General features: G+C 41.4%; 4 protein-coding genes across 5 annotated transcripts; 1 reads left to right on the forward strand and 3 right to left on the reverse strand.

Annotated features, from left to right (window-relative positions):
* The first annotated feature begins 403 nt into the window (after window positions 1-403).
* Ankrd34b (ankyrin repeat domain 34B) lies at window positions 404-15,146 on the forward strand. Its single transcript, XM_051182964.1, has 5 exons — window positions 404-1,231; window positions 1,627-1,772; window positions 3,343-3,425; window positions 7,551-7,609; window positions 13,482-15,146. Exon 5 carries the CDS (start codon window positions 13,505-13,507, stop codon window positions 15,035-15,037), a length of 1,533 nt encoding a protein of 510 aa, XP_051038921.1. The 5' UTR covers window positions 404-1,231; window positions 1,627-1,772; window positions 3,343-3,425; window positions 7,551-7,609; window positions 13,482-13,504; the 3' UTR covers window positions 15,038-15,146.
* Window positions 15,147-23,723: 8,577 nt separating this feature from the next.
* Window positions 23,724-55,111, reverse strand: Fam151b (family with sequence similarity 151 member B). Its single transcript, XM_051182965.1, has 6 exons — window positions 55,058-55,111; window positions 50,401-50,526; window positions 44,433-44,598; window positions 38,971-39,188; window positions 38,111-38,246; window positions 23,724-24,274 (listed from the first exon to the last, which is right to left on the reverse strand). Exons 1-6 carry the CDS (start codon window positions 55,080-55,082, stop codon window positions 24,127-24,129), a joined length of 819 nt encoding a protein of 272 aa, XP_051038922.1. The 5' UTR covers window positions 55,083-55,111; the 3' UTR covers window positions 23,724-24,126.
* Window positions 55,112-60,240: 5,129 nt separating this feature from the next.
* Window positions 60,241-106,918, reverse strand: Zfyve16 (zinc finger FYVE-type containing 16). Of its 2 annotated transcripts, XM_051182966.1 has the most exons (18): window positions 106,761-106,918; window positions 96,885-96,992; window positions 93,757-95,990; window positions 92,254-92,350; window positions 89,330-89,491; window positions 86,762-86,904; window positions 83,207-83,579; window positions 82,014-82,136; window positions 80,925-81,080; window positions 80,042-80,266; window positions 78,006-78,088; window positions 76,841-76,945; window positions 76,333-76,480; window positions 70,567-70,647; window positions 65,989-66,151; window positions 64,921-65,026; window positions 63,977-64,144; window positions 60,241-60,928 (listed from the first exon to the last, which is right to left on the reverse strand). In XM_051182966.1, the coding sequence occupies exons 2-18, from the start codon at window positions 96,952-96,954 to the stop codon at window positions 60,767-60,769; spliced, it is 4,599 nt and encodes a 1,532-aa protein (XP_051038923.1). In that variant the 5' UTR covers window positions 96,955-96,992; window positions 106,761-106,918; the 3' UTR covers window positions 60,241-60,766. The 2 variants fall into 2 exon arrangements, with proteins under 2 accessions (XP_051038923.1, XP_051038924.1); XM_051182967.1 differs by lacking the exon at window positions 89,330-89,491.
* Window positions 106,919-140,163: 33,245 nt separating this feature from the next.
* Spz1 (spermatogenic leucine zipper 1) lies at window positions 140,164-141,303 on the reverse strand. The gene has a single exon (XM_051182925.1). It carries the CDS (start codon window positions 141,301-141,303, stop codon window positions 140,164-140,166), a length of 1,140 nt encoding a protein of 379 aa, XP_051038882.1.
* Between the last annotated feature and the right edge of the window lie 2,876 nt (window positions 141,304-144,179).

A 144,179-nucleotide genomic window follows, 5' to 3' on the forward strand; every position in this document is an offset into this window, starting at 1 on the left:
CTGAAATAATTCTATCTACTAAATTTCCTTTTTTTTTCCTTGACGTTTCTGTGGAGTTTAATACATTAATTTTATTTTGCAAAATTTTGTTAGCTTTTCTGTTAAGCCTTAATTAGACTATAATGAAGTTGTAAATTTATAAAAAATAAAAACAAAACGGTTGCTCCCACAATCACTCAGTCTTGAAGTGAGGTGCTGGCTTTAGACAGTGAGGAAAGGGACCCGCGGAAGCTCAACCTCAGACCAGCAAGATGGATCTGAGATGGAAGGAAACGTGGACATAGACCCGGAGTAGGGGCACCCAGGGGTCATCTTCATCGGTCCACGTGCGTTTTTGCCCCTTGACTCTCCCACCAGTCTCAGCTGTCAAAGCTCAGTGGCCTGGAGGGGAGGCGGGGCGGGGTCTGGGAGCGAAGGCGGAGCCTCGGAGAGCATCTTCTGGCCCCCGGGGCCTGGACTGGCCCGCCGCCCCCACCTGCAGCGCGGCGGAGCGCGGGCGCGTCACTCCCAGCGGAAGCGCCAGCCCCGCGTCTGGCGAGGTGCGCGCCTCGCGGCTCCCGCTCCGGAGCTTCGTGGCCCGCCCGTGTCTGCAGAGCAGGGGCGGGGGCCCGGCGGCACGGCTGGGGACTGAGATCGAAAAAGCCGTGGAATCGTAGACAGTCGCCCAGCTCGGACAGCGCGTCGGGGCGGGAGCAGATCGCGAAGGTGAAGGACAGCTGCGGATCCGACAGCGCGTCCCAGGTCAGTCCTCCCGCTGCACTTGAGCAAACTTTGGGATGCCGTGACGGCTGCGAGATGAGGACACGGAGGGTCGCGAGGCCGCCTGGCCCCTGTGCGCCCCGCGAACCCGTACCTGCTGCGCACCTGACACCGCAGCGGCCGGGGTGGGGACCGACACCCCGTTACCGCTGACCACTGCGGGCGACCAAGGGCTAGCGGGCTTCAGGGGCCTCCAGGGAGCCTCTGGCTCGCCCGCGCCCAGCCGCGCGCCTCCGGTCCCCGCGGGTCCCCAGCTCCTGTTGGCGGCTCGCTCCCGGACCCCGCGGGGCTGCGGATTCCGCCGTCTTCGGGCCTCGTGGCGTTGGAGGAACGGCCCGGGGCCCAGGGCCCAGGGACGCGGGGTGGCGGCCCCGCGGTGGGAGCGGCGCGTGCTCGGCCGGTGGAGCGCGCGGGTCGCGGGGTCCGGCTGGAGCGCGTGGCCGCAGGTGCCTGTGGCCGCTGGGCAGCGGAGGTGAGGAGCACGGGCTGGGGCCGCGGAGCCGATTGCAACCTCTGGCTGCAGAAACCAGGGTCACTGAGCGAGCAATCCGGTCCCCGCGGCTCCCGGGCTTGCACATCCCGGCACCCGGCATCCAGACCCCCTCAGCGGGAGGCGGGCTGCAGAGCGGCGCCTGCCCGGGCGGAGGACCAGTGCTGCCTGTTCTGACACGCCATCTCCCCGGCGAGGGCGGGGTGCTAGGCTGGCGGGCTGCGCGGGGACCACTGGCCAGGGCCTCCTGTCACAAGCCCTGTTCATGGACAGCTGCCTGCTCTGGCTTGGAGTGGAGGAGACGAAATGAGCACCCCGCCCCCATCCGCGCCCCAGCCCTGTCGCCCCAGTCACCTTCCTTTGCCCTTCTCCAACAGCACCTTGGACTTGCTCCCTCCCGAACTGGGGAAAATCTGAGGAAGCCAGGCAGGGACCTGGGAGACACCACTGCCTTCATACTCAACAGCCTGGAAATCCAGTCACCTTGGTACCTCGCCGCTTCCCAGACACTTTGGAGGAGCAGGTTTGCCATTTCTACCCTCCACCCCTATCCCATCCCCCGTCTGTCTCTGCTGAGGAAAGGAATCTTAGGAGAGAAGTTTGGATCTAGGTACCCCTTAACATTGCCCCAGAGCCTGTGGGGCAGCTCATAGGTAACTAAAGGGCATCCTAGCTCTGTAGCATTGTGAGGGAAACAAACCTTACCAACTAACTCCTTCCCTTGGGCAGTTTCTGAGTATTTCTTAGAAGACTGGAGACCCATGGAAGCCGACTGTTCCTGGGCAGTCATTGCACCCTTTGCTTGGCTCCGACTTTCTCCTTCCTAGGATTTTTGCTTATGACCTCTGGCTGGCCTCGTTCCAATCGCTGCCTGGCCTTGGACTGCCCATCAGGACTGTGATTTTTTTCTTTTTTTAACTGCAAGCCTCTGGTCCTAGCGGGCTCAAACTCAGGGATGTACTCTTCTGTGAGTCCTGTGGGTTCCCTCATCCCACTCTTGCAGCACCTCTGCCCTTCACCCCTCAAGAAAATTGATTCTCAACCCTCTTGGGGAAGATGATGGAGGCATCCCTGTGTGAGCAGACGCAGGGTTTGGAAGAAACCAGGAAACAATCGGGAGCGAGGAATCGTTTTAAAAGGCACCCATGAATCTGGGACTAAGAAAAGATAGAGATGCCATGGGTGTGTGAAGCTTGGCCTCTCCTTGTTAGGTCCCAACAGCTCAGAGGACTGACTTATGCAGGACCGGTATTGGGTGATGCATATTTGGAACCTAGTACTTACAGAATTCCTAAGCAGTAAATGCATTCCAAATTTTAAACTCCTCACAATCATCTACTGTAATGTAGATATTGAACCCCCCAAGTTAGGGACGATACCCCCCAAAATTGTTAACTTTGAGAGAGCCCAGGTTCCTTTCCACCTCTCCCACTTCAGGACAGGAACTAGGACAATGGACTTTAGAGTCATATGCTCACTTTACAGCTCCATAGCCAGATAACTGTTTTATAAGAGAGGGCACAAAGGAAAATCACTGTCCTGTCCACATGACTAGAAAGCTGGGGATGGTGGGAGGAAAAAGGCAACAGGAAAAATCATCTCCAAGATGGCTTTCCATGTATGTCAGTCTTATGCCACTGCCATGCTGGGTACCACACAAATCAGGTATCCCAGACTGGGCCCTGCCTTGGGAGGTCTGCCATCGAAAAGGCAGGGAGAGATTGAGATACAGAACACAGAAGCTAGCATGTAACTCCAGGCTGGCAGATAATAGGAATGACCTTGGGAGGGTGCACTCACCTCCTTCCCTCTTGAGCAAAGACATGGACTGGACCAGAGGAGCACTGAGGTTCCACCAGCTCTAACAGACCTTGTGTGGTGGGCTTGCCTGCAAACAGACTTGAGCTAGGTTGCTGTGTGTGGGATCCATTCCAGACTCGTTTACAAACTCATAGTCAGTGAAATGTGATAAACCGAACACTGTAGGGATTTCTAAACAAGGAATTAAAGAACTCGACTCCAAATGGGAGAGATGCAGGCAACAAATCGACAGTGTTTATGTGCCTCTGAATAGCTTTGATTTCCTTCGGTAGGAGCTGACAGCTGGCTGACAGAAAGCTCACCCAGGGAGAGAAGAGAGAAAAATCAAGTATGAGATTAGGAATAATGTTTTCAGGTAACTTTCTATTTCTATTCCGAGTGGGTGTCTGGGAGGGTTAGTGTAGTTATGGTTTGAGTTGCTCCATTTATCCACATAAATTTTTTCCCAAGGGCTCCTAATTCTAGGGCTTTGCTTCCATCCTCTAGTTTCCTGGTAGCAAGATAGAGAGCTGGGAGTCCCAGCATTCAGCCTGCATACTCTCCCTCTACCCTCTCTATGTGCCGCCTCCATTATCTGTGGTCTTTCTGATCTATCTGGTCAGAGAGTCAGTCTTTGGTTTCTTGCTCCAGAAACTGCTTGTCACTGCCTGAGGTGGGGGCAGCATCTGGAAGTCCGTACTTTGTCTACAAACTTTCAATCCACCGCTGTTTTTTTGTCCTTTGTCTCACTTTCACTTTGTGTGGTGCCTGAGAGCTCTGGGACCTATAGTTGAAGGGTCATGTGCACCAGTGGCCCCTCTGCCAGCTCTCTTCTCCCTTTGCAAAGCTTATTTCAAATTTTTTATTTGATAATACCTTTCCTCCAGGTGTCTTCATTCTTGGGAATATATGCCTTGTAGCCTTTAAAAAAGAAGGTAAATAAATTTTTCGTGGATGCTTAACCAGCAGAGAAAGAATGGACCAAGTCCAAAGTGATACATTCTAACTAAAGGAGTTGGGCTGGAGCCACGGCTCAACAGTTAGGAGCACTAGCTGCTCTTCCAAAGGACACAGATTCCATTCCCAGAACCCACACGACCCCTTACAACCACTGATAACTCTAATTCCAGGACACCTAATGCCCTTTTCTGGCATCTGAGAGAACCAGCATAGACATACATACAGGCGAACACTCATACACATAAAGTGAAAATTAAAAAAGAAATGAAATAGAGAAGGGGTTTACACGACTATTAAATAACTAAGACCTCCTAATTATATGGGGACCCATAAAGAAAATCTAGTAAGTTCTTACTAGATTCTACTCAATCAGACGAAACAGAGTAAAAAGTCATTTCCCATAGTCCAAGGACAACCTTGTTCCGTTTCTCAGGCACTGTCAGTTTTGTGGCATATGTGCATGGTGTGTGTGCGCATGTGCATATGGGTGCATGCTGCTCTCATGTGAGCACATGCAGATGTATGCGTGCATGGTGTATGTGTGCACACTGCTTGTGTGTGAGCACGTGCAGGTGTATGGGTACATGCGCACCTGTGTGTGTGCATAGTGTATGTTTATATGCATGGTGTGTGTGTGTATACATGGGTTCACACTGCTCGTGTGTGAGCATGTGCGGGTGTATGGGTGCATGCGCACCTGTGTGTGTGCATAGTGTATGTGTATATGCATGGTGTGTGTGTGTGTGTGTGTGCATACATGGGTGCACACTGCTTGTGTGTGAGCACGTGCGGGTGTATGGGTGCATGCGCACCTGTGTGTGTGCATGGTGGCCTGAGTTGAGGTTGGGTGTCTTCCTCAGCTGCTCTCCACCTTTTTTTTTTTTTTTTTTTTTTTTTTTTTTCCCCTGAGGCTCTCACAGAACTCAGAGCTTACTGATTCAGCCAGTCTAGCTACCTGGCTTGCTCTGGGGTTCCCAGAGCTGAAATTACAGGCTGGCTACCATATCTACTCTTTACATTTATGTGGGTGCTGGGGATCTGGTCCTCATGCTTGCATGGCAAGTGCTTTATGGACTAAGACATCTTCCTAGCCTTTACCATTTTTGTTTTTGAAAGAGGTTTTGGTAACTGGGAACTCAACACCAGGTAGACTAGCCTGCTGGCCAGTGCGGCCCAGGAACCACATATTTCTGCTTCTCTTCCCAAGTGCTGGAGCTACAGACATGCACCACCACATCCATACTTCTTTTAGCATGAATTCTGGAAGTCAAACTCAGGTCCTCACACTTGCAAAGTGAGTGTTTTATCTACGAAACCATCTTCCCATCTCTGCCATGTTAAAAGGCTTTGGATATGGGATGTGATAAACAGAGGTTAAATTCTGAGATAAACTTCTTGAAAAGAAGGATGAATCAAGAAAAAGGAGAACTAGGAGAGCCCCCATGTAGTGCTGTCTTTCAGCTCCACGTCCGCACAGCATAAACTTTATGTTTATATTCCACAGGCTGTAACTAGTCTTTCTCTGTCTAGCCAGCTTGCTCCAAATAATGACACAGAGAGACTTCTTATTAATTATGGAAGCTCGGCCTTAGCTTAGGTTTGTTTCTAGCTAGCTCTTGTAACTTAAGTTAACCCATTTCTATTAATCTACCTGCTGCCACATGGCTCATGGCTTCTACCTCTGCTTCTGCATGTCCTGCTTCCTCTGCTTCTGGCTCATGGTTCCACCTAACCTCTTCCTGCCTAGCTATTGCCCATTCAGCTCTTTACTAAACCAATCACTGTGACACATCTTCACACAATGTAAAGGAATATTCCACAACGGGTGATGAAGCTAACGTTCCAAAAGGCCAAGGCTTGCCTAGGTCATCTAGCTAACCAGGAAAATGAGGATCGAATTCTACATCAGCCTGAGTCTGAATCTGCTCTGAACTGTGACTTCCATGGAAGAAAGTACAATAACAAAGGGACTGACTGAATGTCTACATGGTTTCCCACAGGAAGAAAACCCATCCTAGGCAAGAGAAGTAGTCTTCATCACACACTGTGAAAAGCAAATCAGATTCAAATGTCAGGATTTGTGGTTTACAGTTCAATCCGGCAGGATGAAAGAATGCCCCGAAAGCTGGTGAAGGCGTAAAGACAAGGCTGCTCAAGTAAGACACTCACTGACTACAAAATGAGGCCCAGGAAGCCTAGTCAGAACCCCTAGGGAATGAAGTATCAGACGCTCTTCTAAGAAAGTTGACGTTTCAACAGTAACAGAATGGCCCCACTATTAAAATGTGAGCAGGCTCGAAAGCCATTGTTGCCTATGGAAGCACAGGCCTACAGTGAAGAAACTCTGGAGACTAAGGCAGAAGGGTTGTCGGAGCCCAGATATTCAGGTCAGCCTGAACAACCTAGCTGAGGAGCCAGCTCAGCAAGTTGAGAACTTGGCATGCAAATTTGAGAACCTGCGTTCGGTCTCCAGCATCCGTGGAAATGGAGCACACTTGTAATCTCAGCACTGGGGAAGCAGTCAGCCAGATCCGTGGGCTGCCTAGCCAGCCAGCCAGCCTTATCAGAGCCCTGGGTCCTGGTGAGAGATCTTATCTCAAATAACAAGGTGGGGAGCTCCTGAAGGACACTGGAGGTTGACTTCTGGCTAAACAAAGTCATGCCCCACCGCCAGTGAGTGTGCGGCTATATCCACACAAAACAATGATGTACAGACAGAATTCATTCCAGTGAAAAGTAAGCCTCTTGGACCCTTTTTTTACTAAATCATTCTCCCGCCCTTGGAAAGCTTTGCATCATCTACATATAACATGGTACTCAACTTTCCTGTCATCCACAACAATCCCTATTTCTATAGGATAGAGAAGAGACCACCACCTCTCTCAGACATCTCAGTCCTCAGGTTGTTACCAGTTCCCTCTCCTGGTCAGTGATTAGTCTTGTAGAGAAGGGCTTTACATGAGGTGTGTGTGTGTGTATGTGTGTGTGTGTATATATGACCTAAAGTCTTTCCATATTCCCACGCTTAAAGGTTCTTAAGACTGAGAACAACCAAATAAGAGTCCAAATACTAGAAACCATGGGAAAGTTGAATATTGAAAGTCAGAGCAAGGCATGGTGATGCATACCTCGAATCCCAGCATACCAGAGGCAGTCAGATCTCTGTGAGTTCAAGGCCCAGCCTGGTCTTCAGAGTGTACATAGTGAGTTCCAGGTCAGCCAGAGCTATATAGTGAGATCTTGTCTTGGGGGGGGGGGAGTCAGTACATGGTAACTTGTTCTTATTTCAGTGTCTGTTAATCAAGCATGACTTTGGCTTAAGGTCTTTTCTAAACTTGTTTTTTTTGTGTGTGTGATTGCCACTGCATCATTTCTTCATGTGAAGTTACTAAATGGTTTCTGTATTTTATATTATGTTCTAATACCTCCTAGTTTCTTTGCATATTAAACCCATTTGTATATGAAAACTGCAAAGTAGGTTTTTTTTTTTTTTTTTTTTTTTTGGTGTTCTCATGTGACCTTTCAAATGCTTTGCTTCCAGAATAGACCTGCAAGTTGGGACCCACGCTGCCATCTGAATTCCTGCACCCCAAGTTTCAGGTATGTTTTGATGGCAGAATAGCTTTTCTGGGCTGTGACAATAGGGACATAAAACAACAAGGCATTTGCTTTCCTTCAGGTTATTCACCCACTCCCCAAGTGCTTGGCTGTGCATCATGAATGATATCAAAAAAAGGAGGCGGTTCAGTTTGGAGTGCTGTCTTTTATGAGCTTATTCATGGCAACGCCAATAGAACATTCGGCAACACGCACTATTAATCATGCCATAGGAACTGAACTGTTGGAGGAAGGCCTCGTGTACCCTGCCTTTGCATATGCTGACCTTATCTGTGTACAGGCTCCTATAATACTGAGAGTGGTCCTGTATGGAAGAGTGTGTGAAAATGTACTGTCTGAAGAACAGGCAGAAGACGCCTCTAAATACAACACCCAAGCCAAGAAATGGAGCATCACGGGCACCTCAGAGGCCTCTGGGTAACCTCCCAGATCCCGCTGTTTTCCCTCCTCCACCAACAGCCACTTTCCCTTTGGGTGCTACTCATAGTTACCCTCTTTGCTTTCGTTGCTGTCCCACTGAGTCTAAGAAAAAATAACTTCAACTAGATGAATTAAGAATGATGTTGACCATACATGGTGAATCTCAAAGAAAGACAAGCTGCCCGGGATTCATGAGTGCTTCCAGGAACCCTTTAGGCAGGGTCAGGAATGAGTCCCACCAGGTCTTAGCCCTGGGACATCAGAGCTGAGTGAAGAGCAGAGATAAAAGGAGCAGCATTGGAGCCCTGGAGGCAGGGCAGGAGGGGGACCCAGCAGCATCAGGACACAGCACTGAACTGAAGTCAGGCTGCTGTGTGCTTTGGGCCTCAGTTGGAACATGGTCGGGTGACCGTGTGAAGGATGTCTGTGCACATCCATCAAACTGGCAGGTACCCCAGCATCTTCTGGGGGCTTAGGGGCCTCTTTTCCACAATCTTCAGCTTCTGTATTCTCTGTGCTGCTTTTCTTGTTTATTGTTTCATCTTGGTAGAGTCTATCTTTCCGTTAATTCTTGAGAGTATGTCCCAATTCTTGCCTGGAGGTTTGGCTAAATATAGAATTCTAAACAGAGGGTCATTTCTCCTTCAGATATTTAAAGACACTTCTGCATTGTGCCTCACTGCTCTTGTTGATGTACCTGAATCCAAATCCATGTTCTATCCCTTGGTATGTAACTTACCTCTACAGCCAAGGGTGCCTCCCCTTCTAGCCTGTGCTCTGGAAGTCTGCAGGTATGAGTTACGGGAATGCACTGTTTCATTCATAGTGCGATGCTCTGATAGGCCCTTTGGATTTGATAACTCTGTTCCTTTCCCCCACTCCTGTTGACGATTTCTTCTTTTGTTCCCCTTTTGATATGGTTTCCTTGCTGATGCTGTGCTAAAAAACTCCTATCAAAAACAGCTTGGAGAGAAGAGTCCTTTGGCTTACAATTCCAGCTCAGAGTCAAGGCAGGGAAGTCAGGGCAGGGACTCAAGGCAGGGAACATGGAGGAAGTGCCTGCTGGCTGCCTGCCTGGCATCCTCACAGGTTCCTGTAGGCTAGCTTTCTGATACATCCCAGGACTACCTGCTTAGTAATGGTGTGGTCCACAGTGGGCTGGAACCTTCTGCATCAGTTACTAATCAAGACAGTTGCCCAGAGACATGCCCATGGGCCCAATTGATGTAGACAGTTCTTAAATCAAGTCTTTTTTTTTAGGTGACTCTACACTGTCAAGTTGACAGTTGATGCTAACTAGGACACTATTCTACCACTTTTTCTTGGTAGAAATGTTACTTGGATATTGGAGTTCTTGAACTAGTTTTTCTGGGTTTTTCCCTCTATTATTTATATTTGTTTTGTGAGACAGGGTTTCTCTGTGAGGTTGTCCTCGAACTTCTGGCCCTCCTGCTTCTGCCTCCTAAGTGCTAGGGTTACAAGTGGGTGCCACAAAGCCCAACTTTTTTCTTTTATTTCGCTTCACCGTGTTTGAGAGTCTCATCACCACCACCATTCACATTTTCTATTGCCTTGTTTTTGTACATTGGTGTTTTGCCTGCATGTATCTCTGTGTGAGGGTGTCAGAACTTGGAATTACAGTTCCAAATAATATTCCTACCAAGAAAAAGTGGTAGTGTGTCCTAGTTATCATCAACTTTCACCTGGACAGCTTGGAGTCACCTGAGAAGAAAGACTTGATTTAGGAGCTACCATGTGGGTGAACCCAGGACCTCTGGAAGAGCAGTCTGTACCATCTCTCCAGCTCCCTTCTTTTGACTTTTGCAGGCTTCTTTCATGTTCTTTTGAGATTTCATGGTCTCCGAACATTCTCCACAGATGCTTGCCTCATGCTTATGATGTCTCTTACTCCTTCCAGGGTACTGAGTTTTTGAAGCTTTACTTCTCCTATCTGTCTTTTACCTCCACCTTGTTGTTCTCTGTTTGCCCTGGCCTCTGTCTTTCATGCAGGAAGACTTCATTTGCTTTCAGGTTTTTATTCTAACTCTTGGCTCATGACTAAAGGGCTGGATGAAAAGACTGGAGCCTATGGGTGACACTTGTCAACTGGGGGGGGGGTCTCACCGTGGGATGCTCCAGCGGGCATGTGAGATCCTGTGGTATTTGCTCAGGCAAGTCCAGCTGTTGAATGCAGACCTGAGCAGCTTCCTCCCGAGGGGTCAGGCGTTGCTAACTGTCTTTCTGCCACTGGTCAGGAGGGTGGGATAGACTTCAGCTCTTTTCAGCAGTGGTGATTAAACTTGTCTTCAGTCCAAAGACCGTGTGCCTTACCATTTTCAGAGACCAGACCTCTGGATGGCACTGGCTATCACTGGTGCTCTGGAGGAGTTGGAGGAAGTGCCCATTGTCCACATTTCCCAAGTTTTCACATGCCAGCATCACTCGGGGATCTGGATGAAGGTGGGACTGACATACTGGCAGGGGTTGGAGTTTCAGACTCAGAGGATGCGCTAGGAATGCTACTGTCCGGGGGAGGACCCATCTGAGCAGTGAAGGCTGACTGTTCCCTGACATCTTTTGACCTGCCCCTCCTTGTTGGGGAACCCCAATTCTAAAGCTCCCCGCTTTAAAGATGCTGTGTTGGGCTAAGGTCTCAGCCTCCTCAGGCTGGGTCCTCTGTGCATGGGCTTCCACGGTGCTGTTGCTTTCCCTCTGGCTTTGTGAGTGCTTGTCCTTTGAAAAACTAGTTAGTTTGGGGAGGTTTCTGGAGGGCACCCAATGAGTTGTGTGCATATTGCCATGTAAGCCCTAACCTGAGCCATCAGCTGTGGTATTTCCTGAGTTTGGTTCCGTCCCTGTATGCAGGGTCTGTCATCGCAGATAATTGCAGTTTAGGCTTGAGCATCTGTCTCCCTTCCTCCTTTGTCTGCCTGCAAAAGTCTCTTTATGAAAAAGTTAGTGTTAATTTAAAAAGTATTTATTATTGTTGTTATGTGATACATGAGTAGATGCATGCCGTGATGCATATTGCTGCTCGGAGGACAACTTTCTGGAATTGGTTCTCTCTTTCTCCCTTCTTGCAGGTTCTGGGGATCGAACCCAGGTCAGTCTTGGGCAGCAAGCACCTTTATCTACTAAGCCCTCTCATCGGCCCCTTATTTTATTGATTGATTGGTTGGTTGGTTGATTGATGCTAGGGACAGAGCTGAGGGCCTTTCATATGCTAAGCAAATGCTCTATCTACCACTGAACTGCACTCCTACCCCAACCTGCTAAATTCTTACAGTCTTCAAAAAGAAGCTGCGGTGTCTGTCTTCTGCAAAGCCCATTTTTATCCCTAAATTCCCAAAGCTCTTTAAATCTTGTGAGTCTTACCGTGACCAGCTCTGTGCAGCCTCTTCCACAGTCGTCATGAGCTCCTCAGGATGGGCTGGTACCTCTGTAACTCTAACCTGTGCCTACCAGGAACTTACAGATGTCACCTATGAACTCGTTTCTGTGCATGCTCACTTCATCGTGTCCCCCTCCACTTACTGCTCTCACTCCTCTGGTAAGAGATGAGTGTGTTAACTACCTGTGCTATCATCAGACAGAAACTCATATCCTATAACCTTAGTCCTTATTTCTTTATTTTTGAGACAGAGTCTCACTCTGTAGCTCCCACACTGGCCTTAAACATATTATGTAGACCAGGCTAACCTGAAACTTATTCTCCTGCCTAAATTTCTCAAATACCAGGATTACAAGAGTGACCTACCGTGCTGGGAGTCATAATCTTAAATTTAAAAATGAGGGACTGGCCAGTTTACTGTGCTAGGTTTACGTGGTATAGAAATGAACAGCCACATTGGTCTAGAAATCTTCCTAGTTTTCATTTGTACAGGGATAATACACTGTGTGAAATAGGGAGAGTCTTGTCTATGCGGGTTTGATACAGCAATTAATAAAATATGCTCTAAATAATCGAAAAAGCCAGCGACTAGTAGTGTAACATGAAAAATAAATGACCCAGAGACTCACTTTGGGGTTCAAGCTTCAAGTTGAATACCAGAAAAGCAAAGCAGCTGGCCACTAGCTTCTTCTACCTTAGGCTGAATGGGCTGCTCCTGTCTCCACAAGCTCTCACCAAGCCTCAGACTGCAACTTCTCCTCAGTGTGGCTGAAGAATGAATGCCTGACACCGAATACTTGCTCCTGTCTTTTATAACCCTCCAGTGCTGGGATTAAAGGTGTTAGCTATAATTCTCTTTTAGATTGATTCTCTCTTGTGTAGATCTGGGTGGCCTTGAACCCACAGAGATGTCTATCTCTTAATCCTGAGTCCAAGGATTAAAGGTGTGTACCACCACCTCCTAGCTTCTGGCTGCTGGGATTAAAGGTGTGCATCATCACTGCCTGATTTCTATAGATTGAGGCTGACTTTGTTTTTCTGAATCCTCAGTCAAACTTTAATAAATCATAAATAATATATCACTATACTAGTAGAAACAATATTTTTCAAGAAATTTATAGTACAATCTGATCTTTGTCACCTACTGTAAGCACAATTGAAAGACAAATTTTCTCATAGCTCAATATTAAGTCATAATTATTATCCCCATAATGAAACTATCTATTGAGGAAGTCTGAATCTGAGGTAGTTAAGTAAATTAAACATGTATTTGTAGTGTCAATGATAAAAACTAAATGTATTTTTAAAATCTTATTATTTTTTTGTGTGTATGTATACATGTATGCATGTTTTGCCTTTGTGTACATCTGAGTACTACTTGTATGCTTGATGCCTGAGGAGGCAGGATGAAGGTATCAGGTCCCCTGAAACTGGTATTACAGTTTTGAGCTGCATCATGTGGCTGTTGAGAATTAGTTGAACCTGGCTGCCCTGAAAAGGGAGCCAGTGCTCTTAATGCCTGAGCCATCTCTCCAGTTTCTTAAAAAAGAAAATAATTAAAAACATTTTCTCTGAGACTTACTTTTATTTGGGCGTGTGTGGTTTATGCACTGGGGTGGGGGGTGCAGACCCACGAGCGTGCTTGGACTGGTGCAGGAGGGTCTCTGCTATTGCTCTCTGTCTACTACCCTTGAGACAGGGTCTCTCACTGAGCCTGAAGCTCACCTGTGCATCTGGGCTAGCTGGCCAGGGAGACCTTGGAATCTGTCTTTCTCCCTGACCCTAATGCTTGAGTTACAGGCCCATGTGGCCATGCCTGGATTTTTACTGGGCTTCCAGAGAGTCAAACTCAAGTCCCCGTGCTTGCATAGCCAGTGATTTTACCCGCTGAACCATTTCTCTGGCCCCGATTCATAATTCTGCTCTGCCTCCGTTAATAACATAATCTCATCTATGTCCCCTCCATACATATTTCAGAAATAGACAAAAGGAATACAAGTTGGACACCAAGTCTGATTAATCTTCTACTTCTTTGATAACCAGGTATTGATTTCTGACTTTTGAAGATGGATGAAGGCACAGAAGTCTCCACTGATGGAAATTCCCTGATCAAAGCTGTCCATCAGAGCCGGCTTCGCCTCACAAGACTTTTGCTAGAAGGTGGTGCCTACATCAACGAGAGCAATGACCGCGGGGAAACACCTTTAATGATTGCTTGTAAGACCAAACACATCGACCAGCAGAGTGTCGGTAGAGCCAAGATGGTTAAATACCTCCTAGAGAACAGTGCAGACCCCAACATCCAGGACAAATCCGGGAAGAGCGCTCTGATGCACGCATGCTTAGAAAGAGCGGGTCCAGAAGTAGTTTCCTTGCTCCTCAAGAGTGGGGCCGACCTCAGTTTGCAGGACCATTCTGGCTACTCAGCTCTGGTTTATGCTATAAATGCAGAAGACAGAGATACCCTCAAAGTCCTCCTTAGCGCTTGCCAGGCGAAAGGGAAAGAGGTCATTATCATAACCACAGCAAAGTCACCCTCTGGGAGGCACACCACCCAGCAGTACCTCAACATGCCTCCCGCAGACTTGGATGAGAGCCATCCGCCGGCCACGCCTTCAGAAATTGACATCAAGACAGCCTCGTTGCCACTCTCATGTTCTTCGGAGTCAGACCTGACACTTTTTGGCTTTAAAGATAAGGCATTTTCTGGAAGCAGTGATAATACTTGGGACCCAGACTCTCCTCGGCAGAAGCCTGTGATGACCACCAATGGGCCCAAGCTATCCCAGGCTGGTGCCGCCTGGATCAAAAATCCCCCATCGTTAAAGCACCAGGCCAGAGTGGCCTCCTTGCAAGAGGAGCTCCAAGATATCACTCCAGAGGAAGAAGTAGCGTACAAAACCACCGCGCTGGTACTGTCTAAGCGCTTCATCACCAGACACCAGAGCATTGATGTAAAAGATACCGCACACTTGCTCAGGGCCTTCGACCAGGTCAACTCCAGGAAGATGTCGTATGATGAGATAAATTACCATTCTTTGTTTCCAGAAGGAAACCAGTCATGCATGGAAACTCCCAATGACCAGGACCCAGATTCTAACCAGACCCTATTTGCCTCCACTTTAAAAAGTATAGTTCAAAAGCGAAACTCAGGGGCCAATCACTACAGCTCTGATTCTCAGCTCTCAGAGGGTATTACCCCTCCAAACTTAGAAGACGGTAAAGCCGGAAAGAAAAAGATCTTCGCACCATCTCCTTCCTTACTAACGGGGTCCAAAGAAGTAATGGAGACGGTCCCCCCGGGCCCCCTGAGCAGGAGGAACCATGCGGTTTTAGAAAGGCGGGGCTCTGGGGCTTTCCCCATTGAACACAGCCTCGTGCAGAGCAGACCCGGGTTTCTGCCACCCTTGAATGTAAATCCTCACCCTCCCATCACAGACGTCGGTGTCAACAACAAGATCTGCAGCCTGCTTTCTTGTGGCCAAAAAGTGCTTATGCCAACGGTTCCTGGTTTCCCGAAGGAATTCAAAAGCAAAAAGATGTTATTGAGGAGGCAGTCATTGCAGACAGAACAAATTAAGCAATTAGTAAATTTTTAAGAGACGCCTAGAAAACACATCATGTTCAGACGTCTGGATCAGAGAAACATAGACTTAAAGAAGAAATCTTAACTGTATCCTTTTAAGTCTTAGCTAGTGCATCAAGGCTAGGCAGATCAAAACATAGAGTATGTTGTACTAGGTACTGCAAGCACACCATAGTATAGAGCTTCTGAGGAAATAATACCAATGTGAAAGCTGTTTTTCTCACAACCTCCAGTATTTATCACTTCCATGTGCTCCAAGATTTCCATCTAAACAAAATCCTCCAAGAGAAAGTTGCCTATGCTAGAAGTGATTTTTAAAGTTTCAGATTGGCTTCATGTCCTACTAAGAAACAATGTTCTCAAGTTAGTAATTTTGTCAACACTTTAGTCAACAAGGTCGTAATTTTTCATGATGCCAAAATCATCAAAGAAAACCCTAACATCAGTAAAGCTAAACTACAAAGGAAGGATAAGCAGAGTGGTTAAAAATGTTGACTCGGGCAGATAAAAGTCTTATTAAAAAATGTAACCGTGAAAAACTAGTCAGAATGAGAAACCACTGATCTTAATGACTGCTAAAATTTCATCAAAATGGCAGGTGACGGGGCTGAGGGGGCGCTTTGGCTGTGCAAGCCAGATGGCCTGCCTGCTTCAGTGTGTATTCCCAGAATCCACATAACAAGTAGACCCAGGAGTGCATTCTGCGGGGAGATGGGGGGGGGGGGGCAGAGCCAAGAGAATCCCCAGAAACTCATGGCTCAGACAGTCTGACAACACTGAGGTGAAGACACCCAGGCTCAAACAAAGAGGCAAGGATGACTGACACCAGAAAGTTATCCTCTGAGAGCCACACAACCCTCCCCCCCAAACTGGCAAGTCAGGGCAGCACACCATATGCCAATCTCTGTTGTTTTTGCACTGTGTATTCCTTTCAGACAAAGTTACCAATCATGTTATCTTACAGAATTATTTCTCATGTTGTTTTTGGGTATCTTATCCATAACATGAGAACTATTTCCCATGTTATTTTTGAGTATCTTATTCCATAGGTTTACAACACCAAGATAATATAAAAATTAAAAAGGTTTCACCTTGACTTACATTAATCTTGTCTTCCAAAAGAAACACCCAAAACAGGGTGGGGGCGAGGTTGCAAAAAGTTTGGGATTGAACATAAATGAAAATTAAATGCTTGCTTCATTAAAAAAAAAAGAAAAATTAATAGATTAGTTTAGCAAAAATTACAAAAGCCAAGTAGAAACTTAATCATAAAATGTATTACTGGGTCATTACTAAGCAGTATCTTTATTTCTGATATGTAGTTATTAGACAGTTCTATAAAGATATACAAAGATAATGTCCTTAGTGTGACATTTGGATCATCTAGTATTTTAGGGTCTACGAATAACTTTTAACAAATACACACTATTATAAGATAGTTAAAAAATGACAGTGTTACCTATATGACTTCAAAGTATGGTGTTCAAAGAACCTTTCACTTGTGGCAGTTCTGAAGCAAAGATTTAACAGAAACTAGAAACCCCACGGCTGTGGGTATAACGACATCATCTACAGCTTTATTTCTTTGCCCAACAGGTGGCATGATGCCTTTCTTGGTAATTTGATATAAGCTATTTGAAATGTACATAGAAATTATGTAATTATCTGTGGCTTTTATTTTAAAAACTAATTTCAGGTTTTTCCATTTAATGTTTTGAAGAAAATATTAATTACATTAGGAAATATTTTTTATTCAGAAACTAAAATTGTACTGATGTTTATAAGTAGCCGAATTCCTTTCATGAGTTTTAATATCACAAAAAGTACTTGACCTCACATTGTAAGGACACAGTTTGGGAGAATATGTATATGTATATAGAGTAATTCATTATCAAGATACTATCAATAAAGATTTAAAATATCATTTTGATGAAGTTTTATTTTTACCTCAAATACTAATAGTAAACATTTCAACATAATTTTAAGAGAAATTGTGCTGCATGTATAATTTAAATAACAAAAAATAAGAATAACTTGTCTTCCCAACATGAAAACATAATTTAACATGATTAAAACGTTGACCATCATCAGAATTTTCAACTTTCTAGCAAGCCTAAAAACATTTTAAATTCTCAGACTGTAAGAGTCTGGCTATAAGTCATTCTATGAGTGTGTGTATGTGTATGCATATGTGTGTATGTGTATGCATATGTGTGTATGTGTCTACACGTGTGTGCATGTGTGTTTATTTTACATTTATGTTTGAATTTCATGTAGAGTTTGATTTAGCTTTAACTTAAAGGTCAAATAACACTTCACATACTGGTTTTACAGGTACCATTCTTAGTTCCTGATGAGCAGAATTTCCTAGTGTATAACTAATATAGACCCAGGGAAACAGGCATTCAAGGGGACAGGGCAGCCCTTGTTACTAACCAAAGAAGGCAGTGACACCTGCATAGTGACTCCTTTGTGGAGGTGAACGGGCCAAGCACCTAGTGACAGAACTCTTATTAATCTCATTCTATTCCCTAATAATTTGATTGCTTAGAAGAGAGACTGTGTTTTTGTGGGTGATGAAAAAGTGTCTAGGAACGCCAGAGATGGCAAATCAGTTCCCTGCAGCAGACTTGCCCACCAGCCTCGCTGTGCACGGGTGAGTCAGTCAGTCCCTAGTGCTGGAGCTAAAGATGTGCACCACCACTGCCTGGCACTGTAGGTGTTTTTGTCACACTGACTCAAAATTAATCAATGCAAGAAGATGGAAAAGGTGATCAAGTGAGGAAAATATTTAAAAGTGAGTGAAAGTAGTGTTTATCTCAGAAAGACTCAACTGAGATTAGATGGCTGTCCTCAATTACTGAAGTGAATGATGAAACATGATGAGAAAATGAAGCTACTGGGGTATTTCCTCTAGGGCTGTCAATCTATGGAGATAGAGGGTACCATTCCTGGGAACACACAAAGATGGCTGTTGATCAGACATTCAACAAGAGTTCTTCTCACTTAATGGCCTTTGAAACTGTTTCAGCCAGAAGGTTCTTTGAAATGTCTTTCCATGGTCAGAGTTCTAGGCTAAGTGGGAAAAGTTGAAATAGATTTGGAATCTCAACCATGCACACAGCATTTTGCGTTGTTTTGTGTTCACCCAGTGTTGGTTATGAAAGCACAGCTTTTGATTGCTGAGCAAAACATTTCAATTCAAACCAATTTTCTCAAATTGAAAAACACTTACTGGTTGACTTCTGTAACTGTGGGTGCTTACTAGTATCCAGAACTCAGAATAAAAGATAGAAATCACTTCCACCGAGAGACACACGGAAGCTGCCCCCAAGCAAAGGCTGTGATGACAACACTCTGACCAAAACAGATGTTTGTCTTCCCTACAGCAAGTAGCCATGACGGAGCAGTTCTCAGAGATGCAAAATCAGCTGAAAGGAAGCGGTGGAACACAAGGACATCACTGGGTAAAGCTCTTAAATCAGCATGGCCAGTTATAAAGTGAGTTATTACTGTCCCATACAGGTGGGGCCAAGGAGGCTGTGTCATGGCAGGGATGGACCCCAGGGCCTTCTACATACCATGGTAGTTTGGATGAGAAATATCCTGCAGTCACAGTATTTGCACACGTTCTTCCTACTTGGTGGTGCTGTTTTGGTTAGATGATGGAGCCTTGCCGGTGAAAGTCTGTCACTGCAGGGAGCTTTCACATAGCCTCGCCCACTTCTCATTTGCTGTGTCGGCTGCATGTTTGCCATTGAAGATGTGAGCTCCCAGCTTCCTGCTCTGGCTGCCTGCTACCCCGCCTCAGCACCACCACTACAGACTCATCCCTCCGGAACAGTAAGCCAAAATAAACTCTTCCTTAAATTGCCTTTGTTCATGGTGCTTTATCACAGCAACAGACGTGTAACGGATAGACATTCGCTAAGTGCTCTGAGTCCCAGGGTTTCTCTTCTTTCGTATTCAGCCCTCGAGCTGACAAAGAAGCAAGACTTTCACCGCCAAGTACCTTAATGAAAAAGTTGGGCTGTGGTTATGTTTTCACTCCAAGAAAAGGAAGGAAGTGAATGCCAGCATTCATGAAAGCAGACGACTCCTGCACCAGGCATCATGGGACTGGGGCTCCAGCGAGCCTAGGCACAGGAAGAAAGCAATGGGGAGGATCCAGGAGACTGGCCAGCCACCACGTCCCCTGCTCTCCCTCCACTCCTCCACTGTAACTGTGGGCTGTGTGGGAAGCTTTATTGTCTACGTTATGAAATAATTGAAATACATAGTAAAGTCAAAAGCACCGTGCAGGTGGAATGAGGTGAAGTCCTTAGAAAACAGGATTACTTAAAGAAAAGAATGTCTTTCTTGGAGTGGAAACTAGGTCCAGAATTAGGTGGGCGGAGGTTATCATTTTCCTTCCAAATGGTGGGAAGCACAATCAATGACCCTCTGAGAAATAAAGCCCCAGCTGGCTTTTTTCCTGTTCCACCCACATCAGCCAGGTTGCCTGTCAGTAACTCTGCTCAGTGGACAAGTCGCAGAACTGCGGCCCACAAATTCCTTCTGTTTCTTGAATCCCTTTTTCCATCACCCCACTTGGGTCTCCATCTTTCTTCTCTTTGAGAATCCCCAGTGTAGTTGGCTCTCCCCTCCCTTCCTAAAACTCCAAACTGACCACGACCTCCTTACAATAGAGTTGTGTTCCTTGGATTCCCACAACCATCCTTGCTTACAGTTGGTTGTGGTCCCTGGATTCCCACAATTCTCTCTTGCTTACAGTGGGGATATGGTCCCTGGAGGAGTCAAGCATCTCAACAATCTTGGCTTCCTCTCTGCCATCCAGGACCCTCAACCCAGAGACACATTTGCAGAGCCTCAGACGCGGAGATCAGATGTCTGTTCTGTTTATTCCCCACTGAGCGCTGGAAAACTTAATGGGCTTCTTCACAAAACCACGTGACAGGTCAAATCGTGGTCCCAGGCTCAAAGCTGATGGGTACAAAGAAGGAAGCAAAGTAATGCTGTGCAAAGTATGTCTCAGACTGGAGTTTGTGGGGCTGCAATCGGAACCAGCCGATCAGCCCCGGGTCTGTTCCTGACTCGGGGGGGGGGGTTGTGGATGAGGGAAAGGCTATTAGCTATGGACAATAAAAGGAAGACAGAGACATAATATGATGTCAGGAAGGCAGATTCAGTCCATACTGAATGGGCAGTGGGCTTGGTCTGTTGTGCCCAAATTCTGAACCCCAAAATTACCAAGAGACTCATTCCGGAGCAGAGTCTTATTGTTTAACGATCTAACCCCAATAACTTGGGCCCTTTCTCCATTTATGACAGCAGATGACAGGAAAAGGACCCGGAGAAACCATGAGGTGGGAAATACATTGGGTAGAGCAAAGAGAGTGGCTAGGGGTACACAACAGTCTCGGGACTGGTGAGCCTCCGGGCTTGGATGACCTGTCCTGTGTTGATTGGTCAACTGGTTGTTATAGCCTATGGGCCCTCCCAGGGTGGTTGCTATGTTCTGCATGTCACTATTGTGCACTTGTACACCCTGAGCCGTAAAGCATGGCCTCATCAGCTAACTTCTGATTGGTTCCTTACCATGAGGGTATCTGACTTCCTAGTGGCCAAGGCAGGAGGGTCAAGGTCAGACACGTGCTGAGTCAGAGACCTATATGTCTTTTCTGTAGCCCGTCATGGCTGCTAAAGCAGGGGGCTGGTCCTCCCAGGTTGATCTCGTTTCTACAGAAAGAGCTTTGGCACTTCTGCATCTTTCAACTAATCTTGCCTTTGCCCATGAAATATGACTGTCAGTACTCCTGGCTGGCAGGCTCACATCTAAAGTAATAGGGGTGAGCTACTGCACCTTCCTATGAATGCACTAGATGCTAACTGATTACAGAGGGTAAAAGGCCCAGAGAACTAAGATCCAAGCAAATAAATCATCAAACTGTTCCAAATTATTTTTAATAATTTCCCACTGGAGAAGTCAACACATAATGGCTAATGAGCAGTTACACCACTCTCACAGGACCCGAAGTAATTGTACATTTGAAAGGCTCTGGGTTTCGGAACAATCAAATCACTTACCAATGTCTCTTCTAAGGTGGGATGGTCTTGTGAGTCACAGAGAGCAGAACTCAAATGCTATGGGACGATGACAGCAGCACTGCCTTAGGCTTGGGAACTTGGAAGAGTCAAGTATTTGATGTTTGAACTTCTTTTCAAAATTCTCTGTGCATGTGAATACATAACTTTTGCATATAAAATCACCCCATAGGGAGGGCCTGGGCCCTGCTCCAAATGATATGACAGACTTTGAAGACTCCCCATGGAAGGCCTCACCCTCCCTGGGGAGAAGAAAGGGAATGGGATCGGGGTTGGTGGGGGAAAACAGGAGAGGATGGGAGGGTGAGGGAACTGGGATTGACATGTAAAACAAGCTTGTTTCTAATTTAAATGAAAACTATAAGTAAACAAACACATAAATGAAACCACTTCGTAATGCAGTTTTGCAACCACAACATCTTTCCACATTAATGGAGGCTGGCTTTTCAGCGTCTGTTAGCATCCTATGGATTTCTGTACATCAAGGTGTGTGAATATACTATCAAAGACTGATATGTATAACTTAAAACACAGTAAAATGTACATCCCTGTAATTCCTTGCCATAGATTCCTTCCAACTATGCACGTTGGCACAGTTATAGACGGTTCCATCACTGCCCCACTTCCTAACTCCATGAGTAACCATTATTATGACCTCTGTTGCCATATATTAATTCTGAATGTCCGTGTGGTTTGAAGGAATAATGGCCTCCATAGGGAGTGGCACTATTAGGTGTGGCTTTGTTGATGGAAGTGTGTCACTGTGGGGGGCGGGCTTTGAGGTCTCCTATGCTCAAGCTAGGCTCCGTGTGGCACACAGTTCACATCCTGTTGCCTGAAGATCACGATGTAGAACTTTGGGCTACCTCTCCAGCACCACATCTGCCTCCATGCCACTATGCTTCCAGCAGTGATGATAATAGATTGAGCCTCTAAACTGTAAGCCAGCCCTAATTAAATTTCTTCCTTTATAAGAGTTACTGTGGTCATGGTGTCTCATCACAGCAATAAAACACTGACTTGGTACAAATGGACCCATGTGCTCAGTGGTCTCCATTCCTTCTCACTGTTTAATAAAATCCTTAAAGCATGAATTAAGTAGCCCAAATGTTTTTTAGTGCTATGTAGTAAGTTCATTATGTATGTAGCAGTTTTCTTACTTGTGGAAATGTGCTGTTTTAAATTAGGAGTTCAGAATATAACTGCTACCAACATTCTTATCACAAGTCTGTTCTGTGAACATGGGAACTCCCCTGATGTCATGCTTACGGATATAATGCCTGGATCCTAGGGCAGAGATGCTGTCTTTATTGGAAACAGTAGGAATGTTTCATTTCCCCCTCCACACATTGTCAGTCCTAGTACTAGCTGTTCTGGGATGTATGCACTATCTCACTGCAGCTTAAATTGCCTTTCCTGAACCTTTTCTGGAAAACTTGCTTTGGGTGTATGGATGTTTTATTTTGTGGAGTATCTGTTAAGTTTTTTTTCTCATTTTTAATTCAAACTTTTGGATTTTTACCAGTTTACAGGCACACTTCACATAAAATGGCAGTGTCCTTTGTCAGATTATACCCAGTGATATCTTTTTTTTTATTTAAGGATATATTTTTACTTACCGTGTATGGATGTTTTGCCTGCATGTGTCTGTGCACCACATGAGTGCAGTACTCAAGGAGACCAGAAGAGGGCATTGCATCATGTAGATCTGTAGTTTCAAATGGTTGTGAGCCACCACGAACTTCGAGTCTAGTAGAAAAGCTGCCAGTGCCCTTCACTACTGAGCCACCTCAATGGCATCTTTTGATGAGAAGCTTGTTTGAGTCTATTTGTCTGTATTTTCCTTCAGAGCTCGCACTTCCTACCGCCTCAGAAGTCATGAGGTCTGTATACACACGGCTAAATGTCTCCCAAGCTCAGCCTTTGTGCTTAGGCCAAAGGAGCCCTCAGTCCTGAGTGTGGTGTGAAGAAGCAAGTGCAGTTACTTGCCTGCAAAAGTAACCATTCAGAATACACTTTGCAGCAGAATAAATCTCACAATTCCCTTTAAATACTTTGGTTTCTCACAACAGTTTAATTCATTTATATTTTAATGTAAGTGGCAGCCTCTTGAATGTCACTTAATCATCACATACTATTGTTGTAAGACCATAAGACCAGAAAGACGGCTCAGCAGTGTAGGTGCTTGCCGCCAAGCCTAACGACCTGAGTGTGATCTCCAGGACACACATGCTGGAAGAAGAGAATCTATTCCTCCAAATTTCCCTCTGGTCTCTAGACATGCCTCATAGCACACTTACATGCATCATGACACACTCCACGCACATGTATCACAGCACACTCACATACACATGCATCGTGACACACTCATACACACATCGTGGCACACTTACAGACACACACACCGTGACACACTCATATACACACATCATGGCACACTCACATGCATATGCATACAATAAGTAATAAATATAGAAAAACTTTTCAAGAAAATTGTTAAGGGTTAGATAGGAAGTACTTCATTGTGGACAAATATTGTGCTTCTAGTTTCATCAAAAAGTAGTTAATTTATTAATTCATTTTTTTTTTTTACAAAATTAATGTCTGGTTATTATAGAGATGTTACAAGCATTGTATTGAGATAGGGTATCACAATGTAGTCCAGGCTGGCCTTGAACTCCTGATCTTCCTGCCTCAGTCCCCCAAGTCCTAGGGGTATGATACGAGCATGTGTTGCCACACCCAGCTTGAACATTTTTACTGTAATTTTCCCAACTTTGTTGCAGGTGGCAAATTCTTCCAGATGTGTGCAGCCATGAAGACATCATAAAGGAAGAGCGAGGAAGTATACAACAAGCATTTTTGATTGGATAACAGTACAAACCAAAAATCACAATTAATACAGCAATGAATTCAGACAAAGCAGAGAAGGGTGTGGAAGCCGAAAGAGGAAATGATTAGAAAGTGTCTTCTTGTAGTGTGCCTTCTTAGAGGGACTCACATCCCAATGGCTTGTTTAAATTCATGGCTTTGTGGTTCCAAAATATCATAGAAAACTTGGGTTTTATTAAAGTAGTCTCGAATGTAAAGTAAATCTTCAGTGGGATAACTGTCATCCTTTCCAGTCCAAACTGTCAGGCTGTACCTGTATTAAAACAGATGTGTACAGGAAAGGTGGAAGATAAGAAACCAGAAAAAAATTCTCCGCAGCCTACCACAGTCCAACCACCCGCCCGGCTTCATTCCTTCATCAACACGAAACAGCTCCCCACCTCTGCCGCAAGCAAAGTCCCTTCTCCGTTTCACTTACAAGTTTGTTCTGGGGCCTAGAAACCTCTGCAGCACGGGAAACCAGGCACGATTTGTAAAGGGAGCTGACCAAAGATTTTGCTGCCGATCAAAGACTCTGACCCTCAAACAAAATTACAACTGTATCCCTGGCTTTGCTCAGGAGTCTGGTCAGAGTGAAACAGAAAGCATGACGGAAGAGATTGAAGTGACCAAGTGGCATTGTCGTTCCCAACACTCAGTCACTAATGATGAGCCTTGGAGGTTTTCCCACGACATGACAGAATTAACAAGAGCAAACGGTAGTTGGTGAGAGGGCTCATGGGGAAAAATACCTATTGCCAAGCCAGATGACCTGAGATCAATCCTGGAGACCCACCTGGTGGAAGGAGAACCAGCTCCTGTAAATTGTCCCCTGACCTTTGCATGCACACGTGTCCCCCACCACACACAAAATACATGAATACACGAAAAGGGGAATAACAAAATTTAAAAATAAGAACATATGTAAAATTTCACATATGCATGAACATGCCGGCGTCTGGCTATTATATGCTCTGTTTCCTTTTTTATTGATATGGCTGCTACACCATGCCTGGGGACACCACACTTCGGTAGTCACATTCCCTTTACCCTCTTAAACTTGTCGGAATACAGGAGAGACCTCTAAAGCGTTTCTGCTACCAACGAAGACACAGGCTATTGAGGAGCATGTTTGCTAAGCTTCTGTCCTGATGAGAACTGAAAGTAAAGAAACACAACAGAGGGAGTACTTCAGATTCAGTTCCCACAAGAGATAGTGACACACTAAGAAGAGTTTTAACTACTATATAGGTCACAAAAAAAAAAAATAAATAAAAAGAAAAGAAAAAGGTGAACATTATCTTTTAACTCTATCCCCCCCCCAGGTAGAATCTATTAATTTATCTGACTACCATGGGAATGAACCCTATAACAAGACACAGATATGATCATTTGGGTTAAGAAAAGAACTTTGGGTCACTTCTGCCTCATTAAATAGCTCTCCGTTTTATTAAAACTGAAAAGGGTTAAATAAGATTGTTAAATGGGTACCAAATTGGATTAATTTAAGTCAGTTCTCAGATGATACATATTTTAAAAATTCTTCTTGTGAAAAATCACAAGATGGTATATAAATCACAGATGTAGTTTTTAACCAATTGTTATAAAGTGAATGTCAGTGCAAACCAAAACATGCAAGAAACTGTGGATGGGCAACACCTCAGGGGCAACTGTGTCCCTGCTTCATCACGGCTGTCCTTGGGCCCCTGCTCTCATCTGTTCTCTTCTTACTTCAGGAAATAAGGTGCATAAGGCAATGCTTTGATTTAAGAGGAGGAGGAGGAGTAACACATATTTATCTTTACTCAGATTTACACGCAGAAGCTGATAGCTGGTTACTGAGACACTAGTGACTGGTTATGAGGACTGTGTAGACGGGGTGAGATGCTAATGACTGTGTTTAGGGAGGACTGTGTAGACGGGGTGAGATGTTAGTGACTGTGTTTAGGGAGGACTGTGTAGACGGGGTGAGATGTTAGTGACTGTGGCTAGGGAGGACTGTGTAGATGGGGTGAGATGTTAGTGACTGGTTATGAGGACTGTGTAGACGGGGTGAGATGTTAGTGACTGTGGCTAGGGAGGACTGTGTAGACGGGGTGAGATGTTAGTGACTGTGTTTAGGGAGGACTGTGTAGACGGGGTGAGATGTTAGTGACTGTGTTTAGGGAGGACTGTGTAGACGGGGTGAGATGTTAGTGACTGTGGCTAGGGAGGACTGTGTAGACGGGGTGAGATGTTAATGACTGTGGCTAGGGAGGACTGTGTAGACGGGGTGAGATGTTAGTGACTGTGTTTAGGGAGGACTGTGTAGATGGGGTGAGATGTTAGTGACTGTGGCTAGGGAGGACTGTGTAGACGGGTGAGATGTTAATGACTGTGGCTAGGGAGGACTACATGAACAGGGAGAGGCTTTTCATAGCAACCCTGTGGTTGTGGTTTTTGAACTCATGAATTAATGATTGAGAAATTAAATTCAAAGTCACTCAAGAAGAAATAAAAAGGCAGGAGTTAAACACTACATGAGATCGCGTGACAGACGCAGGTGGCTTTATTTAATCTCCCATTTATCTTATATAACAAACTACTTCATTCTGCTTACACCTTATACAAAGAAGAGCCACATTTTCTGGACTAGCCTGCTGCTGGGAGTAGGCACAGACTGTGACAGTGGGTGACTACAAGGGGAAGATGTGATGGCAATACTGCAGAATAGTCCCCAACCTTATCTGCCCATAGAAACCAACTCTCATCAGAGGATAGGGAGACGCCTTCTACATGTTCACAGAGGAACAGCTCGTGAGAAGGTAGAAAATGATTAGAAGTATCTATGCACTGAATTTTAGGACTTTCAGTTTTATACAGCAAACACTAAGGGCATGAAAGGTCAGATATGTCAGACAGTGGGGGACTTCAGTACCCAACTCTCATCCTTAGCTGGGTTCTTCAAACCCCCAGAATCATCAAAGACATGCCAGCACTAAATTATGCTGCACAACATCTCAGCCAAGTGACAGGAAACAAACACTTCACAGTGGCAGATGACATCTCTAAAATCAATTAAAGTACAGGTCACAAAGCAAGACTTAGTAAAACTTAAATACTTCATATAGCGAATGCATCATGCTATACTGAACTAAAAGTGTAAGTCAACAGCAGGAGAAGCCACACAAACCAAGCCAACATTCAGAGACTGAGTGATGCACTCTTGTTATTTGATTGATTTACTTACTTCGGAGGACCAAACCCAGGGCTATGTGTGTGACAGGCAAGCACTCTACCAACATCCACAGTCCCTGAAAACCACACTTTTGAATGAACAGTGGGCCACTGAGTAAAGCAGAGAGAATTTTTTAAATTCCCAGAATCAAATGACAGCACAACTCACCTGAACCCTAGGGTATAGCTAAGGACTTGTAACAGGAAAGCTGCCAGGGCAAAACAGAGGGGACGCAGATACAGGCAAGGACCTTTTAAAAAGAACTCTAACAGCATAGGGAATAACTCCAAGAACTGACAATGCAATTTCATGAAATTAGGAAGTTCCCGCACAGCAAAAGAAACCGCCAACCGTGAGCACACAGCCCGCAGGATGGTAGGAAGTCTGTGCCAGTTTCACTTCAAGGCTAAGACTTAGAATACAGGAAAAGAACTGCAAAAATTAAATACCCAAGCCCTAAATCTTTCAATCAATAAATGGACTAATGAACTGAATAGAGATTTTTCAAAAAGAACAAACAGCAAATAAGATTTTTAAAACTCTTCACCATTTTTAGCCACCAAACAAAAAAAAAAATGCAAATATAAAACCTGAGATTCCATATTACCACAAGAAAACAAATGAATTCTGAAGAAGATGTAGGAAGATAAACCACTGGTGGGAATGTAAAACTGCACAGGTACTGAGGAAACTGGTGTAGAAGTTGCTCAAAGAACTGAGATAAAATCACCGTAAGACCTAGCTATGACTCCTGCACTTACACGCAAAGGATTCCACATCCTATGACACAGATACCTGCACATGCATGTCTAGTGCCACACTGTTCACAGTAGGAATGGAACCATCCTAAAAATCCATTAACAGACTGCTAAAGAAAATAGGGTGGGATTTTATTCAGCTATAAATAAAATAAAAATGAAATCACAACATTTGTAGAGAAATGGAGCTGAAAAAAAAATCTTTATAATAAAGTATCTTAAGCTCAGAAAGATAATTTTCTCTGAGAACAGGTCTCCCACAGAGATCCACATATATGAATGTCTGGTTTATAGTTGGTTTAGGATTAGGTGTGGCCTTACTAGAGGAGGTGTGTCATGGGGGACAGATGGGCTTAGAGGTTTCAAAACCCCATGCCAGGTCCAGTTTCTATCTCTGCCTCCTGCTTGTGGATCAGGTGTAAGACCTTAACTACTGCTCCTGGGCTGTGCCTGCTTGCCTGTTCCCTGCCATCATGGTCATGACTCACCCCCTGAAACTTTAAGCAAGCCCCCAGTTAAATGTTTTATTTTATACATTGCCTTGGTCATGGTGTCTCTTCAGGAAATAGAGAAGTAATTAAGACAGTGAAGTTACATAATAAAACCTAACATAAACATCAGCACATTTCTATATACTAACAACAAATGAGAAAATAGAAATATGAAAAGAATTCCAATTCAAGAACATCAATAATTAAATAGGATACCTGTAGATTAAAGACTATAAAAGTTAACAAAAAATATTAGAGATGATGTGTGTAAACCTGTGTTTAGGGGTTGGAAGAATTAGCATTGTTAAACCATCCATCCTATCTAAAGCAATCAATGAAATCCCATACATTACCTGTATTAGTTACTGTTCTGTTGCTGGGATGAAACACCATGATCAAAAGTGGCTTGAGCATATTTTGGCTTATGTTTCCAGAGGGATAAGAGTCTATCATGGCAGCGAGGCATGGCAGCGAGTGGTAGCAGCAGGAGCAGCAAGTTAAGAGCTACATTTCAACTACAAGCACAAAGCAGAGAGAATAAACTGAAAGCAGGGTGAGGCTGCGTAATCTCAAAGGCCACCTCAAGTGATGTGCTTCCTCCAGAATCTCTGCCCCACTTAACCCTCCCTGAACGGAACCGCTGACTGGGAACCACGACATTCAACCCTCTGGCCTCCACAGGCACATGGGCCACATCATACTGCAAAATGCACTTAGTGCAACTTCAAAAGCCCCCATACATTTTTAACACTATTTAAAAGTTCAAAGTCTCTTCTGAGACTCAAGGCAATCAGTTAATGGTAACCCTCTTAAAATGAAAAAAGAAAACCGCATAGTCCCAAAGCAACTTGGGATAGAACGTCCACCACAGCTGTACAGGGAAGACAGGACTAAAGAGATTGAAGCCTGGCAGGGTCAGCACCAAACCCTGTCTGGACTTGAAGGGCTTAGGGGGCTCTGTCCCTGCAACACACACATATGCTTTGAGCACTCCACTCTTAGGGGGCTCTGTCCCTGCAACACACACATATGCTTTGAACACTCCACTCTTTAGGGGGCTCTGTCCCTGCAACACACACATATGCTTTGAACACTCCACTCTTTAGGGGGCTCTGTCCCTGCAACACACACATATGCTTTGAGCACTCCACTCTTTAGGGGGCTCTGTCCCTGCAACACACACATATGCTTTGAGCACTCCACTCTTTAGGGGGCTCTGTCCCTGCAACACACACATATGCTTTGAGCACTCCACTCTTAGGGGGCTCTGTCCCTGCAACACACACATATGCTTTGAGCACTCCACTCCCCGTGTGCAGCTCTTCCTACAGATGTTACATGGGTTTAGCGTTTCCAACATCGTGTGGTTTCTTCCTGCAGCTCAGGCTTCACCTTTTGCATCTTCACACACTGTTCTCTCACAGCCTCTTGTCCTGTCTGGGCCCCATGCATGGATTCTAAGCCACATGTTGAAACCTCAGAGAAAAAGCCATGGCCCCTTCATTCTCATGCCTCCAAAGCCAGTACCATGGGGATGCTGCTGCCAATTTTGGCTATTAGTTTGAGATGGACATGTGAGAGCTAAAGTTACATTTTAAGTTTTACTTGCTGGGCTTAAGAGAACCATAAGGCAAAAATTCCTCTAATCTGTAAGCCCCTTGCCCAGGGATAGATACTTGCTGAAATGCTGGATGCAATTGTTTATGGTTTTTGCTCTCTTAAACAAGTTTGTTTGACCCAACTACACAGGATATGCTTGACCACATGAAAGCAGGAGATACATAGGCAGGAACTAAGTCAGGATGTATGCTTGCCTGTGAATGGACCTGGTGGGAAATACATAGCCTGATGGGTTTGCCTTTATAAGCCTTGGCAAAATGTGACTTATTATGATTTTCTGGGAACTCTGGAATGGACCTGGCCAGGGCCCACAATCTTGGCCAGTATTTAAACTGACAAGACAAAACTTTCCAACCAACCAGAACCAGGCGGGCAGCTGATGTCTTGCTGTTTGCCCAGTGTGGGAGAATGTGGGAGAAAACTTGTTTCAAATTTGTAGCAAAAATTGTGGTAGAGGTCTTATTCTCACCTGGTGGTATTAACATTCTCTGGAGGCCCCATCCACCCAAATTCTAAAGTCAGACTTTCTAGCAGCATGCCTTGAGATAGTCCAAGGCTCAGAGTCCACTTTCAGCTTTTTGGGGAGAAAAGCAGCAAGCACCTACAGAGGCCCCCTCGTGACGCACAGTCTGGCTCTTTTCTTTGGGATCCCAATTTGGGATGTGGAGGGGGGTTCAACGGGATCCCAACATTCTCCCTAATACCTGAGCCTATGAAGGACGTTCTCATTCAAACCACCATAATCAGAAGTTTTTTCCTTGGTTTTTGAGACAGGGTTTCTTTGTGTAACAGCCCTGGCTGTCCTGGAACTCACTCTGTAGACCAGACTGGCCTCAAACTCACTGAGATCCACCGGTCTCTGCCTCCTGAGTGTTGGGATTAAAGGCATGCACCACAACTGCCCAATGAGGAATGGTATTTATAACAGAAATTAAATCCTGAAATTTATATGGAACTATGGAAAATTTAAATATCTAAAGACTCTTGAGAAAGAAGGAAAATATTGGAAGCATTTAAAGTCAAATTACAAAACCATAGTAATCAAAGCCACATGGTATTGGCATAAAAACAGGCACACAGAACCATGAAACAGGAAAGACCACCTAGAAATAAGTCAACAAATTTACCATTAAATGTTCTTCAATTATAAAGCCACAAAGTAGCAATAGAGATGTGTAAGTGTACTGTTTTTCTGCCTGCCGCCGCCTGGTCTTGTCCTGCCGCCACGCCAGCCCCAAATAATACACAGAGACTCTATATTTGATACAGTGCTGTTGGCCCGGTTACTTGTTTCTTATCGGCTAGCTCTGCCTTAATTATTAACCCATTTCTGCTGATCTATGTATTTCTCTTACCAGGGAGCCGGCGGCATACTGCTTTCTTCAGACTCTCCATCTTGGCTCCTCCCTACTTCCTATTTCCTCCTTGTCTCCTAGTCCCTCCTATCTTCCTTTCCTATTGGCCAACAGTGCTTTATTATTAACCAGTATGAGAAACATATACAGAATGACATCTCCCATCAGAGATGTTTCTGCCTACTTGACAATAAAGGCTGAAATTTTTAAAGTCAACCTGATAAAAGATACCACTTAGATGGCTATTCTAACTTTGGCTGCAAACTAGTTCAGAACAGCCATGTCAGGAGCTCTGGAGGACCACAGGGCACATTTCAAGCACAGGCCAGAAAGAGGGCAGTCTTCAGTGTCTGTGCTAATGTAAGTGATTCAGAGTTATCTTAACAACCCCAAAGGTGAAAGCTAGCAGGGTATGCACCCAAGTGGAACAATGAAAGGAAATCAATGTTCTAAGGAAGGAAGGGAGGGATAACTAAGTCATAAGACAGGAAAATAAATCCAATCCAAGAGTTTACTTCAAGAATTATCATCTAGTCTAGGAACAGGGAGATGGTGTCTGGGTAAAAGTTTTTTTTTTTTTCTGAGACAGGATTTCTCTGTGTCTTGAGGAGGGATGCCCAGGACTGACACAGAAGAAGGGTGTGATGGTATGAGCACACATCTGTAACCTCTACATGGGTAGTTGGGGTGTTGGCGTGTGTGTGTGTGTGTGTGTGTGTGTGTGTTGGACTGGAGGACCCCTAGAGCAGACTGGCCAGCCCACCTAACCAATCTGCAAGCACCAGGGTCAATGAGAGACCTTGTCTCAAAAACTATGGTGGAGGGTGACTGGGGGACACATGCCTGTGAGTGTATCTGCATGCACATGTGTGCGCATATGAATGTGTACACACGCACACACCACACATACATATTATCTAGTCTAATCGAAGAATTGATGGAAAAGATGCATCAAGCGACTGAAGACTAGTAAGAAACTAAGAAAGTAATAAACTACTTCAGTCAGCTGTATCTAAAAAACATGGACTGAACAATTTTCTAAGAAAATATAATGTATGAGACCTGGCTTCTAAGGCCATTGAAAAAAGAAACAAACCACTTATTAAGCAGTAAACAGAAAGGTCATTCAAGTTCAGCTTTCCCCACAGCCTCAGGTTTAGAAGGTTTCAGATGCAGACCATTTAAATGTCATTTCCGGTATCTTTGAAAACATGAGAAAGTACAGGTCATTTTATGAGACGCTCATACCTAAGTTGAGAAAGAAAAGCATGCAGATAACACAGTCAACACTGAGAGGCACATGGAAGGACTAGCATGCCACACACAAGTGCAAAACAGCACAGTAAGTATTCTTTCCTAGGCGCGGAGGGAAAAGAAGGCACGTCTTTGGGGCTAGCCTGGACAGAACTTGCTATACAGACCAGGCTGGCCTGACACTCACAGAGATCTGCCAGCCTTTGCTGACCTGCTGGGATTAAAGGTGTGGCCACCACACCCACAACAGATTGCTTTCATAGGAATAGAAAAAGTGCTTGGGAAAATTGAACACACAGAAATTTGGATGCTTGTTTAGACTGTGTCTTTGCAGGAGGTGAGAAACTTTCATGTTAACAATGACCAGTAACTGAACACCTTTCTAGAATTCTCCATATGGGTATTAGAACATCTGTGTAAGTGAATTCTTCCCTGGGGGTGTCCTGGGCAGTTCAGAACACACGCATGGCTCCTGGCACAAGAAGCCACTAGAATCCCTGCCACACACAGAAGGTCCCAGAGCCCAAATGTCCTCAGCAATTATAGATATGTGTGTATCAACCGATGCAGGGTGTAAAGGACGCATTCATGATAGTAACTCAAGCAGCTGAAGTGACAGCTTGGGGTTAAGAACATGGACTGCTACAGCAGAGGGCCCAGGTTCAGCTTCCAGTATCCACGTGGGGTTGCTCACAACCACTTACAAATCCAGCTCTAAGGGACCTGACAAGGTTGTCTAGACTCTGCAGCTACCTGCACTCACGTGCATGTTTCCATGTGCATGAACACACACACATATACACACACTTTAAAAATCCTTAAAAACAGTAATATATAATAATGCATTGTAGCCTCACTGACCATGAACAATGTGCATCAACTAGAGCTGGGGTTTGTTGCCATGGTCTGTTTGGTGCTGGGAAGTGAGTGAAGGGCCCCACATGCTGGGCAACACCCACCACTGACTGTTCCCGGTGTCTGACCTTTAGTCTCTTATGGTAAAACTTTGGTCAGACTTGGTCGTTTGAATCAATCAATCAACTAGATAAACATCTCAGTGCTTTTGCTCTAATTTAAAATAAAGAATGAACTTTTGACTTCTTCCCATCTCAAGTAGTATAAGGCCATTAGAGCTGGAAGAATGACAAAGTTGTATAGCAGGGTTTTTTTTTCTATAGTGGTGTAAAAAAAAAAACTAAAATTAAAAGTTTTGGGATGAAAATGTCTCATTAGCTGGTACAATGACAGCCACTGCATATGTCAGAAACAGCAAATCTCAATCTATGGGTCACATATCAGATATCAGATATTCACATCACAATTCATAGCAGCAGCAAAACTACAGTTACGATGTAGCAATGAAATAATGTTATGGTTGGGGCCACCACAACATGAGGAACTGTAATAAAGAGTCGCAGGATTAGGAAGGTCGAGAACCACCACAAAGTTTAATTGTACTTATTTTGTGTCTAATACAATGACAGTCACTGCATATATCTGAAGTTTAATTGTACTTATTTTGGGTTAGGCTTTCATTATGGCTACTGAATTAATTATGTTCTTCCATAAGCTGTACGTTTTTCAAAAAAGAAAACTTTAGGGTCTGAGAACGCAGTTTGTTGGCATGGATGAAACACCCAGTGCTATCCTCCTATACAAACATAACCACACACATGTGTGTTTGTGTGTGTTTGTATGTATATACATATATAATGAATCTTAAATGTCTGCTACTATTAGGAGGCTGAAGTATATTTTAATGCTAACCTAAGATAGGTAAAGTATTAAACTAAAACATTCCTCTTTACACATTAATAAGATGATACTGAAGTAAATTCTAAATTAAACAGTTTGTTATTAATGGTTAGTGCCTGTTTAGCTACTCATTGTCAATTATGTCCTTTGACATGTGCTCAGGGGATAAACTGAAGGAGAAGAGAAGACTGGATTGTATCACTAAAAGGAGGCTTAGTTCCCAGTCTCCTAAGCCTCAGTCAACTTCATACACAGCACTTGCATCCAGGGAAGGGTTTCCCAACTCTCAGGCATGCATTGCACACACAGACACAGGAAAAGGCCAAGACAAACGGCTTAATAAAAATGACATAATGAAAACAGCATTTAGTCCATAATTATGAACAATAATGAAATATAATGCAATTCATGAGATGTAGCATCACAATGATTGATATCTCTAATGATAACCTAATGTACAATACCATCCTGACTCTTCACAATCATTTTAAAATATTTACATATTAGTCCAGAGCAATATTTTAAGTGTTGGTCATTTATACTGTTTATGTCACTAGAATTCATTACTTTAAAAAATATTTCTCAAACATTGTCCTTATTGTGAAAATATGGGTCATGGAATAGTTAACTACTAATATTTCTCTAACATTGTTATACAAATCCAGAACGAAGGATAGAAATAATCACTCACTGTCCTTAAAAATATCACCTCTACATATTCTCTGAGAAAGTTTACTATGGAAAGACCAACGCTTTAAAAAATTACTGTTAACTTACAGTACAGAATGGTTATTGAAATAGTTTTTTGTCATGACCTATCTCCATGTGTAAAAACCATAGGGGGAAAATCATTTATATATAATCCACCACTTTCAGTTTGAAAGACTTAACAGTAGATGCCTAAGAAAATGTGCTGATTGTGCTTAGCAGATAAAAAAAAAAAAAAATTCTAAAAGTTCTTGGACCTGATCACACCCAACAGCCCTACCATGTTTGCTGGTAGTTGCTAGTCTGAATTTTACGAGGCCTGTTAGGATTAAGTTTGAAAGGATTGTTTCTGACTGGACTCTTGGACTAGCAGATGCCTCTGGGAGTTGCCACATTTTCAGGATCACACACAGTCTTTCAAAACCATCGTAAGCATCCAGTGGAAATACTGCAAGCGGCACACAAAGCCAGCGGCACACATGGCTCTACTCTCATGATGCTTTTGCTTATGACCACTAAGTACTCTGTATCCATGAAAATAATCCCTATATATTGTGAATGTTTCTCAAACAGGACTATACGAAGATATATTCATTAGAGTTCTGCAAGAGAATCTAATTTTTATAATTTAATTCAGTGCCATAATTTAAACAGCAGTCTTTAAAAATTAATATAGTATTCTAGCTGACTTCAGAGTAATTGTCCAACACTAATAAAAACAAACAAAACTAGAAGCAGAGTCAATGTTAATAAGAGATAATAAATGACAGGTCTGCCTCAAGAGAATGTCTAAAGCACTGCTCACTATTAAAATAATGATCTCCTCATTAGCTCAATACATCTCTCTTCTACCAGTTAACCAGAATTGGTTTCAGATGTTTGCAATGAAGACCCCGACTAGCCTATTGTCTGATACCATCTAATGTTTCTTTTACCATAATGCTAGCTACCACTGCTCAATTAGAATTAATTCATCTATAAAATTTTATAATCCAGTTTTCCTGTGCAAGAGGAATCATAGCACACAGACCATTCTGAACTTTAATGCTTTCCACTTAACAGACTACCTTAGAGATTCAGCCACAGTAAAACAGTGAGCCCACAGCATGATCTATAACCAGCATTTACTATTCCATCATGAGAGTATCCCATAACCTACTCAGCCAGTTTCTAACTGGAGGGTACCTGGAATGTTTCACATCCTTTATAATTACAAGCAGGCTTTGGAATGAGCTAGTAGCCTCTCTGTGCACATGAACTTCTAGGAAGATACAACTTTATTGGTAAAATCCAAGCACATACAAAATTATTCTTCAAAGAAATCTACTAGGTTACATGTATGATAGATGTATGCCTGCTTCCTCTACTCTGCCCAACCTGGTGAATTAGTAAATTGGGCCTTTGGCTAGATGGTTGTAAAAAAAAAATTTTTATGTGTTAGAATTCTTTATGTCTCTCTGACATGTATAATAATATTTTTACCATAATTTGTTATTTTTATGTATTCAAATATAGCAAAATTTTATTTCATGGTTTATGGACTTGGTGCCTTTAGAGCTGGCCTTGAGGATGGAGGAGGGATGGCTTAGTGATTAAGAGCACTTGCTGCTCTTACAGAGAACCCAAACTTATTTCCCAGCATCCATAGAGTGGCTCACAACCATCTGTAACTACAATTCCAGGGGATTTGATGGCCTTTAATTACCTCTGTCAGCATCAGGCATGTACACAGTACACATACATACACACAGACAAAACACTCATAAACATAAATAAAATAAATCATTTTTTAAAAGCCATCCTTGTCTGCTCTTCATGTTGTCAATTAAATAGTCAAGTGTTAATTCAATGGGAACATAGTAGGCAAAAAAAACTAAGGAAAGTTGCAAACAAAGCTTTTTCTAGATAGTTAACTGCTATTATACTAGTTAGTAGACCTTTGCCTTGATGGCTGCGATGCCAGCTTATTCCCACACTAAGTTCTGTGACAGATTTGGGTTGACTTCTGGGCTTCTACTGGCCCAAAAAACAGTACCCACACTGTTTTAATATTTGTACCTTTAGAGTATACTTCAACATTTAATATATCATACAGTTAAATTTACTTATTTACTTACTATTTTTAAGACTTTATTTTTAATTATGTATGCATGTCTGTGTGTAAGCATGTGCAGGTGAGGTGAGGGTGTGATCTCCCTAGAGCTGGGGCTACAGGCAGCTGGGAGTCATCTGACTCAGGGGTGGGGGCTGGGAACTGTACTTGGTCCTCTGCAAGAGTACCACATGCTCTTAATCACTGAGCTCTTCTCCGGACCTCAACATGTGTTTTATACATTCTCATCATCATCATCAGTGTGTGTGTGTGTGTCTGTGTGCATGGATGTGCTCAACACTGGAGAATCAGTTCTCTCTTTCCACATTTACAATGGGTCCCAGGGAATGCAATCAGGTCAACAGGCTTTTGTGGCAAACGTATTTGCTAAGCCATATTGCCAGACCCAGCTAATTTTTATTTTATATCAAAAGGTTTGTATAAAAAAGATTTCTGTGATGGTAATATTCAAAGAAAAACTACATTTTCTACTTATAAGTAAAAGATGACAACGTTTACTTAGAAGTACTATGTGCAAAAACTGTGGCGGACAGGGTAAAGCCGTGCTCTAAGGTTTGTTGACAGGGAATGGGTGTGCTGAGCTCATCAGTTTTCATTCTTTCTCTTTCTTACACACTGTCCTTTCATAACTATCTTAAGATAGAGACTCATGTACCCCAGGCTAGCCTTCAATTCCCTCTGCAGCTGAAAACCGCTTTGAATTCCTAACCCTTCTGCTTCCATTCCCCAAGTGCTGGGACAGTAGGCACACACCAGCAGACCCTTGGAGCATGTCATGTCCTGTCTATCTTCAGCGTGCACACATCCACACCTCGGGGTGGTGTGCTGACAATTCATACCTGTTTGATTTCTTCAATAGCCAGAGTAACTGAGAACAGGACTGCCTGACCAAAGCTGCCCTGACAGGAAACGTGACGGGCTGGGTTAGTCCGCTGCATATGTAGTCCATCTCTTTCACCATTGTCCAACTATAGCCTGAAGCGAGAAGAAAGAAATGTGTACGTTTCTGACTGGAATCGTGGAACTCAATTAACTAAAAGACCAAATTACCCAGGGTTTTCTCAAAGCAGGTGAAGACAAGCTTTGGTTCTACATCTTGAAAATAAACATTTCCCATGGAAGCTTGTGGACAGATGTCACCAGGGTCTACGTGGAGTAACAGAAGGGAGGGCACACACACCTGCAGGGTCGGATCTTTCCTAAAGGCCCTTTGCCTGAATGCGATGACCTTTAGCTACTTCACAACTGGACCACAGTTTAATTCGGCCAACAGTAAACACTTGATTAGAACTACCACCTGATGGCTGAGTTTCTGTCCCACCTGGTCCTGCAGCCATTTAGTCCCATATAAATACACAGAGGCTTCTATTAATTACAAACTGTTTGGCCGATGGCTCAGGTTTCTTGTTGGCTGGCTCTCTCTTAATTATTAACCCATTTCTACTGAACTATGTATTTCCACAAGGCTGTGGCTTATCCCTAATGCTCCAACATGTCACTCTTTCGTCAGCTACATGGCTTCTCCCTTCAGACTTCCTCTCTGTGTTCCTCTTCCCAGCATTTTCCTGGTCTGGTAGCCCCGCCTACACTTCCTGCCTGGCTATGTCCTGCCTGCCCATTGGCCAAAACAGCTTTATTCATCAACCAATAAGAGAAACATATGTTGACAGCATACAGAAGGCCCTCCCCAATCAACCACCTTCATTGACTTTCTCGGGGTGCCATCCTGTTGTCCAACCCAGGGAAAAGGTCACATCTGGGAAGAAGGATGTCACGGTGTCTAGAAAGGCTTTGGCATCCACGACTTTGCTGCTTCCGTTCGGCCCAGGAAGAATGTCTGCATTCATCCACACGGGGCACTGCAGGTGATGCTTCACATTGTCCAGGAATAGCATGGAAGCTCTGGCGGCTTCCAGGCTGAAAGAAAGTTTGCGACCAATGAATCGCCCCGCACTGAGGCAGTCTAATTGTATGGGATGGGAGGGGAAGACTAACCCACACAACTTACTTCACAATATTTATACTTCTTTTTCAGGAAAGGAACTTAGAGATTTTGCAGTGGTATAAATAATGCCAGTTGCTATGAACCAAACAGGGGCTTCAAAACTCTGTATTCGGGCCACTAAGTGTGAAATGAAATGATGTAAGACAAGTTATAAATGTTCGCTTTCCATTCACACCCAGGGAATAGCAGGTACAGGTGAACATGTTCTGGTCCATGCCACGGCTTTTGATAAGAGACTGACACTTGAAATCCTGCGGGAGACAAGGTTTCTTTTCCTTCACGCATGAGTAGGTGAGTATGCAGACAAACACATTTCATAAAAAGCCTGCGAGGCGTAAAACTCCATTTCCTAAAGCTAACACAGAGCCTGGAGTCCTGTGCTGCAAGCCCCTTCTGTGGAAATGAGGGAGGAGGTTTCAATGTCACTTCAACAGTGGCTTGTCTTCTCTCCCTGCAACTGCTATGCTCACGGACTTCACAACAGATTTTGTTGTTGTTTTGACTTGTTTAACTGTTGGGTTTTTAGACAAGGTCTCACTATGTATTCCTGGTTGGCAAGGAGCTCACTCTGTAGACCAGGCTGGCCTCAAACTCAGAGATCCACCTGGCTCTGCCTCCACACCCTCGAATTAAAAGGAATGTGCCGCCATGCCCAGCTTGCAAAATGGTAAGATTAGTACATCATTTTTACTGTGTGTGTGTGTGTGTGTGTGTGTGTGTGTGTGTCTTACTGTTCTCAAATACACACACACACACCCCACACCTTAACTGGAAAACCTCACTACTTCTAAAGGTTTTTTCCAACCTTTAAGATGAACCTTCTGAATCTATAGAAAGGTCCACCAAGAGAAACAGTTGCTGTGCTACCGTGATGGATGCTGAGAACCATGGGGATGGGAGGATGCTGAGGATGGGCAGGCCCATCTGTACTTCTCTCCTGTGCCTCCTACATTTTTTATGATAATATTTTTATTTACATTTGAAACAATTTATTTACCTTTTTTATTTACACGTCAATCCCAGTTCCCTCACCCTCCTGTCCTCCCCTGTTCCCCCCAGCCCCCATTCCCTCCCCTTTCTGCTCCCCAGGGAGGGTGAGGCCTTCCATGGGGGATCTTCAAAGTCTGTCATATCATTTGGGACAGGGCCTAGGCTTTCCTCCGTGTGCCTAGGCTGACAGAGGATCTCTCTGTGTGGAATGGCTGTGCCTCCTACTTTAAGGAGAGAATTTTACTGGACTGTGTGCTGAAGCCAGAGATACATGGCACTTGGCCTCCAGTCTCCTTTGCCTGGCACAATCTCCCACTGTCTTTGAAATGGACACCATAGATTTTAGTGAGATATTAAAGTAAGTCTTAGGCAGGACCTTGTAGATTCTAATTTAGATGCTTTTATTTCTCTGTAATGCTTCTTGCCTTCTATTATATTGATGCCTGTTAAAAACCTCAATTTTAGCCAGGCAGTGGTGGCACATGTCTTTAATCTGAGTACTCGGGAGGCCGAGGCAGGTGGATCTCTGTTAGGTCGAGGTCAGCCTGGTCTACAAAGCTACACACAGGCACCCTGTCTCAAAAACAAAACAAAACAAAACAAAACAAAACCCCCTCAATTTTAGGAGGCTTCACAGATGGCTCAGCAATTAAGAGCAGTAGCTGCTCTTCTAGAGGTCTTAAGTTCAATTCCCAGCAACCACATGGTAATTCACAATCATCCCTAGTGAGATCTGGTGCCCTCTTCTGGCCTGCAGTCATACATGCAGGCAGAACACTGGATAATAAATACATACATACATACATACATACATAAATACATAAATAAATAATCCTTAAAAAAGAAAACCATCTCAATTTTAAAATCCACAGGGAACCCCAGAAGACCCCAAATCATCAGAAAATCCAAGGAAAAAAGAGACAAGCTATCTGGGCATGGTGGCACACACCTTTAATCCCAGAATTTGGGAAGCAGAAGCTGCTGTTTCTCTGAGTTCAAGGCTGCTATGATCTACAGAGTGAGTTCTAAGACAGCCAGGGGTACACAGAGAAACCCTGTCTCAAACAAAACAAAACACCGAAACAAAATAGCAAATTCAGATGTACCTCAATATCTGATTTCAAAGCATATAAATCAAGAGTGGTGACATATGGCTGTAATCCTGAGAGGCTGGGGTTGGGGGGCTGGGAAGGGAAGGGGGCGCGGGGGGGGGCGAGTTCAACAACACCACCACAGGGCACATCTGTAGTAAATACAACAGCACAGACTTAAGGTCAGATTCTGTGCCGAGAGACCCACGCCGAGCACTCGGTTCCCAGCCTGCGGCACTGTTCTACAAGGGGCAGGCCTGTGAGGGCTGTCCCTGCACCTGGTCACGGCTTGCTTCTTGTGAACAGATTCATGGCACGGGAACATTGCCCCAGACAGCATCCATCCTCTCCAGCTGGGTGGACTGAAGCTCCTCTAAAACCCTGAGCCAAGGTCTGACAGATGTTTCAGTCAAACAGTTTGGTCACAGAGATGCACAAGTAAACCAATAAAGACTGAGCATTGTACCTTCTCCTGCTGTCTTGGGAATTTCATCTAGAAATTGAAGGCATAAAAACCATCCCTAAAATTATAGACAACTTAAAATTGCATTTTAGAGGAAAATAATCTGTTAAAACCCTAGAGTCAGCTACAACTCCAGATAAAATTTAAGCATCACCACATATTACTAAATGATAATTACGATGCCATATTATAGTCATGCATTTTCATTTGTATGTTATATAACATAACTGGGAAGCACAAAACAAGACCCAGTAGAATACCATCCAGCTCCACCTACAGAGGTGGTTCAGTACTTTGCTTAAGAACTCAGGCTGGGGCTGGAGAGATGGGTCAGTGGTTAAGAGCAGTGGCTGCTCTTTCAGAGGACCAGAGTTCAATTCCCAGCACCCACATGGTGGCTCACAACCATACATAATTAAATCTGGTACCCTCTTCTGTCCTGTAGGCAGAACACTGTATACATAATAAGTAAATAAATCTAACAAACAAACAAACTGATTTTAAAAAAATGAAGGAAGGAAGGACTCAGAAAGAAAGAAAGAAAGAAAGAAAGAAAGGAAGAAAGAAAGAAAGAAAGAAAGGGACTCAGGATGGCTATGTGGCTCATCTGTTAAAGGAGCTTGCTGCTAAATCTGATAATCTGATTCGACATCTAGGATCCACAAGGTGGAAGGAGAAAACCAACTCCTGCAAGTGTCCTCTGACCCCCACAGGCCTGCTCTGCTGTGGGGTTTAGGAACACACACACACACACACACACACACACACACACACACACACACACACACTCGCGCATATACACACATTAAAAAAAAAAAAAAAGAATGTTTACTCTCAGGCTGAGAATGCAGCTCAGTGGTAGAGAACGCACATAGCATGAACGAGGCCCTGCATTTGGTCCCAAGCACCACAGATGGGAAAACAAGTGAACTGTCCTTTTCCCGCCAGGCTGACGCTCTCCACTGCACACCATCTAAGCACAAGCAGGCTGCCTATCCCCAGCCTCCATTTCTTCATATGCAAGTGAGAGCAACACCTCTTGGCATTGTTATGGGGATCACGTGTAAAACACACATACAGCTTTCAGAACTGTAATAACACATGTGACCTCTACAACTCTGCAGAGCAGTGCACACTCTTGGTGGCTGAGCCACGTCTGCAGCCGCAGTCAGGCGTGCTGTATACTACTGTTGCAGAGGATCTAAGTTTGGTTCCCAGCACCCATGCTGGGGGGCTCACAATCACCTGTAATCCAGATCCAGGGAGTCTGTCACCCTCAAATTGCCTCTGAGGGTACATATCCCCATGCATGTACACACACTAAATTAAAAATTAAAGTTAAAAATAAAAACAACAGCAAACACTTGAAACCCTGCACACGCGCGGAAGAGGAGAGGTCTAAACATTTAACCTTGCAAGCGCTACATACAGATTAACCCTGGGAGCTGAGGCTGGCACAGCCATCAGGTGACTCCTCAGCTGTTCGGGGACTAAGACTGCCGATAAAGCAGATGGGCCACTCACCACCCACAAAGCTCTGTGGTTCAGGTGATTCCTTAACTTGCACATCCTTGTTAATCCAGACTCCTGTATGTCCATGCAGCCACACGCCACAACAAAGTGACAAGGTTTGCTGGGCATTCCCCCACACATCCCTACTCACTTCCTGAGATACTTTGATTTTACAGAATTGTAAACATTTTTATTTGTATGTGTGCCGTGTGGACAGAGGTGCCCACAGAAGCCTGCAGAGGGCGCTGGGGTTACAAGCTGCTCCGAGCTGCCTGACATGGGTACTAGGAGCTGTACTTGGTCCCCCAGAAGAGCAGTTAGTGCTCTTACTACTAAGCTGCCTCACCAGCCCAGAGGTAACTTCATGGTGAGGTCTGTATGAGTCAGGGATGGGACAGTTTGTGCCGGGAGCAATCATGGCATAAGCCTTAGAGACTGCCAGCCTTTTCTGGAGAAAAAAAAAAAAGGAGAAAAAAAAAAAAAAAAAAAAAAAAAAAAAAAGGCTGGCAATCTCTAAGGCTTATGCCAGGATCGCTCCAGGCAAGTTTGTTACAATTTCTGGGTCTGAACGGCAGTGGCTACTGGGGATTTGTGGTAAACCATTCTGCTTCCCCTAAACTCCAGGCATTATAGTGTCTACACTGCCAATAATAATAAAAGGCAAGTCCCCTGTGATGGCCACTGGGAGGGAAATGACAGTCATTCCTGCTCACATGGTCAATTTCTGAAAAATAGCATTGTAAAGGGTACTTTGATTACTGAAGACTTCCAGATAAGCCTCTCTACTAATGTAAAAACAGTTGACACTTAGCACTTATCAGCTCTGTTAACATCGTCTCCTTTCAGAGCACTTTAATTTGTTATTCTGTGGTGTGGCAGTCACATGTGAAACATTCCTGATAAAAACTGACCTCAGTCTTAAAGGAACAGTCTTAGCCATCAGCATGAGGTTGATGTAAGACTATTCCAGAGACACATACAGGCCTAAAATTTCATTTTCAGTTGGTAAGGTTCGAGAGTAGGTAGCCAAAGACAGAGATGCGTATGTCAACATTTTCCCAAAAGAGAATTCTACAGTAAGAAGAACGTTGTACAAATACCTCTTGAAATCCAACTTGATGCCCTTGTTGCTCTTCATGACCTCAGCCAGCCACTCCTGCAGAGTGTTATCACTGTTTGTCTCAGGAGGATGGGCCATGATTGGCTGGCCATGCTCTGATCCATCACTAGGAAGAAGGACATCAGCCTCTATCATGTGGGCAGCACCTGCCCAAGTAAGAGAGCTACGTTACTGCCGAGCCAGGATGGAACCACAGGACAAGAGTGTCACTACACACGAGAAGGAAGGAAAGAATCATTTACTGGAAACTGCTGAATGCCAGGCACTGTACAAGACCCACACATTATCCTTACATCACACAGCTCTTTTAAGCCATGATCCTACCCACAAATCATATCTAGTAGAATATGAGCACATAAAGGAAAGGGAAGCCTATTAAGTATTGTTGGAGTTTTCTAGTAGCAAAAATAGTACATTTGAGCTGAGGGTATCCCTCAAAAGTGCTGCTTGCCTAAGTATGAGCAAGATGCTGGTTTTACCTTTAGTACCACACACACAGAAACATACCTGTACACACACAGAGAGACACATACACACCTGTACACACACATAGACACCTGTACACACACAGAGACACATACACACCTGTACACACACATACACCTGTATACACACAGAGACACATACACACCTGTACACACACATAGACACCTGTACACACACAGAGACACATACACACCTGTACACACACATACATACCTGTACACACACATACACCTGTATACACACAGAGACACATACACACCTGTACACACACATAGACACCTGTACACACACAGAGACACATACACACCTGTACACACACATACATACCTGTACACACACATACACCTGTATACACACAGAGACACATACACAGCTGTACACACATATACATACCTGTAAACACACACACCTGTACACACACAGACACACATATACCTGCACACACAGAGACACATACACACGTGTACACACACATACACACCTGTAAACACACACACACCTGTACACACAGAGACACATACATACCTGTACACACACAGACGCACATATACCTGCACACACACAGAGACACATACACACGTGTACACACACATACATACCTGTAAACACACACACACACCTGTACACACAAAGAGACACATACACACCTGTACACACATATACATACCTGTAAACACATACACACACATACCTGTACACAGAGACACATACACACCTGTACACACATATATATACCTGTAAACACATACACACACATACCTGTACACAGAGACACATACACACCTGTACACACATATACATACCTGTACACACACACAAACACACCTGTACACATACAGACACACATATACCTGTACACACACAGAAACACATACACACCTGTACACACACATATACATACCTGTACACACAAACACATATATGCATACACATATACACTCATGAATATACACATAGATATAGACACACATATACACTCATGAATATACACATAGATATAGACACACACATACACATGAGCACACACATATATAGATACACATACACAGACACATGCATGTAGTATCTTCATGATTTCAAATTAGAATCCATGGACATTCATTGTTCATGCCTGAAACTACACAAAAATTGACATCTTTGCAGTTCAGTGGTGGCACATGCCCTTAACCCCAGCACTTGGGAGGCAAAGGCAGGTAGATCTCAAGTGTGTCTGAGGCCAGCCTGGTCTACAAAGTGAGTTCCAGGACAGCCAGGACTGTTACACAGAGAAACCCTGTCTCAAAAAACAAAAACAAACACTATTTAGCATCATTGATTTAAAACTTAGCTACTTTTTAAAAGTGATTTGATTTGTGGGACAGACTATCCCCACAGTCTAGGCTGGCCTTAAATCTGCAGTTGTGCTAATCCAGCCTCCCAAATGCTGGGATTACAAGCATTCACTACCACCTCTAGCTCTGCATGTCTCCTGCTAGGAGAGTAACAGAAACACATCTGGAATTAGATGATGTCCTAACAAAACCTTGACACACAGCACTGGCACTCAGACCTGGGGAAGCTTTAAGAAAGGAGCTGTTCGTGGAAATGGACAAAGCAGCATAGGAACTTGTTACAAGTAGGTTTCCACCAGCCTGGTCCCAGCCGCAGCAGCCCCAAATAACACACAGAGAGATGCTATATTAGATATAAAGCTGTTGGCCTGTTACTAGCATTTCTTATTGGCTAGTTCTGTTTTAAATATTAACCCATTTCTATCCATCTAAGTGTTTCCATGTTGTCTTATCTTACCGGAGAACGGGTCTGGAGTTCTTCTCTCTCGGTCCTACATTTTGAATCTTCCTCCTACCTCTTCCTGAACCTCGTCTCATGGTCCCGCCTATCTTGCTTTCCTGTTGGCCAACTGGAACTATCTGACTTGAGAACAAACATCTGTCTTAATTTTTATACTTATTTCTTTATTTTGTGCATATATGTGTCTGTGTGCATGCATGTGCGTGTCACAGTATGCATGTGGAAGTTAGAAGACAATGTGCAAGAAGAGTTGACTTTCTCCTTCTACCATGACGGTGTGGGTATTGAACTTAGGTTGTCAGGCTTCGTATTAAGCACCTTTACCCACTGAGTAATCTGTTTTATACAATAGTAAAACTTTGGCAACACAATCATTTGTAGTAATGGCAGAAAATGGAGAGGAAAGGATGAGAATGAATTTGTGGAGTTGATGTGGGTGGTCTCACAGAGATGCCCCAAGTGTCAATTGGTCTCTTTTAACAACCTATGTTAATGATGAGAATAAAGAAGATAAATAATTAACTTTTGGGCTTTTTAGTAGCAAACTAAGGAAATATTTCCAAGATAGACCCAAACACTGCTCTAGAAACCTCGTCTTCCATACAATTACATTGGCAATTCCATTTAAATGAGTTTGGAGGAGAAAAACTTTTCAATCAAAGCACTACAATAAAATATCATTTCCGTGCCAACACAGCCAACAAAGCAGCTGCAAGTTCTTTTATTAACCCTCAGGACAGTGCCTGTTCCTCCTACACAACTAGATGAAGAGAGTTTAGAATACTAAGAGTATGTTTCCAATCAACTCAGAATGGAGACCACCACAAAGCAACCTGGGTATGTAGCTTTTGACTAGAGGAGTGGTTTATAATTTGGTATATAATAAACCCACAAGCTGGGGCTGGAGAAAGGGCTCAGTGGTTACCAGCCCTGGCTACTCTTACAGAGGACCTGGGTTCAGTTCCCAGCATCCACATGGCAGCTCACATGTTTGTAACTTCAGCGCCAGGGGATACAGTGCTCTCCTCTGCCCTCTGCAAGACAATATTCGTGCACATGGTAGACAGACATGCAGACACAACACTCAGACACAGAAAATTATTAAATAAGTCTTAAAAATAAAGCCTACATGTTTATGGGAGACACATACAATTGACTCTAAATGAACAGACGTAGTTCAAGCAGAGATCAAAATGAAAGAAGTTTGTAGGTCCCCAAGGGTCACAACTAGGTCTGAGCAGTGAGCAGCAGAGAGCCACTTCCATAGAGACATCACCAGAGGTGCAAGGGTATTTCTCCTTTAAAGAAAATGTACACGTCTTATTTGTTTACAGCATCATGTGCATGTCCCAGTACACACATGGGGGGGGCAGAGAACAGCACGTGAGAGTTGGGCCTCTCCTTCCACTGCGGCATGCACCCCTGGGATCTCATGTTGGCAGGCTTGGTGGCAACTGTCTTTATCCTTCGAGCCATTTTGCCAGCCCATCAAGGGCATTTAAGCTTTGGGGAGACACAAATCTACATCGCAGTGACATATACCAATTCGCACACACTGGGGTGCTGGCCAAAGATGTGACGAAATTAGAATCCTATCCTCACTATCCGTAGGAACAGAAACGAGTACAACAAATTTGGAAATGTTGACATTTCCTTAAAATGTTCCTTAAGAAGTGGAATCCAGATTAGTCATTCCTTTGCTTTCCATATTAAAAAAAAAACAAAACCTAAATGCATGCCCCTCAAAACTTGCATGTGAACATTGATATGCAAAGACAATGGCTGCCCAGAAAAGCCATGTGCCCCCCTAACCATCAGGCAAGCGCGAACACTTGTAGCCTAGCTCCTACTAACCCATGTCTTACACAGATATCTGGAGGCTAATCTCTTATGGTTCAAGGACCCTTCCACAAATGGTAAGCCTTGGCAAAAACAACTTACACAGAAAATTTACTCCTTAACATGAGCCTGAGCCTGAGCCTGAGCCTGAGCCTGAGCCTGAGCCTGAGCCTGACCTGAGCCTGACCTGAGCCTGACCTGAGCCTGAACCTGAGCCTGACCTGAGCCTGACCTGAGCCTGAGCCTGAGCCTGAGCCTGAGCCTGAGCCTGAGCCTGAGCCTGAGCCTGACCTGAGCCTGTGCCATCAGCTTGCCAGGCATCCAGCAGTGAGACTGTCTCCCCTTCACTCTGGCAAAGAGGACTTTACCATCTCCCTTCCTGGAGTGGGAACCCATCTTTGGGAATTCACCCAGTGCTTTTCTTTTGTGTATTTCAATAACATTTCTCTTGCTTAGATCTGCTGACTTCTTTTTTGCATGGGCTGCTGGCCTCCTACATGCCGGTTCACAGGACAGACAGAAACAATGTTTGTAGTAGCCCAAAATGGAAACAACAGTTTGTTAATTGAGGAGTAGAGAAGAGCTGCTCTGTGGATACAGTGTTCTCCTTAGTGTTCATGCCAGAACATCAGCAAACCCCAGAAACACACTTGCTAAAAGAAGTGACAGAGGAGGTCCAAGGCAAGTGGACAAATGTCACAGGCTGCATGGGAGATTAGTCAGGCCTGGCCTGGTGATAGAGTTCTGTAATTTTCAATGCTTGTGAGGCTATGGCCTAGACTGCTGAGAAAGTTCAATGAAAAGTAAGAAGATCCGCTGGAGAGGTGACTCAGTAGTTTAGATAAAGTTCTGGCTTCTCTTCCAGAAGACTTGAGTTAGATTCTGAGCACCCACATGGTGGCTCACCATCGCCTATAACTCTAGTTCCAGGGAATTCATTGCAGTGTTCTGGCAGAATTCTGGGCACCAGGTACACTCATGATACACAGACATGCATGCAAGTAAATCTCCCATACAAATAAGATAAATAAAGTGAAATTGAAAGACACAGACAAGAAAGAAAAGTGAAAGGAACGCTGGGGCATAGGTTAGTGGTAGTGCCTGTCCAGATTTCCCAGGGCCTGGGGTCAGCATCAGTACCACAAAGCACATGCTCCCGTACAGAAAGCAGCCATGCGAGGACCTGAAAGGCCAGCAAAGATGGAGTATCAGAACGGCGGCGGCAGGCAGAGCTGAAGAATTCAGAGAGCTTGCACGGGGTTTTCAGGTCAATGTGATGGTTTGGAGGCCCTTCCTATAAACAGCACGCATCCTCACCATGGATGGTAGGAAATAAAGCAGCAGTTTAGCAGACAGGGGTCACTATTTCTTGGGTCACCATGACGCTAGGACAAATACAAGGCACAGCTTAGCTGAGAGTGGAATGAGCCTGATGATTTCTAACTGCAGCAATTGTCCCTGGTCCAAATTTTGGAACAGAGTCTGTTTCCAGAGCCAAGGCCCAGCAAGCATCCACACAGCTGCTGCCCGCTCTCCAGGGGGAACTGTGTGCTCTCTTGTCCACTGACTCTGGCACACTGGCTCCCAATCCAGCCAACTCACAGCTCAAGACATTTTGCTTGGATTTCAAAAATTGTACTGAGTTCATATATTACCCAAAGTAAATTGAAGTAGTGATGCATGGCAGCTCATATCTGGAATCCCAGAACTTGGAAGGCCGAGGCAGGATGATCACAAGTTTGAGGCCAGCCTGGGTTACATATATGTCAAAGACTGCTTCAAAATAAATAGCAATAAGAAAAATTTTAATAGAAACAGCAGAGGCCACTTACTCCTCAGTGCCTCATGCATCTGGAACTTGTGGTTGGCTGCATGATACCAGATGATCTCAGCACCATCTTCTGTTGTGATCTGACTGTTTCTAAGAAAATAATCCAGTATATTTTCACTCCAGGACCCTAAAAATAACAATATTTACATGAAAAAGAATGTTGTTTTTGATGGGGTATATATAGTTTCTATCCTGAGGTAAATAAACTTGGCCATCATTTCCCCAGTGACCATTTTTAAGTTTTGATGTTAGTGTGTTTGTGTGTGCATGTTGATGAATGTGTGTGCACAGAAGAGCAGCTAAAATCTCATTAGCACAAGTCTCACATATAGTAATTTCCATTCCCATACTCCCCTGGTGCCATTAGATCTCTAGATCTCTCATCCTGCATATCTGCTCTTTATCTTTGGGCCAACACTTCCTCATCTCTCCAGTGAATAGCCAATGTTGTGTTCTGTATTTCTATGTAGTTGAGAAATTTAAAATTCTACAAATAAGTGAAGTCAGCAATACATTTTCTTTCTGTGGCCGGCTTATTTCACTGAGCACAATAATATCTTCTAGGCTCACACATGTGGCTGCTGGCAAGGGCTTTGTTAGAGCAGAATGCTATTCTACTGGTAGCACATACCACATCTTCTTCACCCATTAGTCTCCCATGCCTTGGCTATTGTGAATAATGTTCACAGACATTCAATTACAAGGTAGTGGTTTCCACACAATGGGTATGTGCCACAGTGGAGGACTGCTGGGTTACAAGGTTAAAAAAAATGTTTTTATATAAAGGGGCAAAAGATATATTGAGAGAGAAAAGCCAAGCAATTAGAATAGGAAAAATAGATTTACAAAACAGAATATGTATTGTGACATGTAGGTCTTCAATACATGTAAACATGCATCATGCTATAATTAGCACCCATGTGGTGTGTTTTGGAGGTCAGAGGTGTAAAAAGCATGTAGGAAGAGAACAAAATTGCTAAGAAGCAGACACTTAAAAGCAGAAATTATACATTGTGTCCTGTAAAAACCTGGGTCCTCTGCAGAGAGACACAGCTGTATTGAAAAACTGAGTATGGTGTTCCCCATCCCACCCCACAGAGAAACCAAAGCCCTGAGGGTTGCAGTCAGTTTGCAGCCCCTTCAACAGCACGGATGGAGTCCATGTGTTTTTTCAAATCTGCCTTCAGACTGTGACCCTCTGGGCAGCCGAGTGCTGGAACTCAAGGTAGCAATCACAGGCTCAGCTGACATAGACAGATACAAGTAATGCACACATTGCCAATTGCTTCCAGCATACCAGGCTCTCCTTTAATCTCCCCTCTGAGCCCTGTTATTCAGTGCAGTGCCTTTCCACACTGAGTAAATAATATTCTGCCAAATGTTGGTTTTTAAAACTCTGCCTGGCAACCCTTAAAAGCCTAAAAACCGCTATTGCACATTGCCAGCAAAATATTAGGAAAAGTCGAGGCTTGGTGGTTAACAGCTGCTGTTCTTTCAGAGGACCCAGGTTTGACTCCCAGCACCAACATGAATGTTCACAATCTTCTGTTAACTCCAATTCCTAGTGACCCAACTCCCTCTTCTACCTTCCAAGGGCATTGCACACATGTGAAGCACAGGCTCACATGCAAAGAAACATACACATTAAGTAAAAGCCAATAAATCTTTAATATCTACACATTAGGAAAAGCAATCTTTGTTCAGAAAATAGGACAGACCTCTTTGATTCTGAACCACCTCTACTCATTCTGATCCAAGTAAATGTACCTTCCATAAACATGTGGGTTTCATTAAGATTTATTTATTTTCTGTGCCTGAGTACTTTGTATATATGTATGTCCACAATGTTTGCCTACTGTCTGCAGAGGCCAGAAACCGGCATTAGATTCTGGAATTGGAGTCACAGTTAGTTGTGAACTGTCATGTGGGTGCTGGAAACTGAACCCAAGTCCTCTGCAAGAACAGCCAGTACTGTCTTTCCAGTCCCAGCATGTGAATTTTTTACATACCAAATTATAAACCACTCCTTTGGTCAGAAAACAGAGGGTTATAAAGACAGCATCAGCCATCGCTTAGCAAGCACTCTGGAAAAAGGAAGAGGGTTGGTTGAAGAGCCCACTGCTCCCTTTCGGCCCCCATTGCTCCTCATGACCCCCCACTGTCCCAAGGGTCTCCCCACTGCCCCCAGCAGGGGCTCTGTTTGCAAATGCAAGAGTATATATGAACATCACTTTTTAAATATTCAAGTTAGTCATTTTAGAAGGCATATTAATTCTTAGTTATGACAAATACCAAATAAGAAGAAAGCGATTAAATCACAGTATACATTCATGATAGAAAACATAATAGATGTAGCTTTGAACACTTGACTTCTACAGCTCAGAAGCCCAAGACAGGAAGATTATGAGTTCAACCCAACCTAGACTACACAGGCAGACTCTGCTTAAAATGAGGTGAGGAGGGGCAGAGAGAGAGACCAAATGACTTTGCAAATTGGTCATTCTTTCCTGACACATCAGTTGCCAGAACAAACTTAGATATTAGGTTTTGCAATGGCACCTTCCAGCTGTGTTTATATTGCATTTGGAGTTTTTATAAAGGCACCTTATAAATTAGTAACAAAACACAATGATGCAGGATTTTTAAGCCAAATATTTACTTTGGGTAGATTGCTATTCTGTTCTTAGTGACTTACCACGGGATTATGTCCAGACACACTAATTGTTGGGTTAAAATACCCTAACTCAAAATACATTCAACACACCTACTCAGTTCATTTTAAAATGTTTGGAACATGTAAATTTGGTCTCTTTGAAGTGACCAAGACAATTTTTAAAAGAAAGCATTAATTGGTGACTGGCTGACAGTGTCAGAGGGTGAGTCCATGACCCTCACAGCACAGAGCATGGCAGCTGGAGCAGTAGCTAAGGGCATATATTGTATTTGAAAGTTGAGGCCCAAACAGTTCAGCAACTAGGGACCAAGCACTGGAAGACAGGAGCCCACGGGGGCCATTCTCATATCTGTCCTTTGACTGAGAAATTCTACTTCTTTGGATTTATTGCATAGACAGATAAGCTCATTTGGGAGAACAGATTCCATTCAAGACATTTAATGAACTGTTTGTAATAGCAAAAGAGTAAAACTTCAAATGTCTATCAGCACTAAATATGGACCATTCTGTAGCCCATAAAGCAACTATATACATACCATAGGATCTCAGAGACAGAGTTAGGAGCAATGGTGCAGGCGGAGTAATGGGTACCTGCCAATATATTACACAGCTAAGAAGGAATTAAGGCTGCCAGTCAGATGCCTTCAGCATCTTTGCAAACTCAGGACTTCTCTTTTAGATTTCTTGTGAGGGCATGAGATATTTTAGTTCCAAATGGCATTAGGGTTCCTAATCAGATGACTCTGAAATAGGAGGGTGTTTGAGTGCACAAACTTCAACAACAAGGTCCTTATAAGTCTAGAAGGAAAAAGGCCAGTAAAGTTGAGGTGATGTAGTGAGAGGAACTCAAGTAGACATTGCTGGCTTGAGAAATGCAGGAAGAGATCCAAGGGGCCAGTTGTTCCCTTTGTATCAGAAACTAAGGCACCAGGGCCTTCTCCACACTTGTGCATTAAGGGTCTGCATCCTCAAAAGACACATTGTCATTATGCCATAATGTGGTGCGCCTGTGTGTGCATGTGCACGTGAGGAACGCAGGGCAACCTCAGATGTCATCCTTGAGATGTCTCCAGCGTGTGTTTTGAGAAAGGGAGCTTTGCTGGCCTGGGGAGCACCAGATAGACAAGTCTGGCTGGCTTGCTCGCTACCCCCGGGTTCCATTTGTTTCCACCTCCCCAGAGTGGCCTGTACCAGGGTTGCTGATATGTTCTGTGGATGGGAGTCTGGTCCTCGTGCTTGCAAAGTAAGCACTTTATCAAACGAACTCTCTCCAGCACCTCCATTGTGATTTTGACACCCCTCTCTCTTTTGTGGGGATCATGGAATGAAACACCAAAGAGATAACAGGTCCGCTATGGTTTGGAAGGGGGAAAAGGGTCACCTTACTCCATAAATATGCACTATAGTCACAAAAACTTCCTTAAAACCCACAGTACCAAACCAGAGGGAGGCTTCCGGCCTTGAGGCAACCCACTCCATTTCCTCTTTGGAGTTTAACAAAAACAAAATGGAAACAGAGTTAGAGGGAGGTGTGGTTGGATCCGAGAGAAGGGGGGAGGGGCAAGGGTGAATATAACCAAAATGCACTGTATAAAAATCAAAGGGTTAATACAAAACAATATTTAACCTATGTATGTATGTATGTTAAAAGAGGAAGGTAAAAAGATGGTAGTACATGTCTCGGGAAGGACTCACCAAGGAACCAACAGCAGAAGCCTGAGGGGAATATGGGTAGAAAGTCAGGGAGCATAGCCCTTCCTGGACCATTCTGAAAGGAATGAATTTTCAGTTTGTACTTGAAACAACCGGGTTACCCTAAATCGTTTCTAATCAATCCACTCCGGTCTATGTAAAATCTGCCACCATGCCTTCTCCACGCCTTCAGCTTACTTGAACATTCCACACCTAGCAGACACCCGCATGGAACCGGAATGCCAGAACCTGGGAAGGAGTGGGCGGCGCCCGCCCAGCCCTCGGTACTTACCCGGGCCCCCAATGCATGCTGCCATGGTGATGGACGGACGCCGCTGATCGCGCAGGCGCTAAGGTTTGGCACGCACCAGGGTTGTCTGGGGTGGCGGAAGCCAGATGACCGGAACCTCGGCGCCACAACGGAATTGGTGCGCACGCGCATTGCAGCAGCTGGGCTGGCGGGGCGCCACCTCTCAACTGTGGAGGTGCAGTTGCATTGCTGAGCCACTTGTCCCAGCAGGCTGCTGGCTGCAAAGCTAGACCCATCATCTGACAACTAAGGAGGAAGCGGTTCTTGCCCATCCTTCAGATGATAGTGACTTCAAGTCACTCTGACTCGAGTGGCCATTATCTTCAGCCTCAGCCATACCTCCATAGTGTCTTTCCAGCCCATCCAGGATTGTCACAGAAAACACTAGTTAGCCCCATAGTTTTGTTTTCTGTCCGTATTTTCGCATTTAAATTTAGTTTACTTTTTTACACTTCTTTGCGAAAAGCACAAACCACTCCTCTCTCACCTCGAGTTTACTATAGATTCAACTATGAGTGCCTGTGGTCCAAGAACACCAAGTCATTTGCCCCAAATATATTTGCGCATTTTCATGGACTTTTTGCTGTTTAAGTTTCCAAATACTTTGATGGAAACATCAGGTGCGCAGTTTACAGCAAATGAGCTCATCTCACTTTACATTCTCAGGGTTCAGTTGCTATCTGAAGGTTCTTAGCTTTTAGGCTGGTAGAAGTTAGTGTTGTGCTGTTAACACGCTCCAAAAGGTTTCACTTAGTTCCAAAGATGCCAGGGCAAAAGTGGGCAATGCTATTAAGGGAGCTAAAAATAGTGTGAGACGGTTTGACCCTGGATCTTCAACATTCCAGCGCTCCACAATCAGGAATTCTAATTTCAGCCTTGCAGAATCTTTTTAACATAGCTGTGGCTTCTCCACCCCTTAATTTTACTTAACACATCTACTCTATGAGTCTGTCTTTATTTATTCTTTGTTGTTGAAATACAGTTTCCTTGTGCAGCTTGGCTGAGACCAACAGGATTTTTACACTTTTCCTGATGGTCAGTATTTTTATAATTTTCCAGGTACCTGGTGGCTCATTCAAAATGTGGGTTTTTGTTTCCCCCCCCCCCCAGATGATATAGGTAATCCCAAATTTAGATATTCCCCTTAGGTTTTCACACCTGTGGTTTGTCACCCAAATAAAGGTGAACCCCTGTGAGTGTGCCTACTCAAGCAAGGGCCTTTAGTTATATGTAGAATCTTATGTGGAGCCTGACATCTGATTTCTGTCCCCACACTTATGGGTAGCTGTCCCAATAGGCACCTACTAGCTTTTATCTTGTAACTGGGCATCCCTTCTTAAATTGAGATGCTTTAGGATGAAGTTGCATTTTAATCAGCTTTGATTGTTTTCAGCACAAACACGGATCAACACAGCTTCTGGGATTTGAATATGTGTATGTATGCTCTTTGACCTTAGCACATACTACTTGGGGCAAGGACTCCATCAATCTTGAAATGTCTAATTTTACCAGAAAACTTTTTAGCTCTTTTTATTGATTGCTAAAATCATTAGTATGTGCCGTTCATTTAATTGTAATTGCTACTGAGAACAAGTCACCACAAAGCTAAGCTTAAAGCAAGAGTCTGGTTTTCCCTGTGAGTCAGGATCAACAACTTCAGAGGGCGGGGCCCAACTTCATAGGGCGGGGCTCTGAAAGCGAGGGCGAATTCAAGCTGCTCCTGAGGCTGGTTTAAAGGCTGGGCTGGGGTTCGATCCACTTTCCATTCAGGCTGTGCTGTCAGGAAGCTTCAGTTCCTCATCAAGTAGGTGTGTCTGTGCAGTAATCGAAGCCTGCAACTGCTTTCCCCAACACTAAGTACTGGACGGGACAGCGATTTTCAGCACCTGGGTCGTGACCCTTTCACGGGGGTTGCATATTAATCAGATAACCTGCACATCAGGCATTTATTTACACTGTGATTCATAACAGCAGCAAAATTACAGTTAGGGAATGAAGTAGCAATGAAAAGAATTTTATGGATGGGGCCACAGCAATAGGAGTTGAGAGGCACTGGAATAGAAAGACAAACAAAGATAATGGAGAAAGGTGCGACGGCAGAGGGAAATACACAAGTCTTTTGGGTTTCCCTTCGGCCACATGTTGTCACCCAATGGGTAGCAGGGAACTGCCTTCCCTCCCTCATGCAGTTCCCTCCTACCCACTGAAAAGGTGGTTTGACCCCATAGAAGTTGTGACCCCAGGTTAAGACAGCTACTTAAGATTATTTTTAATCTTAAGCTAACAGAGGCTTAACACTATTTTTAAAGGACTTTATTGGAGTACCTGAATGGAGACTAATGAATGGATCAATTAAGAGGAAGAAGATAAATTTAGGTGGTAGGGCTTAGTGCCCAGCAGAAAAAAATATTCAAGTAAAAATAACCACGCAGGTGTGTAATAAAAGTGTTATGATGATGAAAATACTCCTAAGAATGCAGGCCAGATTTCTAAGAATTTTTGTTCCTTTCTGCGATTAAGATGCTTTTTACCAGTCACTGAGTGAAGTGTTCTAACAGAAGGAAAACTTCTGATCCTGAATACAAAGCTACACATCCCAAGTAAGCAATGAGGTAGAACTGTGCTGAATGTGCCACGCTTTGAGTAAGAAATGTCACTATGAAAAATGGTGTGGATGACCCCGGTAAAACTAAAAATTGTGAGTCACTAATCTTACCACTGGGTGTGTTTGTGAAGGGAGACACTGTCAAACAAGCAGCCGTGCCTTGTGCTTGTGCTCACGGTGGTGTTATTCACAAAAGCAAGACACGAAACCAACCTAAGATCCGTTGACACATGAATGGACAGGGAAAATGCCACACAGGCACATAATGATGTTCAGGGTGACACAGCAGTCATTTGTGACAAGGACGAAACTGACAGGTGTTAGGTGAAGAAACGTGGGTACGGGAGAAGCAATGCTGCATGACTTCAGGTCTGTGTGGAACCCGAGAGTGCAGAACACAGCAGCACACGCAGCACACGCAGCACACAAGCTGGGCTGAAGCGGACGAGCTGGTACAGCGGAAGGAGACACTGGGGAGATGTTGGTCAGGACACAAACTTCCCGGTAAGAGAAATAAATTCAAATGTTCTCTTGCACAACACAGAAACTCCAATAATCCCAATATATTGATGGCCATGAAGAAACAGAAAATAAGGCCACTGATGTTATGACCTCTGAACTCCAGATGGTCCACAAGAAAAGATGAGTGCCTGTTGATTGGCTGTGGTGGAAGAGCAGTGAAACAGCGGGGGGTGGGGGGGGGTGGGGGAGTGGGGGGGTGGGTGGGGGGGTGGGGGGGGAAATCAACACTGCTGAGTTTTCATGTTTCATTTGCTGAATGTTGCATAGTGTATACATTGTCCAACATCAGAAAGTCACTGAACAAACAAAACCTAGAATGAGTCAGAAGTTTCTGTTTTATTTCAAGACAGTCTTTTAAAACTTGAATCACATTATCAAAATTATTCTTCCTATCAAAAACCTTCTGTGCTTTAATTTATGAAACAATACAGAAGAAACCTAGGCTGCCAGGAATCTACACAACCATCTGTATAAGACTTATTATTCAATTATAAAGTGAAATATTCTGAGTGTTTCAGATTTCCAGCTCAAATGCCCACTATAATGCAAGCTCCTCCTTAGACATGGCCTCCTGCAGTGTGGCCCTGCACCCACTCAAGAGCCACCTCTCCACTGCATCAATTACAATGTTTCTATATGTTAATTATCTGTTCCATACATCTAGTTCCAAAAGAGAAAATGTAGCAAACACAGACACACAGGTTGTTCAATAGATGCATAAATCAAGATATATTTCACTTCATGGTTCAAAACGCAGAGAAACCGAGTTGTGTTAAGTCTTAAGACAATAAGCAGATGCTGGAGACTGACTATAAGGAGCCACCTGATTTCTTTACTAAAATTTCAAATAAGTGCCAATGTGAAGACTATGACCAAGCAAGCGGCAAATGCACTTAGAAAAATTCATCTCCAAAGAATGCTGGAAATGTGCCTCTAATATTTCGGCTAGAATTCCAATTTTCATTGGTTGTAGAAACTTTAAAAACAAATTCAAAGTTACTTCCATCACAGAAGAGCCTTCCACTATTTGGTAAATTCAATATTCATAAATTGTGCAGTTATACTATAAAGGAAGTATACAATATACTGAAAAATAAACACATGTAAAGAAAACAAAATGAGCTTGATAAGTAGCCATCTTTATATTAACTTTATATCATTTCGATAAATGTTCTGAGTTATATGCTGCCATTTTATTTACTATCTGTAACACTGCATTGTTTATGGATATTATCTTCAAATATGCCTTTGGCTGGTCCAAGTATTCCAAGATAAGCTCTGGTCCTAAGACCTTAGCTCCTGAGTTACAGACATGACTGGATCTCTAAGTTGCAATGCTTTATAAATATCCTTCTTAAAACAGTTCTGTTTAGTGTGGTTTCTTTTCTTGATATATACAGTGAGTGTTTCTGATACAAAAAATATAATCCACATAATAAAAAAGGCATCAAAACAATGATTACATTTTATATAAGTTAAATGACACACTTTTTCTTTCTCCTGCTGTTTGAATTAAAGAAGAAGGCTCTATCACAACCTTTAACTTTATGTTAAATATTCCATTATAAAAATAATTGCCATAGAAAGAATTAAAAATATGCAAAAATAACAAGTTTGTTAAAATTTATACTTCATACAACGGGTTCAATCAGGACATTCCTAAGGATTGACATGGAGTAATAGAAACCTGTCTCAGGCTTCCATTATTGCTACACAGTGACTACTTCCCGGGTCATCTGGCCTGTCATCATCTAAAGAGTGTCAAATATAGTGGTGTACTTTGTAAAGAAGGAGAAAGCAAATGCACCATGATACAAAAATATTACCTATTTATATATTAGCAAAAATTTATAAAACACATTTCAAATCATGTTGCTATGGAAACAACAGACTTAATAGAGACGCACAAAGTCCTGAAGCACCCACAATTATTTTAATCAGGAAAATTTTATATATATATATATATATATATATATATGTATAAAATATATATATACATATATATATGTATATATATGTATAGTAATTTGAGAAGAAATAAAGGCAAAATTCTAAGTTTAAACAAACAGTTTATCTAATCATGGAGGTAAGTCTCCATTCCATTTATACAAATAAGTTATCAGCTTTTGTCAAAGAAACAGAAGTCTAGAGTCTTGAAACTGGTCTTCACTACTGCAATACATTTTAAAGACTTTGAAACCAGTATTCTCACAAGCATATTCACAAAACAAGTGTCTCCTTCATTAAAATCATTCTTGGCATAAGGAGGTATAACTAAGTGCAGATACTTTGGCTTGACATTTAAGTTACACAGTAAATACTATAAATTTTAAGTTAGAAGAACTATTTTTTCTTCTTAGTTCTTATAATAAACATAAAGCTATAAAATGGTGGATTCCTTAAATTTTTAGATATTTAAATATTGTGCTAATGATTCTGAAAAATCATTCCTGCCTAAAAAGCAAAATTATATATTTCCATTATCAAACATTTAGTGTTCGTAACATTTCAGTTTTAGTGATGGGATTCATTTTAACAGATGAGTTTGCAACATACACTTTCTTTCACTCAAAAAGGTTTTCTAAAATGGAAAATGCTAACTCTATTTGTAAGGGCACACTAGAGCTTGAGGTCCCACCGTGGATCACAGGTAGCAGCGCACTATCGAGCTCATTTAGGTAATGCTGAGGCAGAAGTTGTCCTTCACAGCCTGCCTGAAATTCAACCTGGAAAAAAGAAATCTTGATAAGGTAACCCTAGAAAATTAGGCCTCTTGTGCTGCTCAGCAGATGAATATATAGAATATTTGAATATTCAACATAAGGATGTTAGTAAAATAATGTTATTTTCAAAAGTATATTCTCGCATTTCTCTTATCTTTCCACTACATAAATTATAACATGTATTATAAATATTGTCACTGCTTTATACTTTAGATTTCAATTGAATACATAAGTAAAAAAAAAATCAGATTTTTTTTTTAATAATTAGAAATGCAGCTTAGATTGAATTAAAAATGAACTGAAAAATCAATTTAGGACAGGCAGTGGTGGCACACACCTTTAATCCCAGCACTTGGGAGGCAGAGGCAAGCAGATCTCTGTGAGTTCGAGGTTAGCCTGGTCTATAAGAGCTAGTTCCAGGACAGCTTCCAAAGCTACAGAGAAACCCTGTCTCAAAAACAAAAACAAAACAAAAAAAAAAAAAAAAAAAAAAAAAAAAAAAAAAAAAAAAAAGAAAGAAAGAAAGAAAGAATACTCAATTTAGTGTATTTCAAACTGTTACAATACTATGTTTGTGTGAGGTGTATGTGCGACTGTGTCTTTGTAGTTGTGTCTGTATGCAGTTGTGCAGCTGTATTCACCTGTGTGGGCACAAGTGAATCCAGAGGTTGGCTTTGGGTATTTTCCACTATGGTTCTCTGCTTTATTTATACAGTGTCTCTCAATGTTCCAGCTACACTGACTAACAGCAAGCCTCTGGATCTTCGTGTTTCTGTCCCCACAACACTAGGGTTAAAGGCTTGCACCATCACACCCAGTACTGATGTAGGTGCTGGGGTCCAGACTCATGCTTTATTACCTACTGAGCCATCTCCCAGGCCCTGCAACACTATTTAAGAGTTGCTGGTTGTTGGAGGCATATGCCTTTAATCCCAGCACTCAGGAGGCAGAGGCATGCAGATCTGGATGAATTCAAGGCCAGCCTGGTCTATAAGAGCTAGTTCCAGGACAGGCTCCAAAGCAATACAGAGAAACCCTGTCTCTAAAAACAAAACAAAACAAAACAAAACAAAAAAAAAGAGTTAATGTTACTGATGAATTGCATTTTATATATTTAACTATACAACGAAACAGTGTTTACTCAACCAACACTCATTGGAAGTTTCCTTGAAAAGGGTCTTACAATAAAGTAATGAAAACAAAACTCTTTCCAGTAGGAAGCTTGAGTATAACACACCTGGCTGAAAAACAAACTAACATATGAACCCCTGTTTAGAAAACCAGATTCTAAGGAAGAAACTTCCTTGAAAATCTCTACTGAATGTTCCAGCAAGAGTTACAAAATAAATATACCCAAGCAGAAACACACTAAGACATTCTGGATGAAAATAAATGGCTTTTCCCATGTAAGAAGAGCACTGTTCATTGCCAGTAGAGATGCATAGTAAGGTAACAGTGGGTGTCATATTGCACCTATCAAACTGTCAAAGTTCAAATGTTCCATTGGGCTTGAGACATAACATAGCGATATAGCACTTGCCTAGCAAGCACAAGGCCCTGGATTTGATTACACACTGAGAACTGTCAGAAAACGTGGAAACAGGCCTGTAACCCAGCTACTCAGGAGAGAAGGCAAGGGGGTCACAGGAGCAAGGTTTACCTGGGCTACAGGGTGAGGCCAAGGTCACTCTGCCTGAAATAAAAAACCAAGGGCTAGAAAAAAAACAGCTCTAAGATGGCCATCTGCCTTACATATAGGGGACCTGGGTCCAAGATCTCAGTGCCTACTTGGGGCAGTACGCTAAGTGCATACTTGGATCTGGACTCATTTTACGGTTATATTTATGCAAAAGCAAAGTACTGTCAAAGGTAATTACAATCAAAATATATCAAATAATATCTAATTAATTGCTGTCCACTTATTTAATCAAATATGACTACTATACAACCATTAAAAAGGGCTGGAGAACTAGCTCAGTGGTTAAGAGCACTGGTTGCTCTTCTACAGGTCCTGAATTCAATTCCCAGCAACAACATGGCTCTGATGCCCTCTTCTGGCATAATGGCATACATGCAAATAGAGTATTCATATACATTAAATCTTTAAAAAAGCATTACTAATATATAATCTTTGATATATTGAAAAGTATGGCAAATAAAACATTTTGAAGAGGAATGATAAAGGTTTTTATTACACATACACACTTGATTGTACATACATACAATCACAAAAAAATAGGTAATACTAATTGCAATAATTAAGGAGAGTCTGGGCACGAAGGAGTGTTTGGAAGGATAGAAAGAGATCTTTGCAGAGCTATGGCCTATCTCTGCTGGGACGCATCTACTTTGTAGTCTAGAGTTGACATTTCCAAGGCCCACAAAGTCCATGTTATACAAAATGACTGCTGTTCCTTGGAAACATTTAATGAAATGGTGTTTGAGTGCATGTGTATACTTTCAGATTTTTTAAATTTTGAGACATGTAAATTTAATCAGAATAAATCTCAAAGCCTATGAAAAAGAAAATTACAGATCTGCAGTCCACCATGTTGAATGAAAAGGATTGCACTGGCTCACGGCCACTCCCAGTCGGCCACAGTAGCAGCTTCTCACTATAAGAGATGGATTGTGGGGGAAACTCTACAACCTGCGATGCCAAAGACAGTCACTCTCTGACTTCAGTTAGAGAGTAGCAGAGGCAACACATGTGAAGGATGCGACAACTTGTGGCTTAGGGCTGCGAGGGCAGCACAGCACAGTGGTAGAACACTCACCTAGTGGTAAGGCCTTGGGTTCCATTGCCAGCACCACAAAATACAAACAAACAAAAAACCCATCAACAACAAAAACAGGAGACTCCCTTTTCTCCAAAGGTTGGGTATTTTAACATAATTCATATCACTTTCAGGACTATCAAGTACAGCCCTTGCGGACAAGCCTGAAAATGTGAGCTTAGTCCCTACAACTCACATGACAGGAGAGAGCTGACTTCCACACATGCGCACAGCACACATGCCCCACAGAAAAGCATGTTTATACATGTCTTACCATATCAGTGTCGACGGAAACTCTGAGTCCAATTCTGTTCATTCTGTTACTCTTCAGAGTTCTCAGGTGAGGGCATAGGGCGGCACTACAAGCCATGGCTATTTCTTTTGCAAACTGGTAACTAGCTGATAAAACAGATGCATCTTGGTCCTTTAGGAAGTAGAACACCTGAAAAGAGTTAAATTAAAAAAGAAGTCATGATTATGATTATGAAGGCAACAATTATTGCTTTCAAGTCAACTTTAATAAAATTCCAACATCAGATCTTCAAAATCACTGGCTGAGAGCATTCTGTACCTACAGCCTGGATCTGTATGATAAATAAAAATCTAAAACCAGAGATTACGGATTATGGGAATGGCTGGGCTATTTCTGTCCAAAGTTGACTTGTATCACATCTGTGTGGAATTAGATCAGACAAAGAAACAATGCTCTGTGACTGCTACATCCTCTACAGTCTGTCCGTTCTGCACATGTGAGGTCACAAAGACGACATAGGAAAGACAGACGTGGAACTGCCAGGCTGCAGCCTCACAGTCTCTTAAAAAACGTCAATGTGCAAAAACGGTTTACACATGAGTGCCAATTATAAGCTGGTGTCAATAAAATCTTTTACTGTAACATAAAAAAATAATAAAGTAAAATAACAGTATAAAATGGCAATTTTTCAAAATGTAACTATTAGCTGTCAGGAAGTACTATCAAGATGAAGGCTTAAATAAGTGTATGTAAATTCAAATCTGGGATGGGGAAGATTCTGGATGGGAAGGTACAATAAGCTAATCCTAAATATCCATTCGGCTGAGTATGGTATTCTCTCTCTCTCTCTCTCTCTCTCTCTCTCTCTCTCTCTCTCTCTCTCTCTCCTACGCATGCACATGCATGCACACTCACAAAGACTATCCTAAATACAGCATGTGAAGGAAAGACATCTTTCTCTATACCTCAGTGCATTTCACAGTCTTGTCTTCAGTTTCAAAATCTGTTTCCAGTTTAATTTTTTCACTTGGAAATCCTTCTAATGATATTCCATCTATTGCACTGACAACACTACGTAATAAAGAGGAATACAATACAGTTAGTATAACAGTGCTTTCTGTAAAATTATTAAACTTGGAAAATGAGACGAGAAAGTCAAAGTTTTACATTTAAATCAACAACAAATATCTCAATTATATATAAATAATTACTAGTCATGATTCCTTGATTATATAATAATCTTTTATTTAGTAAATTATATCTCCTTTTTCATATGTCCAATTCAGACCCAGGTTTAAAAGGCTTTAGTTTATTAACAGAAAAGTATCTTACAAATTCAGAACTGTTTTCTGGGGTTGAAGTTATAGCTCACTGTCAGAGTGCCTACCCTGCATGCAGACAGCTCTGGGTTTGATCCCCAGCACCACAAACCTTCAACCCTAGCACTGAAGAGGTCAAAGCAAGACAATTTAAAGTTTAAGGCCATCCTGGGCCACATATTGAGTTCAAGTCCAGCCTGGGCTACACGGCGAGATCTTAATCTTATTTCAAAAGTCTATTTTGGAATCCTTTTCTTCTTTCTTCTAGATTCCTTAACCCATCTCCAGAAACGAGAGAGTGTGGACAACTGAAAAGAAGGACTTAGCAGTGCTGACTGGTAAGGCCTCTAACACACGTACTATTAATTCTAGCTAACACTTATAAGGAATTAACAGAATTCAATAATCAAAAGGAAATCCTTATTTACTTGACAAAAATGTGTACCATATATTAGAAAAGACATTTTGCCTTTTCTTAGCCCTGGTAGAAAACCACCTAACTGATATTTTAAAATCAACATTCATTATAGCTCCCTGCCCAAGAAAACTTAGGAATCTGGTTAGTTACATGTTTGAGAAAAATACTGTATTAACTGGAAAAGAAACATTAAAATTAATGCATAATTCTGTACTCATTCAAAAAATATCTCATGTAGTGAAAGAATGTTTTTATCCTTCTCCTTCTCCTTGCATCAAGTAACAAGAAATTCCTACCCTTTATTCTTCTTTTCTTCCGAATCCACCCAACAGATGTCCACATACTCTCTTAGGTCTACTGCATCAACTTTCCCGCAAGGAATCTTAAAGTCCTTTTGCTCTCGTAAAGCCAGCCGTAAGCCATCCATGGTCTCTGGAGTTATTTGTACCATTAAGCCATCTAGAAATGAGAGTTATACTTCATACTGAGTTTGCCAAATTTAACTATGTGTGCCAAGTAACAGAATTTATTATTAAAACATGTTTGGTACAAGATACAAGTTTTAAATATCCTCTGCTAACCATTTAAATGTTTGTTTTTCCCTAGGAAAATAAAACTATTTCGTAAAGTTGAGAATTATTTTTAAGGTTATGCAAAGACAGTGAGTTATTCTCCTTACTAACAGCACAGCAAAAATGCCATACACCCTAGTTAATTAGGATTTATCCTAGATGAAAAGATGATCTGGCATATACAAATCAAACACCACTTCAACTTAAGGACAAAAACCATGTATCAATCACCTCGCAGGAAAAAACACCGGATAGAATTCAACATTCATTCATGAAAAAAAAAAAAAAAAAAAAAAAAAAAGAAAAAGAAAAAAAGAAAAGCAACCTCAACAAATTAGGTTTAGAAGGAATATACCTTAAAACAAAAACTGCAATATAGGATAAACCCATGGGTTACAACACAATAAAAGGGTTTTTGAAAAGCTGAGACCATTTCCTTTAAGATCAGGAACAAAACAAGGATGGCCCTTTTACTCTTAACACACTACTGTAGTTGGCCAGACACTACGTTGGGAGGAAGCAAGAAAGGGCATTCAAACAGGGAAGAGGAAGTCAAATCATTCCTGTTCACAAATTGTATGAGTCTAGCAAAAATCAGTTAAAACTGATTTTGAAAGCAAAATCAAGTTACAAAATAAACAGCAAGCTTATATACATAACAAGCATGCTTACAAAGAAATCCAGATAGCAATTTCTCTCATAACAGCAAAAATTGGAAAAAACTTAATGGAGGAAGCAGATGATTTCTACAGTGAAAATGACAACAATGAAAGACTTGGCACAGGGAAGTGGAGACGTGGCCATGTTTGTGAATTAGAAGGACTGATACAGTCAAAACACTGATGTTATCCAGAACAATCACATATTCAAAATAATCTCCATCTAAATGCCAAGGCATCCTTCACCAAGGGAAACAAATTCCCAACCCTAAGACTCCCAGGAAAGCAGAAAAGACCCAGAATAACAAAAAGCCATCACCCTTGAGAAGGGAGGCTGAGGTATCTTACTACCTCATCACTCTCCACACACTATGAAGCTATAGTAATCTGAACAGCACAATATGAACATCAACGACCACACACACACACACACACACACACACACACACACACACACACTCACTCACTCACTCACTCACTCACACACACCACCCAACAGAGCAAAATAGAAAACTCAAAATTCACCATTTAAGCCAGTTGATTTTCAACAATGGGGGCCAAAATAGTCACTGTAGAAAAGACAAAGGTCTCAATAAATGGTGCTATAAAATGATTATCCACCCAGCACAAAGAAGAATGAATACTAAGACCCTATCTCTCACCATGTACAAAATCTCCTCAAATGAACCAAAGGCCAGGTACAAGACAAAGTTACTGGAATAAAACACAGGGAAAATTTAAAACATATGCATAGATGGAACTTTCTCTCTCTTTGCATTTCTTGTAAGAAATACAAAGGGTGTGGGGGCACATGCCTGTAACACTAATATTCAGGGGAAGAAAGTCCCAGCGCTCTGGAGGCAGATGTGGGGGGGGAAATAACAGGCTTAAGGCTAGTCTGAACTACAGACTGAGACTTTGGCTAATAATTTCACAGATGTTTTGAAGACATTTCTTTAAAGAACTTTTACAAATGTCCAAGAAATATATGGGGGAAAAATTAGCAACACTACAGTGAAATGCAAATCAAAACCACCACATTTTCTCATTCTGGTCAGAATGTCTATAATAAAAAACAATAAAACAAAAGCTGTGGGAACCAGAGAGACGGCTCAGGAGTTAGAGTGATGGGAGATGCCATTATGTATATATGTTTCTCATACTGGTTAATAATAAAGCACTGTTGGCCAATAGGAAAGGAAGATAGGAGGGACTAGGAGACAAGGAGGAAATAGGAAGTAGGAAGGAGGAGTCAAGATGGAGAGTCTGGAGAGAGCTGGACGCCAGCCGCCTCCCCGGTAAGAGAAGGCCATGTGAAAATACATAGATCAGCAGAAATGGGTTAATAATTAAAGGCAGAGCTAGCCGATAAGAAACAAGTAACAGGGCCAACAGCATTGTATCAAATACAGAGTCTCTGTGTATTATTTGGGGCTGGCGCGGTAGCAGGACAAGACCGGGCGGCGGGCGGGAAAACAGTACTCGTTACATTAGAGTACTAGTTGTGTTCTTCCAGAGGACCCAGGTTCAAGTGCCAGCACCCACACGGCTGTTTAAAACCTCTGTAATCCAGTTCCAGGGTATCCTATGCCCTCTTCTGGCCTCCATGGCCACTATACATGAAAATAAGATGATAGTAAAGAGGCAGAGAAATGAGAATTTGTCCATCTACTTATGTATTTATTCTATTTATTTATTCACTTATTCACTTATTTTGTGGTACCGGGAATTGGCCAGGGCTTCAGCACATGCCAAGCCATTACTCTTAGCACTGAGCTACATTCCCAACTAGATAAAGGGAGACTCTATTTTGCTGACAGGAACGTAAATTAGTACAGTGTAAGAAGGCCTCAACAAGCCAAAATTATGACAAAACTATTCGCCTACTGGGTGTACCCCAAATGAAATTAAACAACTGACCAGAGATAAACTAGACATGATGGCTAAGGTCTGTGACCCAAGCACTCAGGAGGCACAGGCAGCAGGGTTGAGAATTTGAGCTCAGCAAGAGCTACACAGTGATCCCAGGCTAGCCTAAGATAGTAAGAGATCTGAATGTTCTCTGATGTTCCCCACAAAAGAAACAATAAAAACAAAGACAAAAAAAAGATACTTCCACATCCTCTTATTGTAATACTGTTGTTAACAGCCACAATATTAGATCAACCAAGGTGTTTATCAACAGAGGAATGAACAAGAATATAAAGACACAATGGAGTATTAGTCAGCAAGATGAAAAATAGCAATGTGGATGGAACTGGAGGTCAGATATTAGATTAAGTGCACAATCACAGAGAGACAAACATCACTTTGTTTCAGGCATACGCAGATAACATAATAAAAGAGTTATTTTCACATTAAAAAAAAGAATAAAGTAAAACAGAGGCTCCTAAAAGTTAGGAAGGGTAGAAGTAAGCCAGAAAAAAGACACCATAACACAGCTATACATCAAGAGTGTCGAACATTCACAAAGGCAACTAAAATTCATAATTTACACTAAAAAGAACTTGCAGAGGAATCTCAAGTCTGTCAACACAAAATAGCAAGGGTTTAAATAGAAACAGTAATTACCCTGATTTGACCATTATACATTCTATATATGTTCCAAATTATCAAAATGTCCTCTTCATAAATCAAAGCAATTATTATCTGTTAAACAGGAAAGAGGGGAACCTACAATATGTAACATTATAAACTACAAAGCAGTTTTAAAAGACAATCAATATAAAATAGGCAAAAGTTGTAAATGAGCATCTCACAAATAAAATATGTATTCTACAAATATGAAATAAGACATCCTATGTGGCATAAATAAGACACATGCTTATAAAATGATCATATTCAGAAACAACTAAAACATTGACAAAGTTAAGCAGACTAATAATACCATGTCTAGAGACTATGTAGACTAGAGAAGAGCTTGACAGCCTCATGCTAATAAGGAATGGTACAATCACTTTGCAAAACCATTTGGAAATATTCTGGGAAACTGAACATTTACCAATCTAACTGACTCAGGAATCCCAATCTCAGATATATATCAGCAATACTGTTTGTCATAATAAAAATAAGAAACAATCTAGAAGTTCATGGTCAGATGGACAAATAATCACATATTCACAAAATATTTAATAGTACCAAAGTTGAACAAGTTACAGTTGCAGAATATGCATAAACCAGAAACATAAACAATGTACATATGTATATATAACTCTGTTCTTAATAAGTATAACTAATGTATTCTGTAAACAAACTCATGTAAGGAAATAATACACACAGTAGTCATCAATCTAGTAGCTAACTCTTGAGGAGAGGAGGGAGAAGGCTTAAGTAGACCCAACACTGTCGTGCGCTAGTTCTTGGCTAGGAGATAATTTCACAAAAGTTTGTGATACTGTTCTTAACAACTTACACTGTTCTTTTGTAAGCATCAAATATATTTTTTGTTTGGTTGGTTGGTTTTGTTTTGTTTTCATTTGGTTTGGTTTTTTGAGGCAAGGTCTCACTATGTAGACCAGGCTGGCCTCTAACTCAGAAATCTACTCACCTCTGCCTACCATGGGCCACCACACCTGCAAATATATTTCTTAAAGGTAAAGGAAAAATAACTTTACATTAAGACAATCAAAGATAAAGGTCATACCTTCAACTATGCTGGACTTGGCAAGAAATCCTGAGGATGTTTTCAGAGCACCGTTGAATACCACGAAACTTGCTCCTGTCACTGATAATGAATACGTTATATTTTAATCTGTTCATCTTATGATATACTTATTCCTCAAAATGTCCAGCTTGTACAGTTTAAATATTCAATATATTTTATGCTCATAACACATTAGAAATAGAATAAAAACAGGATTAAAATATTTTATAAAATAGTTTATATCTAATGATGGACTACTATATAATTTAAAATGCTTGTGTTTTTGTTAATGATGGTGTCATGAGTCAAATTCACTGGAGGTGAACACAAAATGTAGAAGTCTCTATGGAGTCCCCATAGGACAAAGTTAAAAATGAATGAAACCTTAGGGGTAGGGGATGAAGTTAAAGTGTTTTCCTATACAAGCATCAGGACCACCGTTAAGATCCCTAGAACCCACGTAAATCCTGACTGAATGTGGTGGTCTGCCTGAATTCCAGCCTGGGACTCCTCAGACCAAGCTGGCTAGCAAGACGAACCATATCAACAAGCTCTGAGTTTTACTGGGAGACCCCAACTCAGTGAACAGAGTAGAAAAGCAATGGAAGATGATTCCCCAACTCAAACTCAGGTCTCCACATGTACACCTACATATGTGCACCTAAAGACATGCGAAAACACGCATGCGTATAAACATCAGCACCACACACACATAAAAAATAGAAAAAGCAAATATAACTTTTGACACTATTTTCACCTCTGGAACAAAAAAATGTATGCATTCAAGGTTATTCATAACAGCATTTTTAGAGGTATCTGAGGAATGGTAGTCACTTATGATAGTAAGAAGCAGTTAAATGATACATAATTACAAAATGGAAAATTACAGAGACATGAAAGTTCTTTACTAACATAGAATAATCTCCAGGAAGTGTTAATAACAACAAAGCAAGGGGCACAATGAAATGTTTTACAAGTTATCTGAAAAAGTGGGGGGAAGACATCTTGAGTGTATGCACACCCAAGCACTTGCTTGAATATATACATTACACAAACAAGTCTCTGGAGAGATATACAAGAAAGTATACTGGTTTGTTACTTTGTAAGAGGATGACTAGATGGTTGAGAGAATATCCTTTTCACCACAATATAAATACAAATAGCCTGAATCTTACCACATATATATGTCCCCATTAACAAATAAATACTTAAAAATAATACTTAAAACTTCCTAATTTTAGGGGCCATGAAGATGGGTCAGTCAGTATAGTTCTTGCTAGATAGGAATGTGAACATGAGTTCAGGTTCCCAGCCTTCAGGTAAAGATGGAATGTGGCGGCCACAACTGTAATCCCAGCACTGTGGAGGTGGAGAAAGGAAGATCCCAGGGGCGTGTTAGCAAGTGTTGTGGGATGTGTACACTGTGTGAAGGTTCAATGCTGTGACCGGTATAAAAAAAAAAAGCTGAATGCCCAATAAATAGCTAAGCAGGAGGTAGAGGCAAGGTTTCCAGGAAGATAAAGGGAGAAGAGGAGGAACCTAGGCAAGAAAGGGACACCAGGAGACACGGAGAGGAAACAGAAGGTGCAAGATGGAAGAGAGGCTGGCTGCTGATCAGAAACTAATACTATATATGGTGTCCAACGTGGGAATTGAATATCCTAACACAGGGTTTGAGAAGTTCTGGACATGGCTTCTTAGTCCCACAGTCTCTTAGGCAGGCTGATGCTTGTTGCATACAGAGGAGGAGCTCCTGACTGCTGCCTGTGGGCTTGAGCCAGCTGTCATGCCATGTGAACTGCACTGCTGGCAGACTGGCCCTTTAAGGCTTGGCTCAGGTGCTCAGAGAATGCTGCAGACCTGAGAAAGACAAGTCCATACACATATGCACATGCATACGCACAGAGTCTCACACACTCTAAAAATAATAGTTTAAAAATAAAAAGTATTTAAATAGAGAGTGAAGTAATATAAAAAAGAATGAAATATAATATATAGAGTGGACCTTTTATGGAACTTAGTTAATTTAAAAAAATTTAAACACTAACGAACAGAGAATGGCAGCTGCTGAGAGACACTGGGTTATAAAAGGAACTGGTAAATCAAACCAGCCTATATACCTTAGAGATGTCTTGGCTTCAGAATGGGGTTTTAAAAATGTGTTAGGTTGGGGTAGAGGCTGTGCTTTTGTTCCACATGACACACAAAGCTATTGATTCCTTCTAAGTTGACACAGATCAGATTTGCCCAGGGGAAACCTCCATAGAATCTTGGCTACAGACAAGAGGGAGAAAGACAGAAAGGACTACAAGACAGGTAATATGTATGCTGATCCCTCTGCACAGAAACATCTGAGACTGGATGAAACATAATAAATCTTGTTGGCTACAGAGTCCTCGTGACTTATTATTATTGCATGCCATCCTTTCATATGGAATGGTTAGAGATTTATATTACAGTTAGTTATGTAATCCAAATTGACTTATAAAGTTGACAGATGCCTTTTACCTACTCAAACATAAGACAGAAAATAATCTTCAACTGACTTGTGCACAGCACATATTCCATACTTGTGTTAATGCGGATGTTACCTTTAAAAGTTCAAGTTTTTAGAAAAAAAAAAAAAAAAGGAAAAAGAAAAAGACCAGACATCAATAAAGTAGCCCAGTGATCCAGCCTCTCAGAATGCCTCTGTTGCAGTTTCCTCAAAATTCTTCATCCAGAACAACTTCAAAGCTGCTAGCTGAGAAGTCCAGACTCAAAGACTCCAGTCAAGACTTCAGATAAGCTCCACACTTGCCAATCACACAGAGACTAAACAAAAACAATACAACTAGCTCTCACAGGACATGGCTATTGTCCCAATTTCCTTAGGGTCCTGTAAAGACACCACTGCCCTCAAACAACAGGAAACAATTTCAAGAATACAACACCCATATTCCCAAGAGGTGGGGTGGGTAGTTTTTGGTCATTAGGTGGATTATGAAAGTTTGTCATTGTGTAGAGGGGTGGTTGCAAGTTGTTACTGATCATGGGCAGGGGAAAAAAACTAAATAAAGCTTAGATTCAGAGATCTTGTTCTGAAAAGAAAAAAGGGGACACAGGAACAATAGGATAAAATGACAGATTACTACATCGACTTTTAAACTAAAAAGGCAACTACTAGTCTTAAACATTTCACATTGGTATGGATTTTTGTATACTGATACAAATTTAAGGTTATTTTTGTTTTACTGAATATATGTTTCTACTCTCTTTTAAGGTATGATACCTATACAGCTCATTACAAATATAATGTAAAGTCCTAGTCCATAAAGGCTATTATTACAAATGGTTTAAGATAATTAAGAAATGTAGGTCAGTAGTTAGTTATCAATAATCAAACTTGTCATGCTAGGTATGTTTTCAAGGTCAAACAGAGATATATTTTAGATAGACAGATATATTTTAGACAGATAGATGGTCTTCAAACACTTCAAAGACCTACAGAATATGACATTTAAAATGTTTTAATAACACAAGGCTTTTCATGACAGTGAGACACATCTGCTCCTGTCAGCGCCAATGTACTTCAGAGAAGATGATGGGCATCAAAGATACTCTTACATGAAGTTTGTTTACTGTATGGCAAAAGTTATCCAACTGGGCAAGAAACTGTCCTTGCCTCGACTATTGAAAGTATGGTGTCCAAACTGGACAAGAAACACAAAAGAAAGTGAGTACCAAACTTTGCCAAGACAAGGCAGGACAGTCCTTCAAATTTCTTGCTTCACAGAAATGTCTGTCAGATATTCTAGGCCTGTAAGCCAAAGATGGATGTTCTAATATTACAGAAAAACCTTGGGTGGCTATCCAGGCAGTCAGCTGTCTCTGTCTTTTCTATAGTTTTGGAAGTTTCTTGCCTGTTCTTCCTCTCAAATCAGGTAATATTATATCCTTCTTGGATCTTCAATGGGGTTAAAGACTAGATAGTTATAGTTATAGTTTTCCTTGATACCAAATCCAAAAAAAGAAATGTACATAAAAGCTGTAAAGTTTACATAGAAACTTAAGTTGTTTATATAAAAAGATGTTTTAAGGTCTAAAAATATATTTTTAGGATGGTAATACAACATGAGATTTAGTTCTGAAACTATGGACTCACTAAGATAGGATAGATAGTAAAGTGCTTTGTCTGAATTTACCAAATATAAATGGACTGGACATGGCTAATGTAATTCTTACCTGATAATTTTTCTTACTGTATATATTTTTACAGTGTTATCATTAAAACTTTTCCTTTTTATTTAGAAAAGAGGGGAAATGCTGTGGGATATTTGTACACTGTGTGAAGGTGCATTGCTGTGATTGGTGTAATAAAAAGCTGAACAGCCAATAGCCAGGTGGATGTAGATGCGAGATTTCCAGGGAAAAAAAGGAAGAGGAAGAAGAATCTAGGCACATAAGGGATGGCAGGAGACACTGAGAGGAAACAGAAATGCAAGATGAAAGACAGGCTGGAAGCCAAGAATTAAGTCTAAGTGAACTAGGAAGCTCAGCAAGACCCTAGTTAGAAAACTAAGATGGTGAGAGCTGAAAATATCTATGTCAATCTCTGACCTCCATGTGCATACATGTATATGCATCTGCATGTACACACACACACAAAGAGTTCTTAAATTTTAATGGCAAAAATGTCAGTTAATTGTAAGTAAAAAAGCAAAGTATTAAAGTATAAACATCAAGTATAAACAATGCATAAACTATTATTAAGAAACAGAAAATACAGTAAAATGTCAACAGTGGCCTTACTTTGTGTTCTCGTTCTCTCTCTCTCTCTCTCTCTCTCTCTCTGTGTGTGTGTGTGTGTGTGTGTGTGTGTGTGTGTGTGTGTGTGTTGTATGACACATATACCCTCTGAGTTCAGAAGAGGGCAGGGCATCAGATACCCTGCGCTAGAGCTACAGGAAGTTATAAGCAGCCTGATACAGAACAAAAGTGTGTCCCCTGCAAGAGCAGCACATGCTCTTAACTGATGAACTCTCTCTCTAGCCCTAAAAGATTAATTTTTATATTTAATTAGGTATACGTGGGGAGGCACATGAATGTAGTTGCCCACAGAGGCATCAGATCCCCTGGAGCTATAGTTACAGATAGCTGTGAGCTCAGGACTCTGCAAGAGAAGCAGCTACTCTTAACTACTGAGTCATCACTCCAGCCCCCACTTTTTCACTGATTTTCAAAACATTATCATTGCAACTGGAAAAAAGTTATTAGCAATGAGAGCATCAGGCTATTTTAATGCCATCCTGAAATAATGTGCTATCTTATGAACCACCTACGTTCACTGAACTTTAGTTTGCCAGGCCTTTCACCGAAGTCTGGTAATGGCAGCAGCCAGAGCTGAGGATAATGTCACAGGGGCTGCTCATTCCACCTTCCCTTTTCCCCAGCCTCTTAGCTTTGTAAGTCATCCTTCATCCTTGTCTGCCTTGTGCCCTCCCAAACAACAGGAGCTGAGCAGAGACTGAACAAATGTAAAAACATCCCATCCAAAGAGAAACTACAGAAAAGAAGATTCTCACACTATGGGATACATCTGGAATAGACTTCCAAATCTTTACATTTAATGTAGGCAGAAATAAAAGCACAAAACAGAAGCAATTTTTCAATCTATTATTTTTGAAGCTGAAATGTTAAGCAAATCACTCCATCACTAACTCAGGAAGTAAGTTAAGGGATCTATTTCTTTAGGAGGGATCTCTTAAGTAGGGCTTCCTAAATTACCTTTTCTTGGCTGGCCAGTGGCGCTATTGGCCTGAGTTTGGTAAACCCCATCACTTTGTACACACACCAGATGAGAATCCGCTTCTGTGCTAAAACTAGCTCCAATGCTGATGACATGCTCATTAGAAGAATTTATTACCTTCATTACCTGAGGGAAAAAAACCCACCATATTTGTTAAGAAATATTTTGAACACTTACGTCTAGTCTAGAAGTTGTATTATTTATCAACTTCATAATTACCAAGCTTTGGTCTGAAAAACTCCTTGGGAATGTGACCAAAAAAATAATAAATAAATAAAATCTCAATTAATAGATGAAACAATAAAGAAAACGGTTGAAAAAAACAGGATCAAGCAAATTCTCAATGAACCAATTATAAAAATTTAAAAACATATTCTTATTATAAAGTAGATTATTTTCATTCAAAACAACAACAGCAGCAAAATGCAGTCTCAGCAACTCCACTGTTGAACTGTCTTTAGAGCTGGGTAGAGCAAGTACACTTACATCATTGTACTTTTTCCGAGGTATTTTTATACAGCTTTTTCCCATTTCCATATGAATCAACAGCTGATCGATGTTATGCAATGTATACTGGTAATTTCGAAGATCCTACATAAAATGATCACAGTTCCATCAACATTTACCCATACACTAAACAGTTCCATTGTATCTGTAGTTTAAGCCTTCTGACACAGTCCTATCAAAATGCTACCCAGAAACAGCCCCAACTTGAAAAACAAAACACCTCCCATAAAAACCCCACAACTAACTCTTCCAACCACTACTCAAAAGTAACAAATATTCTCAGAAAGAAATCTACACTTTACTTTCCTTTTACAGCTTTCCCCAAACAGCAAAAGTGCTCCCAAAGGCTCAGATGTTAAAGGTTTGTTCACATCTCATGGTGCTAAGGGGCCTGGGTAGAATGTCTAGGAGGTGAGGCCTGGGATTCTGGAGGCATGCCCATGTAGGGGATTTTAACCCTCTCAGTTCCCATCTTTGCTTCCCTCGAGCACTGTAAGAGTGCCTTCTTCCACCATGCCGCCACATGCCCAAAACAACACAGCCAAGTGACCTGGGACTAAATGTTCCGAAGTTAGAAGCAACCGCAAACCACTCTATTTACAAGGATTATCTCCTATATTCTGAAACAGTAACAGACAACTGAGCGCCTTCAAGCTAGCTGTGAATGGGCAATTAAAAGTAGGTTTACTAAATACTTTCATATAGTAACAAGCAAATATAAAATGACAAAGTTATAGGTAAAAGGGAGCCTCAGATATCACCTTATCCAGGTTTTCTTACTACAAATGAAGACACCAAGATCATTATTAGTTCAAAACCACAAAGCTGATTTACTTTACTAACACTTTTATTAAAGTTCCATCAATTTCAGATTTGTGAAGAAGTCTACCTATTACCCTAGTACATAAAAACAACAGTAGAGCTAAGCAAAGGGCAGTCAGAGTTAGAAACACATAAATCAGGAGACATTGTATTCTAAAATGAAGCAGAGCTCATTTATGTTAAGTGGCTTAGGACTTATTACAAGTGAGTCTTCAAATACCAAACACTCCAAATTAAAATGGACAAATAAAACTAGGTGAAATATACTAAATAAGTTTAAAGAAACAGTACTTAAAAACAATACAATAGTTTAGTTACTTACAACAAGTAAGTTCATTATAGTGTGTCCTATTTCTCCAAAAAGAGGTTTTCTGCCTCTGATACTTGTTAGAGGAGCAGGATACGCTGCATATAAAAAAGGATAATTGGTCACTATCAGCAATCACAGAAAGTCCTAAGTTTATTATATTTAATTTTAATTTCAAACAAACTACATATAAACCTGTGGTGATGTTTTGTTTATGATCTAACAAATAAAGCTTGCCTGAAGATCAGAGTGCAAAGCTAGCCACACTACTTAGCCACAGAGGTCAGGCAGTAGAGGCACAGGCCATTAATCCCAGCACTTGGGAGACAAGCAGACGGATCTCTGTTAGTTCAAGGCCATCCTGGGCTACAAGAGATTGAATCTGTCTAAAAGAGAAACAGAGCTCACACAAAGATGATCCCAACACTTAGGAGGTGGAGACAGAAGAGGATAGGGCTAGGTGGAGAGAGAAATATAAGTGGGAGGAGGCAGGAGCTCATGGCAGTCTGAGTAGCAATCAAAAGACAGGATCTGAGCATTGGGAAAGGTAAGAACTCTCTAGTGGCTGACCACTTTGCTTCTCTGATTTTTCAGCTTTCACTCTCTGATAGCTGACTCTGAGTTTTTATTATTAATACCAATTAGAATTTGTGCTACAAATACCGCTCAGTCAGTATCAGAGAAAAGTAAAAGATGCTTATGTATCTGCGAGATGCTACACTAACTGGTAACCTTTCATGAACTGCCTCATTTAAATCCTACAACGAAGATGTCCAAACCTACTGACAGACAAGAAAATTGAGACAAAGATAAAGTTGTTCATTTAACTGTGGAAAAAAGATTTGAAAATAGGCCTGCCTTTCTGATTTCAAGGTATTTAATGTTTTTGTTTCCATAAAATTTCCATTGAAAAATTTACAATAATTGCTTTGACCCCCTATAAAATTTTCTAATTTAAAGACAAATAGGAAAAAAAAAAAAACAAAACACATTTTGATGTTTCTTCCTGTGGTGTTGGCCTTGTACATGCTAGGTCAATACTATACCACTGAACCATAACCCTAGTCCCCAAATTAGAGGCTTTAAAAACATTTAGTCAATATTAAATTGTGGCGATTCAGAAGTGGCAGTATATTTTTATACTTCTTAGGTCATGATGATAAAAGGAGCATAAAGAGTCAAGGGATCTAGTGCAGAAAAGGGGGACAGACAAGGCCTTGTCCAATATCTACCTTCTTATTAGGGGACACACTATAAAAATAACCATATACCATTATAATAGAGTTAGACTCTTCAGCTATGTCAAAAGCAGACATGCAAATACACACAGAAGCATGTATCTAGGTGATACATTCTATAGCACTTTTGAGTAATTAGCTAACCATTAGGAATATGAAAATCAAGTGAGGTAGGTAAAACCTAGGAAGATGGCAACCACCATCTTCTAACCCACTGTCTCTAAAAGTCATCAACCCTTGACTACCTCAGCAGGTGTACAATAGTACTACACCTAAGAAGCACTTCCTGCATTTATGATGCAAGCATGGGGGAGGGGGCACACTAAAACACACACATTTATTTGCCCAATATGTACTGAAAACAAAACTCTCAATAATACATAATTTTGAAAAAAAAGTTAACAAAAGTAATAATGTAAAGAACTTTGCTTTTCTTCTGAAATAGGAAAGTATGGTGGTGCATACCCGTAGTGTGAGCTCTTGGGAGTGAGGCAGGAGAATCAGGAGTTCAAGGTCATTATCAGCTATCCGCTTCAAGTGATCTGAGGGCTAAGAGTGGCCACAGCTACACAACACCCTGTCTCAAAAGATTTACATTTAAATTTTAAGCTAAGATATATAATTTATGAGCACCCTGACAGTTCATGACACACCCTAATTTGATACAAGAGGATTATCTTGGAAATTAAAAAACCCACCAAATCACAAGTAGTTCTATTAATCTAGTAAAAATTGCTTAAATAATTTCCCTGAATCTATTGCTTCATCATCAGTATATCTAAAGACAGGACATCTTATTATCCTCAAACTTACCTTTGTATTCTGCTCCCAATCTCAACATTAAGCGCATAGGAAAAACCTTTGCCCAAGGAATCTCCAGTTTCTGGATGAGAATACCACAGAGAAAAGGACTCCTTGGTACTGGGAGATCGTCAAGCTTCTGAAAAGTAGGTGTAATAAACAGGAACCCTCCATGATCCTTGCTATTGAGAAAACTCTCAGTAAAGGTCAGACTGTCCAAGTTTTCTATGTACTTTCCTGGAAATAATTTATTAATAAAATAGTTTAAGTTGTTATATTATTATTTTTGATGAAACATTCTGAGTCTGAATGTCCCAATATAAATTTTCTTAAGTAAAAGCAATACAGTTTTTGCTTTGTTTTGTTTTTGTATTTCTACTCATAAAGAAGCCTCTATTTGGATTGGGGTATAGCTCTTTGGTAGAACGACATATCTTAAGGCCCTACATTCAAGACACAGCACCACAAAAAGATTAAGAAGGAGGAGAGGGAAGAGAAGACTCTGGTAAATACTATGCACAGAGTCAAGCTACTCCTGGGAAATGTAATAAAAATTTGAAAATGTTACCCGTCTTCTTGTTCTCCTTTGTGAATAGCAATAAGAAAAATCATCCCCCACATCTAGCACAGATGGTAAGTATACAGATACATTAAAAAAAAAAAAAAAATCAAGGAGGCAAAGGTATTTCCATCTTTAAAATGAAAAAACATCTATGTGGATACATTACATAAAACTCTAGATTTAAGGAAATTAATGGTAATTACGCCGTTTTTCAGAAACCATCAACTTTTTCACAAGATAAATCTTTAGTATAATTAGCATAGCTGAAACATAAATGTCTTTAACTACTTTATCCATCCCCTAGTCTCAATAGTTAAAAATAAAATAGTATACCTTTTAAAGCATCCTTGTATATGGTGATGAACAGTCTAAAGATGTCCTTAGGAACTGTATCCTCATTTGGCAAACATAGCAACAGGATAATAATTTCTGCCTGTCCCAAGCCATGCAATCCATTAGTTGAGAAGTACCAATATTTATCTGAGGCATCTTGAGGAATAATGACATAAAACTATAAATGTCATTTTTTTTAATTTAAAAACTAAACATTTCTTTTGAATAAAACACAATTTATCAAAATTTTTAAATTCTCTTCATAAAAACTTAATGTGTTTAGGATTCATATAAGAAAAGACTAAACAAAGACCTTTATAGGAGTCAAGTAATAACAGTAAGAAACTCTAAAGTAAAAGATGCACTAAAATGCTGGAAAGACTTGCATTTATTTCATTGAGGAAAAACAGATTAGTGCATTATTTGGTAGTAAAGATTATTTTTGAGGATGATTTATTTCCTTAATTTATGTTAATTAGGTCACATTATTGAATTTAAAAATGCCTTAAATGTGGTAGTCCAGCAAAGAGAAACAGAGGAAGGAAGATTACTGCAAGTCTGAGGCCTGCCTGGTCTACATAGTGAGTTCAGACCAGCCAGGGATATATATTGAGTCTCTGCCTCAAAAAGAAAGAAAAGAGAAAAAGTCTTTATTGTTACCAAATCATGACTCTATTTACCATAGTTCAAGTTATCTAAAAAGATAACAACCAACAGGAAGTTACATAGTAAACATCAAAATGTACTTCATCTGGGCGGGGAAGGCGGCATAGCAGCAGAATGCATAGCTCCCATACATGATGCCCTAGGCTGAATAACCATGGGAGATATGGGGAGAGAGGGAGAAGGAAAATGGACAAAACAAAAGCCCCTCAACTAAGATGAGCCTGCCTGTAATCCCAGCACTCCAGAGTAGAGAGGCAGGAGAGCCTCAAGTCTGAGGACAATCACCTATCTATCTAAAATTATATTCAATCACATTTGGCTGAAAAAATATTCAATCCTGTTTATTTTTCACTATGATCAATCAAAATATAACATGAAGATATAATTACTGAAAAATAATCAGAAAAATGAATCTCTACTTACAAGATACTAACTTGACATTCACAAGTAGGTTAGCATTTAGAACAAATGTGGCAGGAGGAAATCCTTCACCTTCAAGAAGCAAAATGATCTGCTCATGAGATGGGTGTTCTTGTACTACAGACACTAAAGAGCAGACATATATTAATCAGGGTAAATATCCTCTCAAATATGCTTACAATGAAAAAATATATAAATCTATAATAAACTGATCACATTTAAACAAAAACAAACATGTTTCTTGAAACCAATTACCACTCTGTTCCATAGTTACATACTCATTTTTACCTTCCTACCCACTAACACGGAACAAACAGATATATTCTGATCTGATATATATCAATTACCATTTATCTATATATTTGTGTACTTTTCAAGTTATAAAAAACACTTATCAAAAATGGATTCTATAGCCTGCCGAATGGCTTAGTGGGTTCAATTTCTTGGCTATGCCAGTTTGATTCCCTAGAACCTATGGTAGGAGGCGGCCTCACCCCACGAAGCTATCTTTGGATCTCTACAGACATGCTGTGGCATACACAGACACTCAACACACATCATACCCAGGCATCTACCCTGCGGAGCGACTCTGAGATGGGAGTTAACCACAGTATTCTCAGTTCATCTCATTTCATTTTTTACAAGAAAAATGGAGACCCAGTGAGATTAAATAGCATGCTTAAAGTCATACATGAAATAAGTAGCAAAATGATGACCTAAAGTTCCTGGTTTTGTCACTGAATTTAATGCTATTTCTTTGGGAACCATGCTTCATAAAAAAAATAAATAAAGTACAAAAGCTACAGTTAAACCCCAAATAGAAACATTTCTGATGTGTTTCCCTACTGTATTAGACTTTAATTCATCCCAAGTCAGAAACCCACATGCAATAAATGACTCAAAAGTTCAAATAGTTTCCTATTTATTTTGTCTAAGTAAGACTTTCTATAAACTAATCACCCCTTTTATAAACATAACAATAATGTTTAAGTGTAAAATGCATTTCTTGTACTATACACAAAATTAACTTTTAAAAAGGTTATTTTCCCCTGGGGTGGATATGGTAGCTCACATCTGTCCTCTCAAAGGCCTGGTCTACACGGCAATTTTCATGGCAGCAGCCACAGCTACATACACCTTGTCTCGAAAAACCAAAATGAAGATTTCTTTTCAACTTTAAGTAGCCACAATCCTACCTGATCCTTCTCCAGATGTGGCCAGAAGGGGAGGCAAAGCAACCTCACCCTCAGGTAGAAGACTAATCTGGGTACAGACATGAGTGGCAATGTCACACAATAGCCTGTAGTCTGAGACACTATCAGCAGGCAAACCAGGGTGGGCAGGTACAATAGCAGGAGATGGCTCCTCGCTGTCCACAAAAACATCATCTTCCAGTGAGAAAGGGCCAGGCATGGGCAAACCTTCAGTGCCTGTGCGCAGAGGCGGTTTTTCCACCGGTGTAACATGAGAAACAGGACTCTGAGTTATCTCAGTTCTTATAATATCTCCTATTTCATTTTTTGGTTTTTCCACTAGTGCAGAATGGGTATGATCCACTTTATTTATAATCTGTAAAATAGGAGAGAAAATAAATCAGTCTATATTCTCTGTTCAAGAATGAAATGTCCTCTATAACCAAATGTATTTTAATAAAAATAAATCAATATAAGCTCCTAAATTCTTCTCAAGTTGAATTTCCAAGAGACAGAGACCATCTGACTTCCGTGAAGTAAAGGGTATAACACATAAGGAGCACAGGGTTTAGTTAGTGACCAATGTAACTTATCTCACGTCTTTTTCCTTCTTTTAACAGTCAAACTGCCTGGAGGGACAGGGAGAAGGCTAAGGAGGGCAGCAGAGGGGTGGCTTGGAAGTGGAGTGGTGGAGAGTCCACAACAGCAACCACCCAGAAACAGCTTCTGCCAGTCACCTTGTTTTAGACTGTGCAGAATGTGTATTAAGAAGTCAGAGTGATAGATATGGTCTGTGTAAGCTTCTGTTTTTGTTGGAACAAGATTGAGATCAATGCTAGCTAAGGAATATGCCACCTTTGGTAACTACTCTTGTCTGCTCAAGACCTTTTACTTGCAGATGGTATGTACTACATGCCTTCTACTTAAACCTGGTACAGTGTGTAAACTGAAGCAGAAATATCACCAAATACTTTCTGGAATGCATGGAAACCATTAAGTTAACATCAATTTAAGATAAATTATGAGTCTCACAATGCAGTTCAGGGACTACTGCCGTCCACAACATCATTTCAGAGAGACAATGCTGTCCTAGATTTTTTTCATAGAACCCAAAGAGTGAGTCACACACAGTGCACCATACATGGAGGCAAAGCTGAAACGATGCCACTGGCTACTGAAGTGATCTGGTTTCAAATATCCTTTGTCTTAAAATAGTGCCTCCTATTGTCTTATACAGTACACAGTTTATAGGATCATTATTATTATTTGTTTGTTTTTGTTTTTCGAGACAGGATTTCTCTGTATTCTTTAGAGCCTGTCCTAGAACTCGTTCTGTAGACCAGGCTGGACTCGAACTCACAGAAATCTGCCTGCCTCTACTTCCTGAGTGCTGCTGTAAAGGTGTGCGCCACCAAGGCCCGGCTAGGTTCATGTATGTATGTATGTATGTATGTATGTATGTATGTATATGTATTATATATATATATATTCTTATTTTACATATCAATCCCAATTCCCCCTCTCTCCCTCCCATGTCCCCCAACCCCCTCCCATCTCATCCTCCCCCCACTCCACAGGGAGGGTGATGCCTTCCAGGAGGGATCATCAAAATATGTCAATCATTTGGAGTAGTGACTAGGCCCTCCCTCCTGCCTCTAGGCTAAGGGAGTATCTCTCCATGGGGAATATGCTCCCAAAGTCCTTTCGTGCACCAAGGATACATCCTGGTTCCACTGTCAGAGGTCCCTTAGACTGCCCAGGCCTTCTAACTGAGACCCATGTTCAGTGGGTCTGAGTCAGTCATATGCCAGATTCCCAGCTATCAGTCTGGGAGCCCATGAGCTCCCCCTTGTTCAGATCAGCTGTCTCTGTGGGTTTCTGTAGCCTTGAAAGGATAATACTCAACTTTATATGGAAGAACAAAAGACCCAGGGTAGCCAAAATAACCCTATACAATAAAGGAACTTCAGGAGGCATCACCATCCCGGACTTCAAGCTCTATTATAGAGCTATAGTCCTGAAAACAGCTTGGTATTGGCACAAAAATAGACAGGTAGACCAATGAAATCAAATTAAAAATCCTGATATTAACCCACATACCTACGAACACCTGATTTTTGACAAAACAGCTAAAATTATACAATGGAAGGAGGAAAGCATCTTCAACAAATGGTGCTGGCACAACTGGATGATGGTGTGTAGAAGACTACAGATAGACCCATGTCTATCACAATGCACAAAACTTAAGTCCAAATGGATCAGAGACCGCAACATAAATCCAGCCACACTGAATCTCTTAGAAGAGAAAGTGGGAGGTATCCTTGAACAAACTGGTACTGGAGACTGCTTCCTGAACATAACACCAATAGCACAGACACTGAGATCAAAATTAATAAACGGGACCTCCTAAAACTGAGAAGCTTCTGTAAGGCAAAGAACACAATCAACTAGACAAAACAACAGCCCACAGACTGGGAAAAGATCTTCACCAACCCTACATCTGACAGAGGGCTGATCTCCAAAATATACAAAGAACTCAAGAAACTAGTCACCAACACCAAATAACCCTATTAAAAAGTGGGGTAAAGAACTGAATAGAGAATTCTCAATAGAGGAATCTAAAATAGCTGAAATACACTTAAGAAAGTGCTCAACATCCTTAGCCATCGGGGAAATGCAAATCAAAACAACTCTGAGATACCAACTTACTCCTGTCAGAATGGCTAAAATTAGAAACACCAATGACAGATTATGCTGAATGGGTTCATTATTTTTAATTAAGAAATATTTTAGTCTTTTCTATCTTGGTTTTAAAAACAATTACAAATACATAAAACCTACATAACATAATCTTTGGGGTTCTATGTAACATTTAAAGTTTTTGAAGAGGTTCTGAGGTTTTTGTTTAAAAACTGAGAGTCACTGCCAGAAACAAATATTAAAAAGGGTAAAACAGGGCTGGAGAGATGGCTAGCAGTTAGAGGAGTGCTCGCTGCTCTTGCAGAGGACCAGAGTTTGATAGCAGCACACTGGGTGGCTCAAAACCACCTATAGCTCAGCTCCAGGGAATCAAGTGCCCTCTGGCTTCTATGGGTGGTTGCACATACATGAACATACCCATACAGACAGACACAGACACATAAATTAAAACCAAAATAAGTATTTCAAAGGGTAAAATTTAAAATCTATTAATATCAATCTAAGCATATCTCAGATTTTAAAAATCAAGGTTTTATAAAAAGCAAGTCTGAACACACAAAAGTTATGTTTACGTTGTAGCAATTTACTAAGTGAGCAATAACACAATATCTTAAAAAAGTATTAAAAAAACTTTACTACTACAAAATGCTAATGGCCTTTCTGAGCTGTTGGAAACCTGAGGCTCATTAATAATGCAGTTTGCAAAATGTTGTCTTAAGAGAAGCACAACACAGCAAAATATGCACACATATATCTCCTGTCAAGGCATCCAAAGGATAAGTACACTAATATTCACAGGAGGAATCGTCTACAAATAAAATGTCATGTAACATAAGTTGCCTTATCTAGACTCCTTACTGTGGGCACATCAGGTAAGACAGGACTAAAGTCATCCGAGCATCTTTTACTTCCAGATGATAGTTTCGTTGTATCAGCAACCTCACCATTAGGCAGTATGCCATCTGCAAACCACACTCTCTTCTGTTCTTTGGAGCCTGGACCTAAAATGAGTTGGAAAGGTAAGCTGTTTCAGTTTGGCAATACTGCAGTGAAACAATTCCAAATAAGTCAGTTAATGTTTTCAGAATCCTTTTGCCATTCATGGTAAGTCCTATAATCTCAGGGCTGTAGCATCCTAGGGAAAATGGCTTTAATAATTCATGTACCCCAAGCAAAGTCCATGCCTATCTAGTTCACACCAAGAAAGAGCAGTAGGACAGCTATAGCCATGGGAGTCACATGCTCTGAAAGGAAGGAAAAATATTATACTTGTGGACAGTGGGAAGACATAGGCCTCTATTACCGAAATGAAGTATGTATGGCGTAGCACGTCAAGTCAGCTCTCCACAGACAAAACAAAGCACTGAGAAAATGACTTAATAGTTTCAAAGGTTAGGGTCCAACGTGGCTTAGTTCCATTTCCACGGGCTTGTGACCATGATGGTGAAGATGTAGCAAAGCAGAGCTGCCCACCTCATGGTGGCCCGGAAGCAGAGAAAGATACAAAACAAGGAAAAGACAAGATGCAACCTTTCCGGGGAGGTCCCCAGTGCTCTAATTCCTCCAGCTAAGCCCACCTTCTATTCTGCCACCTCTCATAAGATCATCAAGGATGAAGCCGTCAATAGATCAGCTCACTGATTAGCTCAGAACCCTAGAAACCCAACCACTTCTCTAAAACCTGGCATCTGAACAATGTACTGGGGACCAAGCCTTCAACACATTGTCTTTAGGGGCATGTCACATCAAAACCATAACAAACAGTGACTCAATACAACTTAAGGCTGAGTAAGCTGCAGAGATGAAAAGCAGAGATAAGAACATAACAGATAAGCAAAGAAAATCATACAGATAACAGAAAAAACTAAGTGAAAAAAAGTGTGAAGAACAGGAAAGTGGATCACTTATGTATTCAAGAGATCTTTTTGTATTTTAATTTAATATAGAAACATTAACACTGTAGTTCTTATAACATGGGCCATAAACCTTATTAATACTCATTACTGTTTCCTCTCTAATCTAGAGGAAGTGTCTATTTATAAGCAAGAATACTTGTTTTTTGTTTTGTTAGAAAGTATCTACACAGAAGTTTAAAAAAATTAAAGTCAGATGACTTCAAAACAATATAAAAATACAAGTAGTTTTATGCTACTTTTTAAAATGGAGAAGACATGGAAAAAGTTGGAATTATGTATATGTATTTGCAATATGGGTGGGTGCATTAAACAAGGTAACTTTCTTACATACAATAGTCTGATAACAGTTTAGGTTGTTGATATAAGAACATATAAATCACTTTAGATACAAATTTATTATCTTTAGGGTTAAAATACCCAATTTCATAACTACATCTTTGTTCAGATTATAAACAGAAAATAGCTACTGAGTGATAATCCAATCCCCTCAAAATGTCAGAAGAATCAAATTTATCTTCAACTGATATGTACAGTTATTTTTTAAAATGTTAGTCTTTGCTTCCAAAACAAATATATGTGAATATATACTGGCCCTCTATGAGATTGAAAATGGCCACAGCTAGAACAATAGTAGATAATTCAAAGGTTTAAAGTAGATTTTGTGGTAATGCATGTCTGTAACCAATGAGTCATAGAAGGTTATTTGAGTTCAGAACCTGAGACTAACTTGAGTCTTAAAAACTAAAGATAATAAATAACAGCTTGTTATTGTGGTAAAACACACAATTAGAAAGAGTTATTTACTTGATATCCCTAGAAGCCCAGCCCCCTGGACTATACTGAGCTCTCGGGTGCTACGTTGAAAGTGTGGAAGCTGCAAATCTTAGCAGTCTTTGCTCTCTGACTCACTGTGATCACATTATGCCAGATGCAGGGAGTGGTGAGGGAGACCAAATGTGGAAAGGGAGGATTCTTTCTGCCCTCCTTCCTTGTTGCAGGGTCCCTATAGAAGTAGTAATAGCAGCAGCAGCAGCAGCAACAGCAGCAGCAGACACATTGCATGTCCCATAACTTTTCATCACTCCTAACATCAACTCTAGATGCTCCTTCAGCTTCCTGGGCACCAGCCATAAGAGACTCCCTTGATGCTTCCAGTATTTTGTCATATGACATTTTCCCAGAGATCACAGCTTCAGACATATGTCGCTTTAGCTGCTAACCCCCATGTCTGAGAGCTAAGCACCACCAGGTACCCTCTCTAAATGCTACTATTGCTTTCTCCCTTTTCATCCCCAAGTCCTAGTGGTGGCAGCAGCTGCTTTCTGCAGTTATTTATCTATGAGACTCCTGAGCAGGTCTCCAGTCTCCATCATACATGATTAACCAATTCCCTGTATACATTCCTCCTGACCTTAACTGGTTTCTCTTTGCTATCTAGGCTCTGACTGCCAGAGCATTTCTATTTGATAACTAATCCTAGGTGTAAACCACAGCAGTTTACCCTGGTTACCTTCAACATTTGGTTGTTTCAGTGCTGAGATGGGCAAAGTTGTAGGTGAAAGTATACTGGATGTGTGGGTCTCCTCAAGTGGCTGGGTGGTGGCACAATCTTTAGAATGATTAGACTTAAGACAAGAACCACTGGGACTCATCATCCTTTCAAATGCCTGAGCTATAAAGGGGGAAAGAATAGTATTAAAAATGCATGTTTTTTTAAACTTTCAAGAAAGCTCTAATAGATATTTGATTTTTCAAGTTGTAAGGAGAAAGAAATAAATGGCCAATCAAGAGAAAGTGGTACTTGATAAAGATGTCCGAGTGACTAGTACAGGCTCCTTTCTTTAGTTGGCAGCACTCCACTTCATTAAGTTATAGATGAGTTATTTCGATATTTTTAATTATGTATGCTTGGTATCTATTACAGAAAATCATCTTTATTGAGTATGAGTATCTGTTTTGCCCTTTTAATCCTAGAATCTACCTACTAGCAACATGCTGCAGAATGATTCTTTAAGACCTAAATAATTATTTCCTAGTATAATAGTCAGTTTAAATCCTTTATGGTTTTCTAATTGGAGTTATCTGAATGACAGGTCCTGTGGGTTCTACATCCCTAGTCTCATCTCTCAGTATAACCCACAGACTCACAAGGAGCCAGCGACCTGAGCCTCCTTGTTCTTCACGTTCAGCAAGTACAGCTTGGCTGTCTGTTCTCTCTTCAGATTCTCACACAGATCCAGTCTATTTCTTTCAAGTCCCTAGTCACATGTCATATTATCATAAAGTACTATTACGGCCACTAATCTGTTTCTATCTTTGTACATTTTAAGTTCAGGGTATTATTATCATCTGATGGCTTCTCTATTTACTATCCCCTTTTCTCCACATTCAATAATTCTACATCAACAGAACATCTATTTTGTTCTCAGCTGTAACTCCAGAATACAGAACATCACTGAATAATCTTCCAATACAAAAGCACAGTACTGGCAATGCCATCTTCAGCCCTTCTCTAAACTGAATGACCGTAAGTGCTACCACAGCTACAATCTTTCTTACCATCACTGCATCAGAGCACTTTGGAAACTGTTTCCACTAACCAGTAAGAGCCACACACTTTACATTCTACCAGACAGCATTCACATGCTGACAGAACTCACACAATCTCAGCAACCTTCTCACTGTTCACAATTTCTATTCAATCTTTTCTTCCATCCTTCATTGACTTCATCATACAACCTTTGAATCATCTTTTTCATATATGATAACATTGTTTAAATGATCACTTCCATAATTTTCTAGCCTATAGTTGACATTTTCTTGTAATATATAACTCCTTATATATTACTGTAATACATATACTGTAATAATAGCTCCTTAAATGAAAACTATGTAAGATGTTGAAACAGAATAAAAACAAGTATCTAAATAAATTCATTGCGTGCGTGCGTGTGTGTGTCCCTCTGTGTGTGTGTGTCCCTCTGTGTGTGTGTGTGTGTGTGTGTGTGTCTGTGTGTGTGTGTCTGTGTGTGTGTTGATGGGAATTAAACTTGTGGTCTTGTATATGCTAGAACAAGCACTCTACCATTGAGCTACATTTCTATTCCTCTACATTATATCCTTGATAGACAAAAATTTTATCTTGGTATTTTGTTAAGTCTCTTTAATGAGCATAACTTTCTCTCTCTTGGATTGTATAGTCAGAATATCTCTTCCCAAAATCTGACCTGGTAACTCAAATTTTCATGGCTTTTGAAGTAGGAACCTTTATGTGGGAACTTCCCCTAAAATTTGAATTCTAGTAAACTGCTTGGGCTAATAGCATTGGCAGCTGTCGTCTAGGCTACAGATACACTGCAAGAAGAAAAGCAATTATAAGCGTGTAGCTTCTTAATAAACAATGGCTAAAACATAAAAATATTTTTTAATTATATTCTATTATCTTCCAGAGTATAGGTCAACAGCAGGGAGTAGAACAGCTTACCTCGGGCTAACAGACTCACATCAGAGCTTTTTGGAGAATTGCTGAAAAAATTTATCTTCATTCAAAAGAGAAAAACAAATTATTATCAGGTATTTATTCCCCTGGCTAATAGGAACTAGCTAGTTCATAGGCCTGGTCAAAAAATGGTCAAGTAATTTTTGTTGGGAATTAAACTGTCAACAAATCTTTGAAAATACAAGAATTACTCAAAAGAACAGACATTAGCTAGGGGTGAAAGCACAACATCACACACACACACACACACACACTCTCTCTCTCTCACACACTCACAAACACACACACACACACACACACCAACAACAACAATAATAACAACAAAAAACAAAACAAAACCCTGTGGGAACTCAAAGAAGACCACTGCTGAAAATGGAAACTAGTTAAAGACCAAGAAACAATGGGTACACACACATTTAACATTCTAAAACTGAGAATGGAAAAAGATGAGACCAAAATGTACCAACAGTATGGTGGTCCTATGAGTTTATATAATCATATTTAATACCTTATCTCTCATTCTCATTTCAGGCAACTGTCTAAAGGATAAGAACTACTACCTTGCCTTTAACATTAATATATAATGCTGAGAACCAATAAGTAGCTACTTGTATGAATGTTTCCATTAAGATGATAAGGATGACAGTGACGATCAAACAGTAGGGAGATGAAATGCAGCACTTAGGAACTTAGTACCTGTTAAAAGGTAATGAACTGCCACTCCAGAACCTGAATGCTTCCTTTCCACACTGGTAGTGTTAATTGTGAGAGTGGAACAAAAAGAGAAACCAAGCCTTGGGATGTCCCACCTAAGCCAAATAAGTCAACACTAGGTCCTTGCCTTAAGAAAATAAAGAAGTTTATCTTTGTCACAATCCAGTTACTCTTAATATATATTCATGTAGTGGAAGAAAACATGTCAGGTTAATACTCACCTTTATTAATAGTCTCATAGCAGACTACACATACTCTTGCTTCCTTTTCTAGATACTGAAGCTTACATTTCCTGTTACAACAGACACCACAAAATACCTACAAAGAATAAAATACTACATTTGTTTTTGTCTCAAGTATATTTATTAGAAGCAGGGGGTAGGAGCTCAAAACCTAATAAGCTGAAACATTTCTTATTATGTGACTCATTTTTCTAATCACTATAATCATAAATAGAACTATTTAACTTTACTTAACTTAAATTTACTTTAACTTAAATAAGCATGATAGCTAATCTTGACTGCCGATATTAATTGGAACGAGAGATGTCCAGGTGTTCTGGGTATGTCTGTGAGGGTATTTCCAGACAAGACTGGCAACCAGAATAACTAGGAAAGGAGACAGACATACCCTGGATCTGAACACCACTGCCCAATAGACTGGAGGCCTGGCAAGCATAAGAGTGGAATAGAAAGGCAGCAGTGAGGACAAACCATCCCTCCTGCATCTATCTCCTGATGCTGTGACAACAGACTCAACCCTTCAGCCACACCGTTGACTCTCCAGGGACCCCAGGCTTCACAGCAACTGCACTACCTGCCTACGCATCAGATGACCACTGCTGGACTAATGAGCCTACCATCACATCTAATAAATCCCTTTATAATTACACACATACATACATGTTTATCCATAAATATATATATATATATATATGAATTGTTCTTCTAGAGAACTCTAATGCAAGGAATATTTTGTAATTTCTAGTCATATTTCTGATGAGGAAAACTTTTTGAATCAATTATGTTAGCTGGAAGGCAATAAAATTTTTCTTTAATAAATCTGTCTATGAATTGAAAAGCTTCCTGTAGCAGCTAAATACATAATTTAGTGATACTGAGCTTGCCTACAATTTACAAGGACATTATTTTGCTAAGATGTAGTAGTTTGAACACAAATCAACATATAACTGAAAAGTGCTAAATAAAAAAGCACACCAGCTTTTAAAGACAATTTCTTTAGAGTTTATAGACAGCATATTTATCCTCAATAAGAACACAAATAAGCCAACTGTTATTCTAGTGTTTTCCTAGGTAGTGACCAGGAAACTGGCTGCAATGGAAGTATTTAAAGACAGGGGGATCCACTGAGCTTGGAACATCTGTCAGTACTAGAGAACATAAACACTTGGAGCAGCAGTTCTCAACCTGTAGGTTACAACCCTTTGGGGTCACAAATCAGATATCCTGCCTATCAGATATTTACACTGCAATTCATAACAGTAGCAAAATTACAATTATAACGTAACAACAAACAATTTTATGGCTGGGGGTCACCTTAGCATGAGTATTAAAGTATTAAAGGGTCACAGCTCTAGGAAGGTTGAGAATCACTGACCTAACAGGATAACAAAGTAACTCAGAATCTGCCTGTTGTGAGAGGACCTAGTTTCAATAGCAGGAACCATAAACGACTAATAAAAAGCCAACATTTTAATAACTTACTTTCCCACATGCTCGGCAGTGGTGTCGCCGTTTTGTAAAAGTGAATTTGACTTGGCAGTTCATACAGTTTGGAGCTTCTGAATCAGGAACCCAAGTAGGTTGTTTCTGGCCCAAAACCAAACCTTCTTTGCAAATGCTTTCAGGCAGAGAATCCTTGTTTGCAGTTACAAAACTGGATCCACCCTCAATATTACTTTCTATGTCAATGTAATTGGAATTGAAGCTAACCTGAGAATCAGGTATATGGTCGGCAGAGCAAGTGGAGACAGCAATAGCATTTGCTGTGCTTGCCTCACTTTCTGGCACATCTTGGATGTCTGGCTTACTCAGTTCCTTTGAACTCCTTGTCCCTGGTGGAAGGCTAAGAAGTTGCTTAGGTCTGGCCCCTCCAACAGCTTGGGTGTTAATACTAGAGACTGGCAATTCATTCGCTGTGTCAGACTTACTGGCTGGAACTATACTTTCCCCTGCAGAAGCATCACCATTTTCCACTCTGTTTTCTTTATCAATTGTTTCACAAATCACAATATCTCCATTTTCACCAGCGGCTCCAGCTTCAGCATTGAAATATGTATCACCGGCACTTTCATCATTTAATCTTTGCATATCTATCTGATTCATCTGAGACTGTGAATCATTTAATCTGTCTTCAAAAGACATTGTGTTAGGGTCCTGAAGACACTGTTCTTTCAGGAAAGCGTCTAGTTCAGCATCACTGATTAGTGTACCACTTCTTATGCTTTCATCAATATTGAAGTAATCTAACTCCTGTCCGTCCATATCACTGCTGGCAAAGGTGAGCCCTTCATATCTGTCAGGAGACTCTGAGGCATTCGAAGCATAGAGTGCCATTTGAGACTCTGCAGCTGCAGAAGAGCTGGTATCCTCAGGGTACTCCAAAGATTCACCATGGATTACCATCTGTTCAGGTTCAACCTTCCCATCCTCTTTCTTTTCCTTTACTGACTGAAGAAACATGCTTTTACACTTTTCCTTTTTCAAAATATCTGCCTCCCTAAGGATGTCCCCATCTAAAACAGTATTCTTCTGTACTTCTTCAAGCAGAGTCCTTACATCTTTCTGATCTTCACACTTATCAGGAGGTAAAAAATCACCACACACATTATTGTCAATTAAGGGTTCACACAAAAACCCAGACGATGAAAGACAGGGCAGTGAAGAGGATACACCTTCCCTTGGAACATGCAAAGATGAAGAAGAAATCTGGACTGTATCATCATTGTCTTTAAGGTCTAAGTTTCTTGAGTCTTTTTTTACTAACTGTTTCATAAGTACAGCAGTACTGTCTTCCTGAAATGAAGGGTCAAGTAACTTGAAGTTTTCATCTTTTGAATTTGGGTCACTTAGGCATAACCCTTCATTTTTTTGAAGATTGTAAGGCCTAGCAATTGTGTTACTGCCTTCCTCTAAACACTCTGTATTTATGACTGCCACATCCACTCTCTCTTCTGCCAAACAGCCATCACCTTTTAAAACCTCACATGGAAGCCTCTTGTACTGTGGGTTATCTTTGGCATTAGTTGTTTCAGAACTTTGTTCAGTCAAAGTAGACGAAACGTCAAAATCAATTGTTTCTAACTCATTAGGGACCTTTTCATCCTTTAAATTTTCTGTTCCACTATATTTACAAGAATCGGAAAGTGCTGTGTCTACTTTTACACCCAATTCTTTAATCCTACTAATAGCTCTGTTTTGTAGGCCAGAGTTGATGTCATTCTGTTCTTCTCCAACAACATTAGTACCATGGTCTAATGCAGAGACAGTGAGAGCATCTGAAACTGAAGACAAATCCAATGCGATTAAAGCATCTACACTAGACTTAGAGTCATCTGGCAATAACTTCTTAATGTCTTCTTCACTATTGGTGGCATGTACTAAGTTACCCATGTCACTTATCAAGTCACAGACAGGTTTACTACATCTTCTCATACATGAAAGCTGGATTTCATCTGAAGTACTAGCATCTACCGAAGAAAGAAGATCAAGTCCTGTTACATTTTTTTCATTCTGTCTACAAGTTGACCCCTCATGTGTTTCCTTGTTGAGGAAAGTCTCATTTGTTTCAGAGCCTGTTTCTGATGAGGCACAACTACCACCACATCTTTGGTCCTTCGGCAACAGTAAAACTAGCTGTGGAGAGGCTGGTTCTGAAGAAACTGAACAGTGATTAGAAGCATATACATTCTGTGCATCTTGGAGATAATCTTGTTTATCTAGTGAAAAATAGAGACACAAAGCTATTCAGAATAAAATAAAAATTAGAAAGATACACTTCCTAGAACTTTCAATCAACTTTTTATTTGCTCTGAACTGCTGTAGTTTTTACTTGATGCAGTAGTCATAAGATGACAGAAACACTGTCAACAACTCAGCTATACTATAAACCAAACCAGAAGAGGCTGAGAGCTATCTTTTCTTTAGCTCTTTGTATTCTGTCATTGTCCTAATTGGTTTTTTGTAAACTTGACACAAGCTAGAGTCATCTGGGAAAAGGAACCCAATTAAGAAAATGCCTCCGCCATATGGCCTTGATTAATGGTTGGTGCGAGAGGGCCCAGCCCACTGTGGGTGACTAGTCCTGACAGTGGATCTGGGTTGTATAAAGGAGCAAGGTGCAAGCCATGAGGAACAAGCCATTAAGCAGCACTCCTCCACCGGTTCTGCTTCATTCCTGCCTCAAATCCCTACCCTGACTTCCTTTCATGGTGGAATATCCACTCTAAGGTGAGACAAACTCTTTCCTCCGCAAGGCATTTCAACGGTCATGGTATTTATCACAGCAACAGAAATCTAGCTAGGGTAGCCCTCCCGCTTCCTAACTTCATTCTGAGGAAATGTCATCTCTTATAGTAATGACATCTCAACTTATAGAGCTCCACCAAATTGCTTTGATCTTCCTCATGAAGATTTTCTTCTAACCAAGTTTGTATCTAAACAATAACTTTTATTTTTGGCTATTGATCCTACTGGCATAAGAATAAACCAATTATGTTATAATGAAATAGGCAAACTTTTTAGATAACATAACAATGTGACCAAGATTGAAACCAAATTTTGCTAAAGGGATATTTTAAGATTCTAGTAGCAAAGCAGAAAAACCAACAAACCTGGGTTCTGCTCAAAATCATCAAGAAGTTTGTCCAAGTCACTGACTGCTGCTTTAAAGTAACTGTCCATCCTACCTGTAGGCTTACTCAGAATTTAATTCTTGTAGCCTAGAAAATAAAAAGTACAATATTATATTTAATTTTCTACCATACAAATATTATGCTATCAAAGTAGAAAGAAAAATAAAATTAAAGCTGGGCATTGTGGCATATGCCTTTAATCCTAGCACTCAGGAGGCAGAGGCAGGTGGATCTCTATGAGTTCCAGATCAGCCTGGTCTACACAGCAAGTTCTAGGTCAGTCAGAACTGTTACACAGAGTCTTGAAAAGCCAAATACATACATACATACATAAATAAACAAAAAGTAAATGTAAGCAGTATTCCTTTTCCATAACATAGGTAGAACATGCTCTCTCCATGAAAGTGACAAGAAAGGCAACTTTTACACACAACATCTACACACACACAATCCTGTATGGGAGAGGGGGCAGTGAGTGTGTGAAGCATGCACATAAGTGTGCAAGTGGAAACCAAAGGTCAATCCACATTTTCCTCTGTCACTCTCAACTCACTGACTTAAAAAAGGTCTCCCACCCAGCCTACAATCCACAACCCCAGAGAAGCCAGAACCCTCTTCCAGAAACAGATGGGAGCTGATGCAGAAATCCACAACTAACCAATGGGCCCAGCTCCTGGAGTACAATCGAAGTGAGGGAGGAGGAATAATGTGAACAAAGAAGTGGGGAAACCCACAGAATCAGCAGACCCGAGCTAGTGAGAGATCACTGACTCAGGTCTGACAAATGGGGAACCTGCATAAGACTGAACTAAATATAGGTGACAATGGTGCAGCTGAGGCAGTTTATGAGGTCACTGGCAGTGGGTCCAAGATCTAACTCTAATGCAGAAACTGACTTAGCGGAGCCTACTCTATATGGAGAGATACCTTGCTCACTCTAGACATAAGGATGTGGGAGTGGAGAGGTACCTTGGTCCTGCCTCAAGGACATGATGAGACAAACTTAGCAGACTTCCTAGGGGGGAGCAGGAGAAGAGGAGAAAGGAGGAACTGGAATTAGAATATAAAAAATTTAAAAAAAGGTCTCCCACAGAACATTTCAGCAAAGTGGGTTGGCCAGCAAGCTCTAAGGATCTACCTGTCCCATACCATCAGGTTTACAGGTGTACATAGCCACGCCTGCCTTTAACATGGCTTCTATAACTTCAAGCTTATGTCCTAATCCTGCATGGCACACAATCTTTCTCACTGACTTATCTCTCCAGTCCAGTATTATTAATTTTAAAATCATATCTAAATAATTCACAAGTCAGACTAACAATGAAAGGCTACAAATACAAATATATAAAATATACACTCTGTCGAGTAGCTGAGGCAGAGACCATGGCAAGACTGCCAGTGACCATCAGAAGGGAAGAAGCCACGCCAAGGGGCTCTTTCTGCTTAAATTGGATAAATGAACGTCAGAACAATGAAGAACACACAGAACTGAAAACAAATCAAATAAAATTTAAAAACCAAGCACTCATAGTAACATTAAGCTCAAAACCAAAGAACCCAATCTACTGGAAGGCTGCTAGGGTACTATTACTCTAAAAACTAATGAAATGAAGAAAATTAGCAGAGAATTATTCTTTCACTTATTTACAGAATACACTTCCAGATAATACTATAGTTACTGAGAGAACATTCTTTAGGTAAGAATTCTAGTAAATAAGTGCAGAAGGATTTAAACTTTAAAAAAATCTTTTAATAGCTCTTAATGCAATAAATGAGCTATGCAACTGTTATCAATAAATGTTAAAACTTTAGAGGGGATGTCTGATGGGGACTTCCTGATGTTAGGGTTGGGTCAGTACACTACAATCCAGTAATCAGTTTACCATCAATAATTGGAAGAACACCATCACACAGAACATGAGCCTGGGTCTAATCAAATCTGAAAACTAATTATATATTTCCAGGAAATTCAGTCATATAAAGGCAGCTAAAGCATTTAGAAAAGCAACTATACAAATTAACCCAGAAAGTAGAAGACTATGTTCTTCAAGCTGCCTGTGGTGAATGACCAGTTTGTTGGGGACAAAAAAAAAAAAGACCTTCCCAAGTACTGCTAACTATCATTTTTGTAATGCACAATAAAGCTATGCAAATTTTGTAAGAATACATATAAACAAAGGGATATGATAATTAAATATATTCAAATGTTGCTTGGCATAGAGAATGAACAAGAGTGACATAAGGGTTTTTAAGAACTCATTATGATTCAACTAAGGCTATTGATGATTCAGAAGTGGAGAAAACAATGACAGATACCACTTGGGGGTGGGGAGAAAATCACAGAGAAATGAGGAAGAGATAAATATAAAACAGAAATTTAGAAATCCAACAAGAGAATAGAGTTCCATAAGGGGAAAGGAGTATGGGAAAATTTCTTTTGAAGGCAATGCCAGGAATTTTTTCCAGGATTCATAAAAAATTGAACAGATAAAAATAATACAGCATATCACAATAAAACAGAAATTCACACTTTTATGCACATTACAGGAAAACAACTAAACTCCAAAAAGCAGCCAGAGAGAAAAGGTCATTTCAAAGTTACAATTATGCTAAGAACAAGCTTAAACCAAGGAATATTTCAGAAGTATTTTCAATAACAATGCATGGCATCTCAATTCAATAGAGCCTGTTAGATCTTGTTTCCATTTTCAAATAAACCATTATATTATATAAATAAAATTGTCAAAAAAAAACAAACAAACAGATATTTAGTCAGTGAAGGGAATTTAGAGGAAGAAACAATGCAGGAAAGAAAACACCAAGACATATTCTGAGAGGAAGAGTCTTCTACGCAACTACGAAACAGGAGCACAGAACCATAAGGAAGGAACATAGGGACAACAGCTGATCTTAAAATCTTAGAAGTTGGAGAGACTCAGTAAAAACAATTCTTTCACCAGAAGCAGGGTTCAATATATTCATTAAAAACAAACAAACTTGAAATCAACAGTTTAAACTTTCATTTTGGGAAACTATATTGAAAAACCAATTTATCCTAAATTAGAAATAGGAGAAAAAATGAAAACTAAAGAATGCTGACATTCTAAGTATAGACCACCTAACTGGCACTCATGTATTTATATGTGTTTTCTTCTTTTTTTTAAAAAAAAAAAATTGTTTTTATTTGTTTAGATTTTTGGCAGGACCTCATCTAGCCATATATATATAATCTCCAATCCAAGGATGACAATGAACTCCCTACCATTTGCCTCTACTTCTCCAATGCTCCTGTTACAGCTGTACACCACCACTTGGAAAAGAATGCATGAGTGAATTCATTCACAACTGCCTAAAGGTGGAAGCAACCACAACCATGTATCTTTGATTGCCACACGAATAAATGAACCATGGTGCATATTATTATTTAGTGAAATGTGTTAACCAAGTCACAAAACACAGGAATGATCTCTAAACACATATTGCTAAATACAAGAATCCATATTTACTCCATGATCCAATTACATGCATTCTGGGAAAGTAAGGCTATAGAGACAATGAACATGCCAGTGGTTGCTAATAGTCTGGAACTCGGGAGAGGTGGATACAATAGATGTTTCATGGGAATAAAGCTACCTCTATGATACTGCAATGGTGAACCAAGAGAAAAAACACTTGAAAGCACCTATAGAACTTTATACCACAAACAATACACCGCAATATACACAATACAAAAAAGTATTAGCTAGACATGGTAGCTCATGCCTATAATCCTAGCACTTGGGAATCTATGGCAGGACGATTGCAGCATGTTCAAGGTTTATCTAGGTTACACAGTAAGTACCAGGCCAGGGCTATAGAGCAAGATCCTGACAAAAACCCAAAGTCAAAAGTTGTTACAAATGTATGAAACAATGCCATTACAGGGTAAAGGAAAGGTACTGACTTTTGGAAGTAAGTATTTAAGACTAAAAGCAAAAGGAACACAACACAGACTCTTCTATTTCCTATAGTAACTACTAATTTTATATCCTTGTAGGGAGTTATGTAAGTTACAGTTAATGCTACCATCTGGAGTAACTTTCTCCTGGGATTTAAACATCCATAGGATAGGGCCTAGTATTTTATTCACTCATGTATTCAGTGTTCCCTCCCCACCCCCAATTTTTTTTGTTATTTTACATGTACAGGTGATTTGCCTACATATTTGTCTGTGTACCACATGAATAGCTGAAGAGTTGTCAGATCCCCTGGAATTGAGTTATACGCAGTTGTGAGCCACACATGTGCTGGGAATTGAACCCAGGTCCTCTTAAAGAGCAGCCAGTGCTCTTAATTGATGAACCATTGCTCTGGCCTAATATACAGTGTATCTATCAGTACCCATCATGTAAGGTATGCTACTGAGTAAATATAAGAACTTCCAGAGAAAAGTAACAGAATTGGTTATCATTCTGGCATTACACTTCTCAACAATAACAACAGAGCAAAGGAACATTGGAGCCATCCCTCTAAAATTCTAAAAGTAACAAATCAGCTAAGTGTGATGGTTAAAATATTGTCTAGACATACTGAAAGGGGTGTTCTACAAATATGATAGAGGCCCCAAGGAACAGAAAAACTTGAGTCTAGGAAACAAGCTATTCCATATCAGAGAGACACAATGGAATTCATACAAGATGACAAGATGGTAGCCCAGGAAAACTGCTATATTTTAGGACCAGAAACAGAAGCTAGGCACCACAAATCTGATGAAATATACTACAAAGCAAAGACATTAATGTATACATTTGAACCTACTCATAGGTGAATAGCATATCTTGTCTGAGGTGTTAAAATCCCAAAGAATATAAGCTACAAATTAAAAAAATATATGAGCCGGGAAGCAGTGGCAGGCAGATCTCTGAGTTCAAAGCCGCCATGGTCAACAGAGTGAGTTTTAGGACAGCCAGGGCTACACAGGGGAACCCTGTCTTGAAAAATAAACCAACAAACAAAGATATGAAATATATTCATAAAGATGCATGAGAGGTAGATATAAAAAAATAAAGTTACTTCTAACTCTAGGAAAGTGGTAATTACATAATGATACAAACACAAAGTAATTCAGTTAACATGTAACTAGCTAGAGAATACCAGGGGAAAGAATGTGCATTGCAGTGTTCAAACAGAAGAGTGGAAGCAGCAAATCTGACTCCTATAAACTATAACTAGAATAGGGTAGGATTGTGGAGGAGAGATAACTATACAGATAAATATGCTATTTAAACATCTGGAGGTTTAAAAAAAAAATGAGGTTATTGCCACTGAAGCAGCCTGTTCAGTTTTGTGAGAGAATTCTTTACTGCCCTAAGGCATCTACATCTAGTAACAAAATAACTTCATTTGCAGGCATTAAAAGTACTATTATTTGTATCATCCATGGGAGAACCCAGAAATAGTTCCTGAAACCATTTTCTGTGTTCTATGATTCACACAGGGAGCCTAGACTAAGATAGGTTCCTCTGGAGAGTAGAATTCTGCATCAGAACAAGAAAAGGTAAGTACGTTTTTCATTACAGACCTCTAGTATCTTCTAAATCTTTATGTAGGGTATGGTTACTCCACCCCTTTTGGAGACATGATCACACAATGTAGCTCTGGCTAGCCTTGCTGACCTTGACTATAGAAATATGCCTGCCTCTGCCTCTTGAGCATTAGGATTGAAGGCATATGCATCATACTAATTATTTTTTTAACAAAAAATTAAAATTAAATATAATGGCAAAAAAAAAAAAATAGGCCAGGAGTGGTGACATATGTTTGTAATCCCAACTCAGGAAGGAGAGACAGGAGGATCCTGTAAATTCAAGACCTGCCAATCTAATTTACATAGCAAATTCTAGTCCAGCCAGCAATACATAGTGAGACACTGTCCCACAAAACCAAAGTAAATGAATAAGTACATTCATATTTGAAAGAGTAAAGAAGCTCTGAATATGGAATGTCTTTAAAAAAAAGAAAAACTATCACCAACTGGGTGGTGGTGGCACATGCCTTTAATCCCAGTACCTAGGAGGCAGAGGCAAGCAGATCTCTGAGTTTGAGACCAGCCTGGACTACAGAGTGAGTTCCAAGGCAGCCAGAGCTACACAGAGAAACCCTGTCTCAGAAAACAAAAACTATCACCAAAAGTTCTAAAACAGTTTCTCACTAGCAAAATCCAGGTTTTTTTTTTTGTTTGTTTGTTTGTTTTGTTTTGTCTTATTTTTTTAACAAACCAAAGAATCCATTAAAGAACATCTATTTATAGAACATCTCAACATAGTAACTAACACACTGCTAAGCATTATATTATTTGAAGTGCCAAAAGTACAGGAAACAATACAATTCAATTTATAAAATGTATGACAATGCAAATACTTTATATTGGGATCTTTTTAACATGAAGTACTACTAAGCTGTGGATTTTCTCATTTCAACCAAACAAAAGGTACTTTTGGTCTAGCAATCTATTATAAATAGGAGAAACAAACAAAATGTACAATATACTCTATATTTTAAAGTTTGTGCATAGAAGCACTGACAGGATTATTTTTAAGTCTCCTGTATAAGCTCATGACATTTATTTTTTCTACTTATCTGTTTATTTGTGTGGGTATGAAGGTCAGAAGGAAACTTCCAGAAAGGAATAATTCTGTCCTTCCATCATGTGTCTTAGGAGCAAACACCTCAGGCTCCCGGGCTGCACCTATACCCATTAAGCCATCCTGTCAGCCCAATGATGACCTGAGATATTTTTACTAACTTGGCCATTTATATACTTTCAGATTTCCAAACAAATTTTATAATATTCAGTTTTATAAGTGGTTTTAAAAGTCTCTTCATGGTTTAAAAAAAAAATGGTGGCAACAGGGAAGATTAATAATAAAAAACAATAATGAAACCTAAAATTGCTAAAGTGAGAGACAATGAGGACATGAGCAGAGACTGAGGTGAAGAAGAAAAGAAACAAAAAAAAAAAAAAAAATAGCTAAAAAACCTGAACTTTTCGAGATTGAAACAAAGGAAAGGGCTGGAATTAGCACAGGTTCCCAGTGTGGGAGACTTGGCAGACCGATGGAGATACACTGACCGTCACAGACAATTCAAGAGGAACAGGAAGAAGGGAGACACATGAGACTACTATGTGAAGTACCTTGAGAACATCCTGGGGAAGATGTCCAAGTGGCTGTTGAATGTAAGGACCTGGAATGCAGAAAAGAGTCTGAGATAGAGACTGGGAAACTGGCAACACATAGCTGTTAAAGGAAGTAACCTAGGAAAAGAATTCAAGAGCACAGGCGCCTGACACTAGACGGCTAATGATCCCTAAACTTGTCTAGATAAAGCTATGTCCTGGGTTACACATACTTCTGTAGACAATATCCAATATGCAGTGTGGAATGAAAGAAAATCACAAAACTCTATACAATAAACATCCATTCTCTACAGTTAAGATACTATCCAGACAGTTAATTAAGATCGTATTAGCAAAGGGGAAAATATAGAGGAACAAATACCAGACTAAATTTAGAACTGGTATTTATGTAAACCTTTCAGAGCTCTACTTTTTATTTTTATGTTATTTATTTATTTATTTATTTATTTATTTTGGTTTTTCAAGACAGGGTTTCTCTGTAGGTTTCAGAAACTGTCCTGGAACTCTCTTTGAAGACCAGGATGGCCTGGAAATCACAGAGATCTGCCTGCCTCTGCCTCCTGAATGCTGGGATTAAAGGTGGGTGCCACCACCGCCTGCCAAAGAGACATGAACTCTTGTATAGAAACATAAAATTTATTTTCCTTAGAAATGATATAATGTAGCCTCACAATATAAAAATAATAAAAACCTGTTAAAAAGGCTCCTGGACACTAGAATGCAAGTGGGTAAAATAAATTATATGGAAAGACAATATGACCATGAAAAGATTCAATATACATTGAATCATTAAGATTTAAAAATACCATTGGTTGCTTGCTAAGTTGAAACAAAGTTTTTTTTTTTTAAATATAATAAAATACTTGATGTTGGTGAGGTATGGGTTTTAAGAAAGAATCTCAACTGCTACTGACAGAAAATGATACGGTCTCTCAAGCAAACGATGTAACAATATGTAGAAATAGTCTTGGGGGGGGGGGAAATCACAATTATCTCTTTAAATTCAAGAAAATAACCCAAAACCACAGAAAAAATATGCAGATATTTTATCAATCATTAGGTGAAATAATTCAAACAAATGACCTGGGAACCCAAAAGAAAATTATGAAAATCATCCAAGTTAATTCCTATGTCTATGAAAACAGAAGAAGGGGGGCAGGGTGGGAGACAGAACTCTAAGACCTAGCAATTCAACCTGCAGATAAACGCTAGCACCCATGGGCAAGAACACACAAACTTCCAATGCTGCACAGTTTGTAAGTGAGAAGCACATGAGAACAGACTATTTAATAGAAGAATGCTTAAATCAGTTGCTCTCTGCTTTGCTGAGAAAACAGGTCTTCTCTTTTCTAACCGAGTGACTACGCAAAGACAAGTTTTCCTCACGGGCTTTAAACAAGCCAGTGCCCCAAGACCAACCTAGAAATACAAGCCTTCAGCTGTTTTCTATGACGCCAGACATTAAAGTGACTTGCTTCCAAGTAAAACAATACCTTCCTGCTCCCTAAACTTAGTTTTGGAAAGAGAGTTGGTTTACAATCTAGATACTTAGTAAGTACATCAATGGTTTTACTTTTACCTAGCTTTATTATTGAGACAGCAATTTACTGTGTAGCCCAGGCTGGTTTGTAGCTCAGTCCTCCTGACTCCACAGTTACTTGCTGGGGTTATAGTCACTATAATACTACTGGGAAATGAATACGTGAAAAAAAATAAAAAAGAATTTTCTGAGTTTTAATTTCCAAAATGGTAAATACACTGCACTAGTAATTATTTTTTTTCCAATTGTCATTACCCTCAATCATAGGGATACTATGTATAACACAGAATTATGATTGGAATAAAAGGGATTTAGTGAAGTAGCTACTTCAAAAGATGCTTTTGCTCATATATTACGTGTATAGTAAAAAGGAAATCGGTTATGTATAAGGCTTTAAAAAAAAAAAAAAGATGGGGGGGGGGGTGGAGGCTAAGCAACCTGATCCTTAAGTTTAAAATGTAATGGGAGCAAAAAGGACAAAAGAAAAATATCCAAATATTAAGCGGCTGACTTTTGTATGGAAGAACTCCACCATCCCTTATCCTTTGCTGTCACTTTTAAATAGCTTACCACTAAATACGTAGTTGAATATCTAAGACAGAGAAAAGAGAAGTTACGTGAAAAATCAGAGCTCTGATTCAAGCCATTAAACTTTCGCCCACTCAAGAAACGCCAAACTCTAGGAGAGTAAATGACGGAACCCGATGACATCACTAAATTATTCTTTGAATAAAAGGATGAACTTAATATTAAATTTACGGGCTGGCTTCCTGACCTGTCCAACCAAGAAGATAGATGGGTCGGGCATGTAACCATTTGCAATCACGGTCGCACAAACAGGTTAACGGCTAAAAAAGTCATCTTATCAGAAGCACTAGAAAGAAAAGGCAGCGGGGGCGGACACTAGGACATCCCTGCGACGGGGGCGGCGGCCACAACCGGCGAGGACTAGCGGGGGCCAGTGCGCTCCGGGCCGGGCCGGGCCTGCGGTGGGGTCGGGTATCCAGGCTGCACAGCGCCCAGCGGGTCCCCGAGGAAGGCAAGGCCCAGCCGTCGGAGCCCGGCAAGCCCGCCGCCACCCCGCCCCTCCGCCCGCAGCACGCTGAGGAGAGGCCGGCGGCGGCTCCGGGGCTCTTACCTCCCCACACCCCGCCGAGCTCTAGGGGACTCGACGCGATGCCGCAGTGAGGCGTGAAGAGCGACCGGGTCGCGGCACCACGGACTGCGCGACGCCGACCCAGAGCCCGTCCCCTGCCGACCCAGCAGACCGGCGCGCAGGCGCAGAGGAGGCACCCAGCTGCCACGCCCCCTCCGGGAGGCTAGGCCTCTGCGCGTGCGCGCTGCCCGGGTCCGAGCTGGCGCGCCGGAAGTGGCTGAGCGGCTCTGCTGCAGGCTGGAGCCTTGACGCGGCGAAGTACTCTGTGCGGCTGGGCTCGGGGGTCGACTGGAGCCACAGCCTAGCTGACGCGGCGCTCCGGTTTGCATGCCGTGTCTCACTCCCAGCAGTTCCCAAGTGCGGGTCCCCGGCGACGGAGTGGCCGACCCCGCCCTCCCCTCTGCCTGTACTTCTGCATTGCCATCCGGTTGTGGCCTCCAGAGCTGCTGCTGTCTAAAAAACAGAAGCAGGCTAACTTCTGAACGCCACTGGCGCGTTGTCTGCTTTGGCCTTCGTCATTTTCACCCCGAGTTTTCTAAGTTCAAAGCGAGAGAAGGGAAAACTAGGATCCGGTCCTGCTCTGGGACAGCTGGCACGCCTCCGCTTTCAAGATTGCAAGCTTTATCACTGTGATTTGTGTTCAGAGACTTCGCTTCCTCAATCAGCAATTTGAATAGTTTGTGAACCTTCGGGGATACTGAATCTCCAGTTTTGGTTTTTCTAAACTCTTGAAATGGAATTGAGTGTGATTCAACTCAAGAGCAAAACTTATGGTTTCCTGAAATGATGTGTATGATCTATGACAGATAATGCAGAAGACATGCTTTGCTTACATTACCTCATTAATTTTAAAGAGTAATTCCACAAAGTACAGTGTGCACTTTCTCTATTACACGTTGGACACTGTTCACAGGTAAATGGGTCCATCACATTTTTAGAAACCTCAATTCAGAAGCAGCAACTCATGTATGCAAATTCATATTAGGGACAAAAGTATCTATATAGTATATTGTAAAGACAAGAGACATTTGAAAATAAAACATCAACACTTACTAGTACATCAATTCACAAAATTGCAAAGATGTCTACCACATTTTATCTATGTTCAAACTCAATAATAATAAAGACAGAAGTAGTGTATTCTCTATAAATCTGATTTACCAATTTGTTTAACTTATGGATGAATTTCACTGGTGAAAATGATGTGGATACTCTCATACCCTGGTGTGGATATAAGTTAAGAAAGATTCAGATATAAAGTAGTTCATTTGAAAGTTGTCAAATCCTATCAAGGACCTTACAAATTTCATATGACCTAAATAAATGATTTCCCAGTAGCAATTGTAAAAATGTTCTTTAGAACAAAACTTTTTGTATGCAAAAATATTTATCACGACTTTTTAATTGACAAAAGGACTAACTAATGAGATGGTTTGGTGGGCTTAAGTGTTTGCCATGCAAATCTGACACCTAAATTTGAATCCTCAGAACCTGCTTAGTAGCCAGTTGCAGTAGTTTAATCCCCAGGCACACCAATAAGGAGAAGGGAGGTAAAGACAAAATTTCAGAAACTCATAGGCTAGGTAGGATGCTTCCCTCCTAGGTACCAGTCATTTTTCTTGTCTTTTTTCCTGCCTCACTTATGATTAGGAGTGTGTTCTTGATCACTGAAACTAAGAAACCAGTCCCTATTCCCTCCTTCCCTTTTCACTCTCTGAATTTGAATTCTAGTCCTATCACTTATTAGCTGTGTGACCGAAATTGCTAGGCTTAAACACTGATAGAGACTGATAGAAACAATATGTAGCTTGAGATATCCACGTAGCATGATTAAATGGGGAACTCAAACGAATCATCTCTGCTGTGGTGACTTTACTCCTTCTGTGAGCTGTTGGATTCTATTCATGTTGGTATACCAGTGCATATCAATGTCCTTCAAACATAATTAAAAACTGACTTTCTGTGGCTGGAGATTCAGTGTTCATCACTCAAGTAGCAGCCCATACCCAACAGTCTGCAAGTCCAGTTCTGGGGGAGCCAACACCCTGGGCACATGAGTGATGCACAGACATATATATTCGAGCAAAACATTCATACACATAAAAGAAAATGAATGTTTAAAATGCTGACTCTCTTAACCTAGAACAAGTCTTTCATTTTTTGCTTTTTAGATAACAGGGTTTCTCTGTGACTTTTGGAACCTGTCCTGGAATTCACTCTCTGGACCAGGTTAGCCTCAAACTGACAGCCTGCCTCTACCTCCAGAGTGCTGGGATTAGCCACCACTGCCACCACCACTGCCTGGCTAAAACAAGCCTTGACTGCTAATCTATGCAATTGTCACCTCCAAAAGACCTGGAGTTCTTGTTTTGGTGATTTTTGTTGTGTGTTTGTGTTTTTCAAGGCCTGATGGAAAATATCAATAGTGCCAGGGTCAATTTAACCAGCAAATGGTTTAAAACCAATGCTTCCAATTCCTGGTCAGCAGTTCCTTTTTCTCTGGTGACTACAATGCAAACTAAACTTTGTACCAAGCAGCAATACACAAGCAGTTAAGGGGACAGACATCTACAATAGCAGTTTACAGAGCACACACAGAGTGACATTTCACACCCACAGATTCATCCAGAAAGAACCTGCAGTCACTCCTTATCACTGCTTTACAAATAGGTGTTATTTATTGACCACCTACTACTTTTTAGCCCGTAAGTGAGACAAGCAGCCTCTTGGCTAAATGGTTTGGCTCAGCTGTGAACAAGTCCAGAGTTCTGGAATCTTCCCAGGTGTTGGAAATGTGAGGCTATGCACAGCAGCACTTACCTACAGAGACCTTTATCTTTCCAGCACACCGAAGGGCCCAAGGCCTATTAACCTGTTTTTCTTTACACACGTGCTAGGATTTAGCAATAGCTATTGGGAAAACAGCTTTTCAGCTCTTGAAGGAAAGTTATAATTATGACACCTACAAGACAATTCAGACACCCAGAATTTCTTTGAGTGTGTTTTGAAATCAATGGCAAAGAAATGAGTAAGAATAACAAGATTTGCTGATAAATATCATTAAAACATCCATGTTTTTGACATCAACACAAATATTTGCTTATATACCATAATTGCACTGTAGCAATGACAGGCTCATTGGAAAAACCTTATAGTGCTCTTAGTATCTATTTGTTGATTGAATCACTTATGTTTTGACAAGGTCACACTATGTAGTCTAGACTAACTGCATACTTCTACCTCAGCCTCCAAGGACTAGGATTACTAGTGTGTACCTCTATACTCAGCTTTTGAGGTACTTTTTAAATGACAAAGAAGAAAAAACTTGTATGGGTTTCTTTGGATTCTGTTCTGTTCTAGTAAAGTGATTTCTCTAGTTCATTAATGGCTATTTATTTGAATAATCTGTTCTCAGTTCCTACATATCTACTAAGTAAATTAAATAAATAAATAGTGGTTTGGGGCCCAGAAGTACTTAATTAAATAAAACAGATATTTTATACTAAATTATGTTACTTTGTTAACAATAAAAATTTTTTTAAATTTTTTAAAAACTGTAGCAATGCTACTTTGTAGCCTCCGTTGTTTTGTAACACTTGGCTGTGTTTGTTTGCCCAGTCCTGCTGCTCTATTACATTAAGCTCAAAACTGACAGCTTTGTTAACTTGTGGCTTCCAGAATAAGGAAAACACACATGCTATTAAAAACTAAAAGCCTTGCCCATACAAATGCAATTGTACTTTGTATCACTTTTACTTGCTCTCAGAAGTTTTTTTCTGTACAGTACATCCTTATAGGAGTTACAGGGATTACACACATGAATGATTCAGACTAACATGGAAGAAGTTCACAGTCCACTCTGCCATTCTTTTATTTACCAGTATATTCACTGGGAGACAAATGGAAAATCTGTAATGGTATAGAGTGGTGAGAGCTAAATTCAACCTTAGTATTACTGTCAAAGCCAGCCTCCTCCCCTCCCCCCCTTTTTTTCTCCATGATATAGGATTTCTCTGTGTGGTCCTGTCTGTCCTGGAACATAATATGTAGATCAGGGTGGCCTCAGACTTGGAGATCTGTGGTCAGATTTTTCAAGGACATCTCCTATCAGAGATCTGCCTACTTTTGCCTCCCAAGTGCTGGGATTAAAAGTGTGTGGCACCACCTCCCGGCATATTATTTTTTGTGTGTTTTAGAAACCTAGTATTTTATTTGTTAGTTTTGGGATGCCCTATGAACTTCCTAATTTTTGTAATATTAATTTGCCTTTATTCTTGGGAATCTCATACATGTATACAATGAAACATGATCAAATCCATCCCCAACTTTCTTTATCTTCCAAGCCCCCACCTACTTCATGGCCCCTCCCAACTCCATAATCTCTTTTAGAAAATAATACTCTGGGAAGTGGCCATGCACACCTTTAATCCCAGCACTCAGGAGGCAGAGGCAGAGGCAGAGGCAGGCAGATCTCTGTACATTTGAGGCCAGCCTGATCTACAAAGTGAGTTCTAGGACACCCAGAGCTGTTACACAGAGAAACCTTGTCTTGAAGAACAAAAACAAAAACAAACAAAAAAACCTATTAAGTCCAATTAGCATTTCCTGGATGTGTATGGGTGCAAGGTCACCCACCAGGATATGGGACATCTACCTGTCTCTATACTTTCAAACAAGCATGATTCTCCCTCCCCTAGCAACTCCCAACTGCCAATAGTTCCTCAGGAAGAGATGGGGCTCGGTAGCACCTCCCCAGTCCTTGCCAAAAGTCTGGTTGGATTGATCTTGTGCTGGTCTTGCACAGGAGGCCATAGCTGGTGTGACATCATGCCAGAAGTTTGCATTTCACAGCATCCCTCCCCATCATCTAGCTCTTTCTACCTCCTCTCCTTTAGTGTTCCTTAAACCTTGGTAGTGGTGGTAGAGAATGAGAAAAATATCTCCTCTAGGGTTGACAACCCAGACTCTTATTCTCAGCCCTTCAACCACTTACGCATGTCAGCATCATCTGTTGCCTGCTGCAGAAAGTAGCTTCTTTGACCAAAGTTGAGAGCATCCTAGGTCCCTAGGGATAAATATAAGTGTTTAGAAGGCAATTTCACAACATGGCCATTTAGCAAAATCACAATACCAGGTTCTCTCCTAGAGCCTATGACCTCCTAAACCATGGACTTTTCACCAGGATTATAGTACCAGATATGAAATTCCATCCTCTGGAGTAGGTCCCAAATCCAATCAGAAATCAGTTATTGCTCTGACAGTCATGTCGCTGTTGTTAACATCATTCATTTTCATTAGCTTGTAGTAACTATATAGCATAATGTTTCATTTAAGACGTCTGTATGCATGTGTGTAATTCTTTTGGATCACAGTTCTCCTCCAATTGCCTTCTCTTATCTACCTCCTCACCTCTTCCCACTGGCTCCCTTCCTCCCTCTCACCTTCCTCTCCCTCCCATTTCCATGTTCTTTAACCTAGACTTTGGACACAAAAGGAAATATGTAACCGTTATCTTTCTGAGTCTGGTTCTTTTGAGCTTACATGTTAATCTTTAGTTCCATCAATTTTTCTGAAAATGGTATAATTTTGTTCATTTTTATGGCTGACTGAAACGCCCACCTTGTCAATAGACCACATTTTATACACATCCATTTCCTTAGAAATCTTTATGACACATTTATTTTGTATATTTTTATGTATGTATAAGCCTGTGTGTGTCATGGCATGCATGTGTGGGTCAGAGAAAAACTTGTACAGTCAGCTCTCTGTTTCCACCATGTGGATTCCATGGGCTGAATTCAGATTTATTGGGGTTGGTAGAAGAAGTGTTGACTCACTGAGCTGTCCCAGTGGCTCCCATGTATCCATTTTCTATATATCCATTCACTTATGGTTGGGTTCTGTGTGCATTAGTATGGTAAAAGTGTGTGTGTGTGTGTTGTAATGTAATAATAGCATTGAGAAATAGGACCTTCACAGTATGATTAAGACATGGAGACAGATCCCTCAGAGGTAAAGTTAGCCTATACACTATACACACACATGTTTTAGTGCTTGCTTGAATTTCTTTTCTTCTTCCTCCCACCATGTAAGTATGTCAAGAGCACCACTTCTGAGGAGCAGGCCTTCACCAAACACTAACCCTGCATCTTGTCTTTAAACAGCTTCTCACTATGACCAATCAAATTGTTTGTGACTCCCTTCCTTCATTAACTAAAATGAAGATGAAACCTAATATATGAATTGCAGTATTATATGAAGCATCAACAAGAAAGAATTTGTGGTAAGGTCTGGGTTCGAACTATGGGTATGAGACAGGCCTTGAACTTGTGATCCTCCAGCCTCAGCCTCCCAAGTGTTGGGATTACAGTATGTACTACTGCACCCCACTGAGAAAATACATTTCTGTTATTTACAAATGACCCACTCTCCAAGCTTTTTGTCATAGCAGTACCAAAGGAGTGAGACAGTGTTACAGCGTGGGAAACACTTTCCAAAGTCAAGGCCTCAGAGGCAGGGTCAGAAGCAAATGCTGTCTGACTGTCTCCTTTCTGTCTCTCACATCTCATTCTCCCCAGGGTGAGTCATAGAAACAGAATTCTTCTTCCCCAAGAGTGGATCCTTGAGGTGGTTTGAATGAGAATGTCCTCCAGTGCCTTTGAATGCTTGGCCCCCAGTTGGCAGTGATGTTTGAGGAGAGTTAGAAGTTATGGCCCTTCTGGGGATGACCTTTGAGATTTCAAAGCCTGGTCCTTGCTCTCTCTGCTTCATGCTTGCAGTTTAAGATGCCTGCTGCCATACTATCCCCACCCTTGAGGAATTTAAGCTTCTGCAACCGTAAGCCGAAATTAACTTTTCTTCTACAAGTTGCTTTGGTGTTTTATCACAGCAATAGACAGGTAACTAGTACAATCATAAAAGCTGACAGTAAAGGTGAGAAGTGGAACTCTAACTTTCCCTGCCTTTCTGTCTAGGAGCTGGCCATAAAGAAATTAAGACCTTTAACCAAGCCTGGTGGTGGACACTTGCTAGTTGTCTGTCTTTTGTTATAGAGATGTCCATCATAAACCTTCTGATGACCAAGAAAGGAATCACCCTTTTTCATCCTCTGCCAAGTAATTAATGTAAAAATACTTATCGTTTTTGATGACCATGAGAGCTAAGTATTAAAGAGGTATAGAAAGGCTTAAAAGGAAATTCACTGAAATATGAAATATGTTTTTCTTTGCATGGTGAATTCATATGAGTGGTTACTTTCCCATTTCTTTCTAGTTTTCCATATTTTCTAATTTCCTTTTCAATAGGGGCCAAAAAGCTTAACAACACAATGCTGTCCTTTTTTAATTAAAAAAAAATCTGTGTATATATGTGGTGTGTATGTGTGTGTACATGTTCAAATGCATGTGTTTGGCTGTGCATGTGTGTGCAGGTGCATCTGCACGTGTCACTAAATATGTATAGAGGCCCTGAGTTGATGTTAGATACCTTCCTCGATTGCCCTCCATTGCATTTACTGAGGCAGGTTCTCCCACTTAACCTAAGCTCACTTATTCCGGCCCATTTAGCTAGCCAGCTTGCCTTGGGGATCTACTGTCTCAGTCTCCAAAATGCTGGGATTAAATGTGTCTACCTGCCAGGTTTTTACATGGGTTCTAGGGATCTGAACTCCACAAGTTTATGTAGTGTATACTTTATCCACTGAGCCATCTTTTCAGCCTCCAACATCAGCTTCTAAAACGTATTGCTAAGGGCTGAAGGTGAAGCTCAGGCAAGCAGCCTTGGGTTCAGTCCCAAGACCAGAGAAATACAAAGACTAACAACAAAATACTTGACTGAGTTCATAGTTAAGTTACCAGTAGCCTTACATTCATTTCGCAATCCCTGCACGTGGTGTATTGCATGACTGTGAGTCAGAAGACGTGGCCCTACAGGATGCATGAGCACTCATGTCAGCCTTAGGGGTAGCAAGGAGGCATAGTCATACTCAAGACTTAAAACACAGCTTCAACACCAGGACACAGGGATTCTTACCAAGGAAATCATTGGAGTTCTTTGCCAAATGCTTTTGATTTCTCTGTCTTCTAGACATATGATGACAGCATACTTCCTGCCCTCTTGTGACTGAGTAGGGCACACAAGACTGAACAAGGCAAGTCAACTCTGAGCAGGAATAATGTGTGTCATTCTAGGCTAGATTCTCTACTCAGCAAAGTGGCGTCATCCAGAACCTACTTTCTCTCTAACACCACAACTGTTGAGCCCTGCTGTGGATGACTCCTTGAGAGGCTAATGAAGAAAGCATCTCTGCCACGAGAAACACGCCTGTTGTCCTGTGCCGTGGGGACTGTGGAAATTGATGAATGGGAACCATTTAGCTTAGCCATTCCCAGAGGATCAGCTAAATCTTCAGGTATCCCCTGAGATTTGAGGGCGGCTGTTCAGAAGAATAGGCTGGGATAGTGTCTATAGGAGAGTATGTGAACATGTTGCTAGTAAATTACTCCATGCTTCTAATTATTATGACCTGTCAAATATATTTCATCATAAAGAAATGCCTCAGAGAGACAGATAAGTTATTCTTTTGTGGAAAATGTGAATCACATGTAGAAACAGGTGTAGAATCACATGTAGAAAAATGTCAAAAATATGCTATGTTCTGAATGTTTGGATCCCCTCCAAACTCCTATGTTGAAATCCTACTTCCCAGACTTATGATATAAGGAATGAAGGCTTTGGGGCATTGTGAGATTAGAAGGGCCTTGCCTTCAAAAAAAGCCAGTCCCTCCCCCCATGGGAACACTCAAGGAGGAGTCATCTGTGAATGAAAGGGGCCCTTGCAAGACACCAGATCTGCCAACACCTTGATGTTGGATCTCCTAGCATCTAGAACTGTGAGAGATAATTGGGGAGGGGGTATTCAAAACAGGGTTTCTCTGTATAGCCATGGCTGCTGTCCCAGAATTTGCTCTGTAGTCCAGGCCCGTCTTGAACTCATAGATGTCTGCCTGCCTCCGCCTCCTGAGTACTGGAGGATTAAAGGCATGTGCCACCATGCCTGACAAGAGATAAACTTTTATTTGTTTTATTTATTATTTATTTGTTTATTTATTTTGTTTTAGTTATTTTAATGAACTAGGACAATGATGTATTTATGTCTCAGTCCCAAGAACCAATAGCTCATGGTCATAAATCTTTTCTTTATCTTCTAGCCATAGCTAGATACATGCCTCTCTCTCTCTCCTTTCCCCAACCCTCTCTGGTTAAGAGTATTATTGAAAATCTAGTCCAGAGCTGTGTAAGCATGTCAAATCTCATTGTTATTTTTTAAAATGTAGATTTAAATGGCAGTCAATGACAGAATAGAAATAACAGTGTAAAAACATTTCCTGTGTTCAACACCATCACTCACTTTTACTCCCTCAATACTTACTTGGTTTTCTAGAAATAAATTTCATGTAGGAAGGGGAAGTGAAGCTTAGTCACAGACAAAGAGTTTCAGAAGAGTGAGTTTCTCCTCCTTTGTCTTCTAAAAAGGACCCGTGCTGGGAATTCAACTCCATTAGCTGAGAGTTCCAGCACCACATACACCAAGCAAGGAATAACCACAACACTTGAGAGCTGGCGCCAAGAGAATCAGAGGTTCAAGGTCATCCTCCATTACAGGGAATTTAAGGCCTTTAATTCTTGACTAAAAAATAAAAATAAAAAAGTTAATTAAAAAATAAAAGACCAATGGTGCAGTAGTTGGTTTTAATATATGTAAACTTTCTTACATACAAAATATTAAATGTGGGCTGGGAAGATGGCTCAATAGTTAAGAACATTTACAGTTGTTACAGAGGACCCAGGTTCAGTTCCCAGCATCCAGTTCAAGGTGGTTTACAACCTCTGGTTCTAGAGGATCAGATGCTCTCTGACCTCCACAGGTACCTCATTTAGGCACACATCCATAGACATAATAAATAAGTAAATAAATATTAAATCTATATCTAATCTGTAATACTAAATCATTTATCATCAAATTTTGTAAACATATCTAAGAATTTTTACCATTCCAAATGTTTAATATTATAAAAAAGATATCATATCTTTCACTACAGTCATAGGAAAATGTTAAATGTCAAAATAATTATATTTAAATTTAAATAAGTTTAGAAGTTAGTTATCATTCTATGTTAGGTTTCTGCTTTCTTATTTTTCATAAAGCCATTTGAATGAGGATCCTTTTCAAAAACTGTTGAGTGTGTGTGTGTGAAGAGCAGGAATCCTACTGTGTAGAGATATAGCCATGGATGATCTGGTACTTGCTATATAGACCAGGCCAGCCTCAAACTCACAGAGATCTAAGTGCCTCTCCTCTCGGGCTGGAACTAAAAGTTTGTGTCACCATACCCAGCCCCTATTGATTATTTTTATACATTCAAGGACCATCATAATATAATTTCTCTACAAAACTGCAAAGATATAGACACAGCATATTGGCACACATATGTGTAAGCCTTGTTTTGAAGATAGCACAGGGAAATTTACCAGAGCTCAAATGCTAGATGGGATTGGCATTACCAGGCACTCAGAAAAGAGCCAACATTTGGTCACCTAATTCTCCTGCCAGTAGCACACAAACAGGAGCTAGAGAGAGAAGTAAAATTCAAACCGAAGGAATGAAATCAAATACTCTACTTGCTAGTCACATTAATAATGGCATCTTAGGAGCTCAAGCTCAAACCACGGTTAACTTGCTGTGCAGATACCAACAATGAACTTGTGTCTCTTCTTACCTCTAAACAGTAAAGACACATGTACATGGAAAGTACAAACTAAAAATGGAAAAGAAAAACACCGCCTGCCTCTGCGAAAGTCCTGAGTGAAGGAAGGCTTTGCAAGAAGGTCTGATGCAGTGAGCTACTACTGGTGGATGCTGGAACTGGATGATGAGGGACCACACTGTGCATTTCATCAGGTGCCATTTCCCCACTCAGGTCACTTCCACACTTGTTTTCTTCCTTGTACAAGGACTCTTGGATAGGATCCCTGACCTTTTACTGTTCACTGACCCTAAGTCAAATTTTCTCCTAACTTTGAATATGCTTTTATTTCAGTGGCAGCTTGTCATTTCTTTCTAAGGGTGGGATAATTTTGGGTGTTTTCCTTTTTCTGTGTTTTTATAAAGGTTAGATTTGGTGAAAGACCTCCATAGATCGAAAAGTGTGAGTCTTAAATGATGCTTGTCTTCTTTCCAAGTGACATCCAGACACAGGGGATGGACAGATGTCATGGAGCTTTGCTGCCTGAGTCCAACCCAGGACTTAAGAACCTTCTAGTTGTTTGTTTTACTGCTGTGGCTGCTGTTCCAAAAGTCACCTCAAACAGTGCTGCTGGTGTAGTGATATCATGCAGGATTCCCAAAAGTCACCTCAAGAGCCAAGATGGCTACATCGTTTCCAGTAATCACATACTTTCAATTACTAAAAGGAAACAGAGACCTGTGTATAGAAAGATGCACATATGCGCAAGCTCTCTCAAGGAAGGGCCTTTGGAGCTGTGACAGGACACTCCCTTGGTGGCCAGAACTAATTCTTAGGGTCACATACAAATGCAAGGAAACTCAAATGCATTCGCTACTTTTCTCTTTGCTATGGCAAGGTAGCAGACAAAAGAAACTTAAGGAAGGAAACATTTATTTTTGGCTCACAGGTTGAGGGTGGAGTCTATTATGTTGGAGAAGGAGTGATGGTAAAGGGTGGGAGGAGTATGGGACATCTGTCACTGTGCCAGTCAGCAAGCAGAGAGATGAAAGCTGGAGTTCAGCTCACTTTCTCCTAATTTAAAACAGAGGATCCAGCCTAAGGAATGGCGAGGTCCACATCACGGTGGGTCTTCCCTCTTTATTAGACCTTTCTAGAAATATTCTCACAGATGCCATGTCTCCAAGGTGATCCTAAATCCTGTCAACCTGACAATCAAGATTAACTGTCATACTTCAGAACTGCGTTTATTTTAGGAGGGCCCGAGCCCAGCTGAAAAATTATGATGAGGAAGAAAATGGTTACCAGGAGGAAATAACAGCTTGTCATATACTCTTTTTGAATCACTGTGCCACAGGGAGCTCTTTTGCAAAAAAAAAAAAAAAAAAAAAAAAAAATACAGGAATATTCTACCAAAAAGCTTGAATCTGAGTGTAATGGTTACAAATTCCAAACAAGGCTGCTGCTTCAGCCTCCCAGAATATACCATTAAGGATCACACGGCCAGTGTACACTCTGAAGTCAAATGAGAATGACCTTGCCCCGCCCATAATGTCTCCTCTCCAAGTTCATTTTCATGAAGAAGTCTACCCTCCCTAACCCATTTGCTCACCTTTTATTCATCTCCAAACTTCTACCAAATGGATTCTCTCTGCCACTCTGCTTTCTTGGCTAAAGCCCATAGTGACTCCAAGAAGCTGAATGAATCTGTGTTCTTCTGTCATCTTTCTTGGCTTCTCAGAACCAAGAAAGGTAGAAAAGGTACTTGAAATGCTTTGGTCTTTGGGGTTTCATGATGCCAAGTGCATTTCCAGAATTTCTCTGTGAGCCTGTGGGAGCTGCTCCTCCATTGGGAGCTGCTTCTCACAGGTCAGTCCTCAGTCCTTCTCTTCCTTACATCCACACACAGATAACTTCATCCACTTCAGGCTTCTGTTATCACCGTGTGCTAATGATTCCCAGATCCCTCTTCTGAGCCCCAGCCAAGCTAATTGCTCTTTTACCTCGAGTTCTCATAATAACAGAACATGGGAGTTAGTGTGGTATCTGCTCCAAAATAGAAATTCAACGATGATCAACTAATGGACAAACACAATCCTACTTAAAATGTAAATGTACAGAGTTTGTTCTCCTTTATAAATGTAGTGTTTGTTTTGTTTGTTCATGGTACGGAATCTAACAACCTTGCTCCCTGTGGGAAAAACAAAGGCACGAGAGAAACCTTGTATCAAAAGATGGCTGTTATGTTTTGGATCTGATCCAGTTCTGCTTCCAGCGTTCTCTTTACCAGGAAACTGTATCGTTTGCTCAAGGCAGGGACTATGCTGCCTTTCCCAAAGTGGTGCTCACCCCCCCCCCGCCCCGCTACACACACTGACACTGTGAAGCTTTTCTTGATCTTGTCTCCAGTCGATCCTCAGCCCTAACCCTCACACTGTGACTCCCACTCACTGTGACGCCCGTATAATGACCTACTGGGTGAGTCCTCACACTGTGACTCCCACATAATGAGTGCTGGGTGTTACATAATCTGCTTCCTTGGCCCTCCTCCTCTCAGTGAGCCGCCCAGCCTGCCTTTAGATCAGCTCACCTCAAGCCAGGAGGCCGCCCATCCTGCAGGCTGCACACTCTTGCCCCAGCACCAGAGTCTTCATTTGCTCTGACCTCCGCTCCGAATGCACTACTACTCCACCTTTTCCTCTTGCTCCAGATGTTATATCCCAAAGGCCCTTTCTCCACGAGGCTTCCGAGAACACCTTATATAAATGTGTCCCATCTTATCTGTCGACCCTGGCCCTTTAAATGACTTATTCCAGCTTAATATTTCTTCTCTTAAGCCTATAAATTGCCCTCCATATCCGAGGGGTCCTACATCTGTGGATTCATCAAATAGCAGATTGAAAATATTCAGAAAAAAAATATTTAAATAAAATATCTGATGTAATAATAAAAGGAATTAGAAACAACAAACCCGAAGTTGAGTTGTCATGACAACCATATCCCAATTTGATACTAAGGTTGGCAGAAGCCTTAGGAAAGAAAAATGAAATTCTGGGAATTTATGGTGTAAGTCATAAAAACATGCATTCTGGAATCCAACAATTTGTTTTGATCCTAGCTTTGGTATATGACCTTCAAAGTTAATTCCTCACTTCTGATCCCTTCCTTTTATTGTTCTCAGAGTAAGACACATAGGAATAACACTTAACAGAGAGTAAGCACCAAAAAATATTAGAAGTTGCTATTGCTGTACAGAGGCAATCGGGGGCAACCCAACAGGAAGATTAAATGATGGTTTGCAGGAAATGGTCCTGGCAGGGATCTGGGCTCACGGCATTCTGTGGAAAGCACACTGCAGCTATAATGTGTGCCCTTCACACAGATGTGGGCCAGGATCAGCTCTGTGAGCTGGGCTGTCCTTCAGGGTCAAAGCTGACCCCTGAAGGGCCCACAGCTAAGCTGAGGCCTTAACCAGTCAGGCCATACTCTCCAACAAGAGCCTAATGATGACAGGTCAGAGTCGGAGGAGCTATGTGGGCAGGGGTTTGTCCCAGACAATTTGCCCCTTAGTTCAGGGATCCACTGGCCTTGCAAGCTCAGTGTCAGTTCCTAAAGGGGCACACAGAATCCCCACAGCTGAAACTGCTGGTCCCAGACACATCTCTTACACAGCCTTCACAAGACTGAATTCCGATGTCCTCTTTCCTTTCATCCAATGTGTCGTGGTGTCCTGTCACACCTTTCCATCTCTGCCACTGTTGTGGGTTTCTGGCCATTTTCTTTTCCTCTGTTGTGGCCTCTCAACCGAGCGATCTTCAGTTTCTGTTCCTCCCTTCCTCCCTCCTCCCCCCCTCCCATTTTCCACCCAGAAGTCAGAGTCATTGTCTGTAAACACAAATAGGATCATCTGACTCCTATCTGAAACCTGACAAGGACATGGCACAAACATCCCAACCATTCTTGGATTTCCCTGAGAGCTTATCACTTGCCCTACTGCCTATTATTAAAAATCCTCCCCCTTGATTTGAATGGCAACAATGTACGCCATTCATTATCTATGTTAGTACGTGCTTATAGGATATTTTAGTCTTGATTTACCATGCTATAGGAACTTTATGTGACTTGTGATTTTTATATTTTTAGATCTATTTGGGCTTATTTTTCATAACTCAATATAGAATTTTGTGTATAGTTTTCATTTGATAAGCTTTCAGGAGTGTCTTTATAGGTCTTATTTTTAGCTGACTCTTGTGTGTGTGTGTGTGTGTGTGTGTGTGTGTGTGTATGTGCACGCGTGCACATGTGTGTTTTCAGGTGCCCAAGGAGGCCAGAATAGGATGTCAGATCCCCTGGAGCTGAAGTTACAGACTGTTAGTTGTAAACTGACCAACATGGGTGCTTAGACCCAAACTCAAGTCTTCTGGAAGAGCAGCAAACACTTTTAACTGTTCTTTTTCTAAGGCATGCAATTTATAGGGCTTTACAATGTTGACCAATCAATAAACACTTTCTGTAACCTTTAAATATAATTAAAGATTTTGATACCACACCAGTATGTTTTATAGTATGTGTTCCTATAAGAGCTAATTATTAAAATATTCATGAAACTTAAAAATATCCCAAGTCAGGCAACTTCTCATGTTATTATACAGCTAAGCTTTTTAAAAGGGCTCTTAATATAGATATATTTATATTCTAATGTGAACTAACTTGTTGCAAAAAGCAGTCAACTTCCGATGACAACACGGCGTATCTTGTTTTATGCCGTGGTTACTATAGTTAGGTGTTTTCATCATTGTTATTTTGTTTTGTTGAGTCAGGGTCTCACTGTGGAGCTCTAGCTGGCTAAAATATATGATGACCCTCCAGGCTCTACCTCCATATGCAAGGATTACAGGTGTAAATCACCACGCTTGGGTCAAGACGTGTTGTTATTGAGAAATATTCTGGTGTGTGTAACATAATCAGTGATCTGGATTGAACCATTGTAATCATTGGAGTTAAAAATGTAGTCATGTGTGGCTCTGTGATAGATAGTTCAGTGATAGTGCACTTGTCTAGTATAGTAAGGTTCTGAGTTTGAACTCTACAAAAGGGACACATGAGCAAGGTCATGCTCTTTGAGATGTCTGACAGTGTTTTTGGATGGAAAGGTTTAGTGAGATAGTCCTTCTGTGGCACTGACCACGCCCATTGGGGTGGAGCCATGGGCAGAAGTGACCTGTGGAAGGAGGTCGAAGAGAGAGAGCCGGGAAAAGCTCTCTTGCTGGCGGGACTCGGACAGGAGAGCATCTGGTGGAATTTCCCGGTGTTCATCTGTCTAGGTTGTAAGTTATTTCCTCCTGAATAAACATCTATTCAGCCTATTTGATTATCCTGATCCTTATTTAACCGCGATAGAAAGGGTTTTATTTTGTTTTTTGGGTTTTGTTTTTTGTTTCTGTTTTGTTTGTTTTGGTTTTGTTTTTGTTTTTGTTTTTTTTTTTTTTTTTGGCTATTTGCTTTTTAATGTCTTTTACAGCCTCTTTGACTTTCCATGTCTAAGCAAGTGGCTAATTTGTCTTTCATTAGCCAAATATGTTTCTCTGTTATGTATCAAAATGCATGGGAAAAATTTTTAGATGTATTTTTATTTTTTTGTGCACTGCATGTGTTTCTGTGTGAGAGTGTCAGATCCTCTCCCTAGAACTGGAGTTATATAGACAGTTGTAAACTACCTCATGAGTACTGGGAATTGAATCCAGGTCCTCTGGAAAAGCAGCCAGTGCTCATAACCACTGAGCCATCTCTCCAGTCCTGGAAAATATTAAAACATAAATTACAGACTGTATAACCACATTAATATAAAAATAATACAGGCATGGTGACGCTACCACACACCTTCAATCCTAGCATGTAGGAGGCAGAAGCAACGCAGAATCTCTGAGTTCGGGACCAGCCTAGTCCACAGAGTTTTAGGACAGTCATGTCCCTACAGAAAAATGCTGTGTCAAAACAGAACAAAAAAGATGAACATAATGTTATAGCTCTGGTTATATTTTCAGCCTTTAAATTATTAACCAAAATAAATAATTAAAGGTTTACTGTTAATTAGACAAATTCTCTGAACATCATTGAGGGCTTAGGAGAAGACCCTTAGATATTTTCTCATTTACTGATAATTTAAACCTATAGTTGAGAATAAATATATTCATTATGCATATGCATCTATTCATAGCACATATAATTGTATTGCACAAACAGCTTTATCTCCTGTTAGGTAAAAGTATAAGTTGATGTCACGAATTGTTCTGTGTTTAGTTATTTACCAAGTAATGCTAGTGATACTTGACTCACAAGGCCATAGTAAAGATGAAATGAGAGGTGTCTTAGTTAAAGTTTCAATTGCTATGAAGAGACACCATGACCACATCAACTCTTATAAAGGAAACATTTCATACGGGTGGCTCAATTACAGTTTCTGAGGTTCAGTCCATTACCTTCCTCACAGGGAGCATGGTGGTATGCAGGCAGGCATGGTGCTGGAGTTGTAGCTGAGAGTCCTTTCAGGCAACAAGAACGAGACCATGATGCTGAGTGAAGTTTAAGCAAAAGCCCTCAAAGTCTATCTCCACAGGGACACGCTTCCTCCAACAAGGCCATACCTGCATCAGCAAAGCCACACTCCCAATAGTGGCATTCCCTTGGGAGGCCATTTTTTTTTTTTTTCAAACCATCACAAGTGATGCAGATACAAGTCTCTCCAAAGCTTCCAAAGGCAGGGCAAGGCCCTGCAATTACAAGTCAGACATGTTTAAAAAGACTTTGTGGATGACAGAAGGATAAACACGTGGGGTGGAGGGCTGAAGAGAAGGTTCAGCTGGTGGAATCCTTGCTGCAGAAGTCTGCAGACCTGAGTTTGGATTCCCAGCACCCATGGAAAATTCAGGATAGGTGAGACTGTTATCTGTAATGCCAGCACTCAGGAGGAAGAGACTAGATTCCTGAAGCAAGCTGGCTAGCTAGACTGGCCAAATCTGTGAGCTCTGGGTCCAAGTGAGAGACCCTTTTCAGTAAATAAGGTCAAGGGTCATCATGGAAGACTGTCAATGTCAACCTCTGGCCTCCACACACATGTGCACATGTGCATACACACACACACACACACACACACACACACAATGAACATGTACACACTCCACACATTCGCATGAGGACACACGGAAGTAAAAAGGGTAAACATGCAGCTAGCATGCACAAAGGAGAATCTTTAATTATGAGAAGCTATCAAAGCATGTCTTGCAAAACTCTGGAGAGTCTGAGAGAGCACTGGGGTATTTGAGGGGGTGGATTTGGGAGGAAGTATGTCCACAGAGAACAACCTCAAATCCCTGAGCATGTCTAAGTGGAGCTGTGAATCAAAACCAGGACTTCATGCCTGCTGGGCAAGTGCTCTACCAACTGAGTTACATCCCAGCTCCTGAAAGAGTCTTTAAAAGAGAAATCAGAAACCTGTCTATCTGTGTTTGTTATGGTTTTGAATATGACAGTTCAAATTATCTGAAAGCCACTGTTCTAGAAACCACACTTGTGTGTGTTAGTGGTTGAATGCAGGTGTCAGCCTGGACACCTTCATCAGGAATCTGCTTCAGAACCAGGGGTTCTGGACTTGAGTCCTGATACATTGTCCCTGTATGACCTTCTCTGCCACCCACGATCTTCAGTCGGCTCAGGGTCTAGCATATAGAAAATGCTCCAAAAATGTTGATTCAAAACCGGTTGGTCTTTGAATTATTTTTAAACAAACTCTATTATAAAAAAAAAACTTGCAAATAAATAAAATCATCTCATGAACTATGTATGGATGAGGATATAAAGCTAATTGGTTTTTTCCAATTCTACTTCTGTCACCGATTTATTTTTTCTTTCTGGTGGATAAATGCACAAAATTCATTTGATACTGAAAGTGTAGTATTTAATGTGAAATTTCACAGCTCCCATTTCGGATGACAATTCTAACTGTATGGAATTCATTGAATGATTTAATTATAATCAAATGACATCTTACTTTAGTAGCAAATATCTTAATTACTTTTTAAATGTTTTGCTTTTATCTTTACTTATGTGTATGTGTCTGTGGGAGTATATGCCAAATGTGTGCAGGTGGCCAGAAAAGGGAGGAGGAGCTGCTGGAGCCAGAGTTATAGGCAGCTGTGAGCCATTGGATGAGGTGCTGAGAACCAAGCTCTAGTCCTTTGGAAGAGCAGCAAGTGCTCTCAGTCACCCAGCCATTGCTCTGGTCCCCAGACATATTCATTTAAACTAAGAGGAAGGCTGGCAAGATGACGTAGTAAAGGTACTTTGGTACCAGGCTCAATGGCCTGAGTTGAGCCTCTGATTCCCATAGTGTAAATGGGAATGCCAACTCCTGGAAGTCGACCTTTGCCCTCCACACATGTGCCAAAGCACAGTGTACCACATATACACATACACATGCAAAATAAATGAACATAGTAAAAGTAAGAAATAAATAAACCTCACAGCAGAGTATGGTGGTTCACTCCTGCAATTTCAGTACTCAGGAGACTGAAGCAGAAGGATTGCTATGAGTTCAGGACCAGTCTGGGCTAGGGAATGATTTTCAGTGCACCCTGGGCTGCAATGCGAGCTCCCATCTTTAAAATCGTCATCCTCCTCCTCATCATCATCAACACCACCTAAGGAAATTTCAGAAGTATTTTCTTCTTTGAACTAACTATGTAAATGCTCTCCCTTCAGGTAATGTGGAAATAACACAGCACTTAAAACTATCTGCTTAGCCAAGTGTGGTGGCTCACACCTTTAAACCCAGGATTCAGGGGGCGGAGGCAGAGGCAGGCAGACCTCTGTAAGTTTGAGGTCAGCCTAGTCTACACAGTAAGTTCCAGGACAGCCAGGATTACATAGTGAGACCCTGTCTGAAAAAAAAAAAAAAAAAAAAAAAAAAAAACAAACTCACTATATCACTATATGCTTATTTCATTTCTACAAACAGCCCAATTGTCAATGGTCATTTATAGATCAATTTACTATTGAAACAAATGAAATATTTGTACCTATTTCTGCGTGGAAGACTTATTTATATATTTATTTTGTGTGCGTGCGCACGCACATGTGTGGCAAGGCAGGGTGTTCCCTGCAGAGGATGGAGGTGTCAGTCTTCCCTGGAGCTGGTGTTATAGATGGTTGTGATTCACCTGATGTGAATCCTGAGACTCTGATCTGGCTAATTTTATGACAACTTTATGCAAGCTAGAGCCATCTGAGTTAAGGGAACAAGGGAACCTCAACAACAAAACAACACAAACAAAACAAAAACAAACAAAAACTTCCATAAGATTGGGCTGTAGGCAGACAAACCTATAGAGCATTTCTTAATTTTGTTCAGTGTGGAAGGGCTACCCTGGGCTGGTGGTCCTAAGTTCCTAAGAAATCAGGCTGAGCAAGCCAGTAAGCAGCACTCCTCCATGGCTTCTGCATCAGATCCTGCCTTTTACTCAGTTTGAATTCTTGCCTTGGCTTTCTTCTGGATATATAACCCAAATAAACCTCTCCTTAAGTTGTTTGTTTGTTGTTGTTGTTTGATTTGTTTTGTTTTGGTCATGGTGTTTTATCACAGCGGTATAAAAGTAACTAAGACAGACTTCAGCTCAGGCTCTCTGCGATAGCAATGAATGCTCTTAACTGTTGAGCCATCTTTCTCTCCCAGGAATAATTCTTAATAACATACCTTGCAACATTTAGGTGAACTTCATCACCAAAATCTCATCCCTAAGAAATGTGCTGAGAGGATAAAAACTATTTGAATTTAGAAAAGCTTTTGCATCCACAGTTACTGTATTAGCCTACTGCTGTAGCTATAATGTTCCATAAGGAGAGATTGAAAGCTCAGTAAGTTTGTAATAAAAAGCACTTGTTTCTTGTTCACACATCTGTGGGTCTGCTGTGGTTCATGCTACTCCAGGCTGGACCCAGTTGGGTTTGCATCCAAACTGTAGGTAGGCTTCAGGTATGTGCCTTGGTTGTTTTATGTGCCTTTGACCTCCATGCTGTCCTCTTGGCAAGTCTGAAGATTAGAGGCCAAACCTGTGTGTGCATGGCACGTGTATAGAGATCAGAGGGCAATTTTCAGGAGTTGGTTATTCTCCACTGTGTAGGGCCAGGGATCAAACTCAGATTTTCAGGCTTGACAACAATTGCCAGTACCTGCTAAGCCATTTCACTAGTCCCCTCCCCGACACATTTCTTGACTAAATTCTTAGCATTTCAAATGGGTGTGGTCTCCTGTTATCTTTCTGGGGCAAAGCATGGGCAGGGTTTATAGATTTAGGAGGAACTGCTTTTTTGGAGTCTGTGGACTCACATTCTTGTGGCAAATCCATAACTGCTGGTATCTGCAGTAATTACCTCTTGAGTTATTTAGTTTCTCCAGAAGGTACCATATCAGTGTCTTCTGTTTGGGGCAAAGATTGTGGGCAAATCCTGGCTGTTGCCTTTCTCAGAGTTGAAGGACAAAGGAAAGATGGGATTCCAGTTAGCCTGTGTCAACTTTCCTTGCTCATTCCCTAAGTCTCAGTGGTGTGGCTCCTGTGTGATGTAACAAACAAAAATGGCAGCTTTGAAAAGAACTTTAAGAATGAAAATATTTAAATCAGGCACATCAAAAACCAAAGCCTTGGTCCTGAAATCCTTTGTCAGTTCCCTGCACATTCTGGTGAGTGGCTCTATCCTTCCAGTTGCTCAGAATAAACTTGGACACAACCCTTATTCCTCTCCCTTTCTCCTCATACTTTCTCAGAGCCATTGGCAAATCTTGGCTCTGACTATCAGTAATGCACCTTCTTACCATCCGGTGCAAACTATTGTCACTTTGGTCCATTGCAGATGTTTCCACCATGGTCGCCTTTTGCTCTGCCGCCCTTGAAGAATGTAGTTCATCTGCTTACAGTAGTAAACCATTACTTGTGTTTTGTGTTTTGCCTTCACAACTTTGTTCTTGACTGAACACTGCTCTTCTGACATCGATGGAGTACCTGTGAGCTTTCTTCCTGTTTAGTTATAACTTGGGATATCAGTGTCCTATTGTGTACCCCTAAATCCTACGAGTAGGAGCACTGATGCTAAAGAAAAAAAAGCAAAAGCTAGGAATCACCTACTCTGTGACTTTGTCCAACACTGTGTAAACAGATCTCTGGGAAATAACCATGAATGTAGTGATGCTGGCCATTTGCCGAGTTATTCTCAGACCCGTTCTCCACTCTTCTTTGTGCTGCCTAGACTGTAGAACATTGACTTCTTCACTTACTGGTTAAGTATCTTCACTTACTGTGTTGACGGCCTGGTCCCTAGCTGAGGATGCTAAAGTAGTAACAAAGCACAATAGACTGTCTTCCTATTGTTGGGGCATGCACTTGAAAGGGTATTAGGACCCAACCCCTCCTCGTTCTCTTCCTGTATCTTGTCTATAAAGTGGACAGATATGCCATTGGCCCAATGGATCCAGCCAATCAATCATCCAAATTTTTGAGTCAAACAACCTTCTCCCCATAAGATTATCATCTTGGATATTTTGTTAAAGTAATAGGAAGCTGACTCACATCCAGCAAACTGCATTCTATAGGTGTTTGGACAACTCGTTTTTAATTAAGATGTCAACCCCTGGAGGAACAATGTTTGGAAGTTGTGTTAGTTAAGGTTTCTATAGCTGTGAAGATACACCATGACCTGACAACTCTTATATAGGATAACATTCCATTGTGGTGGCTGGCTTATAGTTCAGAGGCTCAGTTCATTCTTGTCATGGCAGGAAGCAAGGCAGCCTGCAGGCAGACACGGTGCTGGAGGAGCTGAGAGCTCTTCCATCTTGATGCAGACACAACAGGAAGTGGTCTCTCTCCCTGGGTGTGTCTTCAGCACATATGAGACCTCAAAGCCCACCTCCATAGTGACACACCTCCCCAACAAGATCACACCTACTCCAACAAGGCCACGCCTCCTAATAATGCTACTCCCTTTGAGGGGCATTTTCTTTAACAGTCTCAAACCTATTTCAAACCACCACAGAGATCCGCAGGATTTTTTCTCCCTTGTGTCTCTGTTGTGTGTGGTGTCTCAGCAAGAGCTGGAGCCTTGTGCGTTTCAGTTCCCTTTGGTTCTACTTCCTCTCTCCTTTGTCCTCTGATGTGGGAGCAGTAGCAGATTCCTGCCCTTTGTCAGTCCCATGGCCTCACTCAGCACCTTTGGACAAGTTCCCCACACTGAATTTCTTCTATCAAAAACCTCAGTTTCATTTCCTTGGCTAGACGCTGATGAATGTGGCTGTCTTTCAAATTCCTGCCATGTGCTGCTAATGACTGCTCTGGTTTCCTGATGCGTTGAAGTTTTTCCAGCATGTGACTAACGTTTGCTTCCTTACGTGCCTACCCTGGGGGATTAAAATCAACCTCTGCCTCCCATGAGTGTGGAATCATCTTAGAATCCCATTCTAAGTATTTTGTTTTCAAAACTAGAAATAACAGCTTCCGTTGAGAAAGCTCTTCATCAAACATTGCCTCTGCCTAGTGAATTAGATGGTCCTGAAACATTTTCTTGGACCATGACTATGACCTCATATGACCCTGTCTTTATCAGAGGAGGAAACCAAGGCCTCATGAAGTTAAATAACAAAATTATATAGCTGGTGGGTAACAAAGCTAAGCTTTACATATGCCTCTGTGTGATTAAAGGGCTTGTGATGGCCTCGCTCAAATGCCCATGTGCATTTGTGAGTCATTTTCAAGCACCATGTCCAAAAGAAAAAAAAAATAGAGAAGTAAGTATGAACCCATTTAGGACTGAGGCCAACAGAGCAAACAGGTATTAAAAACAGAAAAGAAGAGCTCTTGCTCTTCTAGAAAGCCCAAGTCCAAATCCTAGAAGCTCATAGCCACCAGTAACCCCAGCTCCAAAGGATCCAATGTTCCTTTTCTGGACCCTGGGGGCAGACCCTGCACAATATGACATTTACACACAGACACATAAATAAATAGATAAATAAATAATATTTTTAAAAAGCAGAAGAGAAAATAATCAATTTTATGGAAAGTTAAAACACAAAGCATAGCTACATCTGCTTCCTTTGGTTTCTAACTCTTGAGTGCTAGTCAAGTTGCAAATCTCAGTAGGGCGGTGGCCCTGGTTCTCAGATGTTTCTTGATGTATACACATGTTGGTTTGTATTCTAGGTCTGTGTGTGACAAATTAACAGTTCATATGGCTTTCTCCCTGATGCCTGGCATGCCCATTGCCAATTCCTTCCAGTACTGGCTGCCATTTTGGTGACTACATCTAGTATTGGCTACTGAGCCAGGCAGCTAAATTATATTTTTCAAACTGCATTTTAAGAAATAAGCTATATTGTTGAGTTTAAACACAAACATGTGTACCTCACCCCCTTCCCCAAATCACTCCATACTCATACTCCATAATCCCATCCTTCTTTTTTATGACAAAGAAGAATGATATCTTAGGTGAGCCATTGCTTTAAAGCCACTTTATTCCTGATTCTTATATTAACCAAGCTGGTACGAAGTTACTCAGATGTCATTGTTTATCCCAATACAAAGCAAAATTACATGGAAACAAGTTCTGACTTGTGATAAAAATAAAGATTCCCTCATGCAATAATTATGAATAAATAATAATAAATTTCTACTTTTCAAACAAATTCTGATTCCTGTCATTTAATAATATCTTATTTTTCACAGTAGGCTATGCCTTTTAAGGTTTTACATGTTTTCATGTGAAATGTATTATAAAATTATTTACTAGACAGCCATTGGCTATAAAATGTATCAATTATAAAACAATTGTTTTTTCAAATCCTGAGAATTGTTTAATATAACTACATATTTATTTTTATTTTTAATGCCCAGAGTTTGTAATGCAAGGGCCCTGGTTTTCTCCAGCACGCTCAATATCTCTGTCTAATCTGGTTTCTGGGAACATTTCATTCAAATCCTCGATGGTCATCTAGGATGGTCATCTCTTCCAGAAGAAAGGATGCTTCTCTTCTGGAAACGTGAACCAGTCTTCACTCCCTTTTCCCTCAGTGTCTACCTGTCCTGTTACAAAGCACCAGAAGACGGCAGTGCTGCTGGCAATGTGTCCTAAGCTGATGGCTGGGGACCAACCCAGGCTAGAATCTTATGGGACAAATAGAAGGATTCTTAGCAAATAAACAGAAACCTAAACTCAGCATTCCTTAGAAACCTTACAATGCAGGTTCCCATTTGTGAGGAAAGTCACTACTTCCTTCTTTGCCCCAAAAGTTCAACTACATTGAGCAAAGTTCATCTAGTTCCTGATTAACCAGAACAGCCCTCTCAAATACTCCCAGTTGCTGACTGTCCTATGAAAGGTGCTTTTCCAATGAGCTGCTATTCTTACTCTCATGAGCCAGCCTGGCAGTTTGTTCCCCAATAAACTATTTTTCTGCCCATGGAGTGGTCTAGTTTGGTGGTTTCACTTTGCTTGCATTCTTACACAGCCTGGACAGTGTATTTGTCTTCTAGCCCAGGAATCTTTTTTTTTAATTTGCATTTTTTGATAATCTTTTAATTTAAATTTGAAACAAGCTTGTTTTACATGTCAATCCCAGTTCCCTCATCCTCCCCTCCTTCCCCCACCCCATCCCCTTTCTGCACCCCAGGGAGGTTGAAGCCTTCCATGGAGAGTCTTCAAAGTCTGTCATATCATTTGCAGCAGAGCTTACTAGGCCCTCCCCATGTGTCTAGGCTGAGAGAGTATCCTCTATGTGGGATGGGCTCCCAAAGTCCATTTGTTTACTAGGAATAAATACTGATCCACTACCAGAAGCCTCATAGAATGCCCAGACCCCCCTAACTAATACCCAGGGGTTTGGGTTGGTCCTATGCTGGTTTTCCAGTTATCAGACTAGGGTCCATGATTTCCCCCTTGCTAGCCCAGGAATCTTAAGACATTAAATTTCTTTTCAAAGTCATCTACAATCCTGCCATGGCCACATTGGCTTTGCAGCAACACTAGTCAATTGCAGAAGTTTCTAAGCATCCTTTTGTGCTGGCTATTTTGAGTAACTGCAAATACTTGGGAATGCAGACGTTTCTCCCAGGCCCCAATTTGCATTCTTCTGGGTATGTATACTCAGTTGTGGAATTGCTGGATTAGATCATATCAGGCTTATTTTTCCTGAGGTAACATCACACACACACACACACATACACACATTTATTCACCCCAGAAAGTGAGTCCACAACAGAACAAAGTAATAATACACAAAAACCAACTTGGTGAATCAGTGGGTTTTTATTGGTGGGAGTTGTTATGGGTTTATGGGTGCACTGATGAGGAGAATGGGCGAAGAGGTATTTCCAAAGAGCATGGATAACTAAAAGCAGCGGTGTTATGGGAAACCCCACCCCCACATGGTGTCTTAATCACTAAAGCTGTTGACAGTTATGGCCTCTTTGCAATTCTGCAGCTCAGAGTCCCCTTTGGCAGGTGTTTATTCAGCTTCCTAATGCTGAGGAGGGCTGTGAGAGTCCTCTAAGTCACTTTCTCCCACATTCATGGGTGACATTTGGCTTACCTTCTGAGACTCGGGTCTTTACTCCCCTTAAGGGAATGTTTCCACTTGGAAACTGCTGTAGTATCAATTCTCAGAAGGAGAAATACTGGATTACAAGATAAAACTAATTGAAAATGTTTCCTTCTGTAACTTTACATTGATTTGCTTTCCAATAATACATAGAGAGCCTACTTCCTCACAGAACTATCAATGAAGTGTATTTATTGTGTGTGTCAGACACACACACACACACACACACACACACACACACACACACACACATTAAAATGTTTTAATTTTACCATTCTGGAACTAGAATTACAGACAGTTGTGAGCTGCCATGAGGCTGCTGGAAATCAAACCTATGTCCTCTGGAAGAGCAGTCGCTGCTCTTCAGCCCCCAGGATGGTAAGTTTTAAAACTGGACTGTTCATACTCCCAAGGCTGGGGAGATGGCTCAGTGAGAATTGCTTGCTTCAAAAACATGAGGATAAGAGTTCGAGTTTCTAACATCACTCAAGCTGGGCCTGATGATGTGCATCTGTAATTCCAAAGCTGAGGGAGTGGAGACAGGCCTAGCCTGCGGGCTTTCTGGTCTAAGCAAAAATGGTCAAATTCTAGTTCAGTAAAGAGATGTTATCTCAAAAACTAAGGTAGACAGTAAAAAAGATACCTAAAGTCAACCTCTGGCCTCTACACAGCACACACAGGTGAACATAACCCCACCCCACTAGGCAATACAAAAAGATTGTTTGTACTCTCATACAATCACACTCACTTATGTGCATGTGTACATACATGTGTGTGTACAAGTGTGCAGGTACCTGTGCATGTGTACGGAGGTCAATCTTGGCGCTCCTTTTTCAGAAGCCATTCACCTTGTTGAGACAGGGTCTCTCACTGGGTCCTGGGGTTTGCTGATTAGGCTAGGGTGACTCACCAGCAAGCTCCAGGACTTTGACTGCCTCTGCCTCCTCAGTGCTGAGTTACAGGCATATCTCTGCCATCATGTCTAGAGTTTTACGTGGGCGCTAAGGACTAAACTCATGCTTACGGCAGAGCACTTTACTGAGTTACATCCTCCTCCTCCCCCCCCCTTTTCTTGGAAAAAAGAAAAGTGTCAGAAATGATTAAGCACTGTAATATCTATTCTCTTCCTGGGAATATCAGTTTAGTGACATATTCATAGGTTGAGACTAAAAAAAAAATGTATTCAAAGCTATATTAAAATGATCAGTGCAATTAGGAATATTTTTGAATAAAAAACACAAATAATTAAACTCAAATTGCCTACCTCAATGGCTCAAAAATATTCAAATGAAAAGAGATCGAGAACATGGATTGTCATGTGAATGAAACAAATTAATGATTAACTGAGTCACCAATAATGCATCAGTGTCACATTAAGAAAAAAAAAAGTAAGCACTTGTCGTTTAATCAAGATCAAGTCCAGATTTGAATTCTCTACTTCATGGTCCCTTCGTCTTTCACCCTCTGGTACATGAGTTCAAATCTGTGCCTGCCTGTGAGGCTGTCCTGTGAATCTGTCCCTGCGTCTATCTATGTCTCTGTGTATCTGCCCCAACAAAGGGCTTTGCTCTGACTTTATTGAACAACACAGAACATATCATATGGTGAAGGAATGGAGAACTTTACAGAAATCTTTAACAGAGTTTTACAAGGGATTAAATCATTGACTCCAAATGATCCCAGCTGACCCAGATAACAAACAGTTCTACAAACACCATTTACTAACTGATATCCATAAATGTAGCATTTACCACATTTGGTAGGTTTTAGAAGGTTGCTTTCAACCTCTATATTTGCTGCTTTCAGCCAGTGATACACATGCATTACTCATGGGGCAGGACATGGAGAATGCATAACTTAAGATTACAGCTATGCATTGGTTTAGGTTGTAAAAGTTGATTACATAGGAAATCCAAAGCAAGTAAAGTTGGTTGTTCTTGAAAAGACAGGTTAAACACAGGCTGAGTACACAGTAGGATAGCATTCTTAAGTCTTAAGTGATTTCAAGGTTTATTATTAACTTTGGCTATGAAGTCCAGCAAAAGTTGTATGAGTGCTACCCAGATCCATTTTCTCTACAAACTAGCTAGTCCTATAGCTAGTCCCTTGGAGTGTAAGAGATATTTTTTGTAATATTTCATTGCCAAAGATTACAACTCTCCACTTAAGCGTCTGCTTTAATAGAAAGATTTTAAATAAGCAAATTGGTTGTATAGGTATGTCCATGTTTTATACTTACATAGAACACAGTCACCAATCAAGAATTGCCCTGGATCATCCCCAAAATAGTGGCTATTGCCATTGTTGATTAATTTAAGGCTTTTCAATTCCATGCACTATGTAAATTTAAAGCATTGGCTTTCTACCAAAGCATGTGACTGTTTCATACCTGCATCAGAACTTTGAGTGCTACCCAGATCTACTGTTAGCCCTGTCTAACAGTTTAAAAAGCACTGAAGCTCGGCGGAGTTAATTTATTCAAGGTCACAAAGCAGGAAGTCACAGAGCCAGAATTTAATCTGGTTTTGATAGTGGTATGGATGACCCCCTGGCCCTCCCTTACTGTGCCCCACCTTCAGCAGTGTGCTCTGGTGTCACATGTGTTCTGTCACTCCTCCCCCTTCAGGAACACCCCCCCACCCCCCACCACACCCATCACCCCACCCCACCCCCCGCTCATGGTTCCCTTTCCAGTTCCAAATTACCTACCCCAAGATTCAGATCTCAACAATATACATTTCAGTCAAGGGTTTAATGGAAGATGTTGACCTGGGCCTTTTGGTTTGGTCTTGATCTACAGACCAGACTAGATTGGAACTCATTCTACAGTCTAGACTGGCCTCCAGTTACAACCCTCTTGCCCCAGAACTGAAAACCTTCATTAGAGCATCAAGAGACACATCTTTTCTTCTTATTATTTAATATTTTTTCTTATTTTGTATATTGGTCCCAGTTCCCTCTCTCCCATCTTCCCATGCCCCCATCAATAAGTATTTTTAACAAACAAACCAACAGAAGCAAGGAAGCTGTTTTTGTCAAACTAAAAGTTAAGTCAGTGGCATGGATGGCCTTGGCATGCTGTTCACATCTAGACTTACTCTGCTATACAGTATGGAGAATATTCTGATTTATTATTTTTATTGTTAGTGATTTACTTAGTTTTATTTTATGTGCACTAGTGTTTTGCCTGCATGTATGTCTGAGTGAAGGTGCTTAGAATTGGAGTTGCAAACAGTTGTGAGCTGCCATGTGGGTGCTGAGAATTGAACCCTGGTCCTCTGGATGAGCAGCCAGTGCTCTTGACTACTGAGCCTTCTCTTTGGCCCCAATTTATCCATATTCTACAGGGAACTGGTAGCTTGGATTTCTGAATGTTCTTCAGTTACACATAGCCAAGGATGCCTTCCTCTGTGGCTTGTACAAAATGAGCTGCTCTGCAGTGCGAATATTGATGTGGTAGTAAGAAATGAACTCCAACACATCCTTATGGAACACTGACATATTTCAAAGTTTGCATTGTTGTCTAAATCACAGTTCTAACTTGAAATTCCAATCCAACCTCTTTCTGATCTTAAGGATCTACAGAATTCAATTTGAAAACCCAGAGGCCTAGAGAACGAGAACATTGGGCGAAAATCCCTATTTGTGACTCTGATCTCTCTTGGGCTTCACAGGTAGAACTGTTTCACACCGTTTCTTTCCACTCCTAATTATAAAATACAGTGCTTTTCAAGAAACTTCTACCTTTCCATGAAGGCAAATTCCATGAAGGCCTGGGGATGTAACTAGTGGGTAGGATGCACTAAGCCCACATAAACTAAGTATGACAACACACACTGTAATCCCAGTGCTCAGGAAGTGGAATCAGGAGGACCTGAAGTTCAAAGTCATCTTCAACTACATAGGGAGTTCAAAGCTAGCCTAGGCTAGAGACCTTATCTCAAAAACAGAAAACATGGAATACAGAGATGGCTCCCCACCCCCAGACTTCTTGATCTGGGAGTGGCGGGCACAATCAACCAGGAGCTCATCATACCAAGGAGATTTCTAGGCCCAGGCATTTGAGAGAAGAAATGCATCAGCTCCATGCCATGCATTGTGGCTGAGACGGACAGGAGTCAACCAAGCTGCCACCTGTGATCCAACCAAGATCTCTGGTCTAGGCAGCCAGGCACCATTATGGTGATTGATTACTGGGTGGGAAAATGGAAGGGGTAGAGATGATCGAGAGAGGGGAGCAGGAGAGCTGACCCCCCCCCTTTTTATCTCCCCTACAGCAGTAACTGGCTAAAACAGTAGAGCTGGCCCTGGTGATGTGAGTGTGGGTAACCCTGATCTGAGAACCCGAGAGCAGGAGAACTGGCCCAGATCCTTGCTGCAGGCTGCATTGGGTGAGGTAGTCAAGGCAATGCTGGAGAGTGAAGATGAGGGCAGAATGACCAACCCAGCTGCCACCCAGGCCCAGACTCAGGGCTATGAGTTGGTCCATCCCAACATTCATTTCATCTATGAACTGTTGGAACATGTGAAGGGGATGAAATTACAGATCCAAAACTGCAGGGTATCCCAGGATATGCACAGGATAACAAGATACCCAAGAGGAGCCCCAGTGAGAGCCCATCATAGATGGTATAGCAGAAACCAGAGGCCTCAAGCCAGACCAATGATTCGTGGCAATGAACACTTGCAAGATGGATGTACTAAAGGGTATAAAGTGTGTGACTCAACAGGCCACACTACAGCTTCCATGACAAGGTTCTTCTTTATTTTTGTTCTGTTGGGTTTTGGGGTTTTCTCTTAAATTTGGTTTTGTTTGAGTGGGGAAATTGCAAGGGTAGAGAGAGGCTATGGGGGACAAGAAGATAAATGGGATTGGAATGCATGATGTGAAATCTGCAAAGAATTAGTAAACATTAAAAAGAATGAAAGAAAGAGAGAGAAAGAACAAAAGGAAGGAGGGAGGGAAGGAAGGAAGGGAGGGAGGAGGGAAGGAAGGAAGGAAGGGAGGGAGGAGGGAAGGAAGGAGGTCAGGCATGGCTTCTGGGGGAAAGGATGTCAGTCCCCTCAGTGGTGTAGCACCTACTAAGTTGTCTGTGCTACAGCAGACTCCTTACCACATGCTCGTGCTAGCCAACTCTGCTTAAAGTCGGTGTGCCACAAAATAAAAGCGAACCCCAAAAGACATGAAAGTAGAGGGGACATACTGGAAAATGAGGGTTCAGCAGGGGTGGGGGCAGCTTAGAGAGGCCATGGGGTAAAAGTAACCGAAGTTATAACAGAGATGTTGATATAGTTATATATGAAATTCTCAAAGATCAATAAGAATAGAAAAGAATGGTAGCTAATCTCCCCCACAGGCCAGTTTCAATCAACGAGATAATGTCTTCCCTCTGCTTTCATCCTTACCAAAGAAACTAGTCTCGTGCTAACCAGTAAATTACGTTTCTATCGTGCATGCTGTTTGTTTCACAGACTTAAAAGGAAAGCAACTATGAAAGTCCTCTGTTTTTCTTTTTTCAATTTTATCCCGCCCTTCTCTGTGTACAAAACCTTTCTAGAACATACATCTCTCCAGCAGCCAGATGAACCAAGTGTCTGCAGCTTGAAAACCCAGAGCTGTCCCCCTAAGTCTCAGGTTTTACCCTAAGAAAGATGTGAGCACACATCCCAGTTAGGGAAATCTCCATGGTCCTCCCCACGCATGCTGTGTGTTTACCTTCTTGAGCTCCTGGGCCCTCCAAGAGCTCCCTGGTTGTATAGACTTCACCTGACTGGGCCTCCCTGGCATGGGACAAGGCTGCAGTCTAGGCTCCCCATTCAGTATCTGCTGATGTCACTGGAGCAGAGACACAGTGTTTTCCCTGTATCCGGACAGGTTTTGTCAGTAGTCTCTACTGTGCCACACTGTCCTTTTCCTTGCTTTTGTTATCAGAGAGAGCATGCTTTCTAGGGGCTTCTATTTGATTTTATGTTTTGTCTGTCTGGTTGATAGCTTCTCCAGCACCAGTGGAGAACACACAGGAACCCCGGAACTGGGGGTGGGGACTGGGGGTTGCAGGACTGCCCACTACTGTCAGTCTTCGGTTTGCTTTGCACAGGAACCCGGGAACTGGGGGTGGGGCTGGCCCAGGAACCCGGGAACTGGGGGTGGGGCTGGCCACTACTGTCAGTCTTCAGTTTGCTCTGCACATGATGCCAAGTGGCTCTTGCTCAGTGAGAAAAGAGAGCTGGAGTCCTGCGTTCTCAGAGGGCTTGTTTCCCTCTGAGCCTACTGTCTCCACCTAGAACCATGAGGGGGATCTTTTTATGCACCAAAAATTAAGAATCCAGAAACACCTCTATCTTTCTGAACAAGTTGAGGTGTCTTTCCCAGAGGCTTCTGATACCCAGTGTACTCTCATGCATAGGCTGAGGGCCTGGAGGAACGCCAGAACTGGATTTATGAGACCTGAAAGCTACCTAGAGTAGTGTGATGCTATTGTTTTCCTTTTTCTCTCTTAACTCCAACATATTCCATACAAACACAATAGGAATACTAAACACTAATTTGAAAATGAATTTTAAAATAGCACAATTAAGCTGGGCAGTGGTGGTGTACACCTTTAACCCCAGCACTCGGGAAGGCAGAGGCAGGTGGATCTCTGAGTTCAAGGCCAGCCTGATCTCCAGAGCGAGTTCCAGAGCAGCCAAGACTACAGTGAGATGCTGTCTCAGAAAAAGAAATAATTAGATCATGTACATTTCCCCTCTGGGAGCCCCCCCCCCCGCCCCGAGATATTGTTAAAGAAATAAAAACGAAAACAATCAAACAACGAACGTACTTTCTTTTTTTCTTGTTTTTATTCCAGTCTTCACTTGGTTGACGTTCATACAATGGTTATTAAGGTCCAAACTTTAACTACCGAGGTAATATGTGTACTCCTAGACCTCTTTCTTGGTTGAAATGGAAGATCTACCCTAGGCTGATGACATTTAGGACTGAAGCTGGCACTGCTTCTGATGGTTTCTACTGGAAGCTGCTAAGGGTTCTCCTTTTCCCCGAGAGAGTTTTTCTTGCAATGCGGGTGTTGAAGCGGTTATTCCGAGCCTTCTTTGTGAGACATGCATCAGAGTTCCTGCAGATCTTTTCTTTCCTAGGAAACATGCCCTCCATTGCCCTCGGGATCTGCTTGTTACCTTCCATCCTGTCTGCTTCCACAAACTTCGGACATTTCCTGTCCTGCACCTGCACCTGCAGTGGCCTCTCGTGCTGGGGTCCCGCTTCCTGGAGCTGGAACTCGCTGAGAATGTCTACCCTCTGCTGTAGAATCTGACATTCGTTCTCCAGCAGGGCTGCGATCAAGTGCAGCGAATGTGTGTCGTGGCTCAGCTTCTTAACCTGCGCCTCCAGCTCCTGCTTGGCTGACAGTTCGTTGTTGGGCTGGTTTTGGAAACAGATGCGATTGTTTTCAAAGGGTTCTCTCCTTTCTTTCTGGCACTTCTGATAGGACTTCATTAGTTGGCTGAGCTCGTTGTGTTGTCTACTCCAGTGATCTGCTTCCTGCAGTAACTGCTCCATGTTGTTCCTGAATCTTCTATATCCCCTGTGAATGTGAAGGGATCCATACCGGCCTCTTTCCGTGTTCAGATGAATGTCATCACAGTCTCTCTTCCCTTCCGAACTGTACAGATCCCTTGCATACGCTTGCATCGTGTTCTTAGCACTCTGGTTATTCAAAATCATCTCCTGCTTCTTTGTGTTCCGTTCTTTCTCTGGGTGGAAATTAATGAGCATATCTCTAAATCGCATTTTTTTTCTCTTATCAACAACTCTGACTTTAGGTTCTGACATATCCTCAGAAGTGCTGGTATTGTCAAAAGACTCCCTGCCTTCTGTAGTGATCTCCTCAACACCTGCTATACTTTTAAGAACATCTTTGATGTCTTTTAAGAGATTGCTAAATTTCTTCACTGTCCCTGGTCTTCCTAGTGGATGACTACTATCCTTTGGTGGTGGGAGGGAGCTCCAGCAGTAGTGGGGGAGTGATCCAATTTCAAGGAGGGAAATGGTGATCCCAGGGTTCTGTGGTCCTTGTGGTCCTTGCTTAATACAAGAAGTAAGGTTAGGAGTTTGAGGCAGGGCAGCTGAGCTGTCAGAACTGGCCATCAGGACCCGAGGGAGGAAGAAAACCTTGGAAATTCCAGGTAGGACAGATGGCAGTCTCGTGTGAATCGGTGGAGAAGATGGAACTGAGCAGGAGTTATGGACCAGAGTTAATGACTGAGACCAGGGAGATGGTGTTCAGGTAGATGGTGACATCTCAGACAGCCTAGGGGGAGGGGATGGGAAGGGGGACTGGGAGCTGAGGCTCCATCTCCCTTCTGCTAGGCTTCTGGTATTGAGGCCCTAGCAACTAAGTCTTTATTGTGTCATCGCTCCTCTGGGGCTGTCCAGGCATTCTGTTTCCTTTGCATCACAATGGAAGCCTCTTAAATTCCTGCCCACAGCTCAGACAACACAACCAACCTTACTGGAGATAAGACCCCTACAACACTCTGCTCCTCTCTGCTAGGCGCTTCATCCCGGGGGCATTCCAGTAATTTCCTACCTCACCCTCCCACACCCACCCTCTCTCTACCGCACTGTGCCAACCTCAGCCACAGAGCAACCTAAGGGTACAGCCCAGAGAAACCTCACCAGGCCCTCGCTTGGAAGAGGGTGTTATTGCTCCTGATACTATCAAAGAGTTAGGGATGCCTGGTGGATTTGAATGGCCCCCATTGGCTCAAAGATTTGAATATTTAGTCACCAGGGAGTGACACTATATGGATTAGGAGGCTTGCCTTGTTGGAGGAAGTGTGTCCCTGGGGGTGTGCTTTGAGGTTTCCAAAAGTTCATTCTAAGTCCAGAGTGTCTCTTCCTGCTGCCTGCTGAACGGGACGCAGAACTCTCAGCTACCATGTGTGCCGTCTGCCGTGATGACAATGGATTAAACCTCAAACTGTAAGTCAGCCCCAATTACATGCTTCCCTTGATGACAGTTGTCATGGTCATGGGGTCTCTTCACAGCAATAGGACAGTGATTAAGACAGAATACAAAGCAGAACTCCCAAAGCTCCATTGATGGGAGATGCCATTATGTATATATGTTTCTCATACTGGTTAATAATAAAGCACTGTTGGCCAATAGGAAAGGAAGATAGGAGGGACTAGGAGACAAGGAGGAAATAGGAAGTAGGAAGGAGGAGTCAAGATGGAGAGTCTGGAGAGAGCTGGACGTCAGCCGCCTCCCCGGTAAGAGAAGGCCATGTGAAAATACATAGATCAGCAGAAATGGGTTAATAATTAAAGGCAGAGCTAGCCGATAAGAAACAAGTAACCAGGCCAACAGTATTGTATCAAATACAGAGTCTCAGTGTGTTATTTGGGGCTGGCTTGGTGGCGGAACAAGAGCAGGTGGCGGGCAGAAAAACCGTACTTGTTACAAATGGCGACCACATGGCTAGTAAAAACTTACACTTACAATTTAACAAAAGCTTAAAAAAGGGTTTTAGAAACAAAAAGAACAGAGACAAGCAAGGTTTCTTGGTAGCAGCATTTTTCTCAGTTGAACTCTGCTTTGCTAGAGACAAGCAGATATTCGCGCGGCTCCTTTAAGGGAAGATTCCTGACTCAGCATAAGCGGCAAAAAAACCGCACAGCTTTTAAATAACTCTGCTAACAGTTTATTGATGTGTATGAGAGATGGCAATGGCAGTGACCACATCTCCAAGCCGGCAGCATGCTTTCTGGGTGGCAGCGCAGACCAAGGCGGTGAGCACAGCTTTCCGTGCTGTCAGTAAAAGTACCCGCCACCATCTTTGGTAAACCGCGGCTGACACAGCTATGACTTTCATTTTAGCAATGTTGTTGTTTACCAGATAAAAGACTTGTGGCCAGACGAAGATAAAGATTTACAGTAAAGACAGATTCATATTAAGAAGAACCTCTAAAGGTTTACAGTGTGTTTTAGAATATACGTAGACATGAAAAAAAAAATGGTTTTAAAGAGACAAAGAGGAACTGGGTGTTGTAGCACACGCCTTTAATCCCAGCACTCAGGAGACAGAGGCAAGCAGATCTCTGTGATTTGCAAAGTAAACCCGGTATGCAAAGTAAATTCCAGGACAGATAAGAGTTACACAGTGAAACCCTATGTCAAAAAATAAAAAAAAAAAAGTAAAATAGAGTAATAATAAAGCCACGTAAAGATGAAAAGCTCAGAGAGAATCTGGTTACTGTATGCTATTGTGTTGTTTCTGCATTGTTTGACTGCTGAGAAAATAACAACTGATAAAGGAAATGCTGCTGGATTAATTCAATTTATATATTTTAAAAATGCTTTGAATCCAACATCCAAGTTCAAGGACAAGTTACTGGGGAAAAGGATTTCTATTTTTGTTTCCACAGAAAATGAAAAGCTGTGGATTCCTTCCAGACTAATGTGGTTTGATCAAGCCAGGCCCCCTGAAACAGAGTCGCTGGTGATCCAACATTCAAAACAGCTTGGACAAAGCAGCCTCGCAGACTACAGCCAAGATTTCTGCAACTTCTTAGGATCCCCATGACAGCGCCCCTATCAGCAGGAAGTAGTTTGGAAAGAACGACGCCCAAATTCCCAAATATTGTTTATAAATGTTTGTTTTCATTTAAATGGACTTGGTTATAAATGGTTAAGGATCACAACCAATATCTTTTTAAAGGTAAAAAGGAATTATGGTATAGATATGCATAGTTTTTTTGGAATGGATTTTCATTTATTGATACAATTTAAGGTCAATTTTGTCATATGTATATTTCTCCTCTTGTTTGTATAGCTCATTTAGAAATGTAATGTATAATGTAGTACAGATTATAGATAATTACCTATGATAGTCAAAGCTTAGAGTTTAGTTAGGGTTTTCAAGATACACAGAGATGTATTTAAGATAGATAGGAATTCTTCAAACCTTTCAAAGACCTACAGAATATGGCATTTAAAATGATTTAGGGTTTTACTTGAC

This window comes from Phodopus roborovskii, unplaced genomic scaffold (assembly GCF_943737965.1).
Source record: "Phodopus roborovskii unplaced genomic scaffold, PHOROB, whole genome shotgun sequence".
In the NCBI taxonomy this organism is placed as follows: domain Eukaryota; kingdom Metazoa; phylum Chordata; class Mammalia; order Rodentia; family Cricetidae; genus Phodopus; species Phodopus roborovskii.

Coding starts and splice junctions, on each gene's coding strand:
- Spz1 (XM_051182925.1), bottom strand. CDS start 141,303: ATGGCCAGTTCTGACAGCTCAGCTGCCCTGCCTCAAACTCCTAACCTT.
- Fam151b (XM_051182965.1), bottom strand. CDS start 55,082: ATGGCAGCATGCATTGGGGGCCCGG. Junction 50,527..55,057: donor AGCATGCATTGGGGGCCCGG/GTAAGTACCGAG, acceptor TGTTATTTTTAG/GGTCCTGGAGTGAAAATATA. Junction 44,599..50,400: donor GATGCATGAGGCACTGAGGA/GTAAGTGGCCTC, acceptor TTACTTGGGCAG/GTGCTGCCCACATGATAGAG.
- Zfyve16 (XM_051182966.1), bottom strand. CDS start 96,954: ATGGACAGTTACTTTAAAGCAGCAGTCAGTGACTTGGACAAACTTCTT. Junction 76,946..78,005: donor CTATAATGAACTTACTTGTT/GTAAGTAACTAA, acceptor CATTTTATGTAG/GATCTTCGAAATTACCAGTA. Junction 60,929..63,976: donor TTTCCGTCGACACTGATATG/GTAAGACATGTA, acceptor TCTTTTTTCCAG/GTTGAATTTCAGGCAGGCTG.
- Ankrd34b (XM_051182964.1), top strand. CDS start 13,505: ATGGATGAAGGCACAGAAGTCTCCACTGATGGAAATTCCCTGATCAAA.